The following is a 130745-nucleotide window of genomic DNA, read 5'->3' as shown; positions in this document are numbered from 1 at the left end:
AATGGTGTCTTTCCTGTTTTACCTTAATTTTTAAGTACCGTAAAATCATTTATTTTTGTGGGTATCATTTTTGTGAAATCGAAAATCAACAATCCTGGAATAACACCCAAACAACAATCTTTCTAATATGTTTAAAGTTAAAAAATGAAAATTTTTTTAAATAGCTTTTAAATGGTGAACCCCCAAAAATTTTAATGTCGATGAAACGATGTTTTTAAAAAAAGTTTTATAAAATAATTCTACTTTTAAAAGTTAGTTTTTGGTAAAAAATTTTATCCGCACTTAAAAAAAAACCCTTTTTAAGGATACTTGTTCTTGATGTATACTTTGTAGTGAAAAAAACAAGGATTCCTATCTTTTGTCCTGATTTTTCCCCCAGGTAAGACAACTTCAAAAAAAGGCATATGTGCATTTTAGAAATAATTATGGCCCTAACTAGTGTTTAAATTTTGATTTCCCCCTTATTTTTTTGAAATTTTGCAATGGTCAGAAAAAAAAAATGATTTTACATGTCAGTGTGTCAGACAAGTTTATGCCCCCTTCAGGACAAACGATAAGAACCCTTTTAGAAAAGGGGGGGGGGGAAAGTCTGCCCATACAACAGAAATGAAAGATTCTAATAATTGGCTGTCACATAATTACGGTTTCAAAATTACCTGACAACTTATGTTTACTCAGTATATTGACAAGAGGTGGGCTCAATTGATAAAAAATTTGGTAGTCAAATGCGCGGGAAAGTTTTATGGGCTCTTTTGGCTGCCCCAAGTGTAAAAATTGTTGCGGGGGAAAATTAAATACCGGGGCTGAAACTTTTGATCGGGTAATCCAGTCCCGGGGTAAAAATCAGCCCCCCTTTGTCCCCCCCACTTTTTATTTCCCCATACAACTCATTCCTTTAATTTTTAAATTAACACATTTTATTAGGGTATCAAATTTATATTCTAAAATTAAAGTAAGAAAAGTGAAATAAACTATTTTTATCACACAAACTTTTAAAAATTTTGGGGCTGTTTAAACACATTAAATTTCAAATTATACGAAAAAAAAACTTTAAAACACCCTAAATATATATATTTTTCTTTTTATATCCCAGTTTTTTTTTTCCCAATTTTTTGCGTTTTGGGCCCAAAAACAAAAAATTTTGTGCCAACAAAAAAAAATGACATCACAGTAAAAACAAAAGTTCTTTTAAAATTTTCCCCAAAAAATCAGGGTTTCTCCATATGTCATGGTTTTTTCCAGAAAAACCGGGGATTTTAAGAATCATCCGAGGTGATATCCATTACAATTCCCGCCCATGGATTTTCCCCTCAATTCTTGGGAGAAAATTTTATCTTGTGAAACGCAAAAAAAAGACTTCCTAATCCTTTTCCCTTGAGGGTTTTAATATCTGTGCCTTATGCAATAACAAAGGTAAAATGATTATTTTTTAAATTATATTTAATCAAAAAATTTCGCTTTAAGTTTTTTGGTTGAGTACAAAAGGGCCCAATTCTGACAAAAATCAAGTTAAAGTTTGGTCCTTACCCTACATATAAACAAATATGATAAACAGGTGTAAAGTTTATAAGCTGAGTCTTACAGTTTTGAGAAAAGGTGCAGGGCCCTAAGAAAAAAATTTTAACCAATGCCAATGATCAAAAGGGAAATGAATACTTTTAAAATTCTTTTTTTCTAACAGCGACAAAAAAAGCATGAGTTTTTTCATACATAACACTTGAAAACTTCATTTGTTCTACCTGAGATAAAATTTTTTAAAATTGCAATATTCCGGTCTACTTGGGTTTTTACAAAGTTTAAAAGGGGGGAAACCATGTTTTAATTGAAAACTGAACTTAATAATTATAGTATGAATAGTCCCTAATTTTTTAAAATACGGGTTTGAATTTAAAAAAAGTTTAAAAATAAAGAAAAAAGGGTCCTAATTTTCAAAAACGAAATAAAAATTTTTAACCGGGGGGGGTTATGAGCTTTAATTTTTTCATGAAAAAAATTTTGTGTAAAGGGAAATGAAACTCTTCTTGAACATGGGAGCTAAACTCAAAGGGACTTTAATAGAAATTTTTTTAAATTTGGGGTTGCATTTATTTTAACTTCAATTTTTGATCTGATTGCAAATAAAGATCCTGTACTGTGTGCTAAAATTTAGAACATCTGGAAAAGTTAAAAAAACAGCAAAACCCTGCTTTAGAGAATTAAAAGTTAAGCTCTAACTGGGGTGAACCCAGGACCCCTTTACACCTAAGGCGACACTCTACCACTTCCCCTTTAAAAGCATAGCTAAAAGCTATGCAGTTTTAATTGTGGGAAAAATTTCGTGAATGGAACAAATAATGGTGAATCCCGGATTATCGGCGTTTCGCTTTGTACCTAAAGGAAATTTTTTTGTAAAGAAAAAAAATAATTAATGCTGCCAACGTCATAATGGTCAAATTGCCCCCAAAATTTTCCCGACGTGTTGTTAGGGGTTGAATTCAACTGGTATACCCGTGAAATTTATTAAAAAGATCTTTTATATTTGTTTTTGCGCTGTCAAAGGCAAAGCGGGGTTTTTTGGGAAAATTTTTGTAAATTTTTTTACCAGTTTTTTAGAGGGTTTCAATTGATGGGAAATTACAGTTAAAACTAAAAACCCTTTTGCAAACATGGATCTTGCATTCACGTCATCAGTATTTTGATAAAATCGAAGTCTTCAATTTAAAATTTCATAACTAGTCCGTTGTTTACTTTTTTTTTTCGTAATGGTGCACTTGTAAAAAAAACTTTAGTTGAAAACAAAAAATGCAAAGGCTTGGTTTCGGGTCTTTATAGTCTTAACCATTATAAAAACATTTCATTTTGAAATTTCAATGTGTTTATCAAAGTTAAAAAAAATTAAAAGTATAAAAAAAAACGTGCAGACTTTTAAATTATACTGCAATTTTTTCAATATGTGCTTTCTCCTTGATTCTGCCCCCTTTAAATTTTTTAGGGGTGTGCAATTTTTTTAAACCCGTTCATTAAATAATTTTGGTTTGTTTCATTTAACTTGGACAAAAGAATTACAATGTTTTCTCTTTTTTATGTTTTTTTGCACAAGACTGAGGATAAATCCCATCATTTTAAAAATTTTATTTTTGAGCCCCTTTTTTTGGTAGGTCAATAAGTTTTAAAAGTTTGATAGTCTATTTCCTAAGCAAATTTTTTTTCAAATTTAATTCTAGTTTACTCTAAAAAACGTCAAAATAGTTAGGATGCTTTTTTAAATTTTAAATTTTTTGGGTTACAATTTCCCTGTTTAATTTTTTTCCTTTGAAAAAGCAATTTTGATGAAAAAATTAAAAAAGGGATTTATCTTTTCATGGTTTTTTTGTCGCAGACTAATATTTTCCCGGGTTTTAAAATGTAAATGACACAAGTTTCTGATGGAAGAACAGGGTACATGGCTGAATTTTACTAAAACCAAGGGCTCGATCGTGGAAAGCTCGAATCGACGAAAAAACAGGTATTTGCTTAAAAAAATTGTATTTTTCTACTGGTCAGTGATTTTTTTGTTCGCAAAACCAGTCAAAGTAATGCCTAATTTTGACATTTTTGCAGAAGAATTTCGTGATTATGTAAACTTTGTATACAAATTAAAATTTTCTTTTCAAAAAAACAATAACTTTAAAGTAAAAAAACACTTTGAACAGAAGGGCCCTAGTGGCCCAAATCGTCATTGACAAAAACTATTTTACTTTAAAATCCCTTTTAACCTGATCATGAAGGTAAAACTGTTTATTATAAAAAACCCCCATTTGAAAACTCGAGGGAGAAACTTAATGATGCTATGGACCCAAATTTAAAAGAAACTCCACCCACAAAATTTAAAAGGGGAAAAATCACTAAAATTTTTCTTTTCCAAAAATTAAAAGGAAAACTCCCAATTTGAAAAATTTGGACGAATTATAAGTGCAGAACGGTTGATAAAAATTTAAAAACCCTCAAAACACAAAGCTTTAAAGGATTTCTATATCAAGCTCTTGCGCTGAAAGGGGCCCGTCTCGAAGTAATCACGTTAACAAAATAGATAAAACTCATATGTGCTGAGACCAATTTTGATGAGTCATCAAAGGTTTGAAGGAAAACTTTTTAAAAATTTTTATTTTTCGTAATGGGCCCTGCAGGGGGCAGGTACCTTTAACCTTACCCTTCTATAAGGACGGTCCTCTTTCGTTTGGCGTCCACTTATTATTCAAAGGGGGGTTTTTTGAAAATTTACTGTGGATACAAACAGTGAGACATGAAGACTGCACGGATTGCAGGCGATCTTGGTCTTCATGGTCGCAAAAAGGAGAAACATCGCCGCCGCAGGCTAGGGTTAAAATAAGTTTTGAGAGGCTTTGCCGGCCTTCAGCCAAGTTTTTTTGGTAAAATTGCGGACTGTGTACGCTGGGGCCACCAGTTCTTAATAGTACCTTGAACCTTTGGGTTTCTGGGGAGCTCAAAAAGAATAGGTACAAAGCAAGGGGAACAGTTATGTTTATAATTGTATACTGTATGATTATTCATTTCCTTTGAAAAAATATATATGTATCTTAAAAAATTTTTTTAGGGCTTATGCACTTTTAAAAAATCAATAAGAATACAGATCTGTGACCAAAAATTTGTAAAAAACCCAAACCCCTCAAGAGTGCTTTAAACCCCTTTCCCCCTGAATTTTAAAGAACTTTTCCCTCATTCAATTTTGGGGAAAACCCTTTATTATTCGAATGGGTTTCATGAAAATTTCAAAAAGAATACAAACCTGCAGACCTTTTTCTGGCTGTTGATCTTGGTTGCATGGTCGCAAAGGGGAGAATCATTGTGTGCCAGGTAAAGGGTTAAAAGAACTAAAGAAGAAAAAAATTCAATTCCTGAAAATTTTTTTTCTTTGGGGGGGGGGGGGGGGGGGGGGGGGGGGGGGGGGGGGGGGGAGGGAGGCAGGTTTTTGCAAAAAAGGTGGTTGTTTTTAAAGGAAGGGAAAAAATTAAATTTGATTAAACAAGGCAGTCTGAAAGACCTGAATCCCCGCCCCTTTGTGGTAGTGAAAGGGGAAACCTTGGGCCCTTTAGCTGTACCCCTTTACCTAATGACATGGCTGACTCATGATTTCTGCAAATGTCTTGATGGGTGACTTTGACCAAAATTTATGAAAATCCTTAAGGGGTTTGGAGATACGTTTGCTCAAAAAAAAAAAAAAAAAAAAAAAAAATTTTTTTAAAAAAAAAAAAAAAAAAAAAAAAATAATTTTTATAAAATTTCCCAAAAAAAAAAAAAAAAAAAAAAAAAAATAAAACAAAAAAAAACCTTTGACCCCAAAATTTTAACCTTGGGCCCCTGGTGACTCTAAGGTTTTGACATGTCTTATGAGGTACATTGACCCAGTTTATAAAAATTTTCCCTTTAAAGGTTTAGGGGACGAGGGACACAAATGGAAGGGCCAAACCCTTTTACCTTATTGTGACCTTTTACCTTAGCCGGTGATTTATGGGTTGCACATGCCCTTTATAGGGAATTTGACCCAAGTTTTTTAAATCTTTAAGGGGGTTGGAGAAAAAAGCGGGCAAAAAGAAGGTTTAAAAAAATTTACCCAGTTGTGGTTACCCTTTGGCCCTGGCTGTTATGGTTCGCAATTTCCTTGATGAGGTGATCTTTGACCCAAATTTTATGAATCCTTCAAGGGGGGTTAGGGGATACAAGCAAAACAAAAAGGAAAGGTAAAACCAATTTTCAATTTTTTTTTTTTAAAATAGAAAAAAGGCGGAAAAAAAGGGGCGAAAAGACCTTTGAAATTGGATGAAAAAAATCAAGGGGAAGAGTTGAGGGGGGTTCTAAAATTTACCTTAAAACTGTTTCATCGTTTAAAGGAGGCGGGGAGGTCCATTAAAAGCCTGTTAGGGGTTTTTGGGACGCCCCCTTTTTTAGGGGGTTTAGGGAAATTCTTAAATTTTGTTGAAAAAAGGATCAAAAAAATTTTTTGGGTTTTTTTAATTTCTTAAAACTTTAAAAAAGGGTTCCTTTAAGTTCGGCCTTTTTTTTTAAAAGGATTTAAAAGGGGTTATGTAATTTTCCCTTAAATTTTTTTGAAAAAAAAAAAAAAAAAAATAAAAAAAATTAAAACTTCTCCAAAGAAATGCCCCCAGGACTTTAATGAATTAATGTTTCCGGTTGATTTTGGTTTGCATAACTGTTTCCCGGGCTGTTTTTGTGTACCTTATTTATTTTTTAAATCCCCATAATGACAAGATTGGCCAGACCACCATCAAGGGCCCCTATCATGAAAAATGCCTTTAACGTTGTGACCTGACCTTTGAATACGGACCCGGGTCATGCGTGAACACATTCTTACTGTGGTACACATTCTGCCAAGTATTTAAATCCCTCCCTTGATACAAGTATGGGCCCGACCGCCCCCAATGCACTTCTTTTTTTAAGTGGACCCTTTACCTTTACTACGGACCCCGGGGCTTGCGCGCGACCGTCGTTTATGGGGGTACACATTCTGCCAAATTATTTGAAAAAAACCATCCTCGATAAAAAGATATGGACCGGACCGCCCCCATGCAATCCTTTTAAAGTTAAATGTGCCTTGACCTTTGAGCTAGGACTGGGTCTTTCACCGAATGTCGTCTTTTCTGTGGTACAATTCATGCAAGTTATTTTAAAATCCCCTCCATCGATGCAAAGTGGACCCGGGCACGCCCATCAATGCACTTCCCTTTTAAGTTCAGTGTGCCCTTTACCTTTTAGTACGGACCTGGGGCTTGTGCGCGACACTGTCTTACTGTGGTACCCTTCATGCCAAGTTATTTGAAAAAACCTCCATGATGACAAAGTATGGAACCCGGAAAAAAAATTGCGACGACTGACAACGCAGACGGACAGACGGTTCCAAAACTATATCCCCCCTTTGGGGGCTAAAAAAGCATAATATATGACCTATTTTATTTTGTTATTTTTCAAAGGGTTAAAGATAAAGGCCGGAATGATTTTGATAATCATTAAGCGACTTAAATAAAAAAAATGTTTTTTGAAACGTCCTGTTTTCTCGTAATGGTCAAAAGTGTGAAAAAATAAATACACTAAAGGGTTTAATTTCAAATTAAATTTTATACTGAAAAAATAGTGTTTTCCCAAATATTTAAAATATTTTTTTTAATCTTAATTTATATCTTTTTTTACCCTTCGAATCCTGTGATTTATTTGGTGTTCCCCGGTTTTTTCGTCCGAAGAAAACTCGAATGGTAACGTTGTTATTGTAAAACCCTTTGATCCCGTTTTAAAGGGATTTTTAATGAAGTGTTATTTTTTATCTATTTTCTACAAAATTTTAAAAGTAAAGACCCTTAACTCTGAAAAAAAGGACGTCCGTACCCTAAAAACCCCCAACGGTTTTCTAAGGGCGGATCCCAAACCCCTTTGAATCAATTTAAGGGTAGGTCCCCTACCCTAAACACTCCCCTCTTATAAATTGTTAATGATCCCCGATATTACAGTTCTAACCCCTTTTCCCCATAGAACTGCAATTTACAAATGACCAAAGAACATGCTGCACCTGCCCGGAAGTGTGATGTACATTCAATATTCAGAAGAGCGGGGACTCAAAGACCCCGAGTGGCCCGACTGACAGAGTGTAATTTTGCCACTTAACAAGGATTTGTTCAATCCCCTCATTTCTCCCCAATTAACAAAAAAGTATCGGAAAATTATTATCAGCAAAATATAAGCAATTCCATTATGTTTTTGGGCTTGACTTCTTTCGAAAAAAAACCCTTTTGCCATAGCTAAATGCATTTTCCTTTCTGAAAAATTGTTCTTAAGATTGATTATTTTTAACGAACCGTAGCTTCACCCTTTAAAATGGCGGCTACCCTGACTGCTAGGCACCAAGCCGTGTTGAAACACGGAAAACTTGTTTTCGTTTAAATTCAGGGGAAGATTTAATGCATTTTTAAAAAAAACTAGGTTCCCGAAATTTTCAGTTTAGTCATTGTTTACGCTAAAAAAGCTGCAAAGCTTTTTTTTTTCATAGAGAAAGGGCGTCCTTTCAACTTTCAGTTCTTAAAAAGGTCAAGGTTCTATTCTATTTTTTCTTTTTTTATATTTACAGGAGCATTCGGCTAGACTTTAGAATCTGTCCGTAGCTATTCTCGTTATTTGGGCATTCTTTTATTTATCGATATGGTAGCATGGAATATTTTCCTCGCCAGGTTTTAGAAAATACGGGGGTGTGGGGGCAGCAGCCCCCAATTATGAAATATACAAACTAAAAAAGCCTTACCTTTATTTAAACCATACAGGTACTGGATATTACAAATTATGCAGGTTTTACCTACGGACAGATTCTAAAAGTGCTCCGAGCATTCTTTATTTTGTATAATTTAGTGAAAAAGCTGTATGTTCATTCTCAACCTATGCAGCACCAGTCCCTGGGTCTAAAAACCCTGACATAGACCTAAACCTTTTTGAGTGGGCTAAAGGCTAAAAGCCTTTTGACGAGTCCTTGCTACCCAAACATTCTCAAAATCGACCAAATAACACAGTGAAGGGATGTAGTTTCCATTAGATTTCTCAAACTTCAAACGTTCACTGCATGAATGAATTTAAATTTTGTGTAAATTCCCTTTGCAAAGACCAATATACGATGAAATCTGTCATATTTATGACTTGTAATGTGAAATACTCGAATGTAACTCTTTAAAGCATAAATGTGCATTTTAAGATTGCGCAGGCTTACAAAGCTTGGTAACATCCGCGAAAGAAAAAAAATAGTTCCACAGGGCTCCAGATAAGATGCGTATTAGCTAAATTTTTGTATAGAAATAATGCAAATACGCATGTCTAATAATTTCTAAGCGTATAAAAACGTATATAAATTTTACAGAAACGCACACAATCCTTTTTTAAAAACAAAATCTGAATCGTCTGGATGCTTTTAGGTAACATAGCCGATCAGCCTTAATTCTCCCACATTGAACGTAAAACGCATCGTATGATTTTTTCTTTGCGGGGGTTTTGAATTTTGCAGTCAGTAAACGGATAAATTATCGGCAGAAGAAGCCTTACTGGTTTTTGTTTAGTTACTACTGATATTAAAAATGTTTTAATTCTTATTTTCGAGAAATAAACAAATCGGCGAAACATTAAATTGAAATTTTCTGTAGTTTTTGAAATCGAAAGTAGATCGTCTATTTTTGGCTGCTTTCACAAAACGAAACAACTTTTTTATGAAAAGTTTTTAAATAAGAGGTAATTTAACCGTAAACTTCAATGTCAGATACTGCCAATGCTGCTAATGTCTTCGTATCACACAATTGTAAATATATTTGTTCAAACTGGAAAAAAGTGTAATCGTATCCGGATATAATATTTTGGTAATATCGAATTTTAAAAAAAAAAACTAAAAACAAACTGAAACGTTGACTATACTGTCAGTACATCAATCATTACTATAGCCGACTCAGGCCATTCAGGCCTTTGATTTCACCATGCAGGCAGTCAAAAGAAATATAAAATACACAGAATGGCAACAGGGGATTATCTCGCATAAGATCGTGTCACGGCATTTTCTTATTGAAGCATTTGCTGACTTGATCACTTGTGATCAAATCAACAGATGCTTATTAATTTCACTGGAGATACGGCTGGCATGTAATAAATCGAATTTGGTGCATTTTCAAAGACAGCTGTTGATTTCTCAGACTTACTACGAAAAATTTGTTCCTTCCCCATGTAGAAAATACTAATAACATTAAAAAAACCATTATCATTATAAACAAACGGATCAGAAAGAAAGTTTTTCACAACACAATTTTTATCCTCCTGCTATCTGGTGAAACAAGATCTCATTCAGTTCCTATATATGCCTTTCAAGTTGCCGGTCTATTCATTTTTATAGCTCTTTGGCTGTCAATCCCAAAGAGACATTTATTGTCAAATCAGGTTCATTTTTTTGAAAAGAAGTAACTATTCACTTCTCAAAAGAAAAGTGAAAATTCACGAGAACCTATTCACTTGAAAACAGCAAGTTTACATTTAATAGTGTCATCATACCTATTACAGCTAATATCATTATGACTTAGCAAACTTTCTGGAACGTCATTTTCTATTCGTCCCATTCTCGTACTGGTTTTAAGAGTATTTATGTCAATATTTTCCAATTTCTTTCCAATGTTTTTTCTTTTAAATGATATTAAACATTTTTTCAACTAACTGGAAAGCTCTCTTGCATGATTTTTGAGTGAAAGATAATTTTCAGCAATCAAATGAAGTTCTGTATTCACTGCGGAGTGAACTACTTCTTGTCCACCAGGAATGCCTTGTTAGCCTCTGGCGAAAGGTTTTAAATCAACCACCAAGGGTAAAATTATACTTGTGTTACTGTAAAGCTTGAGTCTCGAGCTAGCAATAAAATAATGAAGCCGAGATTCCTGGAAGTCTGAAAATAGTTACCATTTTACATACCACCTGGAGAGTTTATAAATCCAGCAAAACTAAACAGGCAAATCAAAAGTAAAAGAGACATTAATTTTCAGCAACAAACATTACAGACAAATATGTGATAAATAATAGTCTTGGTTTAAAAACAATTAGTGCTTAAACTGAACAGTATAAACATTCACTTTTCCTAAAGACTGCTATCTAGTGGAATCACCTGGATAGTAACATTGTTAGTGCATCAGCAGTCAAGGGCTTCAAAGCAGCCCTTTTGCAGTACGACCAGACTGCATACACTCCCCCCACCCCTCCACCCCCACCCTCCCCATAGTGTATCACGCTGTCAAAGACCCTACACTGTAACAGAAGCAGAAGAATTGAACCACATGCAGGGCCTGGTATAAATAAAAATGTTGCAGGCTCAGTTTGATTGGCCAGGATGGTGTTGAATGCAATCTAAAACAAGCTTTTATTGCCTGATCAGGCTCATATTTGTGATAAGAAGTGACTAAATTTTGTTTAGTTCATATAAAATAACTTAACTGACATCCCTGAAAGTCCAAAAATAGTCCCATTTGTATAGGAAAAGTAGAATTGAACCTCATGCAGGTCCCCCAACATAACATAAATGAAAATGTTGCAGGCTCAGTTTAATTGAGCCTGTTCACGGATGGAAGTGGAAATGCAAGCTACTGTCCACACCCTCTAGCCTCGGGTTGAACAAAACTAGACATTTATACATGTAACAATGCCTAATATGGAGTCTTTGTTCTAACTGTCCTGTCAGGGGAAAGCATATCATTCAAGTGTGAAAGTATGTCAAACTTGCAATGTGTCTCAAAACAGTCACTACTTTTACATGTAATATTTATACTTTCTTCTGTTTCTTTTTCAGGTGTGTAGTATTCAGCAGTATGGAAGGTCAATATATACCTCTGGAGCCCGTCTTAAGGATATGTACTGGAATGATAGAACAGTGGAAGGAGAACCAGTATGTTTACTTAATTTTATTCTTTTTAAGTTTTATGAGTCTCATAAAACATAATATGAGAGCATGGAGAAGTTTCTTCTAATGAAAGCATGATAACGCCAGAAAATACTGTTCCATGATGGTAATAGCAGTAGTTATTACCTCCTCAGCATTATCTAAGCAAAAGCGTGACTTTAAATCTTGCATGCTATACAATACATGTTCAGTCTTTTATGTTTTTTGGTGTTTTTTTTTATTTATTTAAGTCTGAAAAAAGAGACGTTGATAGAGAATTATTTTCAGGTTTAAGTAAAAGGTTTGTCTTTGCATTGTTGAATGCAGAGGTATACAATTACAATAAACAATGTATATTTCAGATGTTTGACAAGATACTCATTGCAAACCGTGGTGAAATTGCTTGCCGAGTCATCAAGACGTGTAAACGTCTTGGGATTAAAACCGTCGCTGTCCATAGTGAAGCGGATTCCATGGCAGTAAGATAGAAATTTGTGAAACTTTAGCCTTCATTTCGTGTTATAAAATAGTTAAAATCTGGTACAATGTACTTGCTTTGAATGATTCACTTGGTGAATAACAACAAAAAAATACAAGTCCAGCTTAATGTGTCTAAGCAGCCTGCTTTATTAAGAAACACATAAAAAAGTCTCATAAACTTTTTTGATAAAAAACTGTAGATTTCATGCAGCTACTCAGAGCCACATCTATGCTTAGACTTTCCTAGCAAGTGGATGTTAGTGGTGGAGTCAGTTTATATAAAATGAAGCTGTGGCTACTGATGATAAGTAGCCGGTTAATATGTTTGTTTTGGGTTTAATGCCGCTTTTCAACGTTATTTCAGTTATGTAATGGCGGGCAGTTAACCTAACCAGTGTTCTTGGATTCTCTGCCAGTACATACCTGTTCTCCACAAGTAACTGCCAGCTTCTCCACATGAATCAGTGGTGGAGGACGAATGATTTGAGACACAATGTCTTTTATCAAATCATCATATGCCTCGCCCAGGGCCTGAACTCGCAACCATGCGATCTGTAGATCTGCGCTCTGTTGAGCTAAGCGGTCAGGCTAGCAGGTGGTTAAGAAAAGAAAATGTTAGAAGAGGTTCTCCTTTACTCCTTATAATAGTACTGTATATGTATATAGGTTCACAAAAGGATGGCTGATGAAGCAATTTGTATTGGACCAGCACCGACCAACCAGAGTTACCTGGTGATGGAGAATATCCTCCAGGCAGTGAAAGATACAGGAGCTCAAGCAGTGAGTTTACACAAAAACTTTAAAATGTTTATAATATTCAACATTATAAAAAAAAACTTTTATTTACTATAACTTACCCGAACTTTTTTATGGTGAGATATTGGTATAAGTGGATGGCCATTGTGCGGCATAAACACTTTTATTCAAACATCTTTGAAACTGTCACCAAACTTGGTCTGTAGCATCCTGGCATAGACCTGTTTCAAATTAACTCAGATGGTTCCACTTTGCCTTTTTAGATGCTGCCAGAGCTAAAACAAAAAAATCTTGAAATACATCTCACAAACCACTTGATGGATCTTCCCCAAACTTGGTCTCTAGCCACCTCATATGGCCCTCTCTAAACATTTGCTAACATGATTCTCATTGGCCCCTTCTTGCAGTCACCAGAGCTACAAACAAAAGAACCTGTAAATGAGGTTCGGATCGACTATTCACCAAATTTGATGTCTAACATCCATCTAAGGACTGATGTCAATTTTGTTCAGTTGATTTTGCTTGGCCATTTTTAGAGGGTGCCAGAGCTAAAAACAGAAGCCTTGAAATGGCTTCTTTCACAAATCATTTAATATATTGTCACTAAACTTGTGCTATACCAGATAATGAACGATCTGGACCCTTAATTTGAAGTTTTAATAGACAAGATGCCTTTTAACAAAATTGAGCCTGTACATAAATAAGGTGTTTTGTAGTTTATTGTCATTAGCTCTATGATTGCACTGTTGTTCAATTTGTTCTGTTTTCTATTCTAGGTACATCCAGGGTATGGTTTCTTGTCAGAGAATACAGTGTTTGCAGCAAAATTGGTGTGTGAAACTTAAGTTGTACCATATTTGGTTAGATAAATTCTGTGTGTTCTGGTTAAAACTTGATGCCTTTCATAAATATTGCCTTAATTTCATATTTCCACTGTTCTGGCAGTGAAACACATTTGTATAATATGGAATATGTTGTCACTTTCAAAACAAAATGTGGGGCCTTCATGGCTGAGTGGTTAAGGTCGTTCAAATGACTTAACGTTTTCTGATGTTAGTTCAAGCCTCACTCAGGATGTTGAATTCATCATGTGAGGAAGACATCCAACTGTCTTACGGAATGTCGATGGTTCTACCAAAGTGCCCTCTGGTGATTAAATAATGCTTGGTGGGGCACCTGGTGTCTTCCTCCACCATCAAAGCTGGAAAGTCGCCATATAGCCTATTATTGTGTCGGTACGACGTAAAACCAAACAAAAACAAAACTACACCTAAAATAAAACCCTAACAGTTTTTGTCTGAAGTAGAAGGGCGTTATATTGGGCATATTACTATAAAATCATTAATATTTGTGGGGGACATATTTTGGTTGACTTCTTGGTTGAATAAATCCACGAAATTTAATCTCAACGAATAGCGAAAATTTCCATTCATTTTATGTTCAAAAGTTGAAATCTGTGTATTCATATCCCCGTAAAAATTTTGTTTAAGCAAAAACTACAAAATTCCATGCCCAGAAAATGAAATGATTTTACAGTATTCCAGCTGAATGTATTTTACAGAGTGAGATAGGAGTTCAGTTTATTGGTCCTAACTCGGAGGCTATACGTGCTATGGGAGATAAGATTGAGAGTAAGAGGATCGCTACAGCCGCCAGGGTGAACATGATTCCGGGACACGATGGAGTTGTTGAGAATGCTGATCACTGTGTTCAACTAGCCAATGAAATAGGTGAGCTTTCTATCAATATTTTGTTCCATAATAACTTCAGTTCACTTTAAAATGATCTTTCTGTTCAAATTGATCCCCCTTTCAAAATGATCTTTCTGTTCAAAATGATCTTTCTGTTCAAATTGATCCTCCTTTCAAAATGACTGTTCAAATTGATCCTCCTTTCAAAATGATCTTTCTGTTCAAATTGATCCTCCTTTCAAAATGATCTTTCTGTTCAAAATGATCCTTTCAAAATGATCTTTCTGTTCAAATTGATCCTCCTTTCAAAATGATCTTTCTGTTCAAATTGATCCTCCTTTCAAAATGCTCCTTTCAAAATGATCTTTCTGTTCAAATTGATCCGCCTTTCAAAATGATCTTTCTGTTCAAATTGATCCTCCTTTCAAAATGATCTTTCTGTTCAAAATGATCCTCCTTTCAAAATGATTGTCAGGGATCAAAATGATCTTCTGGATTCAAAATGATCTTCTCGTTCTAAATGATCTTTTGAACACATGTTGCAGTTCTGTTAATAAGGTCTTTGTATCTACAGGACTGTTGGGACTTTCAGATAATAAACACTGTAGCAATAGCTAGTAATTCAATTGTTATTTTAGGACAGTGTTAATTACTCACCCCATTTGAAAAGAATACTGGTCTCCATGGAATATTCTTTAAATCAACTGTTTTCTGAAAGGCTGTTTGAAATCTTTGAATATGTGGACACTTTGATCACACTTTTACGTCACTACTTAAAGTTAGAGGCACTGAATAGGTTTTGATAGCAGAAGTCTATTCCATCATCACTTAAAGTTGAACTTTTATACATAGACTTATACCATCTTAAACCAAAAGAAATACCAGTAACAAATTCAAGTATACCTTATTTGACGATAGGCTTCTTCGTTTTTCAGGATACCCAGTGATGGTGAAGGCATCAGCAGGGGGTGGGGGTAAAGGAATGAGAATTGCGTGGAATGACAAGGAATGTCAGGAAGCATTTAGGTATTTCTTTGCTATTTATTCATATTTTAATTAGCATTTTTTGTCCACCTGCTTGGCTTAATAGGGGTTGTGAGTTTGATCCCAGGACGAGGCGTATGTTATTCTTGATGACTGATAAAAGACACTGCACCTGAAATCATTTAATCCTCCACCTTTGATTCATGTGGGGAAGTTTGCAATTACTTGTAGAGAACAGGTTAGTACTGGTACAGAATCCAGGAACACTGGTTAGGTTAACTGCCGGCTATTACTTTATTGTAGTACTGTTGAAAATGACACTAAACCCAAAACAGAAAAAAAAAGCATTTTAGTTTGGTTAAGCAAGTTGTCGATATAACAAAGTATTTTTTAACCAAGGTAGAAGAAATGGCTCTGAAGTTATTTTCATACTGTTACATGATTATGTGTTTTGCTTAGAAGGTAATGATTTATACATATAAAACACAATTCTCAGGTTGTCTTCACAAGAGGCTGCATCAAGTTTCGGAGATGATCGGATGTTGATTGAAAAATTCATTGATAATCCGCGTCATATAGAGGTACAGGTGCTATGTGATAAACACGGTAACGGTGTCTGGCTGAACGAGAGGGAGTGCTCTATACAAAGAAGGAACCAGAAGGTTATAGAGGAAGCTCCAAGGTATTATTTTTAATCAGTCTTTCGTTTAGGGCTGTTACAGGAAAAAAGACCTGGGGAGGCAAGCTCAACACCATACATGTGATACGTCCCGGATTGTCCGGGATTGTCCCGGAAATTACATACTCAACCCGGTGTCCCGTACAGTCTTAAAATGTCCCGGAAAAATAAAAATACAGGAACAATTAAAAACAATCCCCCAAAAAATTTGTTTTTGTCTATAATTTGTTAAATTTTACACAATAAACAGTCCCCGTTGTCACATTGTTTATTCCTAATCACTTTTCATGCCCGCGAGCGGGCAAGCGGACACGTGTTGATTAAGCCTGCTTTGATCACGCGACGATCTTTTGATGACACTGATTAAGTTACCATCAGTTATTATGATGACCCGATTAAGAACTGACAGGGTTATGCAATCAAAAACTGTTTTATGATAGTTAAATTAGGAAAAAATAGTCGTAAAACTCTTTGTTTTTAGCACGTTGGCGGTAAAGCTACTGTACCTTTATGGAAGAGATTATTGAAAACGGTCAATTAAACGATAATTATTTTAAAAAAGGTTGTAATTATTTAAGATCTAGATCGATTTGTCACACATTTTAAAATTAAAATGCTGAATGCCTTTGCCGACCGACCCATGAAAATTGACCCGACTCCAATATTTTATATTGTCGATTTTATCTACAAAATTTATTTTATTCCTTTAAGGATTCATTTAAATTTTTAAATAAATGTTTAAGCTTTAGAATGATACCAAATTAAACTATAATCTAAAACCGATGCCAGGTTGATTCTTCGTATATAGTAAGTCTCCTAATTCTGTTCACCTCAGGAACGCAATAATTCACGTGCCGAACTATGATTTATTACCCGTATCATGTATTTACCTCCCTTAGAAAGCTAGACGACATTTGCCGCAAATTAATACAAGCGAGTGAACAATGTTTAGTCTCGGGGAAACTACATGTATATTAATAACTATCGGGGTATTACAATTACAAGCTGTTTTGCAAAGTTTTTTTAACCGTTATTAAAATGAAAGGTTGAAAAGTGGGCCATAGAAAGAAAGATTCTGATGCTCAATTTTGGCTTAAGAAAGATTACAGTACAGTAATGCTATTTTGTATTAAATTCATTAGTAGAAAAGTATATTACGACCGGAAAAATTGTTTTGTTGCTTTATTGACTTTAAGAAGGCATATACCTAATTGATCGCAATTGTCTTGGTACAAACTTATAAAATGTGGCGTTGACGGTAAATTATTTTCGGTTATTTATTCCTGTACCAAGAGGTAAAAATTTCGTGTCAAGCATATCCATACATTGTCTGAATTTTTTGATAGTGAGATAGGGTTATTTCAAGGTTTAGATTACGTCACCAATTAATTTAGTCTCTTTATAAAAGATTTAGAGAACGCATTGCAAAAAAATTTAGATGTTGGTTTGACGCTAGATCAGATATTATTTATCTTTTGTTATTCGCAGACGATGCTGTTATATGTTCTGACTCGATAAAAGGTCTTTTAAAAATCCTTGGATAGCTTAGGAAAATATTGTTCAAATGGAACCTGACAGTAAATGTAGACAAAACAAAAATGTTGTATTTCCCAAAAAAGGGGCTATAGTGAACAGAAATTGCAAATGGACATATCAGGGTTCCAATAAGAGTTTTAATACTTTTAATTATTTAGGAATTGTTATGCAAGTGGTGGCTCATTTGTTTTACGACAAATACTCTTAAAGGCAAGGCTTTAAGAGCAATGAGTTCATTAAATTTAGTGAAACAAAGGGCAAAGACATTCCAATAGATATTATGTTTTAACTTGTTTGACTCATATGTTGCATCTATTTTGAATTACGGTTGTGAGATATGGGCTACCTGCAAGCGGAAAATATAGAAATTGTTATCGGAAATTTTGTAAATGGGATGCTTAATGTAAAGATGTCGACAAACTCACTTCTTTGTATTTAGAACAAAGGGAGATATCCTTTATATATCTCACGCCATATACGCATGGTAAAATTTTCATAAACCTGTATAAAGTTTAAAAAACGAAAATTGTATTCTTAAAATGTATGGTAAAACAGCAAAGGGCAGAAATTGAATTAAACCCTGGATTGCTAATTGGTCTTCGAAGGTTAGAACTATTTTACAGAGTGCAGGTTTCATGATTTGGATTTTCCTGAGTCCCCTCAAAGTAATATTTTTATACCATTATTTCGATGTCGTATGAGAGAAATTTAAAATTTTCTACTGCGTAATGGTGTGGATTTGTGTTTTATCATTATATATTATAAAGACCTGAAATTTGATTTCAACAGAGCTGTCTTTTAAATATGATAACAAGTTATAAATTACAACACGTTAGCGAAACTTAGACTATCATCACATAATTTGTTTATAGAAACAGGAAGACATAATAATATATGACAGAAGTGAAAGAAAATGTACACTTTGTAACTGTAACGATATCGAAGACGAATATCATTTCGTAATAATTTGTCCCTTATATAATGAAATAAGAAATTTGTATATTTCTAAATTACTACGTAGACATCCTAGTATGTACAAGTTCATCGAACTCCTAAATTCCACGAGGAAATCAGTTGTGATAAAACTAGCCTTATATTGTAACAAGGCGTTTAAAATAAGAAACAATGCATAAATGCGTTATATTAAGTAAACATGATTTGTTTGCACTATAATTGTATACTGTACTAGTATCTTAGTTTTATTGCACACCAGAACTCTATGCGTTTTCAAGGCTCGACGTCTGCTGGCTGTCCTGTAGCTGTCCACTAAGTCCCGGAAATAGTCTGAAGGTTGCCTGTTTCTTTTTTGTAATATGATTAATCTACCTTAAAGACGTTGAGTACTGAAACAGCGTGAAAGTCTGTTGTGCATACTATCTGTGGTTACGCTCTCCATTGTACTATCGCGAATGACTATTGAAAATGTGCTTGTATAATGTATGTTTTATTTTATTTGGACACGATATTGTAATGTTATATGTACACAGTTTCTCACTTGTTTTGAAAAGTTGTTCGTAAACCGCACAATGCTATGCTAAATATCGGTCACTCATGGATGCACGGGTTTATCGAGTTGTTCTTATAATCGTTTCATCGGAAAATTTATGACAGTAGGTTTTTTTTTCTTCGTGCGAATCACTGCACGTTCACAACTTTACAAGCGCATACAATTAACCTTTTATACACCGAAATTGTACACCAGAGAGCGTATCCTTAAAGATTAGAAAATATCATTAGAGTGTAAAAATATATATGTACTGTAGTGTAAAATAATATTATGTACTGTGTTGGAGAAAATATCCTCCAAATTGTAGCCCAATGGTTTTATTCACTCTCACTCAATGCTTAGATACTTATCATTTTCGTATGCATTCAAATATATTATATTATAAAAGAAGATGAGCTGTTTATGCTTAATTCGAATAAAATGTATGTTCTGTTATGATATTTTTGCATGAAACAGATGAATACCAATGTCACGGTGTATGTCCCGGACAAAAGGTAAAAATCCCGGAAATTTTAACTCAGAATCCCGGAAACGTTCTGAAAAATTATAGCATGTATGCTCAACACAATTGTAATTATTTTTACTCCCCACCCCCAGCCTTTTTTTCCTGGAACAGCCCTTTAAGAAATATGAATATTCATGTAGATTTTAAAGTTCATGTAAATAGAATGCATTTTGTAAGCAGTGTTCTTATTTACCAAATTGGTAGGTAAAGTCATTGAAATTCACAGATGACTAATGTGACAGTTGACCACAAGATTCTTTTGTTTGTTTAGAATTAAGAAATGGTCATTTACATGCAGGCACTGTACTATAGTTACTGACTGGAAACCTGGATGCTTGACTGACATAAACACCATTCATATTAAGGAAATGGACCCATAGTTAATTTAGCAAATTATGTAATCTCCATATTAAATGTGACTTCTGTATCCTACAGTGTTTACACAAAGCTGTGAAATTTATATTGAAAGAATTGCCTAATGAGAATACATAATCATATGCAAATTGCAAATTAAAACATTGAAGCACCTTAATAAGTCATTGAAATTGCCTGCCTTTGAATGTAGTACCAGCAGTTTTCTAAAGTGCAGTGCTTTGATATTAAAAAGGAAAACTAGAAATACTGAATATATATTCCCTTATAAATGCCCTTGGAGAATTACATTTGCAAAAAGTGTGTGTTGGAGGAGGGGGTGTATTAAGTCTTAAATATTTTTCAAAAATTTGTTTAGTAAAGTAAACTATAAATCCAATATATAATGAATAAATTTTAACAATAATTTATATAGCACTACCATGTGCTTGTATTAACTTTTGATCAAAATTATCTTAGAAAGAAATTTTGGAAAATATGGGAAAGGGCGTTTAATTGAAATGGGGTGTGATTTGAGAATATATGGTATAACATTTGGAATGCATAATGTCAATGCTGACTGCATGTTTCAGTACATTTGTTGATCCTGTTATGAGGAAAAAGATGGGAGATCAGGCAGTACAACTAGCTCATGCTGTAGGATATGATTCTGCAGGTATTGAACAACTTACCTTTTACTTTTTCTTATCTTCTGCCTCAATAGCTTAGCAGGTATGTCATAATTAGTAAGAGATGTTCATGATTTGGCATATGTATCATATTTCAGGAAAGGTATGTCATGATGTGGTATCATGATTTAGCAGGATTGTCATTATTCATGAGAGTAATACCATGATTTAGCAGGATTGTCATTATTCATGAGAGTAATACCATGATTTAGCAGGATTGTCATTATTCATGAGAGTAATACCATGATTTAGCAGGATTGTCATTATTTATTAGGGTTATATCATGATTTGGAAGGCATGTCATTATTCAGGAGAGAGCCATGTCATAATGTAGCAGATCTATTATTATTCACAGTTAACTTTTTATGTTTCTCTGCATCTGTCAGTGCGATAATTGGAAAGTAACAGAATGTATCCATAGTTGGTGTCAGACGATGGCATAAAATTTAATTGATTAATGGATCCATTGTTGGTGTCAGAGGATGGCATAAAATTTAATTGATTAATGGATCCATAGTTGGTGTCAGACGATGGCATAAAATTTAATTGATTATTGGATCCATTGTTGGTGTCAGACGATGGCATACAATTTAATTGATTAATACTTGATTTCATAGGTACCGTTGAGTTCTTGGTGGATTCTCGAAAGAATTTCTACTTCCTCGAAATGAACACGAGACTTCAAGTTGAACATCCAATCACAGAATGTATAACTGGAATAGATATTGTTCACCAGATGATCCGGTCTGGTAAAGGTAAACAAAGACATTTTGTTGAGGTTCTTTAGATTCTATTATTTGTAGTTAATTTCATTTCACATTTTCATTACAAAATTTTCATGATTTCCGTTACCTGATAATCTTGTGAACTTTTTAAACCAGATAAAGATTTTCATAAAACTTTAGTCAAATGACCATCTCATCAAGACATTGGTAGAACCGCTTTCCCGGTTGTGCTTGTCCATGGCCATGACAGTTCAAGGTCAAGTGTTTGGATTTCAGATGTTATATGGTATTCAGTTGCGGAAAATATGCTGAACCCATTTTACAACTATGTCGACCCACTGACAAAAACATACTTTACAACAGATACCAATTCATCAAGTTTATTTTTTGATATAGATATAAAATTTAGTACTACCTTTTAAAGAAAAATTACTGTATAACAAGATTTTTATGTCACCAAAGTCTAGTTTTGTTTAGAAGTAGTCATATAATGTGAGATTTAGCTGAAACTTTTCCCTTAAAGGTTATTAAAGTCAGAGTTTCTGTTAGAACTCACTTCATGGAAAAATCTAAAACATTATGCGAGTGAAAATTATTCTCTCATAAGATATTTTAGGTAATACAGTACCGAGATACCATACAATACTGAATTTCAGGACATGAATTGTTGTACAAGCAGTCTGATGTTCCAGTAGATGGCTGGTCAGTAGAATGCCGTGTGTACGCCGAGGACCCGTATAAAAATTTCGGCATGCCGTCCATAGGGAGATTGTATAAATATATAGAACCCTCTCATATACCAAAGGTAGGAATTGAGTTACTTTCCAGTCAAAGAACTGTAGCCAAATATTTACATTCCAAATGCATTTTCTTCTTTTAAACTATAAACATACCGTATCTATAGATAAAAAAGAAAAATATCCAATGGGTTTTCCTCAATATATATTTTTGTCTACCAACCGGTTTCATCTACAATCATCAAGGCAGACATAAAAAAGATGTGAAGTTGCTATGCAATATCATATGTGTGCATATGTATACACAATGTTATAGTTTGACACCATCAATACTTGCTCTGTTTTGTTTTAAAAATATCAAAAAAGTAACGTTCCTTAGATAAATTTCTATAATGAATTTGTCCATCTTTCAATTTGGACAGTACTATTAATTATTAAAAGGGGTGCATACCTAAAAGATACTGACAGAATTGTGAACAGTGTAGATCATGATCAGACTGCACGGATGTTAAGTATACATGTGTATTTCATGCCAAAATGAAATCTACAAGGCTACATCTGCAGCTAATCTTTAAATTGTTTGAAAATTTTTATCAAATTCTCAGTTGCTCTCACCCCAGCGTCGGCGTCACCGTTGGTTAAAGTTTTTTATAAAAGTCAAATATCTCTGTTACTTTCAGAGCTATGGACTTGAAACTTAAAATGGTTATTTACTATCACAGTCTACACCAGGAGAAACAATCCCCATAACTCTGATTTTGATGTATGCCCCATTTTAAATTAGAACTTTATGCCCCTTTTGCTGGCAAAGCTCTAATTCAGTCAGGCACTGAGGAAAGTCGAACGTTCTCTCTTACAGACAGCTCTTGTGTTGGTTTGATGTTAAACCCAACATGAAAATAATACAAGGTTGAGATATTCAGTTCTTTACCTTTTGTATGTTATGCATGTTAAACAATAGTTCAGGTAATCATCATTGTATTACATTCAATGTGATTCAAGTATGGTGTTGTATTCCAGGTTCGATGTGACAGTGGTATTCAGGAAGGGTCACAGATCAGCATTTACTATGATCCTATGATCTGTAAGGTAACGTAAAAATCTAGTTATTTGAGGTAGGTTCAATGTCATGGATTTTGTGAAGGCATCAGTCTACTAAATTCATCCCAGAGGAATAGGTTAAGAAGTAAATAAATAAGGGAACAGCAGATGCTAAGTAATTAAGGTCACTGACTTCAGATCGCTTGCTCTCAAACTGCTACATGTTTGAAACCTTGCACAGAGTGAAGTATTCTTTCATGTGAGGAAGTCATCCAGCTTGAAGGTCAGTGGTTCTACCAAATTGTCTAGCTATAGCCTGAAATAAGGCCTGGTGTGGCACTTTGTGTCTTCCACAAATGTCAAAAGTCCACATATGACTTATACTAATAATTGGACATTAAATCCAAGAAAAAAAGTGTGTGTTCATAATATAATTTATCCCCCCGCCAAAGGCGAAGGGGATATTAGAAGTGCTCTCCGTGCGTCCGTCCGTCCGCAACGATCTTTGTCCGGAGCATAACTCCGAAAGTACTGGAGGGATTTTCTTCAAACTTCATACACTGATAGAACACATTGGGAGGAAGTGCAGTGTGCAAGAACAATACCTCTACCGTGCCTATTTTTTGAGTTATTCCCCTTTATCATATTTTCTTTAAAAAATTTGTTCGGAGCATAATTCGAAAAGTACTGGAGGGATTTTCTTTAAACTTCATACACTGATAGAACACACTGGGAGGAAGTGCAGTGTGCAAGAACAATAACTCTACCTTGCCTATTTTTTGAGTTATTCCCCTTTATCATATTTTCTTAAAACATTTTGTCCGGAGCATAACTCCAAAAGTACTAGAGGGATTTTCTTCAAACTTCATACACTGATAGAACACATTGGGAGGAAATGCAGTGTGCAAGAACAATAACTCTACCTTGCCTATTTTTTGAGTTATTCCCCTTTATTATATTTTCTTAAAACATTTTGTCTGGAGCATAACCCCAAAAGTACTGGAGGGATTTTTTTCAAACTATATACACTGATAGAACACATTGGGAGGAAGTGCAGTGTGCAAGAACAATAACTCTACCTTTCCTATTTTTTCAGTTATTCCCCTTTATCATATTTTCTTAAAACAATTTGTCTGGAGCATATCTTCTTCATGCATGGAGGGACTTTGATATAACCTGGTACAATTAATTATACACCATCATGAGACAAAGTGTCATGCGCAGTTTCCTTCTTTAGAATTACTTCCCTTTGTTGTTACTATAAATAGCTTTTATTGTAACTTTTTCATTACTAGTCATAGGGAAAAATCGAGACCACTTTTCTGTAGTACAACATGCATGCTATATCCAATTTTGAGGTGAATTTTGACCAATTTCTACCTGATAAAGATTTTTGTGTGGACTTGCAATTTTTTTTTTTTTTTTTTTTTTTTTTAAGATTAACTTCCCTTAATTATTACTATAAATAACTTATATTGTAACATTTTTATAATTGACCGTAGGGAAAAAACAAGACCACTTTTCTGTGGTACAACATAGATGTTATTCTCCAATTTTAGGTGTATTTTATTATATATAAGGTATCTCTACCTGGTAAGGAGTTTTTTTGTGGACTTACAAAAACAAAAGACTTACAATGATTACTAAACAACCACAAAATTAACATTCCATTTGCAAATACAGCTGCGACTGGCATATATTGTGACATTCTGGCACTCTTGTTCCCTGTTAGCTTTCCATTCCTTCTTTTTACAGTAGCCATATAGAAAAACATCATAGCTATACTGTTCATGAAAATTAATAAAATTTAGCAGTAAACCACCTCACTACTGACTTATTCTTTCTTCCACATCTTTAAAACCCCTGATGCGAACCACAACTAAACGGTTCTTTTAAGCTTTCCCCAAAATTATTACTTTCAGACACTAACTTGCCAGGAACTTTAGCTTTCAGTTATAATATGCCCGGCGGGGGGATTAGCCATGTGTAACATGGCTCTTGTTTGATTTTCAGCTGGTAACCTATGGTGACTCAAGAACAGAAGCACTGGATACTATGGTTACAGCTCTGGATTCTTATGTTATCAAGGGTAAGTTTCCTTTCTTTTCTCTGAATGAATGAAATGCATAAAATTTCTGGTTGAGTTATGGCTCTTAGAATAATTTTTAAGCCACGACCCGAAGGTGCTTGCGTCTGTCCATATAAATTCTTGTATGGGCTGTAACTCTGCCATTCATAAAGGGATTTTGAAATAACTTGGCATAAATGTTTACCATAATAAGACGATGTGTTGTGCGCAAGATCCAAACCCCAAGCTCCAAGATCAAGGCCACACTTAGAAGTCAAAGATTAACAGGGTCAGTTTCATGTCTGGTCCATAACTCTGCCATTGATGAAGGGATTTTGGGGGCATTTGTCACCAATAGTGACAGCTCTCGTTTTCAAGTTCAATTTGATATTTGATGAGATCACTTACAAGTATGTGAAATGATAGCATGCTTTTACACTTTTATTTCAAATACATGTATTAAGAAATCGTTAATATTCATGAGGGGGTAATTTTTACAGATTTTTTGGTTTCATAACTCCACAAAAATAAAAACAATAAGCTAGTAAATTTCACTTTCATGTTATGTTCAAAATTTGAAATCCATGAATTCATATCCCCATGAAAAAAAACCATGAAATTTCATGCCCATGAAATAAATTGATTTCACAGTATGTGTGAAAATGTAAACATGCTCATATTTTAAATACCTTGAAGTCATAAATGTTCATTGGGAAGGCATTTATCAATCCATAAAATTAAATGCCAATGAACAAGTAAAATTCCAATTCAGTTTATGTTCAAATTTTGAAGTCCATCAATTCATATCACCATGAAATAAATGTTTTGTCAAAAACCTTGAATTTCATGCCCATGAAATTAATTGATCTTACAGTAGGTTATTTGCCATTAAAATAAGGTCATTGTTTGAAATTCATATAGGATTTTGTACTGAAATGTAAAATCATTTCAATTGAAAAGGAAATTTGTACTGTGAACATTGTTACTTTACAGGTGTTACACACAACATCCCGTTGTTACGAGATATTATAACAGAAAAGAAATTTGTATCTGGGGATATAACTACAAAATATTTACAGACTGTCTTTCCTGATGGCTTTCAAGGTAAAATCTTTTTTCTGTTTTGAAGAGCAGTTTGTTTGCCAGGAGTATCTATGAATTACAGCCAATCTTGAATCTTTGTACCTGAAGAAATTGTCCCTCACTGTTGTAGGTTTGAAACGTCACTTGGGGGACAAAAGATAGATGGTTCTACCCAGGTGTCCTGGAGCATTTTGCCATCATAAAAAGCTCAAAAGTCTTCATATTACCTATAATTGTGTTGGTGGCACATTAAACCCAACAAAATTAAACTGGAAAAAATGTGTATGCATATAGAAATGGTGAATGGAACAGCAGCTGTTTATAAATAAAATGCATGTTATTTTCAAGTGTTATAAAAATGTATGGTATTTTACAGGTAAAGTGCTGTCACATACAGAATGGAATGAGTTAACCGTATTGGCAGCATGTATTTATACAAAAGAACAACTCATAGCTAGAACATTCAAAAATCAAGATAGGTAGGTGGTTTTTAATCTGCTATAAAGCAACTGCTTTACAAACTCTTTTTTAAAATGTGTTTATTGTAAAGAAATTTACTATATGTGACAGGGGGAGTGTATGCCTTTCTTCAATATTGAAAAATTATATCTTGACTACACATGCCGCGGTATTGGTAAAGTATGTATACAGCTGAACCTGCTTTAATGGTTAACACTGCCTCGGTAGCCTAGTGGTAGAGTGCCTGTTTCAAGTGCAGGAGGTCTCGGTTCGGTCCCTGGGTGGACATACCAAAAACGTAAAAAAATGGTACTAAAGTAGTAGCTTCCTCGCTTGGCACTTGGAATTAAGAGGATAGTGCTAGGACTGGTCAGCCAGGTGTCAGTATAATGTGACTGGGTTGGGTATTCTGTCATGAAAAAGACGTTAAACCCAAACACACACACACACACACACACATCTTCATTAACTTGCCTAAAGAAGCCAGTCAGCAAACTCCAAAATGGACTTTTTGTTGTATGTTTTAGCTCATCTTAAGCAGCCAGCTGTTTTGAGCAGACAGATTGTTTGGCTTCCCTGCCTGGCTGCTTACCAGTAATTCATTTTTGGTTTAACTGTGTGCCTTGTACTAAAGTACAATTTATACAAGCAAAACAAATACCAAACTGAAATAAAATGAATTTTTGAAGACAGTCGACATTGTAAGTCTGTTCATGTTTTTAAGTCTTGAGAGTTAGCACTACTGTTTATGTTTATGTTTGTAGAATCCCAATGTTACGAAATCTACCTTTGACATGGCATCTGAATGTTGATGTTGCTGGCAAAGATATTTCACTTGAAGTGAGGTACATTAAAAACAAGTTTGAGGTAATGCATTTTAATATTCACTTAACTACTAGTAATACAGAATCTTCACTATATTTTATTAGCCCCCTACTGGTTGAAACTGTTGGTTTTTTTATATGTACAAATTTTAATCCAAGTGTTTTGTTATAACATATTGTATATAAAGTACAATATTGTTTATTCATCATTGACAGATATCAGTTCATTATGTTATACTGCAGTAGAGAAAATTAGGTGCCTTCCAGTAGGGGACTTTGTATTGCATGGCAATACTTCATTCACTTGTTAAATATAATCTGGTGGTGACTAGACTGAAGGAAAACAGAGGCAGTTGCCTCCCTGTAAATGCCTTGATGCACTGGAAAGCTTCGACACTATAATTTAACATCTATTCAATGTCATTAATTGGATTGATATTTACCTTTAACCCTTACCATGCTGGACATGATTGGTTCTGCCTTTGCTACCAGTGCAGATCATGATCAGCCTGCACATCCATGCAGTCTGAACAAGATCTGCACTGTTTGCTATTCAGTCAGTATCTCTTTGGTAAGCACCCCTTTTAACAGTTACTGGTACTGTCCAAGATGGACACGCTCAATATAGAAATTTAGCAGGGTAAGGGTTAATGCAAGCACTTCAACTATAATGTACACCAAGATGTGAAAGTCTGCATTCCAAACTTTATACAACATTGGTTAGACTTTGGAATAAGGTTGCAAAACAACCGAAGTCCCAACAATGGTCCAACATCAGTACAATACTGTGTGTTGGCTGGGAAAATTTTCCTTTCTGTAGTAAATATGATAAGAGACATGAAAGGAAAGAATAAAGTTTTTAAAACGTTTGTTTTTTAGAATAAAGAATTCAGAGGGAATTTCTTTTTCAGTGTATGTTTTGGTCATAAAATGGAAATGAAAAAAAAATTTTGAATTTAGTATTTTATTTTATATAAACTGATTTGAAAATTGTGTAGGAAGTTTACATCAGCCCCAAACAGTAAATATTTTGAATTGAAATAAATTATAAATGTAACTTTTTATCCACTCCGGTAATATATCAAGTTTACCTTTCAGGTACAAATTGGAGAAAGAGTGTACAATGTGAGCGACACAATCAGTTTTTCCAACCCACTACTTGACATCAAGCTGGATGGCCAGTCTCGACTTATACAGCTCACTCAGAAACTAGGAGGCGGTCGATTTGATATTAGATTTTTAGGAACTGTGGTATGTGTGTAAAACACAGATTGAATACAGAGGAATGCCTCATTATCATGACATGGTGGATTAATAAGACTTTTAACCGGGAGTAGGTTTGAATTCCGAGCTTGGCACAAGTTTTTTTAATTAATCTGTTAATTTTCTTATCAGTCTGTCCATCTGAAGGACAAAATTATGCACCTTGACTTCGATGTGGCCGAAATGTTACGTATAATAGGTAAACGGAGAGAACAAAAGCAAGATTGGTAGACATTAATTTTATTGGAATTTTTTTTTTTTTTTGTCGTTACTTATTAAACGGACTTGCCTCCAGATTTACATAAAAATTTCAAAAATTTGAAAACAGACTTTGAAATCCAATATCCAAAGTGATAATTAAATTTTGTATAAATAGGCATTTATGACACAGCATATATATATATATCTAAATCAAATTTCAGTTCTATATCAAATTTCAAGTGCATGAATAACACACAAGATTTTTCTGCCTGCTCTATTTTATTAATCCCCCGCCGTGGCGGAGGGATTATAGGAATGGTCTGTGTCCGTCCGTCCTTCCGTCCGTCTGTCCGTCCATCCTTCCGTCCGTAACAAAATCGTGTCCGGTCCATATCTCCTTAACCCCTTGAAGGATTTTCATGAAACTTGGGTCAAATGATCACCTCATCAAGACGATGTGCAGAACCCATGAGACAGCCTTGTTGGTTCAAGGTCAAGGTCACAACTCAAGGTCAAAGGTTTGAGCCTGCCATTTTGTGTCCCCTCTATATCTCCTAAACCCCTTGAAGGAATTTTATAAAACTTCGGTCAAATGATCACCTCATCAAGACGATGTGCAGAACTTATGAGTCAGTCATGCCGGCTCAAGGTCAAGGTCACAACTTAGGGTCAAAGGTTGAACCTTCCATTTTGTGTCCGCTCTATATCTCCTAAACCCCTTGAAGGATTTTCATCAAACTTGGGTCAAACGATCACCTCATCAAGGCGATGTGCAGAACTTATAAGTCAGCCATGTCGGCTCAAGGTCAAGGTCACAACTGAAGGTCAAAGGTTTGAGCCTTCCATTTCGTGTCCGCTCTATATCTCCTTAACCCCTTGAAGGAATTTTATAAAGCTTGGGTCAAATGATTACCTCATCAGAACGATGTGCAGAAATTATGAGTCAACCATGCCAGCTCAAGGTCAAGGTCACAACTAAGGGTCCAAGGTTTGAGCCTTCCATTTGGTGTCCACTCTGTATCTCCTTAACCCCTTGAAGGATTTTCATCAAACTTGGGTCAAATGATCACCTCATCAAGAACTCATGAGTCAGCCATGTCAACTGAAGGTCAAGGTCACAACTGAAGGTCAAAGGTTTCAGCTCTGTATCTCCTAAACCCCTTGAAGGATTTCCATGAAACTTTGGTCAAATGATCACCTCATCAAGACGTTGTGCAGAATTCATGAGTCAGCCAGGTCAGTTCAAGGTCAAGGTCACAGCTAAAATCAAAGGTTTTACGCTTTCACTATCCATAGCAGTGGCGGGGGATTTAGCTGTCTTTCAGACTGCCTTGTTTATAATGTCCTCCTATTGAAATTACTAACTACAGACAGTATTTCTGAATTTCAAAAAAATTACATAAATCGTGAACAAGGCCTCTTAATAGTAACGAATCGCTATAAGATATTTTCACAATTACCAGTCCTTAAAATGATACTAAAGTAAATTTATCTCCCTGGAGCATCAACCTGCATAAAACAAACACATTATAGTCTCCCCAGCAGTGTTCTCTTAAAAGGACCAGCCCACACATTTTACTATATAATAGGCGAAAAACAATTTCTCTCAAAAATTAATAAAAAGTGAGAACTCTGAAAGTGATTAGTGGTACAAACTTATTGACATGAGATTTTTGCAAGATCTTAGAAGTAACCAAAATATTGTGCAGAAAGTAAACTGTTGCAACACTTTAGAAATAATGCAGAAAATTTACATTATTTCTGCATTTTACCAATATCTGACATTTATTTCCTCCCACTCTATCATTTTTCATTGTCATTTATACATTCTGTGCCAAACTTAGTGGAAATGAACATGTTGAAAAACTTCACGAAAAATGGTGGGAAAGTAGCTTTAAGAGAGGTTGCACTGTATTCAGTTTCCTAGCCAATCCTCACATCCAGTATTTTGTCTATTTCAGTTCCCAGTTCATATAATGGACCAGGTAACAGCGGAGTTACATGACTTGATGCCACAAACAGTGGAGCTAGATTTGTCAACTGTTGTCTTAGCGCCAATGCCAGGCATGTTGAAATCTGTAGCTGTGAGTGAAGGGGACGACGTGTCCGAAGGGCAGGAAGTAGCCGTCCTTGAAGCCATGAAAATGCAGAATAGTTTAGTGGCAGCAAAAACTGGAAAGGTACTGTATGATTTTAGCTTTGTTTACTTTTCAAGTATTTTCAGCTCTCCAGACCTTGCTTCGAATGTAGAGTTCTTTCATGTGTCTTTCTCGTTTTTGGAAGGTGATTGGTTATGCCAAGATGAACACGCATGATTGAAATAATGACTGGAGAGACGTTCGGGTTCTTACTCTACCCCCAAAAGCTGGAAAATTGTCACATGACCTATGATTGTGTTGGCGTGACATTAATCCGAATAAAAAATAAAATTGCCCCAGTCTCTGTGGCCGCGTTGTCAAGGTAGCTGACTTTGAATCAGTTGTTCCTTATCTTGGTGAGTTTAATCCCTGCTCAGTCAATCATGTGAGGGAGTGATCCAGTGGCTATTTGAAGGTGGATGGATCTAACTAGGGGCCTGTTTGTACATGAAATAATGTTTGGAGGAGGGCATGGGGTCTTCTCCCTCCTTAAAGATGGGCATCCCCATTTATGCTGAACTGTGTGTTACTGAAAAACTCCTTTAAAAACAAAATAAATGATCTTTTAACCAACTAATATGGTTATGTCATTCTTTAGTAAAGCTTGGAAGTTGATGTATGGTGTATGTTCAGAGCCACACAAAAAAACCTATCAATTTTATGTTGCGGTTTATCCTGTTACTAAAGTTAAAGTGTATTTCTGACAATCATAGCATCTTTATTTTATTCCGAATCACATCCAAAGGATGTTCATGTGCTACACAAAATAGTCCCATTCATGAACAGTGCAGATGAATTGTCAATGAACAAGCAGTTCTTATTCAACCTCTATCCACTCACACTGACCATTTAGATTATATATAATAAGATCTATCAATGATAAGGTATTCCAGCCCATGGTTACATCACAAGCTGGGTCAGGCAGAGTTCATCTTAGATATGAGGCACATTAAATTTGTATTTGTTTCTCATTCCTGTGTATTCATAGACTGGCATTTAAACAGAATATAAATCTACCGAAAACCCGCAACCATCAGACATTTCAAGGCTTTGATTAATTGTTGTATTGTCTTTAAAGGAAAATTTGGTACAAACAGTTTTAACCTTGTAAGCATTCCATATACTTCTGCAATGTTAATGGATTTGCAGTAAAGTATTTTTTTTTTTCTATTTATTTCAGATTAAGAAAGTAAGCTTTAAGACAGGGCAGACAGTTGATGAAGGAGATATTCTAGTGGAACTGGAGTAAATGACTTGTGTATGAGAAATGACTAGAGTAACTTCAGTTAATACAGAAATCTCGTAGTTAGTAGAAAAGCATTATGGGTGTATTAGACTTAGTCCCTGGGCCAAGCGCAAAGTGTGATTGTTATACCATGTATGGTGGCTGTTGATGTCTCCGGCACTGTTTAGGAGAGCAGAGAAATTTTGGAATTAAATTCCCAAATGTGAAAAAAAAAAATCAGCCGAATATTTTTTAGTTCATTTTTTCCTTCCAATTTTGAACCCTTTGAAATGTTACTCAGGTCAGTCTATTATGAGATACCTTTGACATTTGTTCTTTGAACTAAAATAGCAGCAAAATTATTTTTCTAAAATGTTTCAGTACCCACCATAGCCACCGTTTTATTCCTTGCAATAAGTGTGACTAAAATATTTTCAGGTGTCATGTCAAAGTCATTGTTTTCCAGTGTTAGGGCATTTTTTGGTAGATATTTTTGTTTCGTAATTCAGTATGGAGAAGGACATGATATGTGGCAAATAATTTGAGACGCACCATGAGAATACCAACATAGTGGCTTTGCAACCAGCATGGATCCAGACCAGCCTGCGCATCTGCACAGTCTAGACAGGATCCCTGCTGTTGGCTAACGGTTTCTCTAATTGCAATAGGCTTTAAAAGAGAACAGCATGGATCCTGACTGGATCCATGCTGGTCGCAAAGTCACTATGTTGGTTTTCACATGGCGCGGCTCATTTTAAGGTTTGCTGTTATGATAGTTTCTTTGAAAAAAATGTGAATTTGTTAGTAAACTCTCAGTAAAAGGGATCTTGTGCCCCAATTTCAAAGGTGCTCCTCTATTTTTTATGGAGGTCAACAAATATTTGGCAACTTCGATCTGGTAGTTGTAACAGAGACGGATATTAGCAGGTACTAGTATTCAGACAAAGTATTTTTTGTTTCTGACTCTCATTTTAAAAACTTGTAGTAACATACCAAATTAATTAAAGATATGATATATAAGAGTTTTATCTGTTTCAGTTGGATTTAACTTTGTGGATAAATGTATAAATGCAAAGTTCACGGAAATTAGTTTCCCATGAATAAATTCACATTAGTGAAATTTTTTTAATTTCGTGGGCACAAAATTTTGTGGGTTTCACAAGAACAATTACCAGTATTTCCTGAGGATACAAATTCCATGATTTCAACTTTCTTACATAATGAATAGTTGCACTTTTTTGTTGTGATTTAATTTCGTGTACCAATACAACCACCAGATCCATGAAAGTTAGCCCCCCCACAAATATTTATTATTTTACAGTGGTGTTGAGAGACACGTTGCAGTCCTCTAGATTATAACTGTTTTACAAAAATAAGCAATGTATGAAAGTGTATTGGAAAGATGTTTCATACACGTTAATGTGGAACGTAATTGTACATTTTCTAGACAAACTTTGATATTATATTTCTGTATTTGAGCTGCACCATGAGAAAACCAGCATAGTGGTTTTGCGACAAGCATAGATCCAGACCAGCCTGCACATCAGCGCAGTCTGGTCAGGATCAATGCTGTCCGCTAACGGTTTCTCTAATTGCAATAGGCTTTGAAAGCGAACAGCATGGATCCTTACCAGACTGTGCGGATGCTCAGGCTGGTCCGGATCCGTGCTGGTCGCAAAGCCACTATGTTGGTTTTCTCATGGCGAGGCTCATTTATGTTGTGAATGATGAAAATACTCAAACTGCTGTTAAAGTCATTACATGTATATTGTTTTCTTGCCTACAGTTAGTTCTAGGAAGAAATAGGATTGGAGTGTTTTAGAAATATATTTATTGTAGTCTCTAGTTTCACCCCATTTTAAGTTTCAGAAATTATTGCCTACTTTTTAAACCATTAATCTGACATTGAATATCATTTACTTTATCAAGAATTTCTGGGCCTGAAATATCATTCTAACACTTTTAAGATTTTCTTTTATATAAACAAAGAAGGATTTTACCGTGTGTTGCCTTGCCGATTAAAACACATTTCGCAAAATGACCTACTTTTAGTGCCAAGGGAAGTAATGCATCCATTTACGCCTTAAAAGGGATTCCAGATTAGTATCCCTTCCTGTTGTAATTCGAATGTCTTAGAATGGAAATAGATTTTAGTTTTGCGTGATTTGTTGGCAAATAAAACACGTTTTTTCGTTCAGATGCGTCGTAATTAATCACTCAGGCCTTCGGCTTTCGTGATTAGATTACGACGCATCTGAACTCAAAACCGTGAAGTAGCTTCTGATAAAGTCAAAAACAGAAATGTGATTTATTTGTATATTTCATATTCTGATGAAGACCTTTAAGCAGAAAAATTTTAATAGATTTAGTAACTTAAACAAGGATGCTCCATACATTGTTTTAAATATGATTCTACTGTAGTGTTGTAAATGTACATTGTAGAAATTCAGTGTATAGAATATTTTAATAAATATAATTTATATATCAGTTTACATATGCAATAGAAGATAGTGTGTTTTGGTAATTAATTGTTATAAGACACATAAGTAGTTTTATGTCGAATGAATGTCTTGCATAATTGAAGTGTTGAACATTTTTGTTAATTGAACAATTTTGTTAAGAATAAAAAAACTATGTTTCATAGTAATTTCTTTTCAAGTCCTATTTTATTCAACAGCATTATTTCTTATTATCTACCTGTATGATCTGTACAACTTTGACACATGCCATGAGAAAACCAACATAGTGCATTTGCAACCAGCAAAGATCCAGACCAGCCTGCGCATCTGGGCATCTGGTCAGGATCCATGCTGTTCGCTTTCAGAGCCTATTGCAATTAGAGAAACTGTTAGCAGACAGCATGGATCCTGACCAGACTGCGGGGATGTGCAGGCGGGTCTGGATCCATGCTGGTCGCAAAGCCACTATGTTGGTTTTCTCATGGCATGGCTCATTTGTTTTGTTTTTTAGATTTAAGGGATGTTTTGTTCATTAAATGACCTGTCATGAACAGACTCAGTAAAACCGAGTTCGCTATTATTTTGCTTTGTTGTACACTTTGATTCAAATGGATCTTGTTGTAGATTTGATTTCTCACAAATTCAGTCGCCGTTTTTATAAGTTAAAAGATGTTTAGGCTACTGAAACACATCTTTGAATTCGGGACAGATAATCAGACCTTGCCCTCTGGTAAGCAGAACTTTAAAATCATATAATTTTGTGGGCATTAAATTCCATAGTTTGGGACAAAACAGCAATTTTATTGGGGTATAAATTCGTGGATTTTAAGCTTTGAACATGAATTTTACTGCTTTGTTTGGATGAAATTTTGTGGATTGACTACAAAAGTTAGTTTCTCAAAAAAATTATTGATTTCACAGTATGTTACTATGGAAACATCTTACAGCTTCGTTCAACCTACTACCTGTAATGTATAAATGAAATACGGGTATATGGCATTATAGAAATTGGGTGTGTGTTTGTTGAATTAATCACGATGTTACAACTACTTGGTTACTTTAAAAGATAATAAATTCAGTAAAAGAACCATTGTATTTGAATATGCTGAACCCTTTAGCCAATAGTAATAAGGAACTCTTACACTGTAAAAATACAATACGTGCATAAATTAATTTTTCATTTGTTATAAACATATTGTTAACAGTAAATCTGAATTACCCATTTAATTCTCTGTCTTATTCCCAGTGTAAATAGTGCTACCCTAATTTATCATTTGCGAAAAATGCTTACATTTATGCATACTTGTTCTAGAATTCTTTTCCTAATCATGCATTTCTATTTTATAGTCGCGTTTTTTTCACCTCAGGAAAAATTTACTTTTGCAAACTTTATGGTAGATTTTTTATGGCCCCAAAGGGAGGCATATTAGTTTTCAACTGTCCGTCCGTTCGTCACACCAATGTCTGTTAGTTTGTCACACCAATGTTAACTTTTTGCATGAAGGCACTTTACTCGTGAACCTCTGCACACAGGACCTTCAAACTTCACATGCTGGTAGTACTTATTGAGTACACGACCCCTACTGACTTTGGGGTCACCAGGTCACAGGGGCCAGTGTAAACTTCTTGCATGAAGGCTCTTTACTTGCGAACCACTGCACCCAAGACCTTCAAACTTCACATGCTGGTAGTACTTACTGAGTTCACAACCCCTACTGACTTTGGGGTCACCAGGTCAAAGGTCAGGGTCACAGGGGCCAATGTAAACTTTGTGCATGAAGGCTCTACTTGCGAACCACTGCATCCAGGACCTTCAAACTTCACATGCTGATAGTACTTATTGAGTACACAACATGATGATACAAGTTGAATAATTGAGTCAGTATTTATTTCAGATGCTAAGACTGTTTTGTTTTTCTTCAAAAGGTCTAAATGTATTGTTAATGAATTACAGGTATTTAAAATCAGCTGTAGTATTAAGGATCTTTAAAACTTATTTTTGCGACCTTTAAATTTTTTGATATAGACTAAAATCACTACTGTATTTCATGGATTTCTAATTTTGTAGATAAATCAAATTGAATATTTATTTATTTGTCTAATTTTGCAGATCGGCACAACCACGAAATCCACAAAAATTAATCCAACACGAATATTAATGACTCCGCAGAATTTCTAAACTGTAGTAAGGAGACTTTCTGTAGTCAGTTTGGCCTAGACTGAAAGTTTTCAGTATTATCTGGAACATCTCAGGAAGTTTGTAAAAAAAAAATTGGTATGATCATTTTAATATTCATTTCAAGTGATAAAGTATGTGCACCTTCTAAAGGATTGTTTCATGCAGTTAGGCAATATTTCATCATTACACTCAGCAGAAACTCACAACTTGTGATTGAGTAGATTTACTTGTTTATTGGAGATCATCAACTCGTTTTGCAAGGGCTGTTCAAGAAGTTTAGATAAAGAGGTGGTATTTTTTTTAATAAGTATAACTACCGGTATCAAATCTGATCGTACTCAGTAGTTTCTTTGGTATTTCGTTTGGCCAGGCCAGGGTTGTGGCCTTAACTTGGTAAAAAAATATGCATAAAGGGCCTAAAAGATTGTCATAAGTATCACAAAAGTATTTGATCAAGAGTCAGGGAAATTTTGCATTATTCAGTATTTGAAGTGCACCTAGAATTTTGTTTAGGATTTCACTAGGCAAAACCGGAGTTATAGCCCTTGAACACATTCATGACACTATAATGAAAACGTGCTTAATAGAGTCTTTTGTTTTATTTCTTCTGTTCTTTTTAGAAGTGGTATGCAAGAGAAAGAATCTTTCACTGGTTGTAGATTCCTCACCACCACCTTACCAGTTACATTTCAGCTGGATATTCTGATCCATAATTGGTTTGGCACATTGACCTACATAAATATGTTTAAACCTAACCCTATCTTTACGCCGAAATACGATAGTCAGTATATTGGAAATTGATGATAAACCAGTGGAAGATTCTTAATTGTTCTGGAGTGCCCGGCTTGAATGATGCTGAAAGAATGAATTATAGAGCTTATATGTATCAAACATTAAATATTTGTTAAGGATGTTGTTATATTTTACAAAAGCACATGTCCTATGCTGTTTGTGACAGTGAATTGTTTTCAGAACATTCATTTTTAGGACATCGGCATCAAAGATGGCATTTTAATAAGTATTTCTCAGCTGATCCTGTATATCTGAATTACAGCTTCATTTATAGTTTATTTTGATTTTTGTTATACTAATATTTCAGTGTGTTCAAAACGGTTTTAAGTTTTAGTGTTTTGTTTATTTAAATCCATGTGAATCACAGACTTGAATTATATGTGTAATAATTTATGCATTTTTCATTTGTTCACACGGTTTGAAGGTCAGTGTATAAATGTATACATGTTAAATAATTAGTTGGGTTTTTTTTATCCTTTAAACCCTGTTTGAACTTTTTGCTGTTAACAAACTTTTTCATCATCCCTCAAATACATTTAATTAGGTCAAACTTTTGTTGTACCACTGATTTTATCATTTTTGTATCTCGTTGCCTGAAGCGTATCATTTTTAATTTATTAAAGGCAGAGATAGGTAATTGACCTGTCAGGCCAAGATTAAAATAGCCCCTAACAGAATAACACAGTATCAAGACTGTCCGACAGTATTCACCTTACGAGGTAAAAAAATGCTGGAAATTCCATAATATATATCAACAGTAAATCTTGTTTCATTGTCAGATATTTTTCAATTTCAGTATTTAGTATACAAAAATATATTAAATTCAGATTAACGTTAAAGGAATTTAAACAGTGTATTATTTGTAATGCAACCATTTTGCATTTTCTAAAATGAAATCCTTTTGTTCATGCATAATTGTGTCTGAATATAATATGAAGACTTTAAAATAAATAATTTAGAATAAAGTATTTTTTCTAGAATAGGGCTCCCTAAATAAAATAAGGCAATTCAATATATAACATTTAACTGTCCTACAAATAAATTGAAGTGTGTTGTCTATTAAAAAAATATTCTGTATTAAAAGTGCTATTCTGAAAATAGTTGTATACATGAATATGTCCAAAAATTGAAAAAAACTACATCCAAAACTCGAAAATATTATATCCCCTTAAACATAAAAGGGTGTGTTTTTAACTTCTGTGTCAACATTATTATTGTTAATGTTATGTGTACGTACATGTTCAGAAAACTGACATTTTTAAACAAATTTACAGGCTGGTATGTAGAGAAATAAGTAGTACGCATAATGTCTGCTTGATTTATACCTGTAGATTTTGTTTGTAGACGATATATTGTTGGTTTTATAATAAAAATATTTATTTACTCTGGTGCTGATTTTTTTCATTTCTATGTAACAAATTTGGAAAATCACCTGAATGAAAGAAAAAAATTCTTTGTTTTCTTCACACGTCAAAGCTTTGATTCAAGTGATGGAAGGGAAGTATTTGTACAAATGACCTCAATTTAGAGCTTGCAGCCGAAAGACTAGGGCCCGTATTCATCTACATTTAAAGTCTGAAAATTAAATTTAAGAAGGGCAAATTTTTTTTTTTAAGCAAATGTACACTAATGAAATTTGTATTTGTACTTGCAGAGTGTACTTTTATGCAAAATTTTATTATAATCTGTTCTGGTATGACAGAGCAAGAAGAAATTGTAGAATTTTAAAGTCTTAAGTTTCAGACTTGCAACATTGTCGAATATAATATGGACCCAATTATCATTTTAGCTGAAGGGGCAGAGGATAGGTGTTACTACCCTGGAATAAACTAGGTGGCAACAGATAATGCATTTACAGCACCTGTCAAATGACTATAATTCACAACAAAAAACCTTTCCCATAGTTCCATGTATGAAAATTACAAGAATATTAAAGCATTTTGCCATTTCTCCCATAATTAAGATTTTAAATATTGGAAAGGATTATTAAATATCAACTAGAAGCAGGTATATTTCATCTTTATACTCCCCCAAACCTTGTCTTCCTTCTAGTTATAGATAACAAAAAAATAAGAAAATACCTTTGTGTGTCAATTTTTTATTCCACTAGATACAGTTATTGTAATCAAATGAGAAAAAAAATCTAACTTGTGTGATTGATAAAAACTAAGGCTAAACAATTGCTTTCACAAAAGAATTTAACAAAGTCCATTTGGAGATTCAATTTATGGTAAGTAATGTTTTTTTTTCTAATTAAAACAAATCAATGGTAATATCTTTGCATATTGTACTTGAAACAAACAATGCTTAAATGGATGGATCCGGGCTGTCAATCAAACGGAGTTTATTGATCGGTTTTGCGGATCATGGATTCCCTCTCTCTTTACTCTCTAGTGAATAATCACCGTCTGGCTTCCGAATGTACACACGCACCTGACCTTCCTCTGGCTGAAAATATAAACACAAAATATTTAAACTACTATTTCCGAAGGGATAAAATAAAAAGTCTATGCAGCTTTCAATTTTAATTTTCCGACTCTTGTCCTTTTTCTAATAACTCTCATTATTTAGCCAAATGATTACTGGAAACACAAAACCTGATCCCACATGTAAGTTATATACTGTTAATGCCTCTTTTTATCACTGAAAGTATGTATGAACAATATGTTTAAAATCTTATTAACCATTAAAAGATCAAGTGAGATACATTTTTATTACCTGTGACATTATATTATTTCTACTCTTTTGAATATCAGTTTTTTTAAATTTGGTTTTCAACAGGATTCATTGGTTGTACTACTGAGCTGTCTATATTAATCACAGTACTATAAAATAAAATTGATGTGTGGTTCTGCCAAAAACAGCTAATTAATGGTGATATGTTTATCTGTTTTTTTGTTGTTGTTGGATTTAACATAGAACCAACACAATTATAGGTCATAAGGCAACTTTCCAGCTTTAAAGGTGGAGGTAGACGCCAGAAGCCTCTCGTGCATTATTTTGTCACGAGCGGGCACTGGGACAGAACCATCGACCTATCATATGTCAGCTGGATGGCTTCCTCATATGAAAAACTCTGACAAAACAAGAGCTCGTCGAACACGAAATGCCCTCCCCCCTCCCCTTGATGCATTCAGTAATTGCACAAGGAACAGAAATTGTATGCTCACTATAAACAAAAGTTCTACCGTTCTGGTTCAATCTGACCTTGACCTTTAACCTATTAACCTAACAAGAGATCACAGAGTGATCTTGGCGCCCACCAATGAGCCAATTTTGAATGTTCCAAATTTTAAGACTAGTTCAAGGTCAAAACCAATGTCAAATTTCATTCGGTACAAAACACTGTGCATCTGGTCCAAATTTGAAAGCTGTGGCTTCAGAAATGTGAAAGTAGGTAACTAGATCAATTTCAAGGTCAAAGTTCATTTCAGTACATAAAACTATGCATGTGGTTCAAATCTGAAGGCTGTAGCTTGAGAAATGTGAAAGTAGGTCACTAGGTCAAATCAATGTCAAATTTTATTTCAGAACACAAAACTATGCATGTGGTCCAAATTTGAAGCATGTACCTTCAGAAATGTGAAAGTAGGTCACTAGGTCAATCTCAAGATCAAAGTTCATTTCGGTACACAAAACTATGCTTGTGGTTCAAATTTGAAGCCTGTACCTTCAGGTCACTGAATGTAGGTCACTAGGTCAAGTACAAGGACAATGTTTGTTATGCATGTGGTCCAAATTTGAAGGCTGTAGCTCGAAAAATGTGAAAGTAGGCCAGTAGGTCAAAATCAACATCAAATTTCATTCGGAACACAAAACTATGCATGTGGTCCAAATTTGAAGCCTGTACCTTCAAAAATGTGAAAGTAGGTCACTAGGTCAATTACAAGGACAATGTTTGTTTCGGTACACAAACCTATGCATGTGATCCAAATTTGAGGGCTGTAGCTACAGAAATGTCAAAGTAGGTCACTAGGTCAAGATCAAGGTCAACTCGTGTCAAGGTTCATCTTGCCACTCAAAACTATACATGTGACCAAATTTGAATGATATAGGTTACGGACATGAAGATTCTAAGTTTTTCCCTAAATAAGTCTATGTAAACCATGTGACCCCCAGAGGAGCCATATTTGACCCTAGGGAATAATTTGGACAATCTTAGTAGAGGACCATTAGATGATGTCATATACAAAATAACAAAGCCATAGGCCCTGTGGTTTTGGACAAGAGGTTTTTTTTCCTATATAAGTCTATATAAACCATATGACCCCCGGTGTGGGGCCATATTTGACCCCAGGGAAATAATCTGAACAATCTTGGTAGAGGACCACTAGATTTTGCCACATACTAAACATCAAAGCCCTAGGCCCTGTGGTTTTGGACAAGAAGATCAGAAACGGTTTAACTGTTCCTGGCCAATGTGATCTTGACCTTTGACCTAATGATCTCAAACTCAATAGGGGTCATCTGCTGGTCATGACCAACCTCACTATCAATTTTCCTGACACTAGGCTGAAGCGTTCTTGAGTTATTGCCCGGAATCCATTTTACTGTTCCTGGCCACTGTGACCTTGACCTTTGACATACTGACCTCAAAATCAATAGAGGTCATCTGCTGGTCATGTCCAACCTTCCTATAAACTTTCAGGATCCTAGGCCTAAGCGTTCTTGAGTTATCATCCGGAAACCGTTCAACTATTCAGTGTCACTGTGACCTTGACCTTTAACATACTGACCTCAAAATCAGTAGGGGTCATTTGCTGGTCATGACCAACCTCCCTATCAACTTTCATGATCCTAGACCCAAGCGTTCTTGAGTTATCATCCGGAAACGGATTGGTCTACATTCCGACCGACCGACATCTGCAAAACAATATACCCCTCCTTCTTCGAAGGGGGGGCATAATAACAAACGATCGCATGTCCAATTACTGAATAGCATGTACCAAAAATCCCTTTTCATTTTAAGTAGCACATGTTAGAGAATGGCAACGGCATTGCAGTTGCGTAAAATATCAGAAGCGTTCGTAAATGAATACATAAAGGATAAAATATAGCGCCGTCTTAAATTCGTACATCATTCCAAGCGCGAAATACTCTAGTAAAACATTTGTCCTACACAAACAAAAATGATTTCACAGTATTGAAAGGTCCAGGATACATCACTACAAAAGTAACGAAACAATGAGTGCCTTCCATACTGTAATCAACTTGGCTGCAAAGCACTGGCTGCTGCGTTAAGTAAAAAACCATCTGTCTAAGCCATATTCTTTTAAGGCGTTGGGTCACATATAAACTCAGAATCTGCCAGTTTAGCAGCTCATCAACCTTATGTTTCAATATTAGATGTCTGTCCCATTTGGACACTTTTTCGGGCATGAGTGGACACCTGGATAGAACCACAGACCTACCATAACCCAGCTGGATGGATTCCTCACACGATGAATTCTACAAACGAAGGGAGATTTCAAACTCATATTGGTGGTGGGCAAGCCGTGACCTATAAAAACAGAGACCCGAAAACTGTCCCTGAACAAACATGTCAAGCTACAAGCTAATGCTTTATATAAAAACAAAAGATCTTACACAAAGACCTTTTAAGGAGGAAGATTTTTAGATTTTCTGTATACATGTAGTCATACAATGAAAAATATATACACATGCAAACCCTTTGCGGCCATGTTTTAAAATTGATAAAAAGTCTTAAGACATCTCCCTAGCGATTAACTCTTCAAAATCATTTTCAAGTTTGCTACACACTTTTTAGAGTAGAACTTTATTTCAGTGAAATAAACTTGTTCCCATGACAACTAAGATCGCTGGTTTATTACCATTAAAAACAACTTAACCCCATCTCTCAGGATCTCTTAAACAAAGATTTTCCTCTAGATACACATAACAATTTCAGGAAAGAAACTGTTGATGACGTGAACAGTCAACAGATAGACAGATTGACGAAAGGTGATCAAAACACTTCATCTTTGTATTCCTTGCAATGTCAGCCAGAAACTTAATATGCTAGGTCCCTTAACTCCATAAAAGTGAATGACTGCAACAACACGAACAGAAAAGGGAGACAATCGCAATCTGAATTGCTATTCCTTCTGAATAAAAGTGCTGGGGAGGTTATAAAGTGAAGACATCTATTGCACCAGTCCAAAACAGAATTTGATATTTGATCGTCAATCATCAATTCCACCTGTTTGGTACTGTAAAGCCTGTTTGGAGTTATTTCCTATTGAATATATTTATAGACCGTTTTGAGAAAAGCTTTCAAACCTACCTCTATCCTTACAGCTTCATCGTTTACACCAACTGCGAAGACCCTCAGTCGACAGTTCTTTTTGCCATTATTTGCTCGCACATATAAAATACTGAAATAACATGAATAATTTAAAATAACAAAATTTAATTACAATAGTTCCTATTTATTTCTTACAAAGATAAAATTGAATAAGAAAGACCAATTTCATCACTTTGATAATCACATAAGGGGTACATTAAAAAGATATTATTTTTTTTTTTTGCGTAAATTTCCCAAGCTTCTAAGTTTTTTTGTAAGCTATAAATAGCATAATTAAGTCCTTAAAATGTATAATCGAAGAATTAACTTATCAGTTTATTGCATCTCTCACTTTCTGGATATTATTAAGAAGTTATTAACTAGTAAATCAGTTATCTGTGGACCTCTGGGAAACATATACAAGACTACTTTCCCTCAGTATCACAGGGCATTTTTCGCCTTACCCAATCAACCTGAGACAACATTTTTCAAGTCGACTTCTCTACCTGGGAAAATAATATTGAGCCCCGCTTAGCTCAATAGGGAGACCGCAAATCTACAGATCGCGGGGCCGTGAGTTCGATCCCCGAGCGTGGCATTTATTCTCTGTGACGATTTGATAATAGACATTTTGTCTGAAATCATTCGTGTGGGAAAGTTTGCAGTTACTTGCAGAGAACAGGCTTGTACTGGTACAGAACCCAGGAACACTGGTTAGGTTAACTGACAGCCATTACATAACTGAAATACTGTTGTAAAATGGCGTAAAATCCAAAACCAAACAAATAAACAAATGTTGACAGCTTTCAAAATACCCTTGAATATAGTTTACAAGCAGTACTGAGAAATTATCTAATTACATATCCGATGAGTTGTATGAAGTCTTTCTCTTGATTCTTAGGTATATTTCAATGAAATTACATTTCGTTAGCACTCTCTGCCAATAAAATCAGCCTGTTTCAACAGGAAAAAAATGGATCCAACAGACAGTAAAAAATATCAATGATAATGAGAGATGGACATGACTAGTGTACATTTTGTTACCTGTATAAATGAAAATTCTGAAACTTCAACCAAATGGTCATTTAAAACAAACAAATGAAAGCAAATCTTCGTTAAGCATTGAAAATCTCTTTATTTTCATTTTTCAAAAGAAAGATGATTTTTGTAGAGAATAACAGAAAGGAAACAATTGTGCCCCAAAACATAAATAAATAAAGTACAGGTAGATTTAACTTACTTGTCAGTAACTTCTTTCGAACATGTGTGAACTTCCTCCGAACATGTGTGACCTTTTTCTTTTTTAGGATCTTTTTTAGGAATTTTTTCAGGATCGAATCCGTTAAGCCGACATATTAGCTCAGCCTCATTTTTACCCTTTCTATCTTTCGGTGCACCTGAATACAGAAATATTGTTTCTTACAGATATTAGCGAATGCAGGTATAAAATATCAACTTGATCAACATTTCTTGGGTTCTTTATTGGGTTAACATCACATCTACACATTATAAGGCGAACAGTGACTTTTTATGCTAGAGGAAAACCCAAGGTACCCCTCCCATCATTATTTCAACACAAGTGGGCACAGGGTTAGAACCACTGAACTTCTACAAGCCAGCTGGATGGCTTCCTCACATGGAGAAATACTACACCCCAAGCACGGTTTCTCACCTAAATTGTTGGTAGGAAAGTGATTCGAAGTCAGAGTCCCTAACCAGTGGGCCTTAATCGACCCTACAGTGTCAATTTCTATTAACCTTTTTACAATGAAGATAACCAGTGGGCCTTAATCGGCCCTACAGTGTCAATTTCTATTAACCTTTTACATTGAAGATAACCAGTGGGCCTTAATCGGTCCTACAGTGTCAATTTCTATTAACCTTTTTACAATGAAGATAACCAGTGGGCCTTAATCGGCCCTACAGTGTCAATTTCTATTAACCTTTTTACATTGAAGATAACGAGTGGGCCTTAATCGGTCCTACAGTGTCAATTTCTATTAACCTTTTTACAATGAAGATAACCAGTGGGCCTTAATCGGCCCTACAGTGTCAATTTCTATTAACCTTTTTAGTTTTACAATGAAGATAACGTTTGGTATCGTAAATGAAGATTTTTTTGTTTCACTTTATTCTATAATTTGTAAAACATGATAATGCAAGAAAATAATCTGTCAATGGTGGGAGCTGAAGATGAAAATTCATTATCTTGACAGTAACTCAGCAGACCTTGAGCCTTGTTACTACCAAAACAGTTGCCTTTGAACTGGATATTCGTATCTGAATCTACAACCAATGACAAATTATTCTGACAAGAAAACCATTAAAGACAAATTTTTAGGGAAGTATCTGCTAAACTAAAATATGATATGTCAGCGATCAATTATCTGATGGCTTCAAAGTCGAACAAGGGCCATAACTTGGAAAGACTTATGAAACAGAGTTATCTTATTTCTTTTCATAACTAATAAAAATTTTAATATGGCAAAGGTGACCAATTTTTTACATTGAAAAAGGGCTAGATTTGAATTAAATTCAATTAAGTGTTATCTAACTTGGTCATTTCAGTAGGTCTGAAGGATACGAAATATTGTCAGAAGTTTCAGTACAATACAATACATATACTTGTTACAGATATAGCTTGATGGTTAGATGCAAGTAAAACCAAATTTTCTAAATTTAAAATGGGCCATATATTATAAATAATTTTGAATTAAATTCAACAAACAATTATCCATCTTGGTTATTTCAGTAAAATTGATGACTAGAAGTCTTCTGTATCATACAACTAATGGTAAATGAGATATGAACTTGCATGTGATACTTTAAACAAGGTGTGATGCTGACATAAATGTCAGAATTAATAGATTGTAGAACAGCTCAGCTGAGCCAAAAATATATACAAAAACGTGCTCTAGCTACGTGCAGCACGTATAAGATTTTAAAAAGTCCACAAAGAATCAAGATGCTATATCTCCTCAGCCATTTCCAATTTTTCATTCCTGTGAAAAAAAGGACCAGTAGCAAAGCAGTCAATACCCTAGATCTACTTTTAAAGGTATGAATACTGAAACATGTTAATTTACATGTACTTACAACTGTCAAAGCTGAAGTAAGCAGTGTTTTCAGCCATTGTTTCAGCGATATTCAATCAGCAGTGCTATCCACAGGTCATACACATAGATTCTAAAAGATTGAAAAATTCTATTTCCAAGAAACAACATAATTATGTATGATAATTGGTTGATTTTGAACATGATAAAGTGTGTGTGTGTGTGTGTGTGTGTGTGTGTGTGTGTGTGTGTGTGTGTGTGTGTGTGTGTGTGTGTGTGTGCATACAGTCTAATTTATTCCCAATAAGCATAATCTAACTTCTTTCAAGTATTGTTTTCTATTTTGTAACACTATTTCCTATAAGCATTTGCCACCAGGCAAGACTACAACTGGCAAGTGCAAGCTGATTATTACAGTAGGTGGTAACTAGTGCCTACGACTCAATGATTTGATAATTAGAGCTCACCAAATTAAAACGTTGTTCATCGGATTTGCCGCTCTATGTTTTCAGAAACACACACATTTTTTAATGTTTAGCTTGCGCTCGCCCCATTGAAAAAAATCAAGCCATATTTTTCAGTGCGCTACGCTTTATGGACGTAACAGTGTACAAATGCTTATAATACCAGTCCCAGTTTGTTCTAAAATGGACTTTAATCACAATAAATACAAATATCATAATGATTATTTAGTTGCATTAAAGTTATTTCCCCTTGGTAAAGTTACGTCATTTTCTTCAAATGATCAGATTTATTTCATTACAAATCAGATGAAAAACACTAATTTATTTGATAACAACAATCTACTTTTCTTTTTGGTAAGAGTAAATACATTTTGACGTATGCCACTTTTCTGTGTTGTTTTCCCTGTCCATTTGATCAGCATTTGTATACGAAAGTGGGTGGGGTAAGGAATTTACATTATGAATTGTGTTCAGCCCAGTTTAGATTTTCAAACTTTCCAATCCTCGAGTAGAACAATGCTAATCCACATTAATATCCATTTCAGACTTTTGAAACCACCCCTCGGGTGAATTTTTGTTTTAAATTTTTTTTACGCCAAATATACCTTAATTAGTTTATCATATACATTATATCAAACAATTCATGGTAAGTAGAAGAAAGTTTCAAGACTGATTATATTTCATTATACAGTATATTTTGTCCTATATCACATGTACTTCGACTGTTCGTGTTCTATGTTGTAGAAGATATCAAGCTTCCTTTTCAAAAGTATTTTGTCGTTACTTTTATGATTATTGTGTGTGTCTAACATATTTCTCCAGGTACTCCGGGACTTGAAAGTGTTCCAAACAATGTACATTAAAAAAAAATACAAAAGAATTTTATTTTTCAATCTTCATACATTTACAAAATATGATGACTTGGACAAATGTTTTTAACAATAGATACAAAAACATGTATTTTATGGTCATCTAAATAAACAAACATTTGTAGTATTAGATGTCAAAAGAAGACTTTTTCTATATATATATTTTTAGATGAAAAAAATTAGAGAACAAAAAATGCAAGAGAGAAAAAAAGTTAAAAAGAGTAGATGTATGGGATGTTTAGATCGTCTCCAAACTCATATAATTGTCTAAAAATTGTAATGGTTATTTATGCTACAATCATGTAAAAATCAATTTGTAAGCACACTTTCTAGAAAGTATCATTTTATTATATAGATGAAGAATAAAATATGTAAGATATTTTCTTTTTTATTATTATTATTATAGCCAACAGCATCTACATTCATACCTCAAAACCAGACCATTTGATATTATATTGGTTTATTTTGTCATTTGATAATGCAATTTCTTTTTCAAGTTTTATCCTGATTTTAAGATATGATATGAAACTGTCAAAACTGAGTGTTTGTTTTCTATTTTTGATTTGAAAAATGTAAGATTTCATTAGAAATATTATAAAGTTTATCACATTTTTTCGTTTTACGTTCCTTTCAACGATACCAAAACTGACTACCTCTAAGCTAAATTGTATTTTGAGATTTTTCTTGTCAAGGTAAATATGTAGTTTGTTCCATAATTGTTGTACACAGTTACACTCCCAAAACATATGTTCTAATGTTTCAACATGCATATTGCAGAAATAACATAAATTTGATTCTGTTAATTTGTATTTAAATAATGATTTGTTTGTTGGGAAAATTCTCATCAGATGTTTGTATTGAAAACTTCGTATTTTTGTATCTATTGTTGCTTTCTGTGATTGCATGTATATGTTTGACCAACAAGAGGGGTTCTCTGATATAATCGCTGACCATTTCATTTCCGACTTAATTATTGGCTTTGGTCTGTTTCTTATTTGCGTGTCGTAAAGTAGTTTATTTGGTTCTTTTGTTTTTCTTAATTTATCTATAAGTAATTCATTTCGTGCATAAGATATATTCTCTTGCTTAAGCACCTGTTTAACAGTTTGTGGAATGCTTGCTATAAGATTGTAGTACTTCAAGAATTGATTGTTTTCTATATTATATTAAACGTTTAATTCGGCAAAAGTATAGAAAGTCTTTGTTCTGTCAAACAAATGTTCCAAATGCTTTATTCCCTTTTCGTACCAGTCTTTATAGAAAAATGTTTTATTTTCAAGTTTTATGCTTGTGTTATTCCATATTACCTGTTTACTTATGCTCTTATTGTTGTCCTGTGTATTAACATTTATCCAAGCTGTTAATAAATCTTTCATAAAAATGTTGGATTTACATATAGTTTCAATTTCTTTCTGAGAATAATTGCATTCAAATAAAAGTTCTCCTCCAACATTAGATAATAATATACTATAAAAGATCTTCCATTGTACTTGGTTACTTTTATCTATTATCATTCTGATCCAACAAGCTTTTAGAGCATTTATGAAGTAATCTAGATTTATCATTTTTATACCACCCATTTTGTAGTCCAGTATAATAATCTCCCTATTAATTTTATCTGGTTTATTATCCCACAAGAATTTAAACAATTGTGTTTTAATATCTTTCATTACTTCATTTGATGGTTTGGTAACACTGTAAGAGGGTAAATTAGTTTTGGTAAAGCTAATGATTTTATAACAGTTACTTTTCCAAGTAGTGTTAGTTTTCTATGTTCCCATTGTTTTAAACAGTTAGTAAAATTTTGAATCTTAGGTATCAGGTTTAACGTTATGCTGTCTTTTTTTATCATTTGTAAATATCATTCCTAATGTCTGAGCTGAATCGGATGTCTAATTAAACATTTTATCTTTACAGTACCGGAGGTTTGTATCTTTTAATGATCCTATCCTTAGTATGTTAGTTTTGTTGATATTAAGTTTCAATCCAGATATACACTCGAAGTTCGATATAACATCTATTAGTTGTTCAAATGAATGTTTTGCACCATTATTGATAAAGGTTGCATCATCTGCAAACAGGGATTGTTTTATTTCAACATTATTAACTGTTATGCCTTTAATGATCTCATCAGTCTCAATATAATTTGAGAGGATTTCAATGCAAATAATAAATAAGGAAGAGGAAAGAGGACAGCCTTGTCTCACTCCACGTGGTATTGAAAAGGGTTTTGATAGATAGCCATTATTTATTACCATGCTGGTTATATCATTATAAAATTATTTTACCCACTGTATAAGAGAATCACCAAAATTGAAGTGTTTTAAACACCTTATCATAAAGTTACGGTCTAGTGTATCAAAAGCTTTTCCGAAATCTGCGAACAGTAAAAGTCCAGGTATTTTATTTTGTTGTGCGAAATCTATTATTTCATATATTAACCTAACATTTTCCCCTATATATCTGCCTTTTATGAATCCTGTCTGTGCACTACTTATGATAGAATTGATAATCTTTTTTGTCCTGTTTGCTATGGCTTTAGTGGCAATTTTGTAATCTACATTTAATAGACTTATAGGGCGCCAGTTACTCAAAATTTGTGTGTCTTTATTTGGTTTCGGCATAAACGAAATAATACCTTGTTTCTGCAAACTAGTCAGATGTCCGGTGTTATAAGAGTAGTAAATAGATTGAATAAAGTACGTTTTAATCTCTGTCCAAAATATCTTATAAAATTCAACAGACATGCCATCTGAACCTGGACTTTTTTGATTCTTCATCTCCTTAAGAGCTTCAAAACATTCATTTTCGTTTAATATCCCTTCACATTTTTGTTTTTCGTTTTCATTTAAAGTTTGTGAATTGGGTCTAAAGAAATCATAATCGCGTGTTTTGGATTCTTTTTTGTTATATAGCTGTTTATTGAATTCTGCTTCTGCCTTTAAAATTTCATTTTGAGAAGTTATTTCTTTATCGTTGATTTTCAATTTGTATATTGTTTTTTTTTCTGCGTTTCTTTTTTCTAAGGCTGCAAAATATTTTGTATTTTTTTCATTTCCTTCAATACTTATTGCTTTTGCTCTGATCAACATTCCATTAATTCTGTTATCAATAATTTGATTTAATTCCTGCTATTTTTTTTTTTGTCAAGTTCTTCCTTTAAAGTTTTTATATTAATGCTATTATTATTTTCGCTTAAAATCTTTTCTTCCAATACTTCTATATTTTTGTTTATTTCTTTTTCAATTTTATTTTCTTCTCGTTTCTATAGGTGGAATATTTTATTGTTTGATTTCTTATAGTGCCTTTAATGACTTCCCATAGAATGTTTGGGTTTGCGTCCTTATTAATTGTTACGGTTTCTCGAATGGCATTTCTTATTACTGTTTGATATTCTTTTTCAAGTAAAATGCTGTTGTTTAATTTAAAATAACAAGGGCCTTTTTTATGTTAATAAAATCCAATTCTAGTTCAACCAATGAATGGTCTGTTTGGTAGCCTGGTTGTATAGTGCAATTTTTGACATAGTGCGTTAAACACTCAGATAATAAAAAAACAGTCAAGTCTACTGGAGATGATTGGAATTGTATTTGAATGCGATGTATATTGTAATTTTGATGGATTACATAATCTCCAAATATCTATTAAGTTTCCGATGTTAATGATATCATTTATTTTCTGTCTGCAGTTTTTATGGCTATCAATCTTTCCATTTTTTTTTGTCAGTATTTGTATTCAAAATGGTGTTAAAATCACCACCAATTATAAAATCTTCCTCTAAGTTTTGACTAATTTCTTTCTCAATAATCGTAAAAATATCAGCTTTATCCTCATTCGGCCCATATACATTCATAATATTAATTTGTTTTTCGTTTATAATTATGCTAACAATAATCAAACGCCCTTCAAGTAATCCATGATATGTTAAAATATCTCCTGTAAAGTTACGATTAAAAAGGATTGCTACCCCTTCACTATTGCTTTTGTCTCCACTAAAAATGATTTTCCCTTCCATTCTCTTTTCCATTTTTCAGCTATAAGTGTAGATGAATGTGTTTCTTGTAATAAGCAGATAGAATATTTTTTAGATTCTAAATGTTGAAACATTTGTTGCCTTTTCCTAAAATTTCCTAATCCTCTTACATTGATTGAGCAAATCCTAACCGTCTCGAAACTTAGTGTTTTTTTTTTTTTTTTTTTTTTTTTTATAATTAGACGTTTGGAAACGATCATACATCCACAATGTTTTTTCATGATTTAAATTAGGTTCACTGTTGAGCCAATGCCATATCTACTTTCTAAATGAGTTGAACATTTAAACCATTTAAGAATATAATAATATTGTTTCTTTTGTTTCTGTAACATATCCTATAAATTGCATAACTTTTTTAGAGAGAAAATTTATTATATCATATTCGAAGTTATATTTCATTTTATAACGATAACAAGTACCGGTATATATGTTTTAACTAAAGGTTTTGATAGGACTTCATTTTTAAGATTTGAAAACGGTTTACATGATGTTGCTACATGTATACTTAAGAAACAACTTTTTTTCAAGTAATATATATTACTAATTTTATAATACATCCGTTTTTATGACTGAAAAAGATTTAGGTAACGTATCAGGCATGTAAAATTAAAATTAAAACAAAATACATTTCAATTTTTTGACCTTGACTATAGTTGCTTAACACTATATTGAGTTTCAAGTAAAAAATTACGATAGTAACAGAGATATTTGACTTTGTTAAAGGCTTAAATTAAAACTTCCCGAGATTTAAGGGACATAACTCTGTCATACTCCAAAAAATTCTGAATTAAAAAGGGGTATAACTCTGTAAGAGATCCAATTAGAGTTATTATGATGTATGCTTGGTTGTAGATAACCATTCTTAGTTTCCAGTCAATAGCTTTGATAGCAGCAGAGATATTTGACTGTATCCTAAACTTTAAAGGTCCATTACTAAGGAAAAGTGAGTTGGCAATTTTTTTCATAGCCAGTGCATAGACTTCTGCAAGACACTAAATAATGAAGATTGGCAGGTCAAAATTTACAAAAGGTTTTTGGAACTCAAAGAAATGTATGTGTATTATGTTGAAATTTCAATGAATCGACAGAATGACCCCCAGGTCTTTTTAACTTTCTTCATACTTCATAGAAAAATAATTGTACATATACTGCGATTTATTTCGAATTTCTACATACCAACTTTCATTTTCCAATAAAATGAAATAGTTTCTGTGCTTTTTAAAAAGAAATTAAAATGTTCACTTTCCTTAGTATTGGACCTTTAACAATGGCAATGCCGCGGTGAGTGCAAATAGCTCTACTTTTTCTTCAACAAGTTGAACTGAAAATTTGTGCATAATGTTACAGTACTGAAATACACACAAATGTACATGATATCACAAGTACTATATCAAAAACACCTTTTTAAGTTCTATTATAAAATCTGCATATGACAGTACTATATCATATATGACAGGCATTTTTTAAATTGTATACTACTATATATACACGATTTTACCTGAAAATTTGTGTATAATGTTACAGTACTGAAATACATACAAAAGTATTCGATATTACAAGTACTATATAAAAAAAATTTTTTAAAACTCTATTAGAAACTTACATATCATTATAACATTTACTATATGACAGGCATTTTTTAAATTGTATAATAATATATATAAATTTACCTGAAAATTTGTGTATAATGTTACAGTACTGAATTACATACAAATGTACGTGATATTTCAAGTACTATATCAAAAAAACCTTTTTTTAAGTTCTGTTATAACACTTACATATGACAGTACTATATAACAGGCATTTTTAAATTGTATGATATTATATATACATGATTTTACCTCAACATTTGTGTATAATGTTACTGTACTTAAATACATACAAATGTACACGATATTACAAGTACTATATCAAAAAGTCTTTTTAAGCTCTATTATAAAACTTACATATGACAGTATTATATGACAGGCATTTTTTAAATTGTGTACTATATACATGATTTTATCGTAATATATTAAAAAGCTTGATTGTTCAGGCTAAAAATGTATTTTTGACATCGCTAATTTTACCATTATAAGAATACTTTCTATGAGGGTATTACAAAAATTTAATCACCTATTTTTTTAACTTAAGAAAGTATGGTCATGATATTTATATTTTAAAGTAATATAAAATATGTCAATAAGTACTTTTGACTTGACTAGCATGACACTGACATCACAAATGACGTCACATACCTGTCTTTAAACATTGCATATCAATATGGAAAATACTGAAAAATTCAGTTTCTGTTCAGCTTAACAAGGTTTTTAATTAATAACATAAAAAAGGATTGCTATCTACACACATTATTCAAAAATGTATTTATTCAGACATCACAAAAGACGTCACAAAAGTTGCAAAATGAAAGTGAAGGTAGAACTGTCAAAATGACCGAAAACTGCAATATTTCAAAAAAAAATATATATATATATAGTTGTGGCGTAACTGATAAGGTCATTTATATTTGAAATACTGTAGAACTGGAGTTACCTCCATCACATAACAAAATTAGTAAAATTTACCGCTTACAAATGGAGTAGGCTAGTTTGTTTCGAAAGTCTGAATTCTGTTAGCGTTGCCTTTTTTTAAAAAAGAAGCTAGATATCTTACTAAAAAGAGTTTTTTATGAATTTTAAAGAAACAGACTTGTGTACTTTTAACAACAGAAGTTTGAAAGATGAATATATCAAAACTACATTAATAATTTCTTGTGTTTTATCAGATAGACGTAGACCCTACAGATTCGTAAAATGATTAGATTTACACGGTTCAGCAATAAGAAGTATTTTGGAGGAGTAAAATGTCTAATTAAAAAAAGTACATGTGTTGTAAGACAAAATACATGTAACAGAAACTTGTAAGCAGAGGCGGCTTTCTCTAAGCTTGCGGACTTAAAGTACTGTTAGTCTTGGGTAAGTAAGATTATGATGTCGACCCCCTTGATATATCGACCCCTCTCGAGTTCTTATTTATATTCAAATATTTTGACACACGAAGTACAATAGAGTGTGACGCAGTTTATGTCGTCATCATACCTCTTCACGGAATCTATTTATCGGCTAAGTTTTGCTAGCGGGAGAAACGTTAAAAATTTTGGTTGAAAATTATCGTCGGAAAAAAGGTGGGTGTAATTTTTTTGATAAGCTCAAGTATCATAGTTTTCCGTTTCTGAAGTTATTCTATGAATAGTTATTAAAAGAAAAAGAAACTAAATCGTAAAAAAATACTGAAATATCCGTTTAGATTCTATCTCGGTTTAATAGAAAATTATAGGAGGGTCGATAATATTTACGCTCTGTAGACATTGTATCATTTATCGGCCCCAACTGTATTTGAGCCGTGCCATGAGAAAACCAACATAGTAGGTTTGCAACCAGCATGGATCCAGACAGTCTGCGCATCCGCGCAGTCTGGTCAGGATCCATTCTTTCGCTAACGGTTTCTCTAATTGCAGAAGGCTTTAAAAGCCTACAGCATGGATCCCGACCAGACTGCGCGGATGCGCAGGCTGGTATGGATCCATGCTGGTCGCAAACCCACTATGTTGGTTTTCTCATGGCGCTGCTTTAAGTTTCATAACAGGTTTTATTACATTTACATGCTGATTACGCTAAAAACTATATATGTACATAAAAAAATACAAGTTATTCAAGTTAAGGTTTATACTACTGTCCCGTAATTTACATAGATCTAGATCCTATATTTCAGGCTTAAAATCTACCTATATATGCACAAGCCCAGCTGAATGCAGCGAAAAAGCGCCGCGTGCTGTATAGTCCTGCCCTGATGGCAGATGCAGTCCGCAGTGTACGCGATGGCATGACAAGAGAAACAGCCGCTAAAATGTTTAATGTGCCAAAACCCACACTGTTGGATAAACTGGCTGGTAGTGTGCCAAAAGAGGCAAATTGCCAAGGTCGCCGGCCGTGTCTCACTTCAGCTGAAGAAGTAATATTAGTAGACTATGCTAAACTCATATGTGAAATTGGATATCCACTTACTGGCCTTGAATTCCGACACGAGGTGAAACAAATCCTTGATTTGGACAATAGATCTACTAACTTTAAATATAACTGAGGTACACAGTGGTTTGCTAAGATTCAGAGCAGGCATCCCGAGGTGACATTGTGGTCAGCTAGGAATTTAGGTCATGAAAGAGCTGTCTAGATAATTTACGATAAAATCATGATATGACTCCTGTTTTAGTTTCTTGAAAGAGAAGTGAGAAGTAGCGGATTACAAAAGAATGATCATAAGTATTAAAAGTAGTCAAAACTACAAGAACTTTTTAAAACAAGTCACTTTATTTTTAAGCTGAATGATCAGTAATCCTAGGCGTATATTCAACGTCGACGAATTCGGCTTCCCACTAGCTGTAAAAACTGGCCGCGTATTGGCTCCAAAGAGTTCAAGACATGTTTATAATGTTGTCACTAATACCAAGACACAAATCACGTCATGCCAGTCTAAATGCATTTGAAGATTACGTCCCTCCAATGATTTTGTTCCTCGGAGAGCGTATTCGAAATGAAGGCCATGATGGGCTCCCGGAAGCAATTTATTTAAATACTGAAAACGGGTGGATGGATTTGGCGGCTTTTGTTGAGTTTTTAAAGGTTCTTCTAGACTTTGTAAAATCCAGATCTATTGAACTTCCCGATTTGCTCATGGTTGATGGACACTCAACTCATATGATATATGCAGCATCTAAATTTTTTAATGAAAACCAAATAGTTTTGTATTGTCTGCCAGCTAATGCCACTCACAAATTGCAAGCTTGCGATACTGACCTTTTCTCACAAATGAAATCTAAATGACAGGCTAATGTTAAAGAATGTCAAATAAACCATATTGGTCAAGCTCTTTCAAAAAAGGAATTCCCAACAATTTTCCGGTAAACTTGGTATGAGTTAGCTGCGCTTGAAAACTCACTGCATGGTTTTCGCAGATCAGGCATATTTCCTCTCAGTCCTGATGAATTGATCTATCAAAGCTGGGACCATCTAAACTGGTTGCCTTAGATCAGTCCTCTTCTACAGCTGTGAGCACTGAGCCTCCGTCACCAAAAGTCCAAAGTCAAAATGACACGGCTTAAGAAGAGCACTGTATTTCAAGCTTAGAAAATCTTCACAAAGAATTGTCACTGCAGCCCGTACATCTGATTCTAATAATCTTTACATGAAGAAATCAGCCAATCGTGATGAAACTTACGTTTCCCCTGCACTTCTGACATGACGGACGACCCAAAAACACACATCATCGTGAAATTGAGACAAGAGCAACGCGCTCAGGCTGTCGGAATTATACATCAAAATTGAAAATCGGTCACTTTAAAGAATTGTACTTTGGTTAAATTTCGCCAAAAGAGTGCGAATATTAGATAACTAACGATTGGGGTTCTTGTAAGTGGAAATAAGGTTACAAATGGAAATAACCATCAAAGAAACAGCTGCAAACAAATTACATCAAATTTGTTTTTGTTTTTTTTGAAAATGCAAAAATAGTGTAAATGTGTCTCAGCTAGGAACATTCCGACAGCTCGATCGCGTTGTTTATATTTCAATTTCACCATGATATGTGTTTTTTCTAGTTGAACTTTCGTTAGAAATGCCAAAAGTGTAAACGAACATGTGCATGTTGGTGCACATGCCCTGCACGTGCAAAATATCCAGTATTAGGCAAATAAACTAATAATAAGCTGCAGTACCTATTCAAAAGTCGGCATGTGAAATGTTGTGTAAATACATTCATTATTAACAAAACAGTAATACAAATATTATGAATTTTGTTGAGTGTATAGACATATCAGTCCCGTGGAAATGTTAAGTTTTAAAAGGTTGAAGTATTCGTACACGTACATCGCAAACTTTACAAATGAATAAATTTAACACAACAAAATATGTTTCATAAAGTAAAAAATAAATGTGAGTTAATATACGCAAATGTCCGGTTTGTAAATTTAATAATTCTTCAAAAATTAATTAAATATCACAACTTCTCTATACTTTACAGAAGCTCTCAGCTCGAATCACACAACGTTCGTGTGCATGTTCATATACATAAAAATCGTCTATATTCATACAAAACCAGACATAAATTTCAAGTAATGCTGATGTAAATATTCTGTGTTAATAATGTATTTATATTTATTGGAATTCAATATGTTTAAATTTGAAAAAAATAAGAAAATCAGACATGTTCTGATATTTATTAAACGTATTAGGTGTGTTTAAACTGTGAATATTTCGAAGTGAAAATATCAATCTATTTAGATACAAGTTACGGACAATTTTTTTTTCAAAATTCGAAGGTTTTGTAAGTTTATTTTAATTTATTCCCACGTTATTAATGCTTTCCTGCATGATGACTGTATGCGAGTGTTATTATGATAAGATCAGATAATCTTCCTCGACGTCAGGTGGTAATTCTTATCTCGTCGCAGCAGGCATGTTATGATATCGGCCTCAGGTAGTTAAATGATAACATTTATCAAAAGGGAAATATTTCAAAAGATTTCAGAATTGATAATATTCTCTATTGGTCCGAGAGCTCACGGACTTTTATTGCAACAATTGAGGCCAAAAGAAGTTTATACATTTTTGAAAACAATATTTCATATCCTGCATGAAAACCAATTTCTTAAGTGTCAAAGCCGTGCCTATCTATATTTTGTTCACTTATGTTTGTGATAGGGGAGGTAAAACTCACTTGTAAAAATATTAGGGGGTAGGGTAAAGTTTATGTCTACCAGTTTTTTCACTGATTGATTACAGCAACTCTTTGATTGTCAGTAAATGTACATACGTCTAACAATGACAGCAATAAGAAATTCATCAAAAAGGACTGAAGGGCAAACTGGATATTCAAGGTCAAAGGTCAGATTTATGTAAAAATCACAAAAATTGGCATATTTGAAATTCATTTTTATTCTTGAAAAATAGTTTGTTATCATAAGTCACTCATCTTTATTTATGTAATTTGTGTATATCAGCCAAAATTAGAAATGCAAATTTTATTGCAAAAAGTCAAGGTCACCCCTGATAATTGAAGGTCAAAGTTCATTTTAATGCAAAAAATGTGAAAATTATTACCTTAACTTTTTCTATTCTGTTTAGTATGTTTTCACATTATTAGTCACTGAAGTTAATTCGTTTTGATGTTTGTATGTCAGGCAAAGACAGCAGCGCAAATGTAACCTTAAAAATGCCAAGAGTAAAGCTAATATCAAGGGTCAAAGGTCAAATTTGTGTGAAAAATCGCATGAATAGCTTCCTGTTTGAAAAATAACAGATATGTATTAATCATTATAAGTAATTGCTCGTGATTTATTTAAATGTATATATGTCTCACAATGTCAGTAATAAAGATATCGTCTAAAATCAGACAAGTTCAAATGTAATATTAAGGGTCAAAGGTCGTTTTCAATAAAGAATGAAAAAAAATAGCTCTTTAACTTTTCTCTTTGTTAACAATATCTTGTCGATATTAGTCAATGGTATCAGTTTATTTTAATGTATGAATGTTAGGCCATGTCTGGTTTGCACATATAATTTCAAAACATTCAAGTTCAATCATAATATGAAAGGTCAAAGGTCAAAAAGTGAGTAAAATGTTGCAATAATATCACCTATTTGTAATATATTTTTATTGTTTAAAAGTATTTATTTTGTCATTTCAGTAACAGATCGTTGTTCATTTTACAGTATATATGTCAGACAATGTCATGGAAAAGAAGATATGTCAAGGTCAAACCTGGTATTAAAGATCAGGGGTCATTTTTGTGTAAAAGATCAAAATGTAGCATACTCATTACTTTGTTAAAAAATAGCTTGTTGTTATTATTCACTTTAACAATTTGTTTTAATGTATACATGTCAACCAAGGTCAGCAATGTAGATTTTATCCTAATAAGTCAAAGCCAGCCCTTTTTATCCAAGGTCAAAGGTCAAATTTGTGTGAAAATTCGCAAAAAAAACCAGCATTTTGCAATGATTTTTCTTTATTGTTTTAGGGTATTTTTGTCAACACTAGTAACTGATCATTATTCATTTTCAAGTATATATAACAGATGATATCATTCTTCCTTGATTATGAAAAATTAGTCAAGGTCAAACCTGACACTAAAGGTCAAAGGAGAGGGTCTTCAAGAAACTCGCCATTATGAAAAAAAGGTTTTAACAAGTTTGGGAGCAAATGAATAGATCCTACGTTAAGTCTACACAGACACCGCACGGCCCATAGCATAGTACGAATCCACCTCATGAGTAACTTCTTCCAAAACCAGTACAGATAAACTGGACAAGGTTCAAAATTCAGGTCTGAGGATAATTCTCAAAGCAATGAAAACAACTCCAATAGAAAAAATGGAAAAGACAGCCAACCTTGAGCCATTAGAGATAAGACGAGAGTACAAAGCCCTTGTGCAGGAAAAGAAAGCAAAGAGACTACCATCATGCCCACTCCACTCAAAACTCCAGAGCAGAACTAAGAACATACTGAAACGACAGAGTCTCAACGATATCGTCAAAACACTGCAGAAAGGAAAGACAGCAGCACTAGACACAGAGGCTTGTACCCGAAGAATGGGTTCCTAGACAATGCGCTCCAAAGATCAGACTGGAGGTACCAGGAGTAGAAGAAAAGGGAAAACAACATCAGACCCACCAACAATCTTTTACGCTAGAAATGATCGATGACCGCTATCCAGCACACTCTTGGATCCAAGCATATACCGATAGAACAGTGGAAAAAGCAGTTCATAATGCTGCAAGTGGTGCCTACATCAAATTTCCAGAACAAAATATAGATAGGCATTGCTTTGCCACTAGATGCGGCAGTGAATTTCACCGCTTCTGCATGTCGCTGGCATCTCCCCACAGCTTGGTCTCATTTTGGATGTCTATGGGCTAAACAGCCTGGCGTACTTCTTCCAGATAGAAACCGCTCTGCAGGATGTGGAATGGTATTTGTTCCTTTGATTCGCACTGGCATTTTGGTGTCTTTGCATCACCCCGCTTCTTCATATGTTTTCTCAGGCCACAGTGTCAAGTGAGCTGACGGAGGAAAGTTGTTTGGCTGTGCCTGATTAGCTTGTGCAGACTGTCATGATTTGGCAGGTAGCCTCCATCATTTATGTTCTTCCATTCTTACGAAAATCTGTTTTTCTGCAGAATCTGAGATTCTCTGTATGAAGTTGGAGGTTTGGAACTATATTTCCTTGGTTGCTTCCTTTGCAAGTTTGTCCGCAGCTTCATCTCCGGCTATGCCTACATTTCCAGCAGCTGTCTCGTTAAGATGTCTGATGGACCTGCTGAGAGTCTGAAGAGCTCACTTGGAGTCTGTCAGGAAAACAATATTTTGTCCATCTTCTCCTCGCTCATACAGTTGGGGTGTGGCCGAAGTGGGGGCTTGCGTCTCGGCTCTAAAGTCTGAGAATCTCTTGCCGACTGGATGAGAGAGTGAGAGAAAATTTGATGTATGCACCACTTCCAGCATTCTGAACTGCTTTTTCCGCTGATCCATCGGTATATGCTTGGATCCAAGAGTGTGCTGAATAGCGGTCATTGATCATTTCTAGCGTAAAAGATTGTTTGTGGGCCTGATGTTGTTTTCCCTTTTCTTCTACTCCTGGTACCTCCAATCTGATCTTTGGAGCACATTGTCTAGGAACCCATTCTTCGGGCACAAGCGGCTCTGCCTCTGTGTCCAGTGCTTCTGTTTTTCATTTCTGCAGTTCTTTGACGATATCGTTGAGATTCTGTCGTTTCAGTATGTTTTTTTCAGTTCTGCTCTCGAGCTTTGAAAGGAGTGGGTGTGAAGGAAGTCTCTTTGCCTTCTATGCCTGCACAAGAGCTTTGTAATCTCGTCTTGTCTCTAATGACTCAAAGTTGGATGTCTTTTACAATTCTTTTATTGGAGTTGTTTTCATTGCTCCGAGAATTATCTTCAGGCCTGAATTTTGAACCTCGTCCAGTTTATCTGTACTGGTTTTGGAAGCAGTTACCCATGAGGTGTATGCGTACTCTGCTATGGGCCGAACGGTGCCTGTGTAGACTTGCCGTAGGATTTTTTCATTTGCTCTCCATCTTGTTCAAGCCATTTTTTCATAATGGCGAGTGTCTTGAAGACCCTCTCCTTTGACCTTTAATGTCAGGTTTGACAATGACTGATTTTTCATAATTTAGGAAGAATGATATCACCTGTTATATATACTTGAAAATGAATAATGATCAGTTACTAGTGTTGACAAAAACAATAAAGAAAAATCATTGCAAAAATGCTATTTTTGCGAATTTTCACACAAATTTGACCTTTGACCTTAGATAAAAAGGGCTGGCTTTGACTTATTAGGATAAAACCTACATTGCTGACCTTGCTTGGCATGTATACATTAAAATAAATTTCTAACAGTGAATAATAACAACAAGCTATTTTTAACAAAGTAATAAGTAAGTATGCTACATTTTGATATTTTACACAAAAAAATGACCCCTGCCCTTAATACCAAGTTTGACCTTGACTTATTGTCTCCTTTATGACATCGTCTGACATATATACTGTAAAATGAACAACGATCAGTTACTGAAATGACAAAACAAATACTTTTAAACAATAAAAATATATACAAATAGGCGATATTATTGCAACATTTTACTCACTTTTTGACCTTTGACCTTTCATATTATGATTGAACTTGAATGTTTTGAAATTATATGTTCATACCAGACATGGCCTAACATTTATACATTAAAAAGAACTGATATCATTGACTGATACCGACAAGATATTGTTAAAAAGAGAAAAGTTAAAGAGCTATTTTTTCATTCTTTTACTTGAAAATGACCTTTGACCCTTAATATTACATTTGAACTTGTCTGACTTTAGACGATATCTGTATTACTGATATTGTGAGACATATATACATTTAAATAAATCACGAGCAATTACTTATAATGATTAATACATATCTGTTGTTTTTCAAACAGGAAGCTATTCATGCGATTTTTCACACAAATTTGACCTTTGACCCTTGATATTAGCTTTACACTTGGCATTTTTAGGGTTACATTTGCACTGCTGACTTTGTCTGACATACAGACATTAAAACGAATTAACTTCACTGACTAACAAAGTGAAAACATATTAAACAGATTAGAAAAAGTTAAGGTAATAATTTTCACATTTTTGCATTAAAATGAACTTTGACCTTCAATTATCAGGGTTGACCTTGACTTTTTGCAATAAAATTTGCATTTCTAATTTTGGCTGATATACTCACATTACATAAATAAAGATGAGTGACTTATGATTACAAACTATTTAATAAGAATAAAAATGAATTTCAAATATGCCAATTTTTGTGATTTTTACATAAATCTGACCTTTGACCTTGAATATCCAGTTTGCCCTTCAGTCCTTTTTGATGAATTTCTTATTGCTGTCATTGTTGGACATATATACATTTACTGACAATCAAATAGTTACTGTAATTAATCAGTGAAAAAACTAGTAGGCGAAAACTTTACCCTACCCCCTAATATTTTTACAAGTGAGTTTTACCTCCCCTATCACAAACATAAGTGAACAAAATATAGATAGGCACGGCTCTGACACTTAAGAAATGGGTTTTCATGCAGGATATGAAATATTGTTTTCAAAAATGTATAAACTTCTTTTGGCCTCAATTGTTGCAATAAAAGTCCGTGAGCTCTCGGACCATATCTATTCCCCAAGAAGACGCAATACTCGATCTCATGGTGTTAGACGAAATGGGAATATCAAACGTAAACTTCGCAAAAGAATGACTGTTGCTGATTGCCATATGATACTAAAACGCTCTGGTAGACATGCTTTGCTGTCGTGTTTAACCTCTTTACCTGTTTCGTTAAGGTAAATTGATCAAGAAGCTGATAATATTTATATGCGTACAAACTTATACACAACATTTTCTTAGACCACATATTGATTCTGAATCCGATCATAAACGAAACTTTCTAAAATTATCTTTCATAAATAAAGGAATCTAGTTTATTGATTTACCTAGTATTTTGAAAGACCAATCTTTAGTAAACTCTATTCCTAAATATTTCAAGAATTCAGAAACACCTATTATCTGTTACCAATATAATAAACCAGTTAGAAACGTTGTATTTAATTACAATCAAATTGTCTCAGATTTAGACATAGAACTTAATGCTCCAGACAGTTGTAACTGTAAAGAATCTAAATACTGTTACCAACCAGCTGGCCATATCATAACGTCGAGTAATTTTAAGACTTTTAATGATGAAAGAATTAGAAATATTTTTCTTAAGGTCAAAAATATAGAATTCCCTCGTGTATTGACTTTGAAAAATGTCTCTCTGAAATAACGCAGTCTGTTGATGACTATATTAAAAAATGGTGTCGGAAGGAAAATGCAGATCAGAATGCTCTCACTGAATGGAAAAAGAATATATTTAAAATAATTAAACTCGAGTTAAATTTTATGAATCAAATCCTTCCTTATTATCTCCTAAACCCAAGTTTTCACTTCGAAGTTTAAAGAAAGCTTTATTCAAGGTACACACGAATTTTGTTTTCACACCTGCAGACAAAGCTTCTAATAATATAACTTTAATATGACGAATTTATTACACAAAGTATTACAAAATGAACTGAAACATACACAAACTTACCAGCTATCACAACTAGATGAGAAAACTATTGCAAAAGGTCATGTAAATCAATGTATAAATTTTAATGTTGCCCTTGACGACAGTCAAATGAAGCTTCCTACCCTTTATTGGATTCCAAAGCTTCACAAAACTCCATATAAAGCTCGATTCATTGCAAATTCTTCCTTATACACTACAAAAAAGACATTTCTTTACTTTTGACTTCTTGTCTCACTTCAATCAAAGACCACGTACAAAATTATTGCTCCAAGGTATATAAGAACTCTGGTGTTTTGGTCCATCAAGAACTCTGGAGATGTTATTAAAAAGCTAAAAAAACAAACACTTCAAATGTTTGAAGATAAGTACTTATGATTTTTCTACTCTTTATACTAATTTACCACATAATCTTATTGAAGACAAACTAGTATCTTTAACTGAGAAAACATTTGCAAGAGAAAATGTTAACTATCTGACTTGCAATGAAATTAGAGCATTCTTTTCTAACTGTGCATTTAAGAGATACAACCTATGAATCTGTGATCAGGTTCGTGAAGCTCTAAAGTTTCTACTAGATAATATATTTATCAAATTTGGCACTAAAACTTACAGACAAGAAATTGGTATCCCGATGGGAACCAACTGCGCCCCCTCATTGCTGATTTATTCTTATACTGTTATGAACGAGACTTTATGCTTAGTTTATTCACTGAGACACAATTTGAAATTATCGGAACTTTTAATGAAACCTGAAGGTACCTTGATGATATTTTAAATATGGATAACCAATATTTTTCAGAAATGGTGAAATATATTTACCCAAAAGAGTTACAGCTTAACAAGGCTAATACTTAAGATTTAGAAGCGTCATTTTTGGATTTAAATTTAACAATTGTGAATAATAATCTAGAAACGAAAATATATGATGAAAGGGACGATTTTAATTTTGAAAGTGTCAACTTCCCTCATCTTGATGGAGATGTCCCTCGAGCAACATCTTACGGTGTCTATATTTCACAACTTATTCGTTTTGCAAGAGCTTGCTCAAAGATAGATGATTTTAATGACAGAAATCTTCATATCACCAAGAAATTGTTACAACAGGGTTACTGTTATCATAAGCTACGGAAAGCTTTTAGTAAATTTTACTACAGATCGTCGGAATTGTTAGAAAAATACAATACGGACCTAAAAACACTTTTAAAACTTGGACTTACACACCCGGAATACTATGGAGATGTAGTTTATAAAATTCGGAAAATTAAACATAGCCCTTATTTTGATCAATAATTTGTAAAATGGGTTAAAAATTTATCAAAAGAGGATACGATGCGAAAATCGTGAAGCACAGTGCATGTTTAGTGATTGACCCCTCTACAATTAATTGCTAAGCTTTCCCATTTGATGGTGCGATGACTAATAAAATGTAAGACTCTATGATGTTTTTCTCCTAATTCCTACATACAACGGACGGAGGGAGTTGATATTTGTGTTACAGTTTTCTTAGTCGTGCCCTTAAAGGTTAGGCTCTTGTTGCTCTGACTTCAGACAAGTTGTTGAGTATTTTGGTGTAATTATACCTTAGATTTACCTTAATGTTATGTTTTGCTTTATTTATCTGTTATTTTTGCACTAATGTTAGAGCCTTTCTCAGCGGGGATTTTATTTACATTGTGTTGTCTAACTTGTTGAAGATAGGGTAAGTACTAGGTTGGCATGCCCTAAATGCGTTTAAACCCCCAGTTTCCTTTATAAAGGTTACTGACCGTTCCAAGGCGGTGCCCCTGTTTTCAACTGGTTGTTTTGTCTGTCTTGTATTGTCGGTTACGTATAGTTTCTTGTTTGTTATTTTTTCCTCCTCCACATTCCCCTTATTGCCCCTCTTTTCCCTTGCAATTACGCTACGTTTTGCATCCCCTTTACTTTGAGTAAGTTTTCGTGGCACCCCTTTGTTTTGGCAGCCGGAATTCTAAGACGGTACACGATTGTTTTTTTCTACTTGTGTGGGTGTGTTTATATGCCTGTGAGTCTATAACGGTGCCTTACTGATTTCTTATGTGTTGCTTGTTCGTTTTTCTATGTTATTCAACATGACTGTTATTAAGGATCGTGGCATTCCATTTGTATATTCGGCCTTGTTCAACTTTCCCCTTCGGGTTCCAAACCCCGCCCCCAACACCACCTCCACCCCCGGCCCAATTTTGCCCATTACCATTTCGTTCTCCTCCATCTGTATTTAGCACATATTAATATGTACTTGTTGGATGTTTGAAGCAACCTTTCTGAATTTTTTTCCATTACAGCTTCTTTTTGTTGTGGACCTACAATGCAAATGCGTGGATCTGTGGCAGTGTTTTAAGTGCTCTATGCTTCCGAGAAATCTACGCTTACCTATTATCTTATGTATATATTGCATTTGTTTACCAATAATATATAATGTTATATCGCTACAGTAAACGAATTTAAAGAAACATGCGAAATATTCAGAGTGCCAGGAATATACTTATTGAAGCAAACACTTACATTCTGTTACAGGATACCTTGTTTGTCTCACAAAAGCTTTGAAGTTTATGTTTTTCTGTTGATCAAGTGTAATGTTTAAATTAAGCTTATCTTTATCTTTTAACGATTTTTAAAGCACTGTTTGAGTGTCTGTGAAATTTTTTCTTGACAAGATTTAGAGCTGTCATTGGAAATGATTAATACCCCCTGATGCCACTTTGATACATATAGGGAAAGTAAAATGCTGTCATCATCTGGTTATTTTGTCTGTCTTGTATTGTCGGTTACGTATAGTTTCTTGTTTGTTATTTTTTCCTCCTCCACACTCCCTTTATTGCCCCTCTTTTCCCTTGCATTTACGCTACGTTTTGCACCCCCTTTACTTTGAGTAAGTTTTCGTGGCACCCCTTTGTTTTGGCAGCCGGAATTCTAAGACGGTACACGATTGTTTTTTTCTACTTGTGTGGGTGTGTTTTTATGCTTGTGAGTCTATAACGGTTCCCTACTGTTTTCTTATGTGCTGCTTGTTCGTTTTTCTATGTTATTCAACATGACTGTTATTAAGGATCGTGGCATTCCATTTGTATATTCGGCCTTGTTCAACTTTCCCCTTCGGCAAACCCCGCCCCCAACACCACCTCCACACCCGGCCCAATTTTGCCCATTACCATTTCGTTTTCCTCCATCTGTATTTAGCACATATTAATATGTACTTGTTGGATGTTTGAAGCAACCTTTCTGATTTTTTTTTCCATTACAGCTTCTTTTTGTTGTGGGCCTACAATGCAAATGCGTGGCTCTGTGGCAGTGTTTTAAGTGCTCTGTGCTTCCGAGAAATCTACGCTTACCTACTATCTTATGTATATATTGCATTTGTTTACCAATAGTATATAATGTTATATCGCTACAGTAAACGAATTTAAAGAAACATGCGAAATATTCAGAGTGCCAGGAATATACTTATTGAAGCAAACACTTACATTCTGTTACAGGATACCTTGTTTGTCTCACAAAAGCTTTGAAGCTTATGTTTGTCTGTTGATCAAGTGTAATGTTTAAATTAAGCTTATCTTTATCTTTTAACGATTTTTAAAGCACTGTTTGAGTGTCTGTGAAATTTTCTCTTGACAAGATTTAGAGCTGTCATTGGAAATGATTAATACCCCCTGATGCAACTTTTATACATATAGGGAAAGTAAAATGCTGTCATCATGACATTTTTCATTCATACGTGACCTTGATCTTGGATCTAGAGACCTGTGCCCGTATTCATAAAGCTCTTTAGGAGAAAACTTAGGAAAATCCTTAACTTTGTAAAACTTACTAAACAACATAGCACAAAAGAAAAGTGTAGACTTCATAAGATTTATTTATAGCCTTCATTACTTTGCCAGACTGTGTGTGACAATATTGTTAGACATTTCAACTATCTCAACGATTTTGCACAAAATGCTATGGAACTTTTCCCTTAGATAGTCCTTTAGGGAAAATTTTCCCTTAGGAGCTTTATGAATACCTGCCCTGGGCGTTACACTCTACATGTCGTCTGGTTGAGGTTAACAAATGAAAATCCTTCCAGTGGTTATATAAAAGATTTGGAGCAAACACAAATTTAAGCTATTTGTTCTTTGAACTCTAAGTGTGACCTTGACCTTGAAATTATAGATATAGATCATACGTTCTACTAGTGTTTTTGCATGATGAGGTAAATATCTGATGAAAATCTTCCCAGCCATTTAGTAGTCCACTGTCATTTGTAATCCCGCTTGAAAATAGTTGAGAAATATAGCCACATATACCAAATTATTCCTTAGTCTAAGACAAAATCAATATAAATTTATCTCTTCTGGGGAACGCGAATGGATCCGGAAATGACGTCACAAATATGGTGACCGATTATATATATAAAAATAATACTGCTGAAAATTGTCTGAAAAAAAATCAGTAAATTGGCTATTAATATCGGATATCATGTCATTAAACAAGCCAGTGAGACATTTTAAATGCATATTTGTTTAATTTATTTTAACAGTTTAATTTGTATCCCAGCCACTTAATTTACAATGCATTTTTACACGTAGCTTCTACCTCTTGATATCAATTATTTTCGACTATTCTAATGATGTTGATTTTGAAATATGATTATTTCCAAAACTAACAAGAAATACAACATACAATAAGGGAATATAAGTTCCTATTATCTGCCTTAAATAAGTACATAGAAGAAAAGGAATTTGACGTAAGTTCAGTACAAATCATTGTCGACACAAGCAGTTGCCTATGCTCTATTTATCAGATTATGTGCATATTACACGCATTGTTTGCAGATAATAGTTGGTTATCTTCCCCTGCCAACCGATAGGTGGAGCCACTGTTCCCGGTCCATCAGAATCCCTTATCGATTAGCATCATTCTGAGACAAATCAAAACAAACATTCTTTACTTTTAAAAAATGGAATCTAAGTTCGGATCACTTACAATTCCACAACTGAAGGCAGAATTGAAAAAAGGGGTGCTAGACTTTCTGGACGTAAGAATGAATTGGTTGAAAGGTACGTAAATTTCCCGTAATTTTAGAGAGAAAACAGATATTTTGAAAACGAAAGTAGAATGCCGCCGCGGCGAAAATGAACGCTGTCAACATTTATTTCGCGTATAATTTGCTATTTAGCGTATGTTTGAAAAGTAAATTGTAGCTTTATTTTATATTTGTCTAAATAAATGACCAGAAAATATATTTTCCTTTGTTTCTTGATATTTCTTTATTTCCAGACATTTTTATTTTACGTTGTTGTTCATACATCTGTGAGTGGGTGGGGTTTGGTTTCAACGTTTTCATTACGAATTTATTTGTTCTGCCGTGTAATAAATCTTATTTGAAATAGTTCCCTATTCTATTTACAGATTAGTGTCTTACGAGAGAAATCAAAACTTTGGAAATGTAGAGACTTTAGAGCCTGAATACAACATGACATTACCAGATCCCACAAAATATGCGGATGTCAACTCGGATTCAAACTTTCCGAAAACAGAACTAGACAGTGTGCATAAGTATCTGGCACAGCATGACAAAACCCTGGATAATCGTATTCAAAGACTATACAATGAGCAATTTTTGAGATATTTCCGTATGTCACGAGGACAGGATGTTGTATATATTAAATCAAGTTGTCATGCAGAGATGAAGAAAGGTGTGTGTTATACTGTAGATGTTGAACTTAACTCTGGGGAGTCAGTTATTGAGGCACAGTGTGAATGTGCTGCTGGTATGGGGCCACACGCTCACTGCAAACATGTGTGCACAGTACTTGATGGTGCAGTAATGTTCTCCCAGAAAAAGACAGTAAAAACGGAAGAAACATGCACCCAAAAATTGCAAAGTTTTCATAAGTGTAAAAATATTTAGGTAGTCCATTAAAGGCTGATACACTTGATATGCCTGGTGCAGCTGAATTAACAAACATTGACTTTGACCCAAGACAAGAGCAGTTTAGAAATTCTGTTAGCTATCAAGACCATTTCAGAAATGCATGCTTGAATTTTCCTGGCATATCCAAAATTTCAAACTTTTGAACCAGCAAATACTAAAGCTATTGCATTAGATCATGACTATTTAAAACTTTTGCCAGAAGAGAACTTCCTTCAGAAAATTTTCGTTACCAAAATCAGTGATGAAACGGTTATTGATATCGAAAAAAAAACAATGGGCCAGAGCGCGAATAAATTATGGAAAGAGGAACGTACAAAGCGCCTACCATCCTCGATGTTTGGTAAAATATGCAAGTCTACCGACCGGAGTGATAAAAATAAAGTAGCCAGATCTTTAGTTGATACAAGAGAAATAAAAGCGGCCGCCTTGGAACATGGACGCAAACATGAAGCAATCGCTATAACAAGATTTATGGAAGACACCGGCAACACTGTGCATTCCTGTGGTTTAGTGGTCTCGAAACAATTTCCATTTTTAGCATCTTCACCGGATGGTATTATTAATGCAAAGCATATTGTTGAAGCAAAATGTCCTTATTCTGCAAGAGACAAAGATATCTGTCCTGTCACAGTGCCTTATTTAAGTTGTAACGACCGTGGACAATACTCTCTTGATATGAATCATAATTACTATTATCAAATCCAAGGCCAGCTATTGTGCACTGGAGCTAAAAAATGTTCACTGATTATCTGTTCAGCAGATAACCTGAAGATTAGGGACATCAAATATTTTGATATTGAAAGAAATGACACTTTCATATCAGGAATGGTTGGCCAGTTAGAAACTTTCTTTGAAAGCCATTTCAAAATGGTCCTGCTGGAAAAACATTTTTACAAGCCATATATAGACTGAGTTCATTGTCATATATATATTAAGAAAACAGACACCTCTCAGATGTTTTTATTTGCGATAACCTGACCTATCCGTAAACATCACTGCGACTAGTCAGTTAGATGAATTTTTCCCTTATATATTATGCAAAAATACTACCTACATAACAACAAAACTTTTTGGATTGTGATACCACAAACTAACAATTTTCTAATTAAGGCCTCAACATGACTTACAGAAGTGACTGATGGTATGTTGTACCACTTTCCTTTTTATTTAGTTTCTTCAGAAATTAAAGAATACTGGCATGTTAGATTCAATAATAAAATATTTGCTGGTACAAAATGTTTCACTTTTAAGAATCAGAACTTTATTCTTTCAAGAATATCTTCAGTCAAATAGAATACCTATATCTAAAAATCACACTGATTCTATCATTGATATCGGAAAACCATTTTGTGATGTAAAAATTATTGATATAATTTGATTTTATTAAACGAGTTATAGATATCATTGATATCATTAAATTGTTTTAAAGATATCAATAAAACTGATTTAAAATTAATAATGGTACAATGATTATCTAATTAAAAAAATGTTTTCTGATATATTTGAATACATTTGATATCATTCTTAAATGTCAGTGATGTAAACGATATCACCGTATCAAATGGGTGCGTCGTTAGTAAAATGGTCCGTCATAAATCTTTCAAATCTGTACTGATGCTACATCAAGTATTCATTTTCCAAGTTTAACTTCAGGAATAAACACAGAATGAAGTTTTGAAATTGATTTATCTAACTTGTTTTTAATCTCTTGTTTGATAATATGCAGAAAGTATTCAATATAAACTTATCTATTATATCAAAGTGTTGTGTTTTCTTTGACATCAACAACTGTCAACAGAAACTATGTTGTACTCAATGTGCTAAGCATGTTTTGGAACTATACACGTCTTGAAGTTACACACATAAAACAGACATAATACTGTCGCAAACGAGTTCACCGCCATGAGGGGTAGGTGGTCTACGAATGTGCACATCGCAAACTATATATCAAAATGTTTGCAAGAGTCTTAAGTTTCCAAAACCAGTTGATGCCAGAATGCAAGTGATGGGCAAAGTGCTCAAATTCAAGATGGCCGCCAATACGGCTGCCGAAAATTAAAAATCAAACTATACATATTGACTGGACAATATATTTCAAATTTAAAGGCATCGTCCTAGTCTTATACTGGTTTCTGTTGCAGAATAGATTAAAACATAGTTTATTTCATCTTTAAGTAAATTGAAATATATTCTTACAAAATATGATGGATTTTGCATGCAAAATGATCAGAAAAAATCGTTGTTTTACATACATTCTTTTAATAATTCTACCACTTTTAATTGCTTGGTTATATTTTACAAGTTTTATGCTTTATTATGTTCAGAATTTCATAAACTATATCATAAGTATTTGTAATGACAACTTTTAATTAAATTATTATCTGTTAATCCAACAATCAAGGGTTAAGTAAACAGCTTAGTGGGTGGGGTAAATCTATGTACACTTACATATAATATGTGTAATACTTTAAAATTCATATTAAGTAAAGGTGCAGGTTTTTTAATGTGCATTTTTTTTTTCTTGACGGAACAAATACGTGAAAAAGAACTATTAATGAATAAAATGTGGCATATATACCGACATTTTTAAGACTAAGTTACATAATTGGTTTGGGTAATCAGTAAATGCTACTGAAGATCTAAGTATATTCGGAGCTGATTTTCATCCATTAATAGGAGAACGGGCTTCAATCTTAGACAGTAAACCATATGTTTTGTAAAAGATAATTAAACTGCTGAAAATGTAAAATTCGGAAGATAAAACAGCATTTATATATAATTATTTCTTTCATTAGCATATTTTACTAATTAAATCACTACGATTTAAATACATTTATTTACTGTTTGGTCTATGTTATTTTTCTTGAATGAAATCAAATGAAGAAAATTAAAATCTGATTATAGTAAATATCAACCACTAACATTAACCGTACTACATTGTCTTTAGCATGATAACTTATTTATGGCTAGTCATTTGTAAAGATGTGTATACACATTAATAAGTCTTCGACATTATGTCAGTTAATTTACACCTGTTAAAATACAAATATGGAATACAGCTCTGCAATGACATCTTTTTAAGATTTCAATAAACAATCTTTAGAATGTTATTAAATTTAAAAAAAACGACAACAAAACAACATACATTGAACACATATTGATTGATACAAACTGACACAATATGATTTAAGTAATCTACATGTAAGTCATGGTTTTGAAATAGCAACATCTTAATTTTATTTACATTGTATTTGTTATTTAAGACAGCATATCTTTTCTCATACTTTGTAGTATGAGGTAATTACAGCAGAACAAAATGTAGAAAAGCCTTAAATTGAAGAAGGTCTTTGAGAACATATGCATGAAGCTATCTAGGCACTTTTTAATGGGGTATAATTGTATACGTCAAATACGCACAACTTTACAAGTTTACTTGTAAGACGTAAGTTGTTTCTGTAGAAATAAAATGCTTACTTATATCTATAGAAATGAGTCCATTTTTGGGATCGCATCACGCGAATATTCAGAGGGGCCATGCCCTCGCCTCCCGTATGTCTGATCCAGCAATGCATACATCTTCGAACCTTACGGGTGGCGCGAGGGATCATACCCCTTACCCGAATACAAATGAAATGAGTTCATCATTGGTATCACATCATGCGAATGTTCAGAGGGGCCAAGCCCCCGCCTCCCGTATGTCTGGTCCAGCAATGTATACATCTTCGAACCTTACGGGTGGCACGAGGGATCATTCTCCTTATCCAAATACAAATGAAAAGAGTTCATCTTTGGTATCGCATCAGGCGAATATTATGAGCGGCCGAGCCCCCGCCTCCCGTATGTCTGAAACGACGGGTCAAGCAGCATCGAACCTCTATGCTGGCAAAGTGTGCCAGACTCCTGCTACATATAAACCAGTTCTGACTATGGCATCAAGATGTACTGGGGGACAAGTACCTCCGTTGGTACAAATGCGCCCACATCGGTTTCCGTGCCAAGTATTATTAGTAGTGGCACCGGAGGACAAGTACCTTCACATGGTACAAATACGCCCGCATCCGTGTCTTAGTAGTGGTACCGGGGGCAAGTACCTCCGCCTGGTACGAATACGCCCTCATCAGCTTTTGTGTCAAATTATCTTTTGGGTGGTTCCGGGGAATGTGCCCCGCAGCAGGGTACAATTGTGCCAGCATCCATGTATATGCCGCTTTATCCTGAGTGGGAGTGGGGTACTTGACCATCATCATGGTACAGCTGTACCAGTTTTAGGTACGGTACAACAATCTCAGGCCGAAATATGGAATAGGCAGTGTCCGCCCGACATAAAACAGTCCACTTTGGCACAACCGCCCAATTATAGAGAGAAACAGGACTGCAGGGCCCTGCAACTGGTTCAAGTGTGCCAGGAACTATGCCCGCACTACATCCTACAGGTGGCCCTTGGGATCAGTCCCGTCCACCTGACGGGGGCCAGAATGCTATTGCTAGACCACCCTACCATATGGGTAGCACAGGCGACCACCCCCTCCTATTGACACAAATGTACCCGCAACAGTTTCTGCACTAAAACCCACAAGTGACATTTGGAATAATATCCACCCACCTGATCAAAACGCTCTGGTTCGACAACCCTACCCTATGGTTGACACAGGGGCTCAGGCCCCTAGAATTAGTAAAAATATACCGGCTATGGCTCCTGTACCACATCTCACCGGTGGAACAAACGGTTGTTCGAACCTTTCCACATGGAGCTCGTGACCATGTTGTTGCACAAACACCCTACTGTATGAGTGGCACACTTAGTACAAATATACAAGCTCCCTCTCGCGTCGCGTAGTAGTGGTCATTTGTGTCAACCCCTGGCACCCGGAATGGGTTTCGTTGGAGTTCAATCCATTCCAACCAGTATAGCTTGGTCTGGTCTACCCTCAATCCCAGATACTATAGGTGCTGCACAGCCATCTTACCATACGACTGCGTCCTTTGCGCAAATGCCCGCCAATATATCTTTAGTGGCCTCGACACCATACACTATGGCTGCTTCAATGCCACCTGATGCCGTGGCTACTCCCACGATCCGCACCCAGCTTATGCAAATGTGCATGCTAGGGCACCGTTCCAAGTGCCTGCCACAAGGACACAGATCTTACCCAGGGTAAATGAGTCGATTGAGGCTCAGATCATGTACCCTTGGGGAGGTTCTGGTCTGTTATATTCGGATGCAAGAGATACAACGCCTTATGAACATCAAGTCAGTGTTGTGGCTCCAGTCAATTTACCAACCAATGGTTCCATCTTGAACCATGAAACCTGGGCACCCAATCGGCTATCGGACTCAACAGCAGGCGCCTTACGTGCTCCCCAGTAATTCTGGTTTGCATGACTATAATAGCTCGGGTGTGCGGTTTATGAACCAAAATGGGATTGCTCTCGCACAACCTTCTGCAAGACTAAAAGAAAAATCCAAGAAGAGACTTTAAGCTGCCAAAACTGCCACCATATGATGGCACTTCAAGTTGGCGAAACTTCCGTCGTAAGTTTGAAACATACGCACGTTATAATAAGTGGGAGAAGAACAGAACAAATTTCATATAGAATTGAACCTTTCCGGGAAGGCGGGGGAGTTCTTCTCAAACTCAATCACACGTAGGGCTAACATCTCCTATGCAGAACTAATTTTAGAGTTGGAACGGATTTTTGTGGCTTTAACCCCCCCCCCCACCCCCACCCACGCCCCACTAAAAGATATCTAGTCCAGCTTCAGTCTGCTACACAATGCCCCGATGAGAGCCTTGACGACTGGTCAGATAGGGTGTTAGAATTGGCCACTAAGGCATTTCCATCCGTTGACCAGGCATAGACAGAATCACAGGCTGTAACCTGTTTTTGTTATGGAATGCGGGACGTAAGTGCAGCTGAACATGTGATCCATCTCAAACTTAAATACGCTCGTGCTTAGAACGTGCTAAGGAATTTCAACAGTGCCATAATGCGTTACAGGGCAATCTGTCTCCGCATAAGGAATGTCCAAATATTAGGGCTACTAGGGAGTCAATTCCCAGACGTTCATAGAGGCTTGCCTCCAGTACAGACTCAGATAGTTCAAGTCCGACTTTTAGTTCTAAAATCGCTCAAACCCCAACGCAACATACCCTCTCAGAGTTACTAAATAGTATGATTAAAGTCCAGGAGACCGCTAGCAAAAGCCAACTTAAATACCAAGAAAACGCTACCGTCTGAGCTTACCGCCAAAGTTGATCAATCATTGTCTCCCTCTCCGTATAGTCCCGGAAGAAATAAGTATCGGGAAAACAGTCCGGGTAGATCAGGTAGTCCTAATCGGAATGGGGGAGGCTGCTTTAATTGTGGGGGAAATCACTGGCTGTAGAATCGTACTTTGCCTAGATCTCCAGGGAGATGCTTTAATTGTCAGGGAGATCACCTGAGAAGGGTCACTTTTCAAGAGTAAACAATATTTCAAATAACTAGGAGTCTTAGTTTTATATTTATATTTTGATGTACACAGGGGAGTACCCTTGTAAATTTTACATGATGTAGGTGAAATTTTACAACCGATCAATTCAGAATATATAAAACAGGGGAGGTTACACTTGTAATTGTATATAATGTACATGAATTGCCTATTTTATGATTGGTCAGTTTAGGATGTTTAACAAAGGGGAGATTACCCTTGTAAATTTTATATGATGTAAGATATTAAACCAGGGAGGTTACCATTTTGTATAGTGTATGTTCTCAAGGATCTATTTCTCCCTGCATTTACCACATGGTTGGTCGGGAATATCCAGGCTATTTTGAGTATTCACCAGGTCATCGACTGGAAATAATAAATTCCCGATAGTTTGTTAATGCTGTAGTCGAATGCTCAGTATTTTGTCCTATGGGGGTTTTTCGATTTGGCAGCCCACATTTGTTTGGCATTTTGTCCCATGGGGTTTTCAGATTTGGCAGCCAACATTTGTTGGGCATTTTGTCCCATGGGGTTTTCAGATTTGGCAGCTAACATTTGTTGGGCAGTTTGTCCCATGGTGTTTCCAGATTTGGCAGCTAACATTTGTTGGGCATGACTGCCCAGACAGTGGCAGATATTATTGGAACGAGCACAACGGGTGTTTTGACCCTAACAGCCAAAAATACTCAGGCCGTGTATTTATGCAGTGTTTATTTACTGTGTATTTGGTGTAGGGGAAAGATTCATTTAATAAATATTTACATTTATAACCTATATCTGGTATGGATGTATATACCTATGTTCTGATTCGTTTATTTAATAAATATCAAAAAATATTGCAGTTTACTCTATAAATCGCAATGCAATTAAATAATCAACATATATACGACTGTTATAACGCAAAGAAATCAACAAGCTATAGCAGAGTCTTCAAAGGTGTTGCTGCCGGTATAAAATATAAGTCATAACAAAAACATTGCGGCAGCCATCTTGGCGGCCATTTTTAAATAAACTTGGTACGTTTGGTTTAAATATATATTTCGTAGTTCATACATTGTTTTGATAATGAAACTATAGTATGATATATACATAACTGAAGATGATTATCAATTCATTTTTTTATTTTACCTGTTATTAGATATATTCTATATTGAATTACCCCCCTCCATTTAAATATATATATTATCAATAATTTGAATGTATCCTTTAACAAAATAATAATGTTATTACAATTTATTATCACTTATTCAACACGGGATAAGGAACAACTGTAAATAGAGGAATACAAACATAGTATTATCACATTTTAGTCCATATAAGATTGGTATAAAATGTGTCAAAAAGTTGTATTTCGTATCGATAAATGCATATAATTTTGCAGATTTATAACTTTCACATTTTTATAATAACTTCAAATTAATTTACAACAGCTAAATGCTTTAATTTTGCAATTTTATGCATTGGGTATCATTTTCATGTATCAGCGGCCATGTTGGCGGCCATCATGAATTTGAGGACTTTGCCTAGTGACTAGAAACTGGCATCAGGCAGTCCTGAAAACTACATATTCTGACGAACATTTTGGTATGCAGAAGTTGATGTGCACATTCATAGACCACCTACTACCAGTTTTAAGCTACTTATTTGGCCATATTTGCAGCATGATAAGTTATATGAGACGACAACTTTGTTTCCGTGCCCGTTAAAGGACATGTCAAGATCTTGTCAGTTCTTCCTAGTCCAATAATTCTTTCAATATGTACCCTTTTACTGGATATTTTCCTGTCATTAAGAACTATTTTCCCAGACATTCTATTTTTCTTTTTGAAGATCGTTGGTACATTAACTCGTACATTTGCTGTCGCAAACAAATCCTGAACGTTAAAACCTTTATCGGCCATTACACTATCCCCGGGGTCACAGGCATTTACAATTTTACACCTTTCAACAATTTGTCTGTCACTGGTAGACCCTCCATAAGCTTCAGAAATATAGTTTACTAATCCACCAGGTGTTGTGCCAACAAGAACTTTAATAGTGTTTCTGTTCTTGTATGTCGAATATGTAGACTGCTGAGCTCTAGGTGCTTTAGGTTTTTTAATCGGGCATTCAGTTCCATCAATTATGTTTCTTGTCTTTGGGAATTTTAATTAAAATCCGACGGCATAAAATACCTCACCAGATTCTGACTTGGCCATATACTGGCTTCCCTCCACTGTTTTGACATAAATATAATCCATGTGTAAACAATATTTTTCACACTTGATTCAGAAACTGAGAAAAAAGTTGACAGTTCAAAGTTTGTTGAATATCGCCTTATCTTCATCAAAGTCATAAACAGTTGATTTTCAACAGATATACCACTTACTTGAAAATATATGTATTTCAAACAGTATGCTGCAGGTCCCAAAGAATTCAACACAAACATAAATTTAGCATATGACTCCAGGCCCCGCTTTCAATAACGTTCTCAAGTCAAAATCTCAGCTCAAGTCTGAAAAAAAATCTCAACTTTGATTCTCAGCTTGAGATTTTTCTCAGATTGGCTTTCACTAAAAATCTCTCAGTAAAATCTCAACTTCCGCGCTGAGATTTTTCTCAGATTTCTTGAGTCAAGGGTTGGGTTGTTTCAGTGCTTTTCTCAAAAAAACAAAATGGCGACTTTTCGACGATACAATATACGCCGCCGCCGTAGTCGGTGCCAGTTTCACGTTGAGTTCACCAGCATGACATGGATGACAGAGACGGTAATTTCTTAATTTCAAGGGAAGTAATCCAAGTAAAACTAAAATGGCCGATTGTTGCTAGGACACTGTTTACGCGTTTAAAACACATGCAGCAATTAATTTACCACAAGAACAACATTTTCAAACCTTTTTACTGTCTCTAAAATGTTTCTGTCCCGTCTTGAATGCTACACAACTTTGAAGACAATATTTATTAAGTACGGTAGACGTTTTACTGTGCCTATGTTTCGTACCAAAAACGCTCGTAGCGAGATATATTGACTTGTGCAGTAACGTCCCTAGTCCTTATTCTTAGCGCACAACAAATTGTGAAATTTCGTTTCACAACTTGGGGGTTATTATCAAGGGGTGATAAAATGAGCAGTTAGTGGTTGGCTCAAACAGACCTCCACAACTCAAAATTTTTGGTCAATCAAAGCACAACAAATAACACTTTTAAGAGTGGCCATATTTGGAACATTTTTTGTCCGTCTGTTATCATTTTTGACTGAAATGAACCTCTACCACAAAAACTTAAGCTAGCCTGATCTGTTAAGAAATTATTCCAATGGGATTCGAGCAATGTCGGAGCATTTGTGTGTCCAGCTCCGTTTGGTCTTTTTGGCCAATTGATTTATTACTTTCCCCTCACCTTTACCGTTTGGAGTTTCACTAGGGGCACAAAGTTGCTTATGTGTCGAAGCCATCTAACTGGGTTTCAGAAGATATGTTTGTAACATAATGACTTTTTACGGGTGCAATATTACACATGTTTACTTTGAGACGTTGATTACTTTCTTTTCACTAATTAATTAAGTAGAGTACCCGATTAAAGATGTATTTCTTTCAGGGTTTTGCATGTATTTTAAAATTATTCGACCATAATTTTTCAATGTTGGAGTTACAATTCTCTCTCATTAAATCCGTTTACTTGAGGCACCCTAGAAAAAATGATATTGACAATTTTATTCTAAGTTTTATAATTGTTTACCAATAGTTTGATGTTTTTTTATAAAAAATAATGGTATAATGAATTCTCTGCAAACGTTTTGGATAAAGACCATCACTTTGAAATTTTGTCTCTACTTGAGCTCGAGGAAATACCATCAATTACACAAAATTTATAAAAAACTGCAGGGTAAAAGTTTCTAAAAATTTGCAACACAGTGCGAAGCACGGTCAGCTGTAAGAATATACCAAGCAAGTGCCATTTTTAAACATTACTATTAGGGGTCTAATACCTTAAGTACACAATGAGTTTGTAGTTTCTGTTGAATAAACATTGTTTGGAAACGCAAATATGGTATAGGTAGACATCAGAAAATACAAACTTTACTTTAACTTTACCAAACAGCTTCGACTAAATTTTTGAAACATATAACGTAGCTGAAAACATCAGCAGACATTCTTCCTTACAAACAAGCATAAATAAAGCTGATATCTGACATGAAAATAGATTTTACAAGTCGGGAAAATCTATTAATATGGACTAGATTCGAGTAGACCATGGTGGCATATCCGGCGAATAACTACCTTCATGCCTTAAATACCAGCTCCTGTGAAAGTGAAGGTAACATACACACTTCTTACTAGTTCGATAAGTAAACGTCGGACTTCAATACTTTACGATTTTGACGTTTCATATAGTCCGATGTTTTATCGAAGATTTTATAAATTTCCCGGTAGACCTTTCCGCAAAATCTCTTGCGGAAGGTTTTACAAGTTTACGGTGGAAGTGACTAACATGTGATAGGTAATATAAATACCAACAACGGACAAAGAAAACCTATTTTACACATCCATTGAACATACTGTCTTACTGAAATTTGCGAAGACATATCCTCACGTTGAAAGTGAATTTACATCTATTCGTGTTTGCATCACAACACGAAACTGTCCAGTTTTCTTTATCATAAAAATGATTTTAGACGAAAAGTATTCTCATGGTCGGATTTTATAACAAAAAATGCTGCCCGTTACTAAGGTATTACTAAGGTATTGTCTGTGTAGTGTGATGATTATAATTGATGGGTGTAACCAGCATTTAAAGCAGTTAAAATGTCTAGTCTACATGCATTCGGCGGTACAAGTGCGTTAAATAATGGCCGCAGATGTTTTTACTAGTGCGTTGTATTGTTCATGATCTTTAATTAAAGTATGCTAGAATAGTCTGTGTTATGTGTCGGGGAAGTAATTGCTGGTGCAGTTTAAATTACGACAAACCAATATATCACGTGTTTGAGAGTTTTACTACATTACACTTCAATAAAATAAGGTTGAAATTTTTGCTATGTAAATGGCTGTCATTCAATTAAACTTGACACAGGAACATGTTGAACGTCCAAATATTAAAAGGCGCCCTGTGCAAGTTTAATGTGATTGAACTAACTTCTTACCAGAACCACATGTTTTTCTTCAGATTATAAATCGAAAGGTTTCAACCTTTCTGTGCTTTCTGCGCTTTGATACTTAAATCGTCTTCAGCCCCGCAACTACAAAGCTATCTAGGTTATAATGCAGTAATTCGGTCAAAAAATGTGCTTCCGTGGTGTAGTTGAAAAAAGTCCCTAACAAAAAGAACCTAATTTTTCCATTTTTCGCGCATTTGCGCGTAAATCGGGGACCAAATGGGCATTATTTCACTCGTGGAATGAATTTTACATAAAATAGGACACTTTTCATGCTAATATTCGCATGTTTTCGAGTTGTTTACTTGAAAACGAAAGTAGGCTGTTTATTCTGCGGACCGCTTTCTGAAATGCGGCAATATGAGGGTACCTGACTTCAGTTGACTCGCATTTCACTGCATACTATTCAACACCCCTTTTTCTTTTCGTTTTCTTGAAGCAAATGTATGGATATCTTGTGGAAAATAGGTCTTCGACATAGTGAAAATCTAGAAACTGTAACAAAATTGTTCTGAAGTAGCTGAATTTTATATGAAACAAAGAACAATTTCTTTTATTGGTATATAGCCTATGTACATACAGTAATATTTATTATCCCTGTATTTAAAAACGTTCTGAGTTGAACATGGTCTTTCCGCAATTACATTCAGCTAATTACAGACGGAAGGGCATCAGGGGCAGGTGGTTAATTAATGTGGTCATAACTCAAAGCTCAAAACGTAAACATAAAGAAACGACGTGCGGCAACACCTTAGAACGGTCAGTTGCTAAACAAGGCTGGTGTGCTAAAAGCAGTAGTTTGACAAAAATGCTCACATTCTATATCCCCACCATATTGCAATGTTATTGAACAGTATACATACAATTAAGCCCCCGACAGCTGAATGTCTTTATCACACAAGGGAAACTAAAGGCACGTTATGTGAAACCCAAAAACGGGGTAAATAATTATATGAAAAAGCTCTGGTCCTTTAGTATTATGGAGTTCATTTAATATTGTCAAAAAAGAACTCCGCTTAGGCTGGAGGCGTATTTCACCTCATGAACAAACTCAGTCAAGGCAAGTCTTCTATTATTTTGATTAGTTAAGTTCTATATTTTCAATGGATCATATGAAAGCTTTTTACAAACCATTTACGCATGTGTGTCATGCTTTGCAGAAAGCACAACAACAGTAGAACATTATTAAAGATCCGACGAATCAGGAAAACAGAAATATATCAAAGCAGCTCAGTACAAATGGACTTTAATAACTACCTATCATGGCGTCGTCCACCTCTTTTGTTATACACGATAAAAGAGGAAAGTGTAGCATCCAGCTGACAAAGGACTGAACACCAAATCGAGTCAGAACCGCATATAATAAAACATTTTATCATTTTACAAAATGCATTTGGGAAATTTTCCATTGAATTTGATAAATAATTTCTATTCTGATACACCTTATAAAAGAAGTGCTTTTAAACTGCTATTAAACTTAAAACGTACAAATAAATAAGTCTGAATTACAATAGCGACATGTAGTAGAATATTTTCGCAGTAGTTCTGCAAAAGAACATATTGATAACGTTTATTGAATTCTAGAAAGTCGCTCTTGCAAAGATGTATTGACGATTATATAAACAGACAACATGACCTAGACAACTTGTGCGACAAACCAGGTATTAAGTAACAGTATTTAAATAGTTACCTGGGCTGATATATTTCAAAAGATTGTATGGGGAAGATCCCATCTATATAGAGAATAAACTCGAGTAAATATCTGTACTTAAATTCATTTTATATATAGAGATATGTCAATACCAAGCAATGCAGTATTGTAGTCTTTTAGTGTCCGTATTTGAAAACATCACCAAGAAGTTGTGAATTATTAGAGAGTTTGAGATTTCAACCTTCGCCTTCCCCTTCAACGTCTCTTGCGAAGTTAACGTATGAAGTTGAAGTTCGATTAAAATTCCTTGAGATTTCAAACATTAGAATGAACCTTACTTCTTTTAATCCGCCCATTAAATTTATCTGTAATTATGATCGTGTTTTTCGTGCATTTTGATACAAATTGTCCGAAATGGCAGGAATTTTACAAGTGGTTTTAAAAATGAAAAAATTAAAAACATTTTAATTAATATAGAGCGGTTACCAAAAAAAAAAACAACAACAAAACAAACAGACAAACAAACAAACAAAAATAAATAAATAAATAAATAAATAAAACGATAAAACAATGTGAACAATGTAAAAACTCGTTAGTGTTGCTCCGAACATTTAGGTTTTATATAAAATTATGTCAGTATAGTCAGTATACAATGCACGATTGTAAATCATACATGAGAGGAAATAAAAACGATTATTACATACCTAAAATTATTTTCCATTGGGTTTCAATGGACCGCGATCGTGCAATATTTTTCCATGTCATGACGTTGAACGCTTTCATATCGGACTAGTCCCAATCCGTGACTCTATTTACCTCCCCTGGCGGTCCGTCCATTGCGGATCTCGTTCTTTAGATTTTTGTTGCTATTGTGTGTTTGTTTAATTTGTAATTTATGCAATATTTTGTTTACTTTTACACTTTGATTAATCGGACCTATTAGATACTGGCACGTAGTAATTTATCAGACTGAAATGAGTTGGACTAATATAGGACGTGGAGTGTTTTCTTAACGTTGTAATGGAAAGAATCGCGTGACGTCCGTGGCGTCCGAGCGCACGTTGCGACAACAAGTTGACGTCATTTTCGCGGAAAATATTAATGCGCGTCAGTTTGATTTGTTTATTGCGTTTTCGGAGAACTGTTTTCCGTATTTTTTCCTGTCTTTCGTGACAGAACGATAATTTAGATATAAATTAATCATTTGATAGTGGATATGTAATAAAAACGTTATCATCATTCTTTCGCGGACAATATTGCTCTCCTAAAGTCGCGCAATATTACCTCTGCAGAACTCGTGCATATATCCACATACAAAGTTAATAACCTATAATGATCATATCGACGTGATAATGACACTATGTATGACTCTGTATAATGCCAAACTCTCAGACAGCACAATATGATTTTAATATACTATTTTATAAGTAAAGCATCTGCGGATCCAGGAATTTTGGTTAGAGGGACACCAACATTAAAGAGGGGTTCGCCCATTTCAGGGGGGGGGGGGGGGGGGGTAGGGGTAGGGTCACACCGAGTTTCAAGACCGACTTTCTTTGTAAAATGTAAGCATCAAAGGGGGAATTAACCCTCAATTTTCTTCTGCCAGGCTTTGGTTCCGTGCATTTCAAGAATGGAGTTATTCCATACGGCTAACAGGAAACGTCTCTCATCATGATATCACAGATCTGAAGTTGTCTGATGCTTCAAAGGAATTTTCCGTATTACTAGTACCATTTTATGTTTATAATTAAAACGCAATTTTTGTATTCAGTGTCCGACAAAAACAGATTGATTTTATTTGGATGTGAAAATAAAATATTCCACCAAATGATAATCGAGCGTAATTATTTATTTCTCAAGTAAAATGACTATCATGCCATGTGCCTCCATCAAGATTTCAGTCTTTGATACCGAGTATGTGGACAGAGTAGATGTAAAAAGCATGAAGTTTCGACTTTCGTGATATCACATATTCGGACGTTCAAAACTTCACTTCGTACGACAAAAATGCCCATCTGGTATAATCGATACCGCCTGGGGACACAAATATGCCGTAGAAGTTAAAGTTTGAACAAAATCTCAAAGTTTCTCAAAATCAGTTGATAACTTCATACTTCCAAGTTCAATTCAATGTATTTAGTTAAAATCATTAGCCATACAAAACTTCATTATTCTTATACCTATTGATAGTGGTTCGCATCAAATTTAGTCTAATTATATATATGGATAATCAAATAACTTAATAAGCAGAAATCCTGAAACTAACCTTTTTGTTTCGCATAGTAATAAAGAGAAGTCTTAGGCTTACGTGATATTACATGGAAAACTTTAGTAGTAACGTGTGATATAAATAAACTACACGCATATCGGTGACGTTTTACCCAAAATATATATGAGAGACGTTGAAGGGGAAGGCGAAGTTCGAAATCTCAAACTCTCTATTGTTAATATAGTAACCACACCTGACTGTGTATACGTTTTCTAAATCATACGAAAAAGTCTGCGACAAGCTAGGCAGAAGTAGTTCTCACGGAAAAATAATTACCTTTCGAAAAACTACATTCCCTAACCGGACATCAATGTTTGTTCAATAAGGAGATGGTTTTAAAAATGCCTCACAGGTTCACATGGAAAAATGTTAGCAAAAAGGCTTACCTGAAATTAAATGCACAAAGAGTGCGTTTAATTAAAGCAGTTCCTTTGTCATTCATTAGATTATTTGGTAAATAGGTATAAAGATTAAAGAAATCATACGAATCGACTGACGGCAAACCTTTCAATTGTTAGATTTTAATTTTCTATGAATTTGCGAGATTTTATACCGACTAAAAATGTTTCTACCAGAGTTTGAATATACTTTTTCGCAATGTCTTTTCACATGGGGTAAAATAGCAGTTCGACATGAAGTTATACGATTAAATAAATTAGTAGTGGTACATGCATAAGAGGTTAAATTATCTATGAAACTAGCTTAATGTGATTGTATAAGCGATTAAGGAATTCATCATAATCTTGCGTTACTTTTGCACAAAATTTCGAATATGCTCTCCGGCCCCTTAGAAAGGGATCATAATTTATAGGCTTTTTTACTCGACTTTCGCTGCTCTTTTGACATAACCAAGGGATAAATGTACTCTCTTTAGACAAAAGCATAAATACCTGCCACACATAATGCCTGTCAGTATTTCTAACCGAAATCTTAACGGAGACATTTAATGTTGTTTTATTTACTAAATAGAATAATCTAACATCAGCCAAACATGCCGCCCTTGTTTTGTAGGTATGCATGCACCATACATAACACCAACTAAAGATTTTAGAGTGTATTTACCAGTTACAGTCAACCTATGAACACAGACCACCTGGCTCTAAAGGCCACATGTTTTGTTTCATATTTTAACATTTACAGTGTATTTTAACCTGCGAATAAAGACCACCACCCAATAAAGAGCACATTTTGGCTCTCCCAAGGGTGGTCTTTATAGACAGATTTGACTGTACATAAAGAAAACATAGGTTTTTCGTTCATACTCGTTTAGAACAAATAATGTTTGAATTTTTACACAAATTAAGCATCACAGTTTGTAATTTTATTTCATTCAGTTATCAATTTTAGTATTATTTCTTCATCACATGGAAGGAAAATGACACGGATATTGTGAGATCTGTTACAATTTCCACAAAAATTGAAAAATATATTTTACCTGGATGATTATAATCCATAATCCAGCTATATCCAGTCACTTTTGCAAATGTTGTGTGAGGTTTACACCAGGAAGTTATAATTTCCTGAAACGTTGTTTTTTTTTTTTTGGGGGGGGGGGGGGTTGTTTTGTTTTTTACCTATTTAGGCCCTACAAATGTTATTTTTGGAGATATTTGTGTCTTTTTAGCTACTTTTAAAATATATTAACTTGTGTATCAATTTATTTATGATCGAAAAATATACATGTGATGCAAGGAGATTTATTGCATGTATCAGGTAACTCACAGTTAATACAATGGTGAATTTGGTACACTTTTGATATATGTTCTTATAGAGAAATATTTTTATTTTTAATAGCACCTATTCATGAAATACCTAAACAAGCTTTTTATGTTGATGTTCCTTACTGTATTTGTAGCGATGGCGCTGTACATGACGATGCATACACTGTGCAAGTTTTAAATATAGTTGAAAAAATAGTTTTGCGTACATTGATCTTTTTAGAATAACCACTATTTTGAAACACCATCAAGGGAGACTGAACATTCAAAGTTTTCTAATCCCTTATTTCGAACATACAGGCACACTACTAAAACAAAGAAAATCAATCATCTGAACGTTGAATAAAGATAACATCCTTATCCAGTGGATGCAATAGCAGCCATATTTTCTTAGAAGTTTTGAAAACATCCTGCCCATTTTATTTTCCGCTATGTAAAGGGCTTGTTACAGTTATCTGTACAAAATGGCCTAGAATAATGAGTTCAAATTCTAAAACATTAAATTAATGTTTTAATAGATAGATAATGCTAATACATCTACTAACAGATATTTTAACGTAATGGTGAAAGTAACGTTTCTAGCGTCTTCAGTTTTGGCGTCCCTGATGACGTCATTTATATTTGAAATACTGTATTACGCTAGAAAAACCTTGGTTTTTGTTATAAAATCAAGAAGTAATCAATATCCGCAATGGATCAACTTTCCATTACTTACATGATCATGTGGAAGGAAGACCCCTGCGGAAATATTATAGTCTGCCGCGAACGCCTCTTGTGATGCGTCAGACCCATAGTTTGCTAGCTACAGCGATGTTCACAAGCGATGTTTCAGGCATTACCAAAAGCTTAATAAAACATATACTCTAGAAGTTTTATAAACTACACTGCTTATAAATCACGAACTTTTAAGAATTCATTGAAGTATCAAACTTTTCATTCGATTTATAAAACGGTGGAAATTTCAAATTCTGTATTTTTTTTTTTCAACATAATACACAATTACATAATTTTGACAAATATGCATTTGAGTGAATTACCTGAAAGAAAATTGCCGAAACTCTTTTTACTTGAACTTTACGGATGTTGGTAAAATACAAAGAGGATCTTACATGAGTGCGTTTTCTTACTGAATTTATTCAACTAGTTAATTAACATAATAAAAGGCGAGTTTTGTAATTTAAAAGGATGATAATGTTTGTTTGTCAATAATTTTTTTAGCAATTTGCCCGAAAGGCCGTTTTTCAATGTAAATGACAAACCCTCTTCAAAGGAAAATGACACTTTATGCCATCAGAGAAGCTAAAACTGAAATATGTGCCGTTTGTCTTAATGCGTCTCAATCAATAATTCGGTCAAAGCTGAGTGATCTCAAACGGAAAATGGTTTTGTTAATAGTGACCCTTAAGTTACTTTCGAAATTTATATATAAAAGTGCAACAGAGCTTTTATTTAAACAAACAAAAAGAGAAAGAAAAAAAATACACACAAAAATCCTCTAATTACATAAATTTAAATCAAGTAATTTTAATTATGAATAAAATAGAACCATCGACTTATTTTATGATTCATTTATATGATTTTCAACTAGAATGAATTTATTAAACTCCTTATATAATATTTGATAAAATCAATAAATAGATATAAACAATTAAGAAAGAAACTTACTTACCAGAAGAAGAAACGCACAGGATGGTTATCAGATTAGAAATTCTTCAAGTATTTTATACCCAACTTTATAGTTCAAACATCTATTTTATCCACTGACAAGCGATGTAACCAACTTATTTATATATCATTTCAAAACTAAATCAGGAGGTGGTGCAAAATTAATGAGTATTCACAGTTCTGCCCATTATGTACCTCCCACATTCAGGGAGGCGGAGCAACTGAACACAACAAATATTGCGTCTATTGGAATCAAGTTATTTCTTTCTTCATAAGGACACTGACAATTTCTTAGAAAACCCTTTTCTCTTTAGGCTCATCTCAACAGACAAATAAAATGCGATTCTAAGGTTATATAACGCCCAGAAAAGCAATTAGTACCACCGGTCAGTAGTCACCTATTTCATTATCGTACTATCGCGTTATCGTCATCGTCATCGTACTGTCGCGTTATCATCATCGTACTGTCGCGTTATCACCATCAAACTGATTATGCATGAATTTTGACAGTGGTGTTTTATTTTTAATTGAATGTTATTGTTGCTTAAATATATAACTGTTGAACCGTGCATATTATATTCTCATTGAAAAAGAATGCAATACTATGTTCTACAAAAGTCGTCTGCTATATACTGGTAGCGCACACACGATTTTGTTTACAAACATCAGCCGTTGGCCACACCTCCCAGGGAAATTTAAATACAAAGTTTCTCCTGACAGGCATAAACTTTTTTTCTAAAAGTCAGCTTGCAAAAACAAATAAAATAAAATAAATAAAAAAAAAAAAACCAGAATCAGACTTTTGGTTGGATAAAATGTTGTTGAAAAGTCATAATGTAATGTATAAATGTGCCAATTTTCAGAATAAATCTTTTTACTGTTTTAATATACTTTCAAAAAAGATTTACCTGTTTGTTTTAGTTTACCTGAGACGGGGATGTTGGTGATTGATGAAAAGGGGCGTTTTAACTATAAGGCGGTTATAGATCACTCATGGATATGCTAATTCATTATATTTTGCCTTCACTACGCTGCACTCAGTTTCGTAAGCCCTGGAGGGACATTTTAGTTACTTCTTATGACTTATTTGTTTTTTACTTATTACTTATTTGTTATTACTTATTTGTTACGTACTTAAAACGTGGGAATACAAAATGGAGGAAGTGTCCAGCTTTAGGCACCCACTACTCAGTCAAAAACTCAGGCATCTCCATGTGTACCAAGGATGCATTTAAACGATTTAAACATTAAGAAAGAGTAAAGAAATAGGAAATGGGGCATTTGGTACTGTATATGAAGGGCGTTGGAATGGGACTAAAGTTGCTATAAACGAGATTGTTATGAAGAGAATGGAGATTGCAAAACCATTCATTGACCGTGAACTTTGTGTACATAGCAAGTTAAGGCATCCAAATAGTGTACTGCTGATGGCGTATGCCTTAGCAAGTGATCAGCTATATCTGGTTTCTGAACTTATTGAAGGATGCAAATTGGATAACTTCTATAATGAAGAAAATGCCATGACTATGTCAGTGAAGTTGACTGTTTTATTAAAGGTATCACAAGGCACTGTGCACTCACAAGATCCAAAAATCATTCACAGGGATATAAAGCCGGAAAATATACTTGTTTCACAAAATTTCCATGTGGTAAAGTTACGTGACATTGGTTTGAGCAAGCTCAGGAGCATGAATACTGTCATGACAACTATGGCTGGTGGGTCCTCACAGCCTGGCACTCCTGCTTGCAAGGCCTCCAGGGTGATGCTAGAAAGAAGCAGCTCAAATTTCAACAACAGATGTGTGGAGGCTTGCGTGCACTTTGGTAGAAGTGAAGGTTGAAGTACCTGTCTGGAACCCCTCAGAGGACCAAGAGCAGTACATATTAAACAGAATGAAATTGAAGGCAAAACCTGGATGATTTAGATTCATTTGCAAACATTGCTGATGTTGATGATATCATGAGGAAAATCTACAACCATCTTGGATAAGGGGTTTAGTTACAGTGCTAGTGACAGACCACATACACTTGAAATAGTTGATTGTTTTCATTGTTTGATGTTAGACCAAAATTAAAGATACTGTTGAAACAGGTGTAAAACCCCAAGAAAAAATGATAGTTGTCGAGAGTAGCACTCATTTTTGAACTTAATATGCATAGCGTTAAATAATGTTGAGTGAAATTATGAACTTGGGATGTTATTTTGTTTATTGTAGTGAATTATGTTATCATTAGTCATCTTAAAATATTAGATAAAAATTTATATTTTGGCTGTGAACTTCTACGGACCAGTGACAATTTTAACAATTAATGATATATTGGTAACACTATATAGAGCCTGTCAAAACGTTTTTCTGTTACATGAGTGTGTATGATAACGGCTTCTTATGTAAAAGAACTGTGTGTTTAATCGTATTCATGTTTATATACAGACACATAGCAGCAGAAAGCGCTGCTCTGTTTGGATAACTCAGAGAGAATATCCATCGTTTCATACATAATTGTTCATTGGTTTTGTATCTATTTTAACTTAATAAGTGGATTGAGGAATTTTTCAGGGAAACATACAGTTAAATGCTGCTTTTTAGCAATTAGTATCGGTGGGTTGTCCGGCGTCCATCGTCCGTCGTCCATTGCGCATCGTCCATCGTGAACATTTCATTTAGATGTCTTCTTCTTAGAAACTACAAACCAGATATAAACCAACCTTGGTCTGTAGCATCCTTACATTGACCTCTTTCAAAAAGCAGGAAATGGTTTCGGCCCACAGCACACCTGGACCACTGTAACTAAAGAAGATAAACATTTGAATGGCTTTTTCTCATGAACCAATGTATGCAGTGTGTGCAAACTGGGTTTGCAGCATCTTTCAAACACCAGGAGATGGTTCAGGTCCACTGCACATAGGGGCTGCTGTTACTAAACCTTTAATGTAGAAAAACTATTAAATGGTTTCTGCTCGGGAACCAGTGTATGTACTGTCTCAAAACGTGGTCTGAAACATCACATCCCAACATTGACTTCTTTCTAAACACAGGAAATAATTATCTGCACACTAAAGTACATACTTTACTACAATAATTCAGTACATACAGTTGCCATTGTATGCTATGGTGCATATAGTATTCTATGGTAACAGTAGAATCAGTATACTTCTCTTGACAGGGCACATGTGCTGAACATACATGTACCGTATACTATAGCAGACACAACATATGGCATTGCATACAATATAATTCAGTACATACAGTAAACTATAGTAGATAAAGTACACTATCTTCAGTGTATACTAAATATATTACTGTACAAACAGTATACTATGATATATTCTGTTGGTATTCTTCAGTACATAAAATGTCCAGAAGTACAATTATTCTACAGTAGACTCTATAGAATGCAGTATACTTTAGTAACTACTGGATGTACTGCTCAAAAATAAAATAATGCGTGCTCAGATGAACGACTTAGTGTCTCTTAGTCCTCTTGTTTAAGTTGTCATTTTGTGTTGCAGTAAACTTTTTTATCTTTCAGTGCCCAAAAGGTTAAAGTTAACCTCTATTATATTCTTCTTGCAACTTCAAGAAATCTTTTGTATTTACACATTATTTTTTTCTAATCTCTTGTATATCTTCAAAGTAAAATAAAGTGTTTAGTTACGACGTGTCATGTGCAAAACCCGGACCCTTAGCTCAAAGGTCAAGGTCATAACTTTCAGACCCCTGAATCAAAGGTCAAGGTCACACTTGGCAGTCAAATGTTAACATGGCACGGACACGGTCTGTTTCGTGTCCAGTCAATAACTCTGTCATTCATCAAGGGGTTTTAATATTACTTGGCACAAATGTTCCCCACGATTAGACGATGTGCCATGCGCAAAACCCAGACCCCTAGCTCAAATGTCAAGGACCCAATTTGAAGTCAGATGTAAAAAGGGCGGTCCATTACTCTCTATCGAAGAAGGGATTTTAATATTACTTGTCACAAAAGTACCACATAATAAGATAACGTGGCATGCATAACTTTAAGACCCCTGGCTCAAAGGACAAGATCACACTTGGCAGTCAAATGTTAATATGGCATGAACAGGGTATGTTTCGTGTCCGGTCCATAACTCTGTCATCCATCAAGGGTTTGTGATATTATTTGGCGTAAATGTTCCCCATGATGCGCAACAACCAGAACCCTAACATTAAGGTAAAGGTCCCACCTCGAGACCAAAGGTGAGGTTATTTTTTCTGTCCGGTCTATAACATGCAAAACAGGATTTAGATATAGGTTGGCAAAAATATTACCCTGGATGAGACAACTTGTGCAAAACCCGGACCCTTAGCTGAAAGGTCAAGGTAACACTTGGAAGTCAAAAGCCAAAAGGACCTTTTATCTGTCAAGTCTGTAATTCAACCATCCTTTAAGAGATTTTAATATTACTTGGCACAAATTTACCCTATGATAAGACAATGCGTCATGTGCAACGCCCAGACCCTTTATTCAAAGGTCAAGGTCTCACTTGGAGGTCAACGTTCAAAAGGGCTTTTTCCAGTATGATCTAAAACTCTGCTATTCATGAAGGGATTTTAATATTGCCTTGCACAAATGTTTTCCATAATTAGACAACTTGTCTTGCGGAACCCAATATCCCTGACACAAAGGTTAAGGTAACTGTCAGAAGTCAAAGGTCAATAGGATATTTTTCTTTCTGGTCGATAATTCTGTCATCAATTAAGGGATTTTAATATTGCTTGACAACAATGTTCACCATAATGAAACAATGTGTCATATGCAATACCCAGTACAAAGGTCAAGGTAAAACCTGAAGGTCAAAAGTCCACATTGATCTTTTCCTGTCCAATCTGTACAATATTTTATATAAGCTGATGTGTCATATGGACCCAAGTAAAAGTGGTGCATTTTCTTCAGAATTACTTTCCCGTAATATGATGATTTCTTACATTTTTTTTTTCTCATATTTTTCAACAAATTCTGTGAAGCAGGAACCAAAACAAACTGACGTATTATAATGCTAAGCATATTTGATGATTCTGTTTACTAATAAATTAATTTTCGCTTGACTATTCGAAGAAGAAGTAGACCTATCCTACTCACCACGGCGTCTGCGTCGGCGTCGGCGTCACACCCTGGTTAAGTTTTTCGTACCAGTCCACATTTTGAAAAAACCTTTTGAGATAAAGCTTTGAAACTTTCAAAACTGATGTAACATCACGTCAAATTTGAAGCAAGAGTACATAACTCTATAAATAATTTTGGCTGAATTATGGCCCCTTTTAACTCACAAATCTTGGTTAAGTTTTTCGTACCAGTGCATATTTTGTTTAAACTGTTTGACATATGGATTTGAATCTTTTATCACTTGTTTATTATAATAACTTCTATCTGTAGGCAAGAATTCATAACTCTGTCAAATAATTTAGCTGAACTATGGCCCTTTTTTACTTGGATATTGTTACAATTTTCGTACAAGTCCATGTTTTGTCAAAACTATTTGACATGTGGTTTTAAAACATTCGTCTATCATCATGATTGCCATCTGTAGACAAGAGCATATAACTCTGTCAACTATTTTGGCTGAATTATGGCCCTTTTTGGACTTTGAAATTGGCTCATTTTTGGGGCGGTGCGTAAGCTCCGCCTCCAGTGGAATTAAGACGGGAAAATGAAAGCCCGTCACTTCTTAGTGCAAAACGGCCAAGCGCATCCACTTTCTACATCCTCTCATAAATAAGAGCACATACAACAAAGCGCATGGATATGACCTATATTACGGCTATTTTTACACTCTGACATCATGAGGGAAAATTACTGAACTTATTACTGAAACCCCACTTACAAGTTTTTATCAGAATTGTTTAAAAGTATATACAGGCTGGAACAACTGATACGTATTAGACCTTCCTGAAACAGGTCAGTAAAGCTCGGCGGACTACTTTTTTTAATATTTTCTTAAAACGTCGCCATCTTGTTCTTGAGAATAACTGCAAAAAAGACATATCTATGCGATTATTATTATAAACTGGGTTTTTATTAGGTTCGTGAGACCATGGTACAAATGTATAGTGTATGCATACCGTATTTGCAATTACTACATAAAAGTTTATATAACGGAAACGCTTGAGGAAACGGAAAGTGACTCATGTTAGCTTTCAAGCGGCGTTATGGCGTGTGTTTTAGTCACGTCATTCGTTTGCTTGGTGAGGATGGGTAATTTGGTTACAACTGAACTTCGGACAAAATTTTACTTGGCAGCAAATCAAAATTATTCAATAATGTTAAGCAGAACAGAGAGGTCGGGCAGAAAGCTAAACAAGGTTAGCGTTTGTTTTTTCAGCTCTTACTTTATAATATTTTTGATTTAAAAGGCTCTATTCAGCTGTTCAGCTATTTATGTATTCTACCGTCTATTCTACTTTTAAATTTTTTGTATAGGCGCGCAGCTGCACATAATACTCATAAAGAGGGGTGATGCAGTATAAATAGATAGATAACGTTTGATAGGTATGATGTATTAATTTTCAGATTTCTATGCAAGATAGTCGAAGGTCTTTGATGATGATCATGAGCATTACATTTCATTGTCAAAGCCAGTTGTTCTTTGAAAGTCAACAGATGTAGGACTCCAAAGTAGTCGCATTTGTTTTGTTACAAAACGCACATTTTTTACAAATTGGTATCCCATAAGTCCAAATAATTGTACTCTTGAGTTGAATATCGCTAATATTTTTTTGACTTGTCGATATCTGCCTCCGAGTACAAACCAGAAAAGGAAAAGAATGTGATAGTACTGTCCCCTTCTTTGCCTGAATATCACCCAATGGAATCTGTTTGGTGGGAATTATGTTATAATAAAGCGACGGATCAAAAAAGAAATACATAAATAGAAATCCTGTAATTTTTCCTCTCCGACCGCCATTACATGAAGACGATTGAAACGTTATAGGTTTAAATTTTTACAACAGAAATTCTTGATCAATATGTCCTGTTCTTATGTTTTTTATTTACTATTTATGATTTAAAACAACAGGTAAGTTGTTAGGGCTAAAAAAAATCGTGACTACTAAAAAATCGTAATTTCAATCGACCACAGTTTCCACCACAGTTTTGATTGTTTCTGGTTGTGACCTCTACAGGTAGACAACGTAAAATAACAAAATGTAAAATCGGTCTACCCGAGGTCTCATTATTAAGACTAGAATCCCATTAATTGGACCACATTCTATTAGTGTACACTAAAAAACAAAATTGTTTGTGCAATAAATACCACTCCAATTAACTGTTTTTTCCCGTTGATTTGCCATTTTCGGAATCGACAATAACTGAGGTATTCCGTACACCACATGACCGATTTTTGGTTTCCCAACCTTTTCCATGTCGTTTTAAATCTTAATTAAGAAAGAAATCAACTGTTGTTGTTTGTAGCCCAAGTTTTTCCTTATCAAATAGGAGAGATCGCCCTGACGTCACGCATCAACACCTATTTATCTGGTGGTGGGCAAAACAAATCATTTTACATTGTTTGTGTATGGGATCAGAATTTTTAATTCTTAAATTAATAATTTTTTCGTTCATTTATGGATTTTAAAAAATCAAAAAGTTTCGAAATGCATACGATATTCATGATTTGTTATTCAAATATCTTTTAAAAATGAATAACCGTTTTAAATGACATAGGGTTTAAATAGTGCCGTAGATGCCGGGCTCAACTTTTAGGAAAAACACTGTAAGTTAAGCGTTCATAATAAATCCGTTTAATATTTCGAAATAATAATTAAAAGTGATCAATACATGCTTATTTTATATCCTTTTCATTGATAAAAAAATTATTGATATCATTTGTGTTTTAAGAAAATATAAGCCGTTAGAAAAAGTCATCACTGTTAACCAAAAACATGGACGCTCGGCGTCTGCCAATCCGATCTTTTCTTATCAGTTCTATAAATAGAATATACAACGGATTTTTATACAAACACGATCTCCCCTATTAAACTTAATTAATAAATAAATCAACATTTTCCATGAACACGTTTTAAACTGTGTATTTGGTGAAGTTGGTGCAGTCTATTTTTAACTTAGATAGCCTATTCTATTTTAATCAAGGATTTTCCAAAAACTGCAGAGAAACTTCCCAAAATGCAAGATAACATTTCCCAAAATCACACCAACAAATGGTTTAATTTTGTTTAAATTTTAGTTCTATCGGGGGAAGCAGTTGTCGGGTATCGATTAAATTTTTTGTCTTACTATAGCGCAAAGTACTGCGTGTTGCGCATTACCAGTCTAATCCGTTACGTTCTGTGTCCCGGATTTTAGATTTTAGTCTGTGCTTCAGGGGAGATAAATTTAATTCATCTTTCTCTGTTTACTTCCGGTTGATTATTCACCCAACAAAATGTCATATGACGGGAAATATTACTGCAAATCAATCAAATGCGTGGTGGTATCAAAAGAAATCAGAGGTCATGGTTCGACTGTGGGGTAAATAAGCATAAATTCGAGGGTACCGGTAATAATAACACCGAAGACACGGCCTGTGATTAGATTTGTGAAACTTGGAAGTCTGAAAAATAAACTGCTGTAGTCTAGTCTATAACAGTAAAAATTAAATTTGAGTTTAAAATATTTATTACTGTTTAAATTTTTACACTAACACCATCTTTCCATAAATAGCATTTTCCCCAATCTGGACAGTTATCGCGCAGAAATATCCCAATTTTAAAGGCCTAGGCCTCTTCCCAATTTGCTGGTGAAAAGCCCTGGAAATAATACAATTTTCAGCATAAAATCGTTATAATAGGGTTTAGTATCAAAATTCTTTCGACAAAACATTTGAATAATATTACAATTAAATGTAGACGTTACTTTTTTTGCAATATTCTAACAGTGAACTCGCATTTTATATGCTGATCTTAAACAGTTTATTTTGAAAGAGGACAATTCCATAACTAAAAGAAAACCGTCAGTATATATAAGACCTTATTTAGTTATGGTATCCAGAATTATATGCAAGGCAGACTCGGATCAAATTGGTTGTAAAGTTTGAATGTAATAAAAATGATTTTTGAGCCTCATTTTTAGCTCACCTGAGCACAAAGTGCTCAAAGGTGAGCTTTTGTGATCGCCATGTGTCTGTCGTCGTTGTCAACAATTTGACTGTTAATACTCTAAAGGTCACTATTTTGAGCCAATCTCAATGAAACTTGGTCAGAATGTTACCCTCAATAAAACCTTTGAGGAGTTCGAGATTGGGTCATCTTAGGTCAAAAACTAGGTCACCAGGTCAGATCAAAGGAAAAGCTTGTAAACACTCTAGAGATCACAATTTTTGCCCAATCTTAATGAAACTTGGTCAGAATATTAAACTCAATAGCATCTTGGACGAGTTTGATATTTGGTCAGATGGGATTAAAAACTAGGTCACCAAGTCAAATCAAAGAAAAAACTTGTTAACACTCTAGAGGTCAAATTTTTCGCCCAATCTTACTGAAACTTGGTCAGAATGGAACCCTCAATAAAATCTTTGACGAGTTTGACATTGGGTCATCTGGGGTCAAAAACTACGTCACCACTTCAAATTAAAGGAAAAGCTTGTTTACACTCCAGAGGTCACAATTTGAACCCAATCTTAATGAATCTTTGCCAGTATGTTTCCCTCAATAAAGTCTTGGACGACTTTGATATTGGGTCATCTTGGGTCAAAAACTAGGTCACCAGATCAAATTAAAGGAAAAGCTTGTTAACACTGTAGAGGCCACATCTATGACTGTATCTTCATGAAACTTGGTCAGAATGTTCATCTTGATGATCTCAAGGTCCAGTTTGAATCTGGGTGATGCAGAATAAAAAACTAGGTCACCAGGTCAAATCAAAGGAAAAGCTAATTTACACTGTATAGGCTACATTTATGACCATATCTTAATGAAACTTGTTCAGAATAATAATCTTGATGATCTATAGGACAAGTTCAAATCTGGGTCAGGTGGGGTGAAAAACTAGGTCAGTTCAAAGGATAAGCTTGTTTACACTCTTGAGGCCACATTTATGACTGTATCTTCATGAAACTTGGCCAGAATGTTAATCTTGATGATCTTTAGGTCAAGTTCGAACCTGGGTCACCGTATCAAATCAAAGGAAAAGCTAGTTTACACTTTAGAGGCCACATTTATGACCATATCTTAGTGAAACTTGGTCAGAATGTTAATCTTGATGATCTTTAGGTCAATAGGTCAGGTGAGCGATACAGGGCCTTCATGGCCCTTTGTTTGTATTTTCTCTGACTTATTTAATAAATTTAAATTTATATGACAGTAACCTAATATTCTCTATTTATTACTACACTAGTGTAATAAAGCTTTGACATTGACGTCATTTGTAATATAGGCGACGTCGGTCAAATTGACTTGTTTATATAGCAGAAGAAAGTCGAACCTTTGGTGTTTCGACAAGAAAGGCTAACATGTGATAAAAAGAATTCTTCTTACATTTGTGACTATCCACATTGAATTTATTTAACTCGTTGAATAAAATTGATAAAATGTGGTGTTTCACATTTTATCATGCAATCTATTTTATATTTGCCATGAATGTCATCCTCAGTCAGACGAAGTCTCTTTCGCAAACCACAGGTTCCTATCTCAATATTTGACTTTCATCTAAGCATGTTACAAAACACCGCTAAAATGCACCGCCCCATCAGTACTCTCATAGCTTTGATTCGTACATTTGAAATGTTGCTTTGAAGCTTGTTTTTCGTCATGATCTCCTTCTGTAGGCAAGATAACATAACTCTGTTAACCTTTTTTGTTGAATTATGGCCATTTTTGGACTTTGAAATCAGTAAATTTTTCATACCAGTCCATGTTTTGCCTAAGCTGTTTGTCATATGACTTTGAATACTTGCTTACAATCATGGCCACACATACTGCAAGACGTATCCAAATCCACAAATACAGGTACATTGTTTGTTTTATCTATTTTTCTTCTTTTGTCTGAACATCTCTGGTAATACTTTGACCCCATACTTCCACCAATTTCGAATATTTGAGTGCGCTGACAGCTTTTGTTAGTATCTTGATTAATCAAATATAATAGCAAATGTCCAAATGCTACGTAATGTTGTAATATTTAAAATCACACTGTAGTCATTTCTACATTTGCATGTGAATCACACTTTATACCTGTCATGTTTATACCTTATGTGATCATGTTACAACATAAACAGTAACGAGAAAATAAAGTATTTCGGGTTGACTAGAGTTGATTCGAGCATGTGTAACACAAGAAGCTCACCCGAGCACAAAGGGCTCACCCGAGCACAATTGGCTCAAGCTATTGTAATTGCTCTATGACTGGCGGGTGCCGTGAAGTGTTCCTCGTGTGTCGTCAACAATTCATCCAACAAATATCTCCTAAATCAAAGTACAGACGTACTGATAGAAAGTGACTTTTTAGTTTGAGTAAATTGAGACAATTCAGTATTTTTTTCTGGCACAGTCAGTTTTAAGACTGACGAAAAATTAATTGCATACATATGTCTTGTCATTTTTTACAGAATTTTAACAGTCGTTGTTCCTTTGCGAGAAATCCCCGAATTCATTTTAAGCAAAGCTCTCCCCAGCATCACCGGAAAATTCCGTATTCATTTTCTGGTCTGTAACGATGGTGATAAATTGGGAGGTGATTTTGATAAAGTCACCTAAACATTACATGATTGTTGCTTTGATGGCTGTTTTAAGGATTCCTTCAAATAATGTAACTGAATGCAGAGCTAAGTTTACCTTAGAAACCAAAGAAAAAATCTTCTCAAACACTACATGTAAGAGTTCTACCAAATGTCTTCAAGTTATTTTGATATGCAAAAGAAACGTCATGGAATTTTGATTTGCCAAGTGGGCATTGAAAGCTTTCCTTATATAGCAATATGGAACTTATAAAAAAACTCTTGTTAATGCAGTAGATCAACTTTATATGCGTAATGTTGGAAGTTTGATAACATTCTGAACTAATTTGAGCAGTCCTTTCTAGACTCGGAAAACTGCGCAACATATACCACCTTTGACGATAAACAACATCGGAACAATGATGTAATCTTGAAGTACTCTATCCATAATCCTTTTTATTACCAATATTTGTAACATTGCTAAGAAAACACAAATTAAGAATGAGGTGAATACTTTTTATTTCTGCATTCTTGTGAAAAAATAATTCCATCAGCAACGCATGACAACATGGTCTATGCCATATCAAGCTTAGTTTCAAGTACATGTACATGTAAGTTCAAAACCCCAGAGATTGTAGTGCAAAGTTATCGTTATGCATTGTACTTATATATACTTATTTGAAAACGTGCATGTTTACCACATTGGAAAGACTATAAATATAGAAAGTATCAATATGATAAACCCATCGATTTTGTATGAGTATCATTTATAGTCAGGGAATATGGATTTAACAGAACATGCAAATACTTCAAAACACAGTTCAAATAAAATCTGTAGGAGGGTGACACATTTTAAAATGACACTTACAGGACATTTTAGGTTTGGTATAGAAGAATTCCTGCTCAAATATAGCTATGCAACTCATTTCTTTTTTTCATTATATGTATTCTTCCAAACGACTATTTAGCTCGATGAAAAGTTTTAAGGCATCAAATGGATAAACATGGATATGTACACCTGGTTTTATAAATTTTACAAGCGCTCTAAATTCTCTACTGCAAAAGTCTTTCCTTTAAAAAAAACTGATGCACGCATTCATATCCTCCATTTTTTATTAGTACCAAAAGTCATGGGCATCAGTCAATTCAGGGACAAAATACCACACATCGGGTTTTGTGGTCGTGTACTGTGAGAATTCCAGTGCTGTCCAATTCTGTCTTAATCCGTCTGCAACGCGTCCATAAACGAATGAATGCGGCTGCAAAAAGATCAGTACCCATATCTGCTCGTAAAATTCGTGGAGCACACTGAACATGATTTAAACAGTCCATGTAGTACTTGGCAAATACAGCTAGGTCATTATTACTGGATGCAACATAAGCCACATGATTCAACGACAGTAACCGTCAATACATCCTGAATACACAATCCATACAGCTTTAATTTGTCGTATCCATCCGCATGCCACCCATAATTAGGTCCTTTCAGTGTATACACTCTTCTCTTCAACCTATATGCTTTCCATTCTTCTTATGCATCTGGACGAAGCTGTTTCATGAATTTCACGACGTCGTTTCTCTATCTGTCTTTACCACATAGTTCTATACCCTAAACACTGCCCTCTTACACTCCATTCGCGCTTTACAACGTTCATCACATCTTCTGCAGAGGAGTAGGACTGAGGACGTCTCCGTAAACGCAGTTTCAAATGACATATACTGATTTTAATGTTGTATTTTCAGAATAAAAACAACTATTTCCGAATACTTTAGTCATTCGGCAAAATAGATTTTAATCAGTTCTTTTCTTGTCAGATCATTTCCAGCCAGGGGAATATTCAACGGCACAAATGCACACAATAACAACAGTATGAATAAAACCCCTGACATTTTGGGAAATAATTCAGTTTGGCTTTTAGATTCCAGCAATTTGGTAGCTCTCTCTATTTTAATAGTCACATTTCTGTACTTCCCAAACGAATAATGTTCCCATCACATTTAACTTCTGGGGCCGTATTCATAAAGCATCTTAAGTATAAGTATAAAAAAATGATTATTTACTTAAGTATTACTTAGGTAAGAAATTTATTTTACTTAAGTATATTTGTTATTCATAAAACAACTTAATAAGTAATTCCTGGCTTTTATTGTGGACGAAAACATTAAGAAAACAACATTAATTGCAGACAGATACAACATGCACAATTATGTTTAAAGTGCTTTTATCTGAAAATCAACACTTTAATCGTACTCACGGCGCCATTTTGTTTTCTGACTTAAGTTATTTCTTACGTATCTTAAGTTTAAGCTGTTTTATGAATAGGACTTAAGTTTTTTACTTAGACTTAAGCTGAAATCACCACAAACTTAAGTAAAATCTTCAACTTAAGTCAAAACTTATACTTAAGATGCTTTATGAATACGGCCCCTGGACTATGTTTCTTGCACTTTTAGTACTAGCTTGATTCTGAAAATACAGAAATGCCATTAAATTCATAACATTATGACAGTCGTCTAAATTCCAAAAAGATATTCCACAAGACAATACATATTCGTACATGAAATCATGTGGTTTAATTCTACGGAAAAGATAAACTAAAACACATATACATAGGTACACATATAGGAGGAAGGCCTAGTAGGTGCAAATGGTGGGATATCTTCAGAGAAAATTATTTGAACGTAAAAATTACACTAGAACGTATTAGGTATTGTTTCCAGTATACCGATGATACTTAGTACTGCAGCCATGATTAAAAATAAACATGGTTTTTAAAACACTTGAACACATTAAGATTTTGTCATCGTGACTCTCCTTTTTTAAACTAAAAATAATTGTGCCAGATAAATCGACGTATACATACCTCTTTTGCACTAGGGTTATTCTCCATTATGATGCGTTTTCCGCCTTTTGCCTTTCATATGTTGTAACAAATAAGTAGTAACAATTAATTAATAACAAATAAGTAGTTGCCATGGAAACAGTGAAATCATATATAGTTCAAAAGAGTTTTTTCATGGGAACATTTTTTATTTTGAAAGAGTTGGCCCTGCCAAACAATTTGGTACCTATGATAAAAAGTCTAGGGGGGTGCATGGTAGACCTCATTGGCCCCCGTACTATAATGGGGAAAAACAAAAGTCGTATCAGATGGTGTATACGTGTATACGTAGAAGAATTGAAAATTTTAACACCGTACCATACGGATATTAGATATAGTAAAACTGTTGCTGTTGTTATTTGGTTACTCATTATCTCATTTCTGTTTGCTTTGTTACAAAAACTGAACAGGACGTTATCGTTTTTATCCTTACCGTTTGAGTTTTTGCACATTTTCACATAAATTCCCATAAGGCGCGTTTCAATTTTCGTAACTCGTGTTTTAAAAAATGTCACTCACGTTTGTATTTTTGTCATATATGTTTATAATAATGTCTCTCTTGCTTCATTTTTTTTTATTTCTGCGACTGTTGTTATTTAATATTTTGTAGTGAATAAAATATGTAAGAATATGACATATTTGTCTTTTTGGGGTAAGAAATCTCATTTCCCAAGTCAACATAGGAATATGAGTACTCCTGAATCACGTGAACACGAAAGGGAAAATATATTCACTTGACAAAACCCGATGACGAAATCCGTTCCAACGAGGACAAGTGGCATTTATTAGGCACTCGAGAACCTCAGGCTGAGATTGTCTACTTTTGGCAAATGATCATTGTTTTCATTGTTAGCATCGTCTCACTCCTATCTCTTCAAAACGGCTCCACAGAACTTTGAATTAGTATATTGAGTAGCTGTATCGGATACGCCTTACCGAGTCCTAAACTGAAGAAATAATGATATCGTCAATACCTTATGAATCTTGCTCCAGTATATGTGTTAGTGGCAAGACCGGAATCGGTAAATCGCAATGGGTGTACAAGTTCTTGAAAAATATAAAGAACATGTATTCAAAGGAGCCACCTTCAAAGGAGATAGTATACTGTTACGGTATACATCAAGACTTGTTTGACGAGTTGGAAAGATCCAATTCAAATTTTTACAGTAAACAATGACTGCCTACAGTGGAGGAATTTACCGGAGACTAGATGCATAGGCTGATTATTACCGATGACCTTATGCACGAAGTAATGAAAAGCAAAGATATGGAGCTGCTATTTACGCAAGGTTGTCACCATATGAGAGAGTCTGTATTGATAAAATAGAGGTAAAAGTTTTATATCCATATAATCCATGTCTTCTAACGTTCCACTGGTCGTCCTGACTTTATCAAAAATATTGTCAATGAGGTGGGTTGTTCTTAACAATACTGCTACGAGAGAGTGACGGCATCTTAACATAGTTTCTTTCTAGTCAATGACACATTTCCAGTAGTCAAAGACCCTAGAAAAGTATTTTCCTTTCGAGTAGTTGAATATCTCTTCTCTCGGGATTAATAATGACATTGACTTATTTTTTGGCCACCTGAGCTATAGCATTCGTCTGACTAGACGCTATATTATTAAGCAAATTCTTTCTGAGAGCTCAATTGGAGTAGATAGTTGAGTTTACGGTACACTTGAGTGTGGTTCATGGTTGATTCCTCTTAACACCCGGCCCTTTTTCGTGTTTAGAGTTCCAGTGCAACGAGTCATCTATCTGTGAGAATGATAAATTCCCCCGACAGCCACTTTTTCACTATTAAAATTAAGGGCGGGAAACAGCTCTAGTTCATACACGATCTGTTTTTCTTTTGCCGACAACTCCATGTCTAACGCGGCACTCAAGGTGTGACTCGCGGATAAAGTAAGACATTTGATATCTTTAAGACGCACCATGTATACCTCTGACATATTGCCTCAGTCGGTGACGTCCCTCTCTTTGATTGGAAGCTGTTCCATTGCAATTGATGACACCGTTGGAGAATACTTAGTAATTTCTACCAATGGGCTTGTGTTGTCAGATTAGTCCGGGAAATATTCTAGGATTTAACGAACGTTTGCTGGACGATAGCATAAGTGTCTCAAATCAACAGGAAAACCCAAGAGGACAGTGCTGATCACGTAATTTTAGAGTATTGCGTTATATCTTTTTCTTGGATCCAACTATCGTATTTTTGGGTCAATGTAACCACCTGACGAGCACTTCCCTTCGTTTGTTGCGCACTCTTTTCTTTAGTATCTTTTCAATGTGGAATTCTGTGACCTCGTCCACACTGACTGCCTGCAATTCCTGTTCGTAGAAGGTGCCGTCTACCTAACCCTCATCATCCCAGTCTGCTATGGTATACCCGGGCATACCTTCTCTTCTGTAAACGACTGTTGATTTTGAATATTCTACCCGTCCGCGTTTGAGAATATTCTAGGTCAAATACGCTTTTCACGTGCGACACGCGAACTGTCTGGCCTATTTTATACTTGTATTTTCTCTTGAAGCGTTTTGTCGGACTCCATTTCGTCCTCAGTAAATACTGTTGAAGTCTGTTCTCACCTTCGTTCTCTTTAGTATTGTCTACGGGTCTCTCTCCTAAGCTCTGGTGAATAGAATAATTATATCCCCGAACCATATTTTGAAGGATATCTATATATCTTTCTTTTCCCTTTTTCAACATGTACTTGAACAGTCTATGCTTTAGATTTTTTATAAGAACTTCCGTGTAATTTGCCTTTGTCTCCGTGATAAGGGCGTAGAAATGATGAATTCCTAGGCGTTGAAGATACTATTTGACCTTCCTACTTCTAAACTCCATGCTCGTCTGTTCTCGCGATACTGGAATTTCTCGGATCTGGTAGTATGTGCTGTGATGCTTTAATGACATCAGTATCATTTTTACTTTTGATCAGTTGACAATGGGCAAAGCGAGAGAAAATATATATGGACGCAAAGACGTATTTGTAATCGTCATTGTGTTTCACTAAGTCGACCATGAGTTTGTAGATTGTTTCTCCCGATGTAGACATTGATAGTAAAAAACTATTTTAAGTTTCAAGTCAAAAGCTTCATAACAGGAATAGATATGGTCCAATTAATCATGGAGTGATGCAAAATTAATGAATATTCACAGTTCCGCCCACAATGTATCTCCGACATTAATAGAGGCGGAGCAACTGTAAAAATACAGGGACTGCACACAACAAATAATGCGTCTATTGGGATCAAAATTATTTCTTTCTTCATAATGACTTTCTTAGAAAACCCTGTACACTTTAGGCTCTTCTCAACAGACTTATAAAATACGATTCTGAGGTTATGTAACGTCTAGAAGAGCGATTAGTACAACCTGTCAATAGCCACCTATTTCATTATCGAACTATCGCTATGGCCCTGGACTTAGTAAAAAAAAATATGCATAAATGACCTAAAAGATTGTCATATGTATCACAAAAGTATTTGATCTAGAGTCGGGAAATTTAGGATTAGTATTCAGCATTTGAAGTGCACCTGGAATTTTGTTTAGGATTTTACTCGACAAAACCAGAGTTGTAGCCCTTGAACATATCCACGACACTGTAAGGTAAATCTGCGAGTCTTTCGTTTTAGTTTTATTTCTTCTGTTATTTTTATAAGTGGTATGCGAGAGAAAGAATCTTTCACTTGTTGTAGATTACTCTCCACGACCTTACCAGTTACCTTTCAGCTGGATATTCCGATCCATAATTGGTTGGCATTAATTCTCACACATTGAACATACATGCATAGATCTAAAAACTTAACCTGTCTTTACTGTAGTCAGTATATTATACTCAAAGCATGTGTTATTTAAAGGTGTTTACAAATAAATGATTGTGCACTTACTAAAAACCAGTGAAAGATTCTTAATTGTTCTGCAGTGCCCGGCTTGAATGAGGATGAGAGAATGAAAATTATAGAGCTTATATATATCAAACATTAAATATTTGTTAAGGATGTTGTTATATTTTTCAAAAGTGCATGTCCTGTTGTGTTTATGCTAGTGAATTGTTTTCAGAACATGCATTTTTAAGTCGTGTGTATCAAAAATGGCATTTTTCGAGTATTTCTTAACTGATCCCATATATCTGAATTTCAGCTTTGTTTAGGATTCCTTTTTTGAGGGTCTTTTCAAAAAGTCTTGGATTAGTGTTGTTGATTTTTGTTGTACTAATATTTCACTGTGTTCAAACCGGATTTAAGTTTTAGTGTTTTTTTTATTTAAATCTGAGTGAATCACAAACTGAAATTATGTGAGTAATATGCATTTTTCATTTGTTCACATGATGTGAAGGTAAGTGTATAAATGACATAGCATATTAATTTAAGTTGCTTTTTTATCCTTTTAACCTTGTTTGAATTTTTTGCTGTAAACAAACTTTTTGCTCATCCCTCAAATACATTTAATAAGGTCAAACTTTTGTTGTACCACTGATTTTATCATTTTTATATATATCTGGTTGCCTGAAGCATATCATATTTAATTTGTTAATGGCACAGACAGATAATTGACCTGTCAGGCCAAGATTAAAATAGCCCCTAACAGAATAACAGAGTGTCAAGATTGTCTGACAATATTCACCTTATAAGGTAAAAAAAAATGCTTGATATTTCATAATATGTATCAACAGTACCTCTAGTTTCAGTGTCTGATATTTATCAATTTCAATATTCAGTAAACAAACATATATTAAATTCAGATTAATGTTAAATGAAATTAAAAAGTGTATAATTATACCCTCACAAAACGAAGTTTGGGGGGTATAAAGGAGTGAGCTTGTCGGTCAGTCAGTCTGTCCGTCGGTTGGTCTAACGGTCCGTTGGTTTTCATGGTTTTCGGACAATAACTCATGAAAAGCTTGACAGATTTATATAATTTTTGGTACACAGGTATAACATCAGAAAATACAGGTCAAGTTTGACTTTGAGGTCAGTAGGTCAAGGTCACAATGACCCTGAACAGTTAAACTGTTTCCGAATGATAACTTGAGAACGCTTGGGCCTAGGATCATAATTTTGGTACACAGGTGTTACATGATAAAATACAGGTCAAGTTCGACTTTGAGGTCAGTAGGTCAAAGGTCACAATGACTTGAAACAGTTAAACGGTTTCCGAATGATAACTTAAGAACGCTTAGGCCCAAGATCATGAAAATTGATAGGGAGGTTGGTCATGAGCAGCAGATGACCCCTATTGATTTTGAGTTCAAAAGGTCAAAGGTCAGAGTGACCCGGAACATTTAAACCGTTTTAGGACAACAACTTGAGTACGATTAGGCGGAGGATCATGAGACCTCATAGGGAGGTTGATCATGACCAGCAGATGACCCTTATTGATTTTGAGGTCAGTAGGTCAAAGGTCAAGCAAGTTCTGCTTTGACATTGGCTTAGTTCTGTGACAAGGCGGTATTGTTGGGTATAATTCGTCACTCCTGTGACAACTCTAGTTTGTAATGCAACCATTATGCATTTTCTCAAATGCAGTCTTTTTTTTGATGAATAATTGTATCTGTATATAATCTGAATACTTTAAAATAAGTAATTCAGAATAATGTATTTTTTCTAGAATAGGGCTCCTTAAATAAATCCAAGCAAAATATGAGACATTTAACGGTCCTACAAATAAAGTAAAGTGTGTTGTCTACTAAAAAATATTGTGCATTAAAAGTGCTATTCTGAAAATAGATGCATACAATCATGTACATGTCCAAAACTTGAAAAAAGACGTCCAAAACTCAATAATATTATGTCCCCTTAAACATAAAAGGTGTGTTTTTAACTTCTATGTCAACATTATTATTGTTAATGTTATGTGTACTTAGAGGTTCAAAGAACTGACATTTTTAAACAAATATACAGGTTGATATGTAGAGAAATAAGTAGTATGCTTAATGTCTGCTTGATTTATACCTGTAGATCTTGTTTGTAGACAATATATTGTTGGTTTTATAATAAAAAATATTTATTTACTCTGGTGTTGATTTTTCTTTTTTTTTCTGTATTTTAACAAATCTGGAAAATCACTTGAATGGTGTGAGATGTCTGTTTTAAGAAGAATTCTTTGTTCCTCCATTCTTCAAAGTTAAGCAATTAATAATAACAAGTGATGAAAGGTAGGTGCTGGTACACTTGACCTGCATTCAGAGTTTGCTGTCAAGAGTATGTATTGGTACAAGTGACCTCCATTCAAAGGTCACAGTCGAAAGACTATGGTCTACGTTCATCTGCACTTAAAAGTCTGAAAGTTAGACCAAGAGTTGCAAATATTCAGTTTGCCATAAATTTTTTTAGAAAATTTACGCTAATGAAATTCGACTGAGCTATAGCTTTTGTAGTTACAGAATGCACATTTATCCAAAATTTCATTAGGACAGCCGGAAGAAAAATTTAAAAAATTTTCGGACAGCTGGAAGGACGGATGGATACCATTCCTTTAAACCCCTACCACTCGTGGCAAAAAAAAAAAAAGAATAAACAAAACTTGAGCTATGACTTAAGGTTATTAACCCCAAAGTCACTTTGACAAAGGAAAAGTGACCTATGACTCCCAAATGGTAATAATGTCCATTGACTTAATAATCATGGTAATGCACTCTGTATATCTTCTTGATGTGGTTAACAAACTGTGCTAGATTTATGAAAAATCCTCTAGGCACACAGAAGACATGGAACAGATTTAACCTACAAGTGTGACCTTCACCTTGGGTCTAGAGACCTTGATCAAGGGCAGAACTTGTTTTAAGATGAACATTTGCGGATAAGTATATGACAATTCAGTAAATGGTTACGAATGGTTATATTTAACATAAAATTTACTAGGGCTAAAATACGAATATACAAATATTTCACAACACAATTTCAACTGCATAAACTGCTAAAAAAAATCTCGTGAACTTGAAAGCTAATTTTTTACATACATAGTATATAATCGAAATAAGATACAGCATAAGCATGTTTAAATCTATTTAAGCATTTCAATCTGTAGCATGCCAACAAGTTCATGAGGTTGCAGCGCAGAATAATTTATGTTTGTCTTTCCATTTGGCATTATCATCTATGACTCTTATTTCTCAAATTTATCTGCACGAATTAACTTCTTTATTAAGCAAATACACTCGTATTAGAATTGTTACTGCCCAGCAGCACAAACGATTACAGCTGATAAAACTCCTCAACCACCCGTTGAATTTCTTTACAAAATATAAAAACAAGAGGGTCATTGACCCTAAAGCGCCCACCTGTGTACAAGACTTAAGTGTGTTTGTATAAGTACATTGTTAGGTTTCTTCTATGGTAGCTTATGTTATATACATGTCATACATCTTCTTGAACCTAAGGCAACAATTTGAACAATGTTACGGTAGACATTACAATTCTGATATCATACGCCAAAATCAATTAAGGCTCTAGCCATAATCGATTCAGTGAAGAAGATTTTCAAAGTTCTTATATAAAAGCCTATAGTACATGTCAGACACAGGGGCATGGCCATTTTTTTACCTAAGCGGAAGTAACTTGGACAAGTATGGTAGAGAGTCAAACCCTTATATCACGTGCCAAATATCAATGCTCTAGAGAATAGGATTTTTAAAGTTTGATAGCTGTAAACCTATTTTTGACCAAAATGACCAGTATGTTCAATGAATCGGGACCATATAAACAACTTAGAAAGAGGGTTACACAGAGATTATTTGTTTAAATTTTCATCAAAATCCATCAAGTGGTTTTGGAGGAGATGCTGTTTAAAGAAATTGGTGATGGAAAGTGACCACGCCTTCTGGCGACCATTTTTTACAAATCAGAAAAATTTGAACACTCTTTGTAGAAACAAATCCCATAACTCTGTTTTGAATTTTGACAGAATTATGCCCCTTTTAAACTTAGAATATTTTGTTAAAATTTTTGATAAAGTCAAAATCAAATATCTCTGTTACTATTAAACCTTTTGACTTGAAACTCAAAATAGTTATTTACTAGCAAAGTTTACACCAGGAGACACAATTCCCATAACTCTGATTAGAGTTATGCCCCTTTTTAACTTAGAACTTTTGGTTAAAGTTTTTGATAAAGTCAAATACCTCTGTTACTATCAAAGCTTTTCATTTGAAACTTAAAATACTTATTTACCATCAAAGTCTACACTAGGAGAAACAAACCCCATAACTCTGGTTTGAATTTTGACAGAATTATGCCCCTTTTTAACTTAGAATTTTTGTTAAAATTTTTGATAAAGTCAAATATCTCTGTTACTATTAAAGCTTTTGACCTGAAACTCAATAGTTATTTACTATCAAAGTCTACACCAGGACACACAATTCCCATAACTCTGGTTTGAATTTTGACAAAAGTTATGTCCCTTTTTAACTTGGATTTTTTTTTAATGGCAAAGCTCTAATTCAGAGTCAAGCACTGAGAAAAGTCGAGCGCGCTGTCTTAAGAACAGCTCTTGTTAATTGTTGTATTGTCTTTAAAAGAAAATTTGGTACAACCAGTTTTAATCTTGTAACCATTCCATATAGTACTTCTGTAATGTTAATGGATTTTGCAGTAAATTATTTGTTGTTTTTTTTTTCTATTTATTTCAGATTAAGAATGTAAGCTTTAAGACAGGGCAGACAGTGGATGAAGGAGATATTCTAGTGGAACTGGAGTAAATGACTTGTGTATGAGAAATGACTAGAGTAACTTCAGTTAATACAGAAATCTCGTAGTTAGTAGAAAAGCATTATGGGTATATTAGACTTAGTCCCTGGGCCAAGCGCAAAGTGTGATTGTTATACCATTTATGGTGGCTATTGATGTCTCCGGCACTGTTAAGGAGAGCAGATAAATTTTGGAATTAAATTCCCAAATGTGAAAAAAAAATCAGCCAAGATTTTTTAGTCCATTTTTTTTCCTTCCAAATTTGAAACCTTTGAAATGTTACTTAGGTCAGTCTATATTTAGTTTAGGAGATACCTTTGACATTTGTTCTTTCATCTAAAATTAGCAGAGTTATTTTTCTAAAATGTTGCAGTACCCACCCTTAAGCCACCATTTTATTCCTTGCAATAAGTGTGAATAAAATATTTTCAGCTGGCATGTCAGTTATTGTTTTCCAATGTTAGGGTATTTTTGGTAAATATTTTTGTTTGGTACTTCAGTATGGAGGACCAAGTACATGATATGTTGCAAATAATTTTAAGGTTTGCTGTTAGGATAGTTTCTTTTAAAAAAATGTGAATTTGTTAGTAAACTCTTAAGTTAAAGGAATCATAAGCCCCAATTTCAAAGGTGCTCCTTTATTTTTTATGGAGGTCAAAAAATATTCGTCAACTTCCATCTGGTAGTTGTAACAGATACGGATATTAGTAGGTACTAGTATCCAGACAAAGATTTTTTTGTTTCTGACCACATATTGAAAAACTATAGCTACATACCAAATTAATTGAAGATATGATATATTATATAAGAGTTTTATCTGTTTAGTGGGGTTTAGCTCTGCTGGAAAAAAAGTAAATACTTTATCCGTGAAAATCAGCGTCTCACAAATAGAAAATTCACATTCTGTGAAAAAAATTTAATTTAATGGGCAAAAATTTCGTGGTTTTTGCAAGAACAATTACCAGTATTTCCTGAAGGTACAAATTCCATGATTTTAACTTTTAATCAAAATGAATAGGAGTTGTACTTGATTGTTATGATTAAATTTCGTGTACCAATACAACCACCAGATCCATGAAAGTTAGCCCCCCGCGAATATTTATTATTTTACAGTGGTTTTGGGAGACGAGTTGCAGTACTCTAGATTATAACTGTTTTACAAAAATAAGCAATGTATGAAAGTGTATTGGAAAGATGTTTCATACATGTTAATGTGGAACGTAATCGTACATTTTCTAGACAAACTTTGATATCATATTTCTGTATTTGAGCCGCACCATGAGAAAACTAACATAGTGGCTTTGCGACCAGCATAGATCCAGACCAGCCTGCGCATCCGCGCAGTCTGGTCAGGATCCATGCTGTCCGCTAACGGTTTCTCTAATTGCAATAGGCTTTGAAAGCGAACAGCATGGATCCTGACCAGACTGTGCGGATGTGCAGGCTGGTCTGTATCCATGCTGGTCGCAAAGCCACTATGTTGGTTTTCTCATGGCGCGGCTCATTTATGTTGTGAATGATGAAAATACTCATACTGCTGTTAAAGTCATTACATGTATATTGTTTTCTTGCCTACAGTTATTTCTAGTAAGAAATAGGATTGAAGTGTTTTAGATGGTTATTAATTGCAGTCAATAGTTTCACCCCATTATAGTATAAAAAAATGTTGCCTACTTTTTAAACCATTAATCATTGAATAACATGTACTTTAACCAGAATTTCTGGGCCTGAAATATCATTCTAACACTTTTAAGATTTTCTTTTATATAAACAAAGAAGGATTTTACCGTGTGTTGCCTTGCCGATTAAAACACATTTCGCAAAATGACCTACTTTTAGTGCCAAGGGAAGTAATGCGTCCATTTACGCCTTAAAAGGGATTCCAGGTTAGTATCCCTTCCTGTTGTAATTCGAACGTATTAGAATGGAAATAGATTTTAGTTTTGCGTGATTTGTTGGAAAATAAAACACGTTTTTTCGTTCAGATGCGTCGTAATTAATCACTTAGGCCTTCGGCTTTCGTGATTAGATTACGACGCATCTGAACTCAAAATCCAAAAACTTCTGATAAACTCAAAAACAGAAATGTGATTTATTTGTATATTTCATATTCTGATGAAGGCCTTTAAGCAGAAAAATTTAAATAAATTTAGTAACTTAAACAAGGATGCTCCATACATTGTTTTAGATACGATTGTACTGTAGTGTTGTAAATGTACATTGTAGAAATTCAGTGTATAGAATATTTTAAATATAATTTATATATCAATTTACATATGCAATAGAAGATAGTGTGTTTCGCTAATTAATTGTTATAAGACACATAAGTAGTTTTATATTGAATGAATGTCTTGCATAACTGAAGTGTTGAACATTTTTGTTAATTGAACAATTTTGTTAAGAATAAAAAAACTATGTTTCATAGTAATTTCTTTTCAAGTCCTATTTTATTCAACAGCATTATTTCTTATTATCTACCTGTCTTAATCAGTACAATTTTTTTTTGAGGATTTAAGGGATGTTTTGTTCATTAAATGACCTGTCATGAACAGACTCAGTAAAACCGAGTTCGCTATTATTTTGCTTTGTTGTACACTTTGATTCAAATGGATCTTGTTGTAGATTTGATTTCTCACAAATTCAATCACCGTTTTTATAAGTTAAAAGATGTTTAGGCTACTGAAACACATCTTTGAATTCGAGACAGATAATCAGACCTTGCCCTCTAAGTCTTTTTTTTTTAAAGCTGATAAGCAGAAGAACTTTAAAATCATATAATTTTGTGGACATTAAATTCCATAGTTTGGGCCAAAACAGCAATTTTATTGGGGTATAAATTCATGAACATGAATTTTACTGCTTTGTTTGGATGAAATTTTGTGGATTGACTACAAAAATTAGTTTCTCAAAAAAATTATTGATTTCACAGTATGTTACTATGTTAACATCTTACAGCTTCGTTCAACCTACTACCTGTAATGTATAAATGAAATACGAGTATATGACATTATAGAAATTGGGTGTGTGTTTGTTGAATTAATCACGATGTTACAACCACTTGGTTACTTTAAAAGATAATAAATTCAGTAAAAGAACCATTGTATTTGAATATGCTGAACCCTTTAGCCAATAGCAATAAGGAACTGTTACACTCTAAAGATACAATATGTGCATAAATTAATTTTTCATTTGTTTTAAACATATTGTTAACAGTAAATCTGAATTACCCATTTAATTCTCTGTCTTATTCCCAGTGTAAATAGTGCTACCCTAATTTATCATTTGCGAAAAATGCTTACATTTATGCATACTTGTTCTAGAATTCTTTTCCTAATCATGCATTTCTGTTTTATAGTCACGTTTTTTCACCTCAGGAAAAGTTTACTTTTGCAAACTTTATGGTAGATTTTTATGCCCCCGAAGGGAGGCATATTAGTTTTCAACTGTCCGTCCGTTCGTCACACCAATGTCCGTTAGTTCGTCACACTAATGTTAACTTTTTGCATGAAGGCACTTTACTCGTGAACCACTGCACCCAGGACCTTCAAACTTCACTTGCTGGTAGCACTTATTGAGTACACGAACCCCTCTGACTTTGGGGGTCACCAGGTCAAAGGTCAAGGTCACAGGGACCAATGTTAACTTTTTGAATGAAGGCACTTTACTCGCGAACCACTGCACCCAGGACCTTCAAACTTCACTTGCTGGTAGTATTTATTGAGTACACAAACCCTACTGACTTTGGGATCACCAGGTCAAAGGTCAAGGTCACAGGGGCCAATATTAACTTTTTGCATGAAGGCTCTTTACTCGCGAACCACTGCATCCAGGACCTTCAAACTTCACCTGCTGGTAGTACTTATTGAGTACACAACATGATGATACAAGTTGAATAATTGAGTCAGTATTTATGTCAGATGCTAAGACTGTTTTGGTTTATTCAAAAGGTCTAAATGTATTGTTAATGAATTACAGGTATTTAAAATCAGCTGTAGTATTAAAGATCTTTAAAACATATTTTTGCGACCGTTAAATTTTTTGATATAGACTAAAATCACTACTGTATTTCATGGATTTCTATTTGAATATTTATTTATTTGTCTAATTTTGCAGATCGGCACAACCACGAAATCCACGAAAATTAATCCAACACGAATATTAATGACTCCGCAGAATTTCTAAACTGTAGTAAGGAGACTTTCTGTAGTCAGTTTGGCCTAGACAGAAAGTTTTCAGTATTATCTGGAACATCTCAGGAAGTATGTAAAAACAAATATGATCATTTGAGCCGTGCCATGAGAAAACTAACATAGTGGGTTGGCGACCAGCATGGATCCAGACCAGCCTGCGCATCCGTCTGGTCAGGATCCATGCTGTTCGCTAACAGTTTCTCTAATTGCTATAGGATGTGAAAGCGAACAACATGGATCCTGATCAGACTGCGCGGATGCGCAGGCTGGTCTGGATCCATGCTGGTCGCATACCCACTATGTTGGTTTTCTCATGGCACGGCTCATTTTAATATTCATTTCAAGTGATAATTTTTGTCGCTGGGTTAGGAAAACCAGGGTATGTACACCTTCTAAAGTAGTGTTTAATGCAGTTAGGCAATATTTCATCATTAGTCACAACTTGTGATTGGGTAGATTTACTTGTTTATTGGACATGTCAACTCGTTTTACAAGGGCTGTTCAAGAAGTTTAAATAAAGAGGTGGTATTTTTTTAACAAGTATAACTATCAGATCTGATCGTACTCAGTAGTTCCATGTTTCTTTGATATTTCATTTGGCCGGGCCAGGGTTATGGCCCTGGACTTAGTAAAAAAAAAAAATATGCATAAAGGACCTAAAAGATTGTCATATGTATCACAAAAGTAATTGATCTAGAGTCGGGAAATTTAGGATTAGTATTCAGCATTTGAAGTGCACCTGGAGTTTTGTTTAGGATTTTACTCGGCAAAACCAGAGTTGTAGCCCTTGAACATATCCACGACACTGTAAGGAAAATCTGCTTAAGAGAGTCTTTCGTTTTAGTTTTATTTCTTCTGTTATTTTTAGAAGTGGTATGCGAGAGAAAGAATCTTTCACTTGTTGTAGATTACTCTCCACGACCTTACCAGTTACCTTTCAGCTGGATATTCCGATCCATAATTGGTTGGCATTAATTCTCACACATTGAACATACATGCATAGATCTAAAAACTTAACCCTGTCCCTGTAGTCAGTATATTATACTCAAAGCATGTGTTATTTAAAGGTGTTTACAAATAAATGATTGTGCACTTACTAAAAACCAGTGAAAGATTCTTAATTGTTCTGCAGTGCCCGGCTTGAATGAGGATGAGAGAATGAAAATTATAGAGCTTATATATATCAAACATTAAATATTTGTTAAGGATGTTGTTATATTTTTCAAAAGTGCATGTCCTGTTGTGTTTATGCTAGTGAATCGTTTTCAGAACATGCATTTTTAAGTCGTGTGTATCAAAAATGGCATTTTTCGAGTATTTCTTAACTGATCCCATATATCTGAATTTCAGCTTTGTTTAGGATTCCTTTTTTGAGGGTCTTTTCAAAAAGTCTTGGACTAGTGTTGTTGATTTTTGTTGTACTAATATTTCACTGTGTTCAAACCGGATTTAAGTTTTAGTGTTTTGTTTATTTAAATCCGAGTGAATCACAAACTGGAATTATGTGAGATATATGCATTTTTCATTTGTTCATATGATGTGAAGGTAAGTGTATAAATGTCATAGCATATTAATTATTAAGTTGCTTTTTTATCCTGTTAACCTTGCTTGAATTTTTTTGCTGTAAACAAACTTTTTGATCATCCCTCAAATACATTTAATAAGGTCAAACTTTTGTTGTACCACTGATTTTATCATTTTTATATATATCTGGTTGCCTGAAGCATATCATATTTGATTTGTTAATGGCACAGACAGATAATTGACCTGTCAGGCCAAGGTTAAAATAGCCCCTAACAGAATAACGAGTCAAGATTGTCTGACAATATTCACCTTATAAGGTAAAAAAATGCTTGGTATTTCATAATATGTATCAACAGTACCTCTTGTTTCAGTGTCTGATCAATTTATCAATTTCAATATTCAGTAAACAAATATATATTAAATTCAGATTAATGTTAAATGAAATTAAAAAGTGTATAATTATACCCTCACAAAACGAAGTTTAGGGGGTATATAGGAGTAAGCTTGTTGGTCGGTCAGTCTGTCCGTCGGTTGGTCTAACGGTCCGTTAGTTTTCATGGTTTTCATGGTTTTCGGACAATAACTCATGAAAAGCTTGACAGATTTAAATAATTTTTGGTACACAGGTGTAACATCAGAAAATACAGATCAAGTTTGACTTTGAGATCAGTAGGTCAAAGGTCAAGGTCACAATGACCCTGAACAGTAAAACTGTTTCCAGATGATAACTTGAGAACGCTTGGGCCTAGGATCATAATTTTGGTACACAGGTGTTACATGATAAAATACAGGTCAAGTTCGACTTTGAGGTCAGTAGGTCAAAGGTCAAAGTCACAATGACTTGAAACAGTTAAACGGTTTCCGGATGATAACTTGAGAATGCTTGGGCCTAAGATCATGAAAATTGATAAACGTGTTGTACCTCTACTTTATTTATTCTTAGTTGTATGTCCAAAACTTGAAAAAAGACTCAAAAATATTATGTCCCCTTAAACATAAAAGGTGTGTTTTTAACTTTTATGTCAACATTATTATTGTTAATGTTATGTGTACTTAGAGGTTCAAAGAACTGACATTTTCAACAATTTTACAGGTTGATATGTAGAGAAATAAGTAGTATGCTTAATGTCTGCTTGATTTATACCTGTAGATTATGTTTGTAGACGATATATCGTTGGTTTTATAATAAAAATATTTATTTACTCTGGTGTTGATTTTTCTTTTTTTTCTGTATTTTAACAAATCTGGAAAATCACTTAAATGGTGTGAGATGTCTGTTTTAAGAAGAATTCTTTGTTCCTCCATTCTTCAAAGTTAAGCAATTAATAATAAGTGATGAAAGGTAGGTGTTGGTACTCGACCTGCATTCAGAGTTTGCTGTCAAGAGTATGTATTGGTACAAGTGACCTCCATTTAAAGGTCACAGTCGAAAGACTATGGTCCACGTTCATTTGCACTTAAAAGTCTAAAAGTTAGACCAAGAGTTGCAAATATTCAGTTTGCCATAACCTTTTTTTAGAACATGCACACTAATGAAATTCGACTGAGCTATAGCTTTTGTAGTTGCAGAATGCACATTTATGCAAAATTTCATTAGGACAGCCGGAAGAAAAATTTCAAAACTTTTCGGAAGGACGGATGGAGACCATTCCTTTAAACCCCTACCACTCGTGGCAAAAAAACAACAACAACAACTTGAGCTATGACTTAAGGTTATTAACCCCAAAGTCACTTTGACAAAGGAAAAGTGACCTATGACTCCCAAATGGTAATAATGACCATTGACTTATAGTCATGGTAATGCACTCTGCATATCTTCTTGATGTGGTTAACAAACTGTGCTAGATTTATGAAAAATCCTCTAGGCACATAGAAGACATGGAACAGATTTAACCTACAAATGTGACCTTCACCTTGGGTCTAGAGACCTTGATCAAGGGCAGAACTTGTTTTAAGATGAACATTTGCGGATAAGTATATGAAAATTCAGTAAATGGTTACGAATGGTTATATTTAACATAAAATTTACTAGTGCTAAAATAGAATGTACAAATATTCCACAACACAATTTCAACTGCATAAACTGCTAAAAAATTCTCGTGAACTTGATAGCTAATTTACTTTTTTACATACATAATATATAATCGAAATAAGATACAGCATATGCATGTTTAAACCTATTTAAACATTTCAATCTGTAGCATGCCAACAAGTTCATGAGGCTGCAGCGCAGAATAATTTATGTTTAAGTTTTTCCATTTGGCATTATCATCTATGACACTTATTTCTCAAATTTATCTGCACGAATTAACTTCTTTATTAAGCAGATACACTCGTATTAGAATTATTACTGCCCAGCAGCACAAACGATTACAGCTGATAAAATTCCTCAACCACCCGTTGAATGTCTTTACAAAATATAAAAACAAGAGGGTCATTGACCCTAAAGCGCCCACCTGTGTACAAGACTTAAGTGTGTTTGTATAAGTACATAGTTAGGTTTCTTCTATGGTAGCTTAAGTTATATACATGTCATACATCTTCTTGAACCTAGGGCAACAATTTGAACAATGTTACGGTAGACATTACAATTCTGATATCATATGCAAAAATCAAGGGTCTAGCCATAATCGATTCAGTGAAGAAGATTTTCAAAGTTCTTATATAAAAGCCTATAGTACATGTCAGACACAGGGGCATGGCCATTTTTTTACCTAAGCGGAAGTAACTTGGACAAGTATGGTAGAGAGTCAAACCCTTATATCACGTGCCAAATATCAATGCTCTAGAGAATAGGATTTTTAAAGTTTGATAGCTGTAAACCTATTTTTGACCAAAATGACCAGTATGTTCAATGAATCAGAACCATATAAACAACTTAGAAAGAGGGTTACACAGAGATTATTTGTTTAAAGTTTCATCAAAATCCATCAAGTGGTTTTGGAGGAGATGCTGTTTAAAGAAATTGGTGATGGAAAGTGACCAGGCCTTCTGGCGACCATTTTTTACAAATCAGAAAAATTTGAACACTGTTTGTAGAAGGTCACACAAGAACAATTTGTGTGAAATAATTTTAAGATCGGGCTAGCAGTTTTATACAAGAAGATTTTCTAGATTTTCTAAGTTTCCACTATAGGACACAATAGCATAAATAGTTTTCCCTATATGTTTTATATAAAACTGACATTGTTTTACTTGCTGCCAAACATAGCTAGACCCATTTTAGGGAACAAATTCTTTCTTCATTTGTAAGAGTTATGATAAAACTGACATAAAATAAAAAGAAAAGTAGGGGTCATGTATCTTCTAAGAGAGATTTCTCTTGTCACATTTGATTACTGTAAAATCATATCAAAATCACACTGCTGTAACCTGGAAGTACTACTAATACTAAAATTAAATTGAGTTTTACTTCAAAAAATTGCAACCTCCTCTCCAAATTTTTCAATCAAAATGTCAAAAATACATACATAACGAAATTTGAAACAGAAACCAGCTTTAATTTAGACCTCTCTCTCTCTCTCTCTCTCTCTCTCTCTCTCTCTTTCTCTGGCCTTGCCAAGTGAAAAATTAGTGTTCAAATACCTGGCTGCCATTACTAGACCAGATGGATCCCACGCTAATTCCTTTATATTAGTTAGGCCTATATACTTATAGGGAAACGTGACCACGCCCTCTGGCGGCCATGTGTGTGTTTGTTTTTTTTTTGACGAATCAAAATAATTTTCATAGTGTTGGTAGATGGACACACAATGATCATTGGAATGTTTAACATTGTTTTGATACCGGACCAGCAGATTGACTCAAGAAGATTTTTTTAAATTTCTACTATATACACATAGAAAAAGTGACCACGCCACCCTGGTCACCAGGGGCTAAGGGATAGTACCTAAAATTTCAAATTATGAAAAACAATAAAAAAATAACGTTGATTGCTTATATATATAATCTTAAACCGAATATAATATTTAAGTCTTGATCTAATCATCTTCAAGCATGTTATTGATGATTTTCTGAAACTACTTATTTAATTTCCATGTACGCTCTCTAGTAGATAGTCCTACCTGTCTAGCCATTGATAAATATTTAATTCCCAATTATAACTGGATATTTGCAGAAAGAACTTAAAGTCAATGCAAAATAATTGTCAACTACATGCATATTGTGTGATATCACAAAATGTTTTAAGACTGATAAAATAAATTCAGATCCACTATTTAAGCTGAAATTTAGATATAATTTTATTTATACCATATCACACATTATATACATGTATAAAAACAAGAAAAAACTCTTCAATATTGACCATGAAAATGGACATTTAAATGAAATGACCTATCACTACGTTTTTCACTACACAGTTACTGCATTCTGCCTTTTAATTTTCGTCATACAGGTGTAAAGGTAAATGCAAGGTAGGATTATAATTTGGGTAATTGATTGATCTCTAGTACTACGTCTTCCAGCCTGGTGGTCATGTTTTTTTTGACGAATCGACATAATGTGAATCTTGGTACAGGGTGACATAAGGATCATTTCTGTGAAATAATTTCAATATCAGATCATCATTTAGGAGAAGATGTCGTTTGAATATGTTTCTATTTTAAGCTCTGGTGTCCCCTATATGTAACCAAGCTGAACCATTTAAACAACTTTGGTAGAGGATCCATGCCGAATTTCATCAAAATCCATTGACTTGTTTTGAAGGACGGACACAGCATGCGTGAGGTGAGCTGAAAAATAATAATGACAAAAAAAAAACTTAGGACCACGTTGCATTCATTTTGTGACTTTTCATTTTGGTCTGTCATGGCTCAACGAATGTACTTACAATGGATATCACTGTTATGTTAATTTAACTGAACTGGTCATTAAACAATGTTTCCAATTTTCATTCAAATCTTTCAAAATTTGGTAGAGATAAGAACAAGGTGTAGAGTTAAAGAAGTTATCGGGTATATGATAATAAAATGACAATGCAAATGTATTTCTTGCACTTCAGACAGTGATAAAATTAAGTGATAAAGTTAAGCTTTGCATTGACTATAAAAAGAATATTTACCTATTGTACACTTGTGAGAAATGTGTGCGTGCGAAAGGGAAAATATGGCATGTTTTGAGGAAGAAGACCATGTCGGAAAATTGATTGCTTAATTATATAAAAAAATCATATCAATAGTTACAATCACTTTACTGTTACGAACACAACCAAGTATTTTAGCTCAATAATTAGAGCGCAGATCGCGGGTCATGAGTTCGATACCCGGGAGAGGTTATGTTCTCCATGATGATTTAATGATATATGGATTTCAAATACACAAATACTGTCAATTGAATTTGTCAGGCTAAGACGTGTATATATATTTAGCTTCAGAAGTGAGACTATTATGGGGTTTATTCATTTTTTTAAAAGTCTTAGATGTCATTTAAGTTCATTCTGGCATTCTGCACTAAATTTAATGGACAATATGTTTGGTTTACACGTTTTGGGCTACAATAGCATTAGTGTACATTTGTTTCATTTTTTATAACATCAGTAGATTCCTTAGTAGATTCCATTTAAACGTTCACTCTACCTGGTTCTGTCACCAACCAATCACTCGGAATTCTGAAGGTGTTGCCAATGGAGCAAAAGATATGTATAACTTACGGAAAAATGAATTACATAAGCAAAATGTGAAATCAAGCAGTAGCTTTTATAAGATATCTATGAATGAAAATCATATAAAATTCAAAAGGTCGAATGTAGAAAAAATATAAAAAAATGTTTTTTAAAAAGTCCAGAGAGTAACAATAACAAAGCATGTGGCTTAGATGAAGCTTTGAATGAACATATTAAACACTCCTCACTTATTCTGAAACATGTAAACTATAAGCTTTTCAATATTGTTTTTAACCATGGCATTATACCTGATTGTTGGACAGTTGGTATTATTAACCCAATATTTAAAAGCAAGGGTGATGTTATTGAACCTAGCAATTATAGACCAATGCTTATCGAATTACTACATAGTTCTAGAAAGAAGTTTTTTGTGCATTCATAGTTCTGAAAAGTGCTTTTGATACTATATATAGGCCGAAATTGTGGACAAAACTAAGTCATTATAATATAACTGGAGAGTTTTTAAATTTTGTTAAAAGTATTTATAATAATGCTAAATCATATGTGTGTAAATGGTGGAAAATCGGAATATTTTCCATGCACCTCTGGTGTATGACAGGGTGTAAATCTATCATGAATATTTTGAAAGCAGAAATAGTGGACATGGACTAACTCTAAATAATGAACTGACTGGTTTAGTTAAAATATTTGTTATTCTGTAATTTGTTATTGTATCAGATCCTGCTATTGATTTACAAAATGTTATTAATTTATATGAAAGTTATTGCTATTACTGGAAATTAACTATTAATACATCCAGAACGAAACTTTTTGTATTTTCTAAAGGAAGGCCCTTACAATATAAATTTACTTATAGGAATGAGATATTAGAAATTGATCACGAATACAAATATTTGGGTATATCATTTAGTAGACGTGGTTGTTTTGTTAAGGCAAAAAAAAAATCATATTGCAAACCAAGCTACCAGAGCAATGTATTGTCTATTAAAAAGATAAAAATCCTACAATTACCAATAGATTAGTCTGTGTTCAGACCCTATGTTTTATTCACAGGAGATAACTCCTGAGGCAATACAAATTTTGTATCATTATGTCCCTTTTATTCTCAAAACATACGGTCTGTGCAAATCTGGTTTGAGCATCTCCTGAATCCTGGAGATCGACCTTTATCTAAGATCAAGCTATTACAGCTGAAATGATCATGTTACATGACCAGGTGGTTCTGGGATATTTATTGCCATTAACACATGTTTATAAACAACCCCTTGATCTGTAGATTACAGGAAGCACTTTGGTAAAAATTATTGAACTAGAAAGAATACCTAATGAATAATTGAGCCGTGCCATGAGAAAATCAACATTGTGGGTTGGCGACCAACATGGATCCAGACCAGCCTGCGCATCCGCGCAGTCTGGTCAGGATCCATGCTGTTCGCTAACAGTTTCTCTAATTGCTATAGGCTCTGAAAGCGAACAGCATGGATCCTGACCAGACTGCGCGGATGCGCAGGCGGCTCTGGATCCATGCTGGTCGCAAAGCCACTATGTTGGTTTTCTCATGGCACGGCTCAATTGATATATAGTGGATTAAAGCTGTTGTTTAACTTTTTATATATTATGTATTCTGTGTTTAAATTTGAATGATTTATTAAAAAAAAGATGTTGCACAGATGAAAATGCTTCTATATAATAATTCATGTCTTAATTGCTAAAATAAGGAAATGCTGATTGTAATCTACAATGGAAAAGAATACCCGGCAGAAGGAGTTTTGAGAACAGAACTAACACCTTCCTACAAAACAGAAATCATGTATAATGTGGGAAGAAGTGAAACTGCTCCCAAGGGACAGAAAGAAAGTGACAACAGTTGGCAACCAAAACAATGATTTGGGTGTTTTATGAAACAACTGAAAAATATATCTGCCTATCACTGATCTGTTTCAATTCATTATTCTAAAATAAATTTCTTTATTTTGAAATAAATAAGCGTGATCTGTAAATAGTTTGCTTTGAATTTCTCTTTCTTGGTTTTCATTTACTTATTATGTACAACTCGCATGAAAGGGAAAAAATATAAGAGAACATCTGGAAAAAGGAGAAAGTCGTTTCCTAAGTCTCCTTTTCAGCCGCAGAAAGTAAACCAGTTTAAATCAATAATACAGTATGTTCTTTTTGCCCAGTTTTCCTAGTAGAAACTACTAGGGCCCCTGCTTACTTGTGAAGCAATTAACCTTATCACTATAGCAGTAAAATTCCTGGCCTATGTAGAGTCATGGGACAACAGGTCATCACAATAGTGATTTATTGTGGTGTATTTGTATCTGGATCATTTTGATATGTACTTGTATTGTTATAGCTTGAATCTATTAAAAAAGGAAGTCTGTGTTATTTATAATTCAATATTGCGAAATTTATTGCAAAAAGATGTGTTTGTTTACAATTGTGGCAAATGAAAACGTCAAGTAAAAATATTATATATCTTAAGCATTTTATATTTTCTAATTAAGCTCCGAGTTTGATATTCTATATCATCTGAAAATAATATTATAAACAGTACTATTTACCTGAATTTTCATATTCTATTTCCTAATTAAACTGCATGACCAAGATCAAATGCATAGAGCATCATGTGGATTTAAGAAAATGGAAATAAACATTCATGTTATAAAAGTCGTAATATGACAAAACCTTCAGTTTTAATAGAAAATCATTTTTAGCCAATATCTGGAGTCCAGTCCCTTTGAGAAAGCGATTTAGTTTTAACAGTGTTTCAGGCTCATTTATTGAAAAAGTATTAAAGGCACTAACCTACATATCTAACCATCTATGATCTAACGTGTCACACACAATTAAGGTCAAACAGTCAAAGTCAGATGAGCGAATTCTGTTAAAAATAAGAAAAAATATCCTTATGATTCACATCATTTACGTAGTTTACAAGATTTTGAAGAAAAAACGTGTATCTTTAATTAAGATGTTGCTGTTTTGAAACTTTTGATATTGAGATGTACCAATGAATATTTATATATAACTTAATAATTGTTCAGCGAAATATAGTACAGTCCAACTTTGTTCAAGTGCTCCAACTTGCTCGGCCATGTACCAGCTGGACACGATTAATTCTGCCTTTGCGACCAGTGTAGATCATGATCAGCCTGCATATTCGTGCTGTCTAATCATGATCTGCACTGTTCGCCATTCAGCCAGTATAATTTTGGTAAACATCCCTTTTAACAGTTAATGGTACCTTTCTAACTGAAAGATGGACAATTTCATTATAGAAATTTAGTAGTGTAAGGGTTAAAAGATTTGCTTTGATAGATGATGTAATAATGTCTTATTAGTGCTTCAAAACAGTTCTATTAGCTTGAACATGCTTGGCATCCGCGTAAAATATGACGGTATATACTGCTGTGTCAAAAGTGGAAATGCGTCACAAACCAGCACTAAATGATATTCGTTCTAAAAGTTATTTTTTATATATATTGTTGTGGGCTTACTTTGCAAATGCATGGCTTTGAGGCTGTGTTTGTGGTGCTGTGCTTCCAAGAAATCTACCCTTACCTATTATCTTTTATAATTCATTGCTAAAACGTATTATAAATGAACATGGCGTATCTGTCGTGTTCTAACCAACAAACAAAATATCCAAAAATACACAAATCTAACAGAACATAAAAAAGGAGAAATAACAGAAAAATCTGAGGTCTAACTGGATTTAGAACGCATATCACGTCAAACTATGTATTTCAGGCCGTTCCATTTATTTCAAACCACAGTTTGTGGTTCCCATATCTTGCCATCCAAATTAATTGCCTTATTTTTTCAGTTCACTTAGAGATAATCATCTTTAAGATATGTAAGTGCTTTTTTGCATTGTTTTAAGGAAAAGAAGGTAATATTCAAATCACTGAACTTAGCGCAAATATCGGTTAAAAACCAATAATTACCGGTATGTTGTTAGTACCAGGTAGATAAATGGTTTATAGCGGTGGAAGAACGATTCATCTGATAATAGTTTGTACTGTTTTTCAAGGAATTTGTTTAATTTTTCAAAGTTTCTTTTTAAGAGTTTTACTTCAGTTTAGACCACAATTACTGTATGTGCTTGTGAACATGTAGAAAATATTATAAGTCTTCTTATAAAACAATGCATTAGATGAGGGGTTTCACATTCTGAGTACATTTTCATATGTTTTTATTGAAAAGGGGAAATCTGGGTGAATTCGCCAATTTCACAATAGATACACTACTTATTTGGCAGATGTGAAATAAGTACATGCACTTGTTAAAGGACGTGGCTTAAAGAAGCTGCATAAAAATTTTGGGTATTTGATCTTTTCAAGGAAAAGTAAGTTTTCTAATACCACTTGCATTTGGTCTCCATTAAATGTTCATTAACATTAAGTCACTGTTAAATTTTGATTGGAAGGTAGGTGCATTTTCTTTCGGGTGGTGATCAAATATTCATGCATTAAGGCTTTCATTGCCGGACAGTTACATATTGTGTGTGTTTTTGTTTAACATAACATTGACAGGAAAATGTGTCATTTGATGATTTTCCAGCCTTTCTGGTACTAGAGGAAGAATCCAGATGCCCGCCAGGCACGTAGGAAGCATTTTTAGAGTGGGGGCGGGAGTGCGGCACACCTTTTGAAAGTCAGCCGACCTATAACAAACCCAGTTCCATGAAATATTAAACAACGTTTTTTAAAAAAAATTGTTGTTAAAACATCAAAAACAACTACAAAACTGCAGGGCACAGCTAAAATTGACTCGTTGTCAAAAAATTGCTAAGAGAAATAACTTAATTGGTCAAATTATTGGGAGGGGTGGGGGCGCCCCCACCCCTCCCCCTCTGTTCTTACGGCCATACCCCTCCATGCATGGTACAAGAGGAAAACATCAGGTGCCCCTCCATGCATGGTACTAGAGAAAGACCTCAGGTACCCCTCCATGCATGATACCAGAGGAAGACCCCAGGTGCCCCTCCATGCATGGTACCAGAGGAAGACCCAAGGTGCCTCTCCAGGCATGGTATTAAAGGAAGTCCAGGTGCCCCTCCATGCATGGTACTAAAGGAAGACTCAAGGTGCCCCAACATGCATGGTACTAAAGGAAGACCCCAGGTGCCCCTCCATACATGGTTCTAAAGGAAGATCCTAGGTACCCCTCCATGCATTGTTTCAAGCACAACATATCTTACTTCGCAATTGACTAAAGAATGTATGGGGATGCTATGAATTACAGTTTTATGCTTATTCAAACAAGAGGCCATGATGGCCCTATACATCGCTCACCAGAGTTGATATGGCCTACTGACCTAGTTTTTGACCCCGCATGACCAAGACTGAACTTGACCTAAAGATCATCAAGACAAACATTCTGACTAAATTTCGTAAAGATTTGGTACAACTGTGGCCTCTAGAGTGTTCACAAGTTGTTTTTTTCTTTTGATTTGACCGGATACCTAGTGTTTGACCCCATATGACCCAGATTCAAACTTGACCTATTGATTATCAAAACAAACATTCTGACTAATTCCCATCAGTTTCAAACTTAAATTGTGGTCTCTAGAATGTTGAAAAGAATTTCCTTTGAAATGGCCTAGTGACCTAGTTTTTGACCCCACATAACCCAGATTCATATCTGACCTAGAAACGATGAAGACATATACTTTGACTCAGTTTCATAAAGATTAGGTCATAAATGTGGTCTCTAGAGTGTTCACAAGCTTTTCCTGTGATTTGACCTACTAACCTAGTTTTTGACCCCATATGACTTAGTTTCAAACTTGACCTAGAGATCATCAAGACAAACATTCTGACCAAGTTTCTTAAAGATCGGGTTAAAAATGTGGACTCTAGAGTGTTCACAAGCTTTTCCTTAGATCTGACCTACTGACCTAGTTTTTGACCCCACATAACCCAGTTTTGAGCTTGACCTAGTAATTATCAAGACTAACATTTTGACCAAGTTTCATAAAGATTAGGTCACAAATGTGGTCTCCTGAGTGTTCACAAGCTTTTCAATTGATCTGACCTACTGACCTAGTTTTTGACTCCACACAATCCAGTTTCAAACATGACCTAGAAATCATCAAGGCAAACATTCTGACCAAGTTTCA

The 130745-nt window shown here is 34.4% G+C and overlaps 3 protein-coding genes across 5 annotated transcripts; 2 read left to right on the top strand and 1 right to left on the bottom strand.

Annotated features, from left to right (window-relative positions):
* The first annotated feature begins 11312 nt into the window (after positions 1-11312).
* Positions 11313-39182, top strand: LOC123554587 (propionyl-CoA carboxylase alpha chain, mitochondrial-like). Its single transcript, XM_053548020.1, has 18 exons — positions 11313-11428; positions 11785-11901; positions 12569-12682; positions 13435-13488; positions 14220-14388; positions 15285-15375; positions 15830-16015; positions 20505-20587; positions 21218-21355; positions 21982-22130; positions 23083-23151; positions 25117-25192; positions 26165-26275; positions 26631-26733; positions 27478-27580; positions 28636-28788; positions 30963-31181; positions 32320-39182. Exons 1-18 carry the CDS (start codon positions 11393-11395, stop codon positions 32386-32388), a joined length of 2040 nt encoding a protein of 679 aa, XP_053403995.1. The 5' UTR covers positions 11313-11392; the 3' UTR covers positions 32389-39182.
* Positions 39183-39876: 694 nt separating this feature from the next.
* LOC123554591 (uncharacterized) lies at positions 39877-90195 on the bottom strand. Of its 3 annotated transcripts, XM_045344841.2 has the most exons (6): positions 90043-90195; positions 47174-47263; positions 45318-45474; positions 44078-44168; positions 40137-40242; positions 39877-40091 (listed from the first exon to the last, which is right to left on the bottom strand). In XM_045344841.2, the coding sequence occupies exons 2-5, from the start codon at positions 47208-47210 to the stop codon at positions 40159-40161; spliced, it is 369 nt and encodes a 122-aa protein (XP_045200776.2). In that variant the 5' UTR covers positions 47211-47263; positions 90043-90195; the 3' UTR covers positions 39877-40091; positions 40137-40158. The 3 variants fall into 3 exon arrangements, with proteins under 3 accessions (XP_045200776.2, XP_045200774.2, XP_045200775.2); XM_045344839.2 differs by having other exon boundaries at positions 39877-40242; XM_045344840.2 differs by having other exon boundaries at positions 39877-40242; positions 90039-90151.
* Positions 90196-90889: 694 nt separating this feature from the next.
* On the top strand, positions 90890-93471 carry LOC123555965 (probable myosin light chain kinase DDB_G0292624). Its single transcript, XM_053548019.1, has one exon. It carries the CDS (start codon positions 91379-91381, stop codon positions 91877-91879), a length of 501 nt encoding a protein of 166 aa, XP_053403994.1. The 5' UTR covers positions 90890-91378; the 3' UTR covers positions 91880-93471.
* The last annotated feature ends 37274 nt before the right edge of the window (positions 93472-130745 follow it).

Source organism: Mercenaria mercenaria, chromosome 7 (genome assembly GCF_021730395.1).
Source record: "Mercenaria mercenaria strain notata chromosome 7, MADL_Memer_1, whole genome shotgun sequence".
In the NCBI taxonomy this organism is placed as follows: Eukaryota; Metazoa; Mollusca; class Bivalvia; order Venerida; family Veneridae; genus Mercenaria; species Mercenaria mercenaria.
This window is presented reverse-complemented; position numbering and strand designations above follow the sequence as displayed.

Bases quoted from the DNA above. Each gene is read 5' to 3' on its own strand.
- LOC123554587 (XM_053548020.1), top strand. From the start codon at position 11,393: ATGTACTGGAATGATAGAACAGTGGAAGGAGAACCA. The intron at 28,789-30,962 runs GTATGTGTGTAA...TGTCTATTTCAG, and splicing joins TTAGATTTTTAGGAACTGTG to TTCCCAGTTCATATAATGGA. The intron at 31,182-32,319 runs GTACTGTATGAT...TATTTATTTCAG, and splicing joins TGGCAGCAAAAACTGGAAAG to ATTAAGAAAGTAAGCTTTAA.
- LOC123554591 (XM_045344839.2), bottom strand. From the start codon at position 47,210: ATGGCTGAAAACACTGCTTACTTCAGCTTTGACAGTT. The intron at 45,475-47,173 runs GTAAGTACATGT...TTCTGTATTCAG, and splicing joins TTACTTCAGCTTTGACAGTT to GTGCACCGAAAGATAGAAAG. The intron at 44,169-45,317 runs GTAAGTTAAATC...ATGTTATTTCAG, and splicing joins TCGAAAGAAGTTACTGACAA to TATTTTATATGTGCGAGCAA.
- LOC123555965 (XM_053548019.1), top strand. From the start codon at position 91,379: ATGAAGAGAATGGAGATTGCAAAACCATTCATTGACCGTGAACTTTGT.